The 144,179-nt window shown below is 39.8% G+C and overlaps 9 protein-coding genes, 2 long non-coding RNA genes and 2 pseudogenes across 13 annotated transcripts; 9 read left to right on the forward strand and 4 right to left on the reverse strand.

The window, feature by feature from the left end:
* Positions 1-17,875: 17,875 nt before the first annotated feature.
* Positions 17,876-32,153, forward strand: LOC115745727 (glutathione S-transferase U25-like). The gene is made up of 5 exons (XM_030681293.2): positions 17,876-17,916; positions 20,346-20,347; positions 28,275-28,285; positions 31,211-31,545; positions 31,624-32,153. The coding sequence occupies exons 4-5, from the start codon at positions 31,231-31,233 to the stop codon at positions 31,963-31,965; spliced, it is 657 nt and encodes a 218-aa protein (XP_030537153.1). The 5' UTR covers positions 17,876-17,916; positions 20,346-20,347; positions 28,275-28,285; positions 31,211-31,230; the 3' UTR covers positions 31,966-32,153.
* Positions 17,938-27,158, forward strand: LOC115745730 (glutathione S-transferase U19-like). The gene is made up of 4 exons (XM_030681299.1): positions 17,938-18,252; positions 18,338-18,679; positions 20,122-20,126; positions 27,148-27,158. Exons 1-2 carry the CDS (start codon positions 17,938-17,940, stop codon positions 18,677-18,679), a joined length of 657 nt encoding a protein of 218 aa, XP_030537159.1. The 3' UTR covers positions 20,122-20,126; positions 27,148-27,158.
* LOC115745734 lies at positions 22,701-23,230 on the reverse strand. Its single transcript, XR_004015937.2, has 2 exons — positions 22,962-23,230; positions 22,701-22,885 (listed from the first exon to the last, which is right to left on the reverse strand). It is a non-coding gene; the product is annotated as an uncharacterized LOC115745734 (long non-coding RNA).
* A 2,325-nt stretch (positions 32,154-34,478) lies between the features above and the next one.
* On the forward strand, positions 34,479-35,456 carry LOC115745732 (probable glutathione S-transferase). The gene is made up of 2 exons (XM_030681301.2): positions 34,479-34,839; positions 34,924-35,456. Exons 1-2 carry the CDS (start codon positions 34,525-34,527, stop codon positions 35,263-35,265), a joined length of 657 nt encoding a protein of 218 aa, XP_030537161.1. The 5' UTR covers positions 34,479-34,524; the 3' UTR covers positions 35,266-35,456.
* LOC125312616 lies at positions 35,368-42,826 on the reverse strand. Its single transcript, XR_007196671.1, has 2 exons — positions 42,776-42,826; positions 35,368-35,463 (listed from the first exon to the last, which is right to left on the reverse strand). It is a non-coding gene; the product is annotated as an uncharacterized LOC125312616 (long non-coding RNA).
* Positions 41,757-42,739, forward strand: LOC115745729 (glutathione S-transferase U25-like). Its single transcript, XM_030681295.2, has 2 exons — positions 41,757-42,194; positions 42,273-42,739. Exons 1-2 carry the CDS (start codon positions 41,880-41,882, stop codon positions 42,612-42,614), a joined length of 657 nt encoding a protein of 218 aa, XP_030537155.1. The 5' UTR covers positions 41,757-41,879; the 3' UTR covers positions 42,615-42,739.
* A 19,213-nt stretch (positions 42,827-62,039) lies between the features above and the next one.
* LOC115745733 (probable glutathione S-transferase) lies at positions 62,040-62,921 on the forward strand. The gene is made up of 2 exons (XM_030681302.2): positions 62,040-62,451; positions 62,536-62,921. The coding sequence occupies exons 1-2, from the start codon at positions 62,137-62,139 to the stop codon at positions 62,875-62,877; spliced, it is 657 nt and encodes a 218-aa protein (XP_030537162.1). The 5' UTR covers positions 62,040-62,136; the 3' UTR covers positions 62,878-62,921.
* Positions 62,922-72,986: 10,065 nt separating this feature from the next.
* On the forward strand, positions 72,987-73,917 carry LOC115745728 (glutathione S-transferase U19-like). The gene is made up of 2 exons (XM_030681294.2): positions 72,987-73,410; positions 73,489-73,917. Exons 1-2 carry the CDS (start codon positions 73,096-73,098, stop codon positions 73,828-73,830), a joined length of 657 nt encoding a protein of 218 aa, XP_030537154.1. The 5' UTR covers positions 72,987-73,095; the 3' UTR covers positions 73,831-73,917.
* Positions 73,918-78,187: 4,270 nt separating this feature from the next.
* On the forward strand, positions 78,188-79,130 carry LOC115745731 (annotated as a pseudogene).
* A 35,857-nt stretch (positions 79,131-114,987) lies between these two features.
* Positions 114,988-115,911, forward strand: LOC125312516 (annotated as a pseudogene).
* Positions 115,912-119,055: 3,144 nt separating this feature from the next.
* On the forward strand, positions 119,056-125,581 carry LOC115745715 (protein DEFECTIVE IN EXINE FORMATION 1). The gene is made up of 13 exons (XM_030681274.2): positions 119,056-119,436; positions 119,588-119,698; positions 119,986-120,068; positions 120,288-120,405; positions 120,513-120,673; positions 120,875-121,404; positions 121,563-121,633; positions 122,242-122,498; positions 122,940-123,121; positions 124,190-124,476; positions 124,561-124,678; positions 124,756-124,938; positions 125,032-125,581. The coding sequence occupies exons 1-13, from the start codon at positions 119,297-119,299 to the stop codon at positions 125,347-125,349; spliced, it is 2,559 nt and encodes an 852-aa protein (XP_030537134.1). The 5' UTR covers positions 119,056-119,296; the 3' UTR covers positions 125,350-125,581.
* Positions 125,582-127,560: 1,979 nt separating this feature from the next.
* Positions 127,561-130,795, reverse strand: LOC115745717. Of its 3 annotated transcripts, none has more exons than XM_048271212.1 (2): positions 130,176-130,795; positions 127,561-127,672 (listed from the first exon to the last, which is right to left on the reverse strand). In XM_048271212.1, the coding sequence occupies exon 1, from the start codon at positions 130,632-130,634 to the stop codon at positions 130,188-130,190; it is 447 nt and encodes a 148-aa protein (XP_048127169.1). In that variant the 5' UTR covers positions 130,635-130,795; the 3' UTR covers positions 127,561-127,672; positions 130,176-130,187. The 3 variants fall into 3 exon arrangements, with proteins under 3 accessions (XP_048127169.1, XP_030537136.1, XP_048127170.1); XM_030681276.2 differs by lacking the exon at positions 127,561-127,672 and adding an exon at positions 127,717-128,630; XM_048271213.1 differs by lacking the exon at positions 127,561-127,672 and adding an exon at positions 128,644-128,660.
* A 4,389-nt stretch (positions 130,796-135,184) lies between these two features.
* On the reverse strand, positions 135,185-139,563 carry LOC115745716 (probable anion transporter 3, chloroplastic). The gene is made up of 8 exons (XM_030681275.2): positions 138,910-139,563; positions 137,074-137,300; positions 136,572-136,920; positions 136,451-136,495; positions 136,207-136,353; positions 135,959-136,096; positions 135,793-135,826; positions 135,185-135,640 (listed from the first exon to the last, which is right to left on the reverse strand). The coding sequence occupies exons 1-8, from the start codon at positions 139,345-139,347 to the stop codon at positions 135,471-135,473; spliced, it is 1,548 nt and encodes a 515-aa protein (XP_030537135.1). The 5' UTR covers positions 139,348-139,563; the 3' UTR covers positions 135,185-135,470.
* Between the last annotated feature and the right edge of the window lie 4,616 nt (positions 139,564-144,179).

Raw genomic sequence — 144,179 nt, forward strand, 5'->3', positions numbered from 1 at the left:
CTCTATCACCAAAATTCTCCTCCTCAATTCTCAAGAACTCTCCCTTTTTTATAGCCAAATTTCTCCACCCTTCATTCTTCATCTTCATTTCTTCACCTTCCATTTTCATCTTCCCTTCTTCATCTTCATTTCTTCACCTTCCATTTTCATCTTCCCTTCATCACCTTCCCTTCATCATCTTCCCTTCTTCATCTTCCCTTCTTCATCTTCTTTTGGTATTTGCAATACAGTCCCTGAAGTTCCAAGTATTTGCAATGCAGTCCCCGAAATTTTAAGTATTTGCAATACAGTCCCTGAAGTTTCAAATCTTCTCGGTGTATTTTTCCATCCCGTGCCTGGTCTAGACGCATGCTAAATTAAGTGTTCTGTTTGCCCAATTATATGCCAATGCAATGTACGCTAAAAATAAATATGTGAGATGATTTTTATTTAGAACTAAAATTAGTTCTAATTTTTATGCAAAAAATAGATTTAGTCAAAATTTAGGCGTCAACAATCATAATTAGCAACCCATCTCCAATTAGGTATTAAGCTAGAAGAGATGTTAAAAAAAAGAGATTGTGGAACCTTAGTCTCGAGAATACCCATACGACATAAGTTGTTAACACGAATCAAATTTCTAATTTACGCTTGATTTAGGGGGTCAACAAGACCCTTAATGTTCCATAATCCAAAAAACATTATGTACAAAGGAGGGACGGAGGTTACCGTCTCTTGCGGCCACCCTTCTTCTTCTTGTTATTCTATTTGGCCCCTTTACTAGTCATAGGGCTATTGCTCGAGCTGAATTCTGGAGAAGAATCCATTACCGGGGGTTGCATCGTGGCCATTTGTTTCACTATGGGCATCTTCTTCCCACCCGGATCAGCATCACCTTTACGGGTAGTTGGGGGCACTTGTGTGATGTCATCGTCCTCCTCGCTGCCTATGTCACTGGCCACCAAGTCTTCTTCTTTCTCCGAATCCGAGGAGAGCACCATTCTTCACCGTCTATTCACTGGAGGCGTATTAGATGCCGCCACTTCTTGGGGCTTGGGGTTGGCACTATCAGCAATGATCTCCCGCTTATAGCCCACATTCATGTTCTCGGGGACAAGCGGCTCTGTCTATGGCAGAATAGCCGAAGCATCGATAGCACCCGAGGCCTTATGGGCGGAAGCCGTGCCAAGTTTTACGCCCTTCTTGTGGCGGACTTCCTCCCATCTCTCTCTAGGTTTAGAGGCCTCGGGATGAGAGGGCACCGCAACCGGTGGGGCAGCCGGGATTTCAACTATTAGCAAAGCAGCCGGCGGATCAGCCAAGTCTACAACAGGCTGTGCATTCAGTGGGATATCCAGGTCTGCCTGGTTGGAGGGGCAAGAGTGGCCAAACACTCCACACCTAGTACGGGAGGAAGGTACCCATTCATAGTCCACTTTCACCATGCGGACATCTCCATTCAATCGTAATCGAACCGATTTACAAAGGGGCTAAGCGGCCTTGATTTCAACACGGACTCGAGCAAAGGAAATCCTCTTCATACTCTCTGTTTGGGCATCCACATGTAGTGGTTTGCCAACAACACTAGCAATAGCACTAATACCGGGAGCTGATCACGGCTCATAGGGAATGTTCCGCAATCGAACCCACACCGACAAGGTGTTATGTTCATCCCGCTTAAGATCCATTAAAGGTTGCCATTGTCGAAGCACGAGGGGCACCTTAGCTATGGTGAAGGGACCACTATCAACAATCCTACGACGAAATTCTTTATCCGGCACCCGGAAAAAGTGAAATCCCTCGTCATTTGCCATGACTTCCGTCAAGTAACTCTCCCACAACTGTCTCATAATCGATTCAGTGAGCCTAAAGGGTAGTTTCTTCCCAATATAATACCCCACTAGGCATTCACTCCATCTCGGGTCGATCGCACCAAGCATTTCGTCAGACACATCAACCATAACTTCATTATCAATAATAGACGGCGAGATGTAAGTGAGTTCATACCCCTTAGTTGCCGATCGGGCCATTACTGCCCGGGAATGCCGGGTTTTTTGAGCTTGGTGTTCTGCTGCACCGCACGCTCGAGTGGCCCGAGGCGGTTTGGAGGGAGCTCTGCTGTGACTTCTCCCGCGCCTTCCAAGTCGAGGGGCTTTCGATGGCCCAGCTTCAGCCACCAAGTTCCCGGTTTGAACCGCATCCGCTGCGATTTCCCTTTAGGCTGCAGCAGCTTCCACCTCGGTAGGGATTTCATAGGGAGTGGCTATATCTCCAGCCTCAACATGGGCACCAACCGGCCTTAAGGAGGTCGTAACATCCCCTTGATGTTGAATCCTTGCATCAATACAAGGTTGCTGGACGGGGGGAGTTCCCCTAATTACAGATCCGGTTGGGGGACCAGCCATGGAAGCTTACTGTAGATCTACCATATAAGCCGAGGGATAGCTCCTCTTCAAGATCCGAACGGTGAGTGAATAGACGGGGCTCTTGCGACTTTGGAGACCAAAAATCATCACAAATCAACGGTCGGATCTCCCGAAATCGTCGAAAAATGAAATTGAGAACAGTAGCACACGAACGGGGGTTAGAGAGCATTTGATGAACAGTACCCGTGCGCCTTGAGAACGGTTGTTAGGCATTAATAGTTCGTGAATACATATCTATAGAACTTTGTGTTAAGATACAATAGCTACAGTATTTTAGAATATCGTAGCTAAGCTTAATGGAGGAGAGATTTTGAACAGTGGTGATCATGAAAACTGGAATATGAGAACCCGATATGTGCTGGAAAAACAAGAAGCATTAAAGGCTCTTAACCTAGTTATGGAAGAGTCTGAAAATGGGAATACTGCACGATAAAGAAGGGAAAGAGAGGCATTTGCTGCATATAAAAATATGAACTCTATTGCTCACATTATGTTGCTGAGTAGCATAAAACAATGATTTTATGCGTGAGTTTATGCATTTATGGAAATGCCAAAGTCAAGTGGGAAGCATTAAAGTTAAATTTGGTTAGACATCGATCACCAAATTAAGACAGATTACTATAAAGTTTAACATTTATATGATGCCTCATGGGCGGAATTACGAAAGTAACTTTTGAGGCATATGTCAAACATGATAAGTGAACTATGAGATGCATGCCACGTTTTTGAGCGATTAGCAGCAAGCGCAAGCGATAATCTATTCTTCACCTCATAGATGTGTGCATATAAAAATCTACTTGATCCATAATGAAAAGTAAAGACTTTTTTGAGGATGCTATGTGGCATCTTGAACTAGAGGTGGACCGCCTTCTCGCGGCTAAACCGGAAACCGACATTTGTTATACTGGTTCTAGCTTAGATGGGACTTTGTGCTCCAAGCATAAGCATCAAGGTGAGTTCGAGAAATAGAAGAGCAAGGGAACATATTCTTCGGGATAGAAACCGAACTTTAACCGATATAGGAAAGGAAAGTATCCTTCCAAGAAAAACATCTCAAAGGTGAAATTTTTAATCGTGGCAAGAAGGGTTACTTTACTCATGACTATGGTGAGCCAAATAAGTTAGATTCCCTTTGTACACTTAAGAGTGTAATTTATGTCTCTAGTTCGGTTTTCGTAAATGAACATTATCCTTTGTGGATTGTAACTTAGGGGCCACAAATCATGTAGCGAAGGATAGAAATACCTTAGTGGAATTTCAATGAATTTCACATAGAACAAAGTGGACAAATGTGGGAAACAATTCATGAGTGAAAGTTAAAGGAATTGGCACATGCCAATTGAATATGAGCGGTGTTGCACCCTGTTCCTACATGAGGTGTTACATGCTCCAAAAACTTGACGGTTTCGGTTTTCGCGTAAGGATTGGTTAAATTTGGTTTTAGTTTGAACTTTCATTATGATGGTGATGACTTGTTATTAGGAACAAGAGCTGAGTTTCCTTTGTAGTTGATCTATTTGGATGTATGTGATTCAATGAATGTGAGAACAAGACGTTGGCTATTTATTTCGTCACATTTATAGATTATTACACTTGATTCGGATACGTTATTTCATGATTTATCATAAATCTGAGGCATAAGTTGCTTTGAGATATTTTTTGCGCTTTTAGAAAATCATTTTAAATATATAAAAAAATCTGATCAACTTCGAGAAAATCTATTTTACCAGTTCGGATGTTTATGTGATGAAAAAGGCATAGAAAAATAGTTGTTTATTTCGGTGACTCCTCAATAGAATGGAGTTGCAGAGAGAAACAGGTCCCAATGAAAATGGTTAGGTCTATGATGACACATGCTAATTTGCCCATCACCTTTTGAGGTGAAGTTTTTATTGATTGCTATTTAGATACTTAACCGTGTACCTTCTTAATCAGTTTCTTTAACTCTATATGAGTTGTGGACAAGTCGAAATAAGATTTAAGTTTTCTTAGACTTTGGGGATCCGGGGCCTATACCTATAAATTTTCCCACAAGTATGGAAAATCGGGCTCTAGATACAAAATGAGTATCTTCATAAGATATTGATAGCACTCGAAAGGGTATGTGTTTATAGGTGTGCAAGAAAGTGGGAAATGTAACCGAATTCGAATCGCGATATGTCACATGAATTCGAATCACGAGATGTCACATGAATTCGAACCACGAGATGTCACGTTCTTAGCGAATGAATTTTTGAAAAAGGGCGAGATAATGAAAACTATTCTCTGTTTGAAATCTTGGATGGTGATAATAATTTTAATGGGGCATCTCATCCAAGTGGGAGCACTGTGAGAAGTGGGGAATTTGTTTCAAACCGGTCTTAATTGCAACCACTTGATGTGAAGAAGATGTCATCTTAATCTAATCCGAGTGGGAGCGTAATGGAGAATGAGGTAGTAAGTGTACAATCTCCGATTTGGCAAACAAGTTGCAAAAGCTTTTCTTTGTCGATACGTCAACGTTTAGACATTGAAGGTAAAGCTTTCATGGTTGCTCCACAAGAACAGAATGAGTCAAGGAATTTAAATGAGGCCCCGACTTGCCATGATAAGGAAAAGTGGATATAAGCGGTGGAAAAAGAGATGGAGTTAATGAGATCAAATCAAGTTTGGGAACTAGTTGATCTTCTAAACGGACGCAAAGCTATTGGGAACAAGTGGATTCTCAAAAGAAAGCATAAAGCTGATGGCTTGATTGAGAGATATAAGGCTCGCCTTATGGTGAAATAGTTTAATCAACAAGAAGGAATTGATTATGAAGAAATTTTTTTCTCCTAAGATGAGATTTACCTCAATTCACCTTATTCTGGCAATAGTGATTATTAATGTGGATCTTGAATTACATTAGATAGATGTAAAGACTGCGATTCTCAATGGAGAATTGAAATAAGAAATTTATATCAAACAACCCGCTGAATTTGTTACAAAAGGCCAAGAACAAAAATATATATCGACTTTTGAGATCAATATATGACCTTAAGCGATCTTCGAGACAATGGTATATACTTTTTCTTAACATCATAGCGACATATGATTTTGTAATGATTGATGAAGACCATTGCATATATATAAAAAGATCCAAAGATCAACATGTGATCTTATCATTATATGTTGATGATATACTAAATTGCTAGGAGTAGTATGGAGTTTGTTTATATAGTCAAGAATTGGTTATGTTCCAATTTTGAGATAAAAGATATGGTGAATCTGCATATATTCTTGGAGTTAAGATTTCAAGATATTTTTCAGAGAGATTGTGATCTATTTTACAAGAGACTTATATAGGTAAAGTCTTTGAATGATTTCGTATGCAATATTGTAAACCCAAAATACTCCTATTGTAAGAGGCGAATGCCTAAACCGCAAAATGTGTTTTGAGACTTCATAAACAAATGAAAAATGGAAAGTGTTCCATCTGCTAGTGTTGTGGAAAGCTTAATGTACGCTATGAGTGTGCAAGACCTGATATTTGTTATATAGTTAGAACGATAAGTGTGCCAATCCAATTCAAGTTAAGTAGATTGAATTGCCGTCAAGATAATCCTTAAGTATTGGAAAGATACTGCTGAGTTTTTTTTCTGAGTTATCAAGGTAGAGATCTGCGCCTTGAAAGCTATACCGATGTTGAATGAGAAAGAGGTTTAGATAAGAGGAAATCTACCTCTGGGATTGCGTACTTACTTAGCAATGGCGCCATATCATGGAGTAATAAGAAGCGAATGTGTATAGCCTTATCCACGATAGAGATTTATCCCGTGGTGTTATTAGCAGCAGTACAAGAGGGTGTTTGGCTTAAGAGATGTTTGGGTTAGTGATGTATTGCTAAGGATATTGCAAGTTCATTTATTTGTTAATTGTGATAGCCAAGCAATAATAGCTTATACTAAGGATCCATTACAAGACCAAATATAAAGTCATGAAATATAATTTTGTGAAAGACATGGTTGTACGAAAAGATGTGAACGTACAGTACATATCTACGCATAGAATGATAGCAGATCTTATGAAGAAGTTAATTCCTAGAGATATTTTTCTTAGTTATGTTTTGACAAAGGGATTAGTTCCATACATTGAAATCTCTAGAAGTGCATAGAAGTGGGAGTACTAGATATTTATATTTCCCAAAGTTCATAATTAATGGTATTTGTTATTATTATTGATGCCTATGAGCCTGTACAACATTTATGCATGTTGATGCTTAGTGCATTACTTTAAGAAGGTATGTCGGACGGATGGAGATTAGCCCACATACACGGGTAATTGTCTCTATTTACTATGTCATAAATAAAGATGAGACAATTTTAAACTCATTATCTAGGTGATAATTGAGGGCTTGAGCTTAAAATATAGATGTCGCCTTAAAGCAGTATCAAGATGATATCATAATATTCATTATGTTCGAAAGTAAAATAACCTACATATTTCACTTTATCCGTCTTTAATGCCAAATGTGAGTTCTGATGGATTATTTCAAAGAGAGTAGATTTGTGAATTTAAGCTAGACATTAAGTATGTCTAAGCTATCATCTGTACGGTATTAAGTTGAAAGACATACGCTCCATGGGAAAGGAGAAAATACCATTAATATGTACTTCATATTACGTATGCATGAGACAATCAATAAGAATTGGCGGAAGTTTTGATCTCAACTTTTAAGCTGTGTGAGACTCTTGAGGATAAAAGTTCCTCAATTAAGTCCCCTCACGACTCTTGCTTATTCTCAAGATTTCTATTCGATGTTCACTATCTTAGGGTGTTATCAATGGTCATGAAATTGATTCGATCTAATGTGATATTTCTAGAAAAGCGAGCTGAACCGAGATTGAGAGGTTTAAGGGAAGAGGAAGATCAACTTATTTTGATGTTACATTCTATCTATGTGTTCACAAGTCGACCAATTATGATTATTTGAGTTTAATCATGATTGTGAATGCAATGCACATGCAATGCTTAAAGAGATGAAGAGAAATATGATATAAATGTGACTGATTGATCTAGGGTACTATAAACTGGATCTACTTTGAGTTAATATGTCCATTTTGAGCTGCTATATACTCCCAACGGATGTATGGCAATGAGTTCTCACAATATGCTGGTCACACGGATTATTTATTAATATAAACTTTGCAGAAAAGAGAGAGAGTTATGTTTAACCCTTCGTGGTCGAGCAGGAGTTATTGACCCTTCATGGGCAAGTGGGAGTTGTTTGCCCTTCGTGGGCAAGTGGGAGATGTTGGGATCCATGGGGTTTACGGTGGTCCGCCCATGTAGGCAACCACCCCCCATGCCCATTGTTGATAAGGCGATTATCAACATCTATGAAATGACGTGATATTCGTGTTTTTATCTATCGTTCCTTCCTACGCCAAGTTCCTTTAACAGAACAAATGAGCACAGAACGGTGAGAGGACGACAACGACGGTTCTCCCTTCTCCTCTTCCGAGTGTGATATTGGGACGAACTCTCTCGTTGCATTGTGGACATTTAATCTGTGAAAAACCAAGGTGCGTTCGTTCTATGATGCATTTCTCCGATCAATGATTCAAGATTAATTCTAGGGCTTGTTAATTCCGCATAATCCATTACATTTGTAAATAGGATTTGTTCCCTTCGATTGTACTAAATAAAAATTGCGTGTCAGTAGGATTATGTTGCATAATTAAATGGTTGCACAATATGTTAGCTTAGTTAATGCATTAGAATAGTTTGCAACTTTTCCCGTCATTACATTTAGGGTTCATAATTGTATTACATATGACGCAGTTTAGTCATTTCATTAAGAAGTGAAAACCCCAAAAATAATCGCTTGCTTTCTTTTCCGGAATTTATTTGCCTTGGTTTATTGGATGCTTATTTCATGATTGTGCACTTGCATGAACATCTTTGGCATGTTAGTGGTTTAGTCCTAAAATGAATCTAAACTGCACGCAAAGCATTTCTTCTAAATTGTAACGAAAGGGCGGTAGAGTAATTTAGCATAACCAAATCCACAGACTCAAAATCTATAGTTCATAGGAGTAAAATAATTTTTCCATTATTATAATTATATGTCTAATCAACCTGTCGTAAATTGATTTGTAGCGACTGAATGAATTAATCTTTTTAGCATGTTAAATACTTAAACCTAAGTTGCGATTTGATGTGAATTTGGGAGAGTCCAAGTCAAGTTTAAAAGCTTAGCAATCCATAGCCTAGATTAAATGAAAATTCAGGTCATGACATCCTAATGTCAAGGTTATGTAATATTAGATTATACTACCTCTTCATCAAGACCACAAAACCATTTTGGTATATAGGCAAGATCTCCGCAAACTTAGCTTTTCCTTAATAATTGTCTTGATGCATCTCTCTAAATAATTATCAACCTTTTGTTTGAAGAATTGGACAAGATACACTTTACTAGGCAGAAGTGTCAAAAAAGTCCTAAATCTATTGCATTAGTGCCAATTAAGTTATAAACCTTCTTTTGATGCCAATTTAGTCCTAAATCTTTTGCATTCGTGCCAATTAAGTCCTAAATATTTTATTGGTGCCAATTCAGTCTTAAACCTTTTGCATTTGTGCCAATTTGTCCTAAATCTTTTGTATTTATACCAATTGCTTTAATCCGGCTAGTTTTGGCCCAAAATTGCTAAAGTGGAAGTTGATTGTTTTACATGGCATGGCTGGCGCCGACTTAGGCTTTTTTTTTTCACATTATTCTAATATTTTAAATAATTTTTAAGCATTTTTTAGTTATTGTAGAAAATATTTTTTAAAAATTCTTTAAAAATACTAAAAAATATTTTAAAAAATATCCATATCGCCGTAATCGTGCCACGTAAGACAATCGATGTCCATATCAGCGATTTTCGATCAAAATTGGTCGAATTGACTCTATTGTCATAAATAGAAAAGATTTAGAGCTAAATTGGCACTAATACAGAAGTTTTAGGACCGAATTGTCACTAATAAAGGTTTAGGACTTAATTGGCATTAATGCAAATGGTTTAGGACTAAATTGGAACCAAACAAAGATTTAGGACTTAATTGGCACTAATACAATAGGTTTATGACTTTTTTTAACACTTTTCCCCACTTGACTGTTATTTCATGCATGTACTTAAAGTACAAGTTAGCTAATGATTTATGACATTAGTTAGAATAAATGCAATAAAATAATTTTTGCCTCTATATATGGAAAGATAGAATCCTCTATACTAGGAAAAATAAAATTAGTTTGTCAACTTTGGAAACTCTTTTCGCACTTGCCAAAAATACAAGAATTGCTTGACTATTCTTAATTTGACTGGGAACGATTTATGGAAATGCTTTGTTGTAGTGTGACATTTCCTCCAGTATGCCCCCGTAAGAGAGGCATTCCATTGTGAAGGTCAATGTAGGATCATAAATGAATAAATCGTTGTCATGTAAGAGGCTTTGTTAGTGCATTTGCGAGTCGATGAGTGGATGTGTGCCTCACTCAAAACAAACCTTTGTTAAGCATGCTACGAGCAAAGTGATAATCGATGGTAATGTCTCATTTTGGAGTGAAAAACAGGATTATCGCACACATAAGTAGCACCAATATTATTGTAAAAAATGCTAGGTGATGTTTATGAGGATACTCCAAGTTCATGCAAGAGAAATTGAACCCATGTAAACTAAGAAGCTGTCGCAAAAACAAAGCAATACTTGGCTTTGGTGGATTAACAAGCAAAGTATTGTTGTTTTTCGGAGCGATATAGGATTCTGGCTAATATAGACAATGTATAGTCATCTGGATTGCCCGCCCAATCGGTATTAGAAAACGCATGAGGTGATGGAGAAAGACTACTTTGTAAGTGCAGGCCATGATTGATGGTCCTTTTGTGATAATGTAAATCATATTTAATAGTAGGGGTGTGCAACCGGACTTGGTTTACTCGAAATTCGGATTGGACCATCTGAAAAATAGGTCGTTGAATCGGTTCTCATTCAAATCGGTCGGGGAATCGATCTAAATTTTGGAAAACGGTTCAAATCAGGTCGATTCTCGGTCCCAAGTACCTAGGAACTAGACCAGTTTTGGAATCGATTTTTAACAACCGTTAAAAAAAAACTAGTCTCGCTCACATCATCCCCTCTGTTTTTGGTAGATTGTAATTTCTATTGCTCATATTAAAGACTGTTGCTTTTGGTGGATAGTGAGTTTTATTATTTATCTTTTACTTTGAATTGTGTCATTGCTATTTATATTATTTTGTTGGGAAAAAAGGAAAAAGAAAAATAGGTTCTCAAGTAGACCCTAGAACCGAACCAAACCGAAAAAAATAGGGTAGATTCCAAAATGGGTTTAAGGATAAATAGAGTAGGTTCCAGGTTTCAAAAATTTGGAACCGGTTATAACTGGATCGATTTCGGGGTTTAGGTCTAGAACCTATCCACTCGGCCCATGCTCAGCCATATTTAATAGCACTCTAAGCATGGTTGCATGTATGAGGTGACCTATCAACAAGAGTGAAAGGGCCGCCAACTAATGGGGTGGCAACCTCCTTTGCTCCAAACATGGTTGCTCGATTAAGAATATCTCTTACATTATTATTTTTTTTTTGTGAGAAAGATATCGGACTTTATGGGGATCACCCTAGTTGTCAAGAAGTGATGTCCTAGATCCTTTTTGGCCTTTTATTAGAATCAAAGTTAGATTTAGAGGGCGGTGGAACTTGATAATTTTGAAGACTGCTTTTCGTTGGAGAACAAGAAAATTCCATGTTTGAGTTTGACCGATCGGGAAAGTTGACTCTTCAAAGGGATCCGTACATTGGATCCTTTTGCGGTACCAAGAGAGTACGAAAAGAAGAGGGTCACATGTATCATCTAAACATATAGTTACTGGGGCCCACGTAGTAACAAGAGGAAAGAAAATAAAAGCCTAGGTTTGTTTTCTTCCCGTAACACCGCAAAAGGAAAATAAGACTTCGTGGTTTCCTTTACGTAGATAAGCCGCTGTAAGGAGGGAAAAAGAAAGGACGTGAAGGAGTTCTTGATTCCGCTATACATAAAGCTTTTGTTTGGACTTGATGTGATGCATGGAATTTTCAACAAATTTGTTTAGAGTACGAAATGGATTGTGTAATGAAGTTTATATTGTGATCATAATGTTATATGATTCTAAATAAAGTTCGAGTTCGACACTCGGTGTAATGGATTGAGTAATTGACGACGATGTGATATTATGAGTTGTGGACGACGTTATGAGATTTTGTTTTGATCCGGGTGAGTTCGCCTCGGAATTGAGCGCGAAATGGATCGCTTAAACCCCCTATATAAACCTTTCCCTTCTCTCTCTTCTCTCATTCTCTCTTCCCCTCCCTTCTTTGCGATACCCTCCCCCTCTCTTTCTCGTGGACTTCGTCCCTTCCCTTTGCCCTCGTTACTTTCGCCCGAGAGCCGAGAGACCCACGCTACGCCCTCGTTGCCCATTCGAGCTCACAATCGACGGCAACAGCAATGGCCATCGCTCCTCGACCTCGGCCTTGACCTTGTCTAGCTCTCATCCCCTTTGTTGGAGCTTGTCACCCCTTGTTTGGCCATGGGAAGCCGCGCGACAAAGAGGAAGACTCGAGTTTCGTTCGCCCATTGATCGGCCATGGGATCCCGTCGGCCTATGTCCCGACGAGAATGTTTGATATCCGCTCGTGTCCGAATAATACACCTCGTGGGAGCCCGAGTGAAAATCGGGAAGTCTATGGCCTGTGTCCCATTAGAATGAAATGCTTGAGGCCTGTGTCCCTCAGAAGCCTCGGAGTTTGGGAGAAAATTGAGGTCCGTGTCCCTCATGATTCCCATAGCGGGTGTTCCATGGATGAAAAGCCGAGGTATTAATCCCTCGGAATCAAAGCCCATGTCCATTGGAAAAAAATAAGGCCTGTGTCCCTCATGAACTCGGAAATGAAATGAAAACTAATGAATGAACTTGTGGTTGGTTGCATGCTTGATTGGCGCATGACGATGGTGATAACGGATAGTACTATGGAGTAGACGTTTCCCTTTGTAATCCTCCAGCACATTTTCATATTTGTTTATGTAAAGAAGATAATGTAATTAGCAAGTTATCTATTATAATACCAAATGTTTTCACTTGCATGATTTGTGTGTGCTATCTATCCACTTGTCATACAAATTAGCAAACCTTGTGAGTAAGGTCATACCTTAATAGGTGTGTCTGCCCTTTCTTTACGCATGCACTTATGTGATTTTGTAAAGCCGTTGTTTGTTTTTAGTTATCTGGTTTTCGCATGCGCCCTCTAATACATACATAATATAAGATCAAAGCAGAGCCTATTAGTAATAAGATCGGGCGGACGCCCTGGACATCCCTATTCGTTACACTTGAACACTTGGTAATTTGTAACGCAATGTTTACAATCAAAATGAGTTATTTTATTTATAAATACCGTGGATTTTGAATTAATTTTGGTATGGAGAACACTTGAGCATGTGAGCAATTGTAGCTCTCATTCTCCAATTATTGGTGGAATATTTGATACCGGCTCTACCCGTGGAGTAGATACCAACACTCGGATCAAACCATGCAAATCTCTTATGTTCTTTATTGTTTCTCGTTTATTTTTTGGTGATTTCGGGATAATTAAATTGTAAGATCATGTCACTTTTCTCATTATTTACAATGTCTTTAGTTAAAATTCACCTACAAGCGCTCTCAGAAGCTTTTGCACAATTTTGCATCAATTCCTATCAGGATCAAATAATCTACATAAATCAAGAAATGAGCAATGATTCTATCATGTTTGTATATCAAGAGTGATGAATTTGATTGGGATTGGATAAATCCAAATGAAATGACAAAGAATCTAAGTGTTTGATACTATGTGATTGGGATATGACTTATTGACAACACCCGATGGTTGTTGCATACAAACTTCCTCCGTAAGAGTGCCATGTAAGAAGGAATTTTTGACATCTAATAATAGAAGGGGCCAATCGGTTGGTAAGGTTAGACAAAAAAAAAAAAAAAAATCGATGGCTGTTGCATATAGACTTCCTCCATAAGAGTGCCATGTAATAAGGCATTGTTGACTAACAATTGTAGAAGAGGCCAATCGGTTGATAAGGCTAGACAGAAAAAAAAAATCGTATTGTGGTAGGTTTAGCAATTGGGCTAAGCATATGGCCACGATCAAGTCCCGACCGTTAGTGGAATCCCTTGGCTTGTACCGAGCTATGCTACCATTTGAGTTCCGCTTGGCTTAAAATATCCACTAACAGTCAATGATATTATGATGAGGCTCTAGTGATACAAGCTGTCATGTACCATTTTGGAGGATGATATTAAATTTCTCTGACATAGCAGCGCGCATTTTGGGTCTTTTAAGGCTTGGGAAACACAAGTGATTTAGATGATGGAGGTAACGGATATTTGGTGGGTGAGTGTATATGTTTGGGTTTGTAAATGTTATTGTGGGAGCGAGTGATCATTCGATGAGAACATGTTAATAACTACAACAATTGTGATGGAGGGGCCGGATGCGGTGTTTGAGTCCGTCGGAGGCATAAATGGAGCTTGTGTGGGTGATGATGAACTTGCATTGGGGATGTTAAATTGTATGTCAATCAAAGTTGTGAGGCCTTTAAAGTGATGATCTAGAACTTCTCTGACCATTCAATTTGGAAGACTCATTTGACCATTTATAGCATGTATATGGCTTAGGTGTCTAGTGTTGGAAAATGTGGCTGAATTCCTTATTAAAAATTAAGAGGGTGCACATGTATTTGGAGGTGGTACAAACATGGATTAAGAAGTGCTACCACTCAGCAGTTTATCATGTTTGGTGAAGAAATAGATGGACTAATCAAACAACACATGACAAAAGATAAAGACTTTATTTAGTTGATGGTCATAACACTTGTAAGCACTTTGATTAGGAGAGTAACCAAGAAAAATGCAAAGTTTTGGTCAATAATCAAGTGTGTGCCTTGTCATATGGCTTAATCCAAGGACAACATATTCAACCAAAGACTCCAAATTTTAAGTAATTTGGGTAGGAAACGAAAAGTGTCTCAAAAGGATATTTGAGTCCTAAGACTGGTGTAGGTAGATAATTTTGAAAAGCAATGTAAGACCCCTTTCGAGAACAATGCCCATGACGACAATCCACGATTCAATTATGTTGGTGTGTGTATGGAGGTGTATGCAAATATATAATCCCACGAGACAAGAAAAATTATTTTAAATTCAAATAGTCTCCACCACCATCTGAGTAAAGTGATACTACAAAGATAATACAGTTCCATCTACATACCCATTAAATCATAGCCGAGGAGCAGAAAACTAAATTGAGATATCCAAGAAGGATAATTTCTTGGTGACGACTTGAGGGGTACTTGCACATCCGCATTGATTGACACAAGCATAGTGGTTTTATTTGAATAGGGACTACTGACTAACATAGGAACGCTAATCTTTGAGGATTCTTCTGCCATTGGAAAAAAAAAAAGAAAACGAACTATATGCTGGTGAGCAATAGGTTATGATACCATGAAGATTTTGACAAGGTATACTTTGCTTTTGTTTCTTACATCTATTTAAAGTACAAGGTAGGTAATGATTTCTCGAAAGATATTAGTTAGAATAAATACAACAAAATAACTTTTCTGAGCTACAACCTCTATATATGGAAAGATAAAATCTTCTATACATGGAAAGATAAAATGAGATTGTCAACTTTGAAAACTCTTCCTTGCCAAGAGCACAAAAATGGCTTAACTTTTTTTTTTTTTTTAATATCTGATTTAGAGCAATTTCTGGAATTGCTTAACTGTAGAGAGATGTTTTCTTCAATATTGTATGCCTTCCATGGCGATGCTTGATCCTTGCGATATTTTGTGTTTTAGATTTCATATTCCGGTCCTTCCATGGCAATGCTTGATCCTTGCGATGTTTCCATTTTTATTGCTTTTGCGAACCCATTCCTCCCATGGAAAATAAGTTCCTCCGAGTAATCTAACAAAAAAATCCCTTCTCTACATTAATTTATTCAGCAAATGTTGTAATCTTTTTGGATCCTGAACCTTACACATCCAATGTCCTAGTTAGTGTTGCGACCTATCTCGAGGTGAGCCACTAAGGTGGACATGGATTCTTAGGGTGCGTATGGTAACGCTCCGTAAACGCGTATGGTAAAAAAGGGGAAAAGTACACTAGAAGTGCCATAACTTGTGTACGGCGTTCACTTGAGTGCCATAACTTTCAAAACGTTCACTTAAGTGCCATAACTTTTAAAAATCGTTCACTTGAGTGTTACGTCGGAGCAAAATCGTTCACTTAAGTGCTACAGTAACTTTTCCGACGTGCCACATCAGCTTTCCGGCGTGCCACGTCATCTTTCCGGCGTCTATAATAACTTTTCCGGCGTGCTACAGTAACTTTTCCGGCTGCCACGTCAACATGGCACTCAAGTGAACGATTTTTGAAAGTTATGACACTTAAGTGAACGTTTTGAAAGTTATGGCACTTAAGTGAATGCCGTACAAAAGTTATGGCACTTCTAGTGTACTTTTCCCGTAAAAAAGTGTTCCCAAAGTGTTCCGGGAACACTTTTCAAAAATGGGAACACTTTTGGAGTAGAAACGAGAAACAAAAAATGCTTGTTTCTTTGTTCCCGGAACACTTTTTATCAAAGCTTTTGAACACATTTTATAATGCAAGAGGAACACTTTTTGCAACCCTCTGTTCCTAGACTACTCCTTCACACTCTCAAAGACGACGACTTTTTATCAAAGCTTTTGAACACTTTTTTTTTTGTAGTTACCAAACGCGTTTCTGTTTCCAAAAATCGTAGCCGGGAACAGAAACAGAAAAAAATGTTTCTGTTCCAAAAGTTGTTCCGGGAACAGAAACGTTACCATACGCACCCTTAGTCATTTACTCATTAATGAGATGAGACTGTCGCTTTGTGCGAACTCACCCAAGCTTAGACCATTCGCACCTTGTGATTCGATTGACATGCAATTTATATTATCGTATGGAGCTGCCACTAATCGGTTGTGGGTCAAATAGCGCCAAAGTAAAATGCAAAAGTACATTTCACTTTTGCTAACCGGAGATTCATGAAAACGGTTACTTGATTACACTAGCTTAATATTATGCCCTTTCATTACTTATTTTTCTTTTTTCTGGAAAATATTTTGCATATAGTCTTAATTGATTTTAAGCTTAAACCACTAACATGTAATGGGTGATTATGCGGGTGTGTACACAATAATGAACACTCAATAATCAAATGTATAAATAAATTACTGAAGAGATTGAAATACCTGGAATGTATGAGCAAGCAGAAATAGTTCCTTATTCATCATCCATCGAGACAAGTGTTCTACAAACTTAGACTTATGAAACAAACAGGCAATGATGAATCCATTTTATTCACGAAAATGACAATGAATATGACTAATGCATGACTTACACTATGTGAGATAACTAAGATGCTATGTGAATTGATTCCGATCAAAATTGATCGGAAAGACAAAATTGGTAAATCGTCAAAAGGTTGATGATTAACTTAGCACAATTGAAAGATTCAGACAAAATTGACTATTTGTTAAAATGTTTATAACTGAATTGACATAAATGCAATAAACTAGAAATTTGTTGGTATTTTCCCCTTGTTTATGAGATGTTTATCTAGACACCGATTTGTGGTATGGATTTTGATAAAAGGAAGCTGCTAGCCCGACAATTTAACAGTATTATTATCAGTTATTTTTAACCATACAATCTCCCAATTAATGAGTGTTTTATGCAAAATATACTAGATAATGTGTGGGTCTACGGTTGGGATTATACAATCTCGGACATTAAGCATTTTCTTTTGATAAAATAGATACCTTCAACTTTAAAGATTTTTGTTTGAGATTTTGAATGAAGCTTCACTGCAAGGTATTCTTGAAGTGAAAACAAAAAGGTTGGGCCCTTTTATGCCCGCCTTGGAAGGTGGGATATAATTGAAAATGAGATAAAAGGTGAGATTTTTCTAATACATTACCCTTCCCAATAATCAAAAATCCTAATTTTTTTTTTGGTCATACCAAAAAAGTCAAGAATCACCATGACCAAAAACGTCTGCAATGCCACGAGGATTACCAGTGGTAGGGCAACGACTTATATCATATTATATTCCTGGGTTTATGTACGGATGGAAGCTTGGACTCTAAGTCCACCAGTCGAACTTATAATAAGAAATTGTATTTCTCCTTCTTGTGACACCTAAGCCACGAGGCCGGGACATGGAGACTTGCTTTGGACCTGACATTGACCGTCCGAGAATTTTCTCGTCCACTGACGCGGGCAATGACAGCATGAAGCCGCCCCTCCTCCGGCACCGCCTTCGAAGGAAAAGCCTCATTCAATGTTCTCTTCTGCCCTATATAAGTAGCACCTGCTCTTCATCTCATTTCACCACATAAAAGAAGAAGAAGAAGCATTTCTTGAGTTTAGATTATCAAAGCTTCAATGGCAAAGGAAGTGATATTGTTGAATTTCTGGCCGAGCCCGATCGGGATGAGGGCCACGATCGCCCTGAGAGAGAAGGGCGTGGATTTTGACCTAAGGGAGGAAGATCTCAGCAACAAGAGCCCCTTGCTCTTGGAGACTAACCCGGTCCACAAGAAAATCCCCGTCCTCATCCACAATGGCAAGCCGGTTTGCGAGTCCCTCATCATCGTCCAGTACATCGACGAGACCTGGGGTCCTGATTCCCCTCTCTTGCATTCTGACCCTCACGAGCGCGCTCATGCCAGGTTCTGGGCCGACTACGTGGACAAGAAGGTAAGACAACAACGCTAAAATATCTCTAACAACACATTTCCTCTCTAAGTGTGCTTAACATTGGAAATATGAAACGATGGTGCAGATTTCATTGGCACGAGTGGCAAGGGCGCTAACGGAGGAGGCCCAGGCGGCAGCGAAGGAGGAGAACATCGAGGGCTTGAAGGTGATGGAGGGAGAGCTTGGGGACAAGGCTTACTTTGGAGGCGAGAGGTTTGGGTATGTGGATGTGTCGCTAATACCGATCTATAGCTGGTTCTATGGTTTGGAGAAACTGGCCAACTTTAGCATCGGGGAAGAGTGCCCCAAGTTGGTGGCATGGGCCAAGCGTTGCATGCAGAGGGAGAGCGTGGCCAAGTCGTTGCCCGACCCGCACAAGGTCTATGACTTCTTGTTGGAGCTCAGGAAGCAGCTTCAGGCGCAGTAAGTACTCCTGAATTCCCGTTATGGTCGTTTCACGACTCTTTTGTTCAACAAACCTTCTCCTTTGGACGAGGCTTAGCTCTTTCTACTTGTGTAAGTTCCTTTATGTACTCGAGTGTTTCTGGTTCAGCTAATAAATTGTATACCGCATTTTGTTCATTCCGCTTAGCATATTATGTTTGTGTTAATTGCGAACATGAACCTCAAGTTCCCGTCTTAGCGAACAAAGCAAAAACAATATATAAGGAAATAAAGGTTAGTAGATAGATGGAAAAAGCTAGGCATATCCATCGAATTCGGACTCTTATGTCTGGGACAAGACCTGTAACAATCCGGTCGAAGCAAGAGCTGAAAATGCGCGTGACGTCACATGGCAGTAACCGTGATGCGGCCAAAAGATCTGGCAACAGACAAATGGAGAAAAACTCGCCCGCAAATGTCGCCGAGAGCACGCCAAAGCCAAATCGACTACTTAGGAAACGAACAAAAGAAACGAACGACCCCGTGAATGAATGGCCACGGTTGGGGAGCCCCCGCCTAACCGTATCTAATGAAGAACTCAAATGTCACTGTCCGAAGACGACTGACCAGAAGATGGAGAAGGAGAGTTCTCGCTTTCGGCCTGCTCGCGGTTTTCACCGCAAATTATACATGGATTCTCTTCCATTTCAATGGCGTTTGATACAACCGTAAATTTTTATTCCGGCTCTTTAATTAATTTCTGACACGAATTTGAAAACCGAAAAAATTACCGCTCTCATACACGTATAGACAAAAGGAAGTGCAGTTTTTTTTTATTTTTTTGCCACAAAGTATAGTTTATAATAATGCTAAATCATGCAAAGATATTTTTATGGTAATAAGATCCATATCATTTTACGGGCGCTACGTAAGGTCATATATATAGTTATCCAGTTTCTATTAAATAACATATATGGTAGCATATAAGAATATCCAACATTAAATTCGTGGTTCACCTAATAGTAGAATTAGATTTCCCATTTCATCGAGGAATTTCCAACCTTTCCCAATTTTCGAAGTACCTCTCTATCTCCTTCGGTAATTTTACTATCAAGGTTGATAGACCAGTTAAACTATCACGTACAGAATCTAACAATCTTGTACTTGGATCCCAAATCCAACACGTTCCCAGGTCTGAATGCAAACACTCTAGAGTAGGGGAATCACAACGCTCTTAATTCTTTGACCCGATATCCAAGTCCCGTAATATTAGACTACACTGTCTCTTCATCAAGAAGACAAAACCTTTTTGGTTCATAGGCTTTATCTCTCGAGACTCGGCGTTTCCTTCAAAGATTGTCTTGATGCATCTCTATGAAGAATTATCAACCTCTTATTTGAAATATTGGACAAGATATATTTTACCGTTATTTCTTACATGCATTTAAAGCGCAAGGTAGCTAATGATTTATGAAAAGACATTAGCTAGAGTAAATGAAATAGTATAACTTTCGAGAGGCTACCTCTACACATGAAAAGATAGAATCCTCTATACAAGAATAGAGAAAATGAGTTTGTTAATTTTGGAAACTCTTGCTGCACTTGTCAAGAGTACATGAATTGCTTGACTATTCTTAATCTTATTGAGAGCAATTTCTAAAATTGCTTTGATGTAGAGTGATATTTCCTCCAATACTCCCTTGTAAGAGATGTGTTCCATCATGAATGCCGATCTTGGACTATATATGAATGAATTGTTGTTGTGCAAGAGGCTTTAGTAGTGCATTTGTGAATTGATCTTGAATTGATGTGTAACACATTCGCAACAGACCTTTGTTAATCATATATGCCTCCAACAAATTATATAATCAGTGGCAATATGGTTCATTTTTGGCGTGAAAAATAGGAATAGCGTACACATAAATAGAGCCAACGTTATCACAATAAACGCTAGGTGTGGTTGAAGAAGATACTCCAAGTTCATGCAAGTGCACTACAAAAAGACAAGGTTTTAGCAACGGCTTTTGCCACAAAAACTTTGGCAAAATTTGTTACTAAATGAAATTGCAATGAAAAAAATTTCGTTACCAATTCGGCGTTGTAAAATTTAGTGACGAAAAATTTTAACTTCCGCCGCTAAATTGCGACGAAAGATTCTGCTGCAAAATTCGTCGCTAATTTGCCATGAATGGTATTCGTGGAAAAAGTCATCGTCGATTAGCGACAAATAATTTTGCTGCAAATTTCATCACTAATTAGCGAAATCAAGTTGCAACGAAAATAGCAATGAACAGAATTTCGTCGCCACCTCGGTGTCACAAAATTTAGCGATGAAAATATTTAACTTTCGTCTCTAAATTGCGACGAAAATTCTGCTACAAAATTCGTTGCTAATTTGCCACGAACCCTATCATGGAAAAAGTCATCGTTGATTAGCAGCAACTAATTTCGCTGCCAATTTCATCGCTAATTAGTGACGAACTTAACAAGGTTTAGCAATGGCATTTTCCATGAAAACTTTCCTCGCTAAATCAAGTTGCGACGAAAATAGCAACGAAAAGAATTTTGTCGCCAATTTGACGTCACAAAATTTAGCGATGGAAAATTTTATCTTTCGTCATTAAATTGCAATGAAAGTTCTGCAAAATTGTTTGCTAATTTGCATGAAACTATTCGTGGAAAAAATCGTAGCCAATTAGCGACAAATAATTTCGCTGCCAATTTTATCGCTAATTAGCAACGAATTTGTTTGTCCCAAAAGTTGTTGCTATTTAGTGACGACAACATTGATTTATTTTGGAATAATTTAGCAATGAAATTAGCAATGACATATTTTTTTGGGCTACGTACTTGATAATATGTCTTTAGCAATGAATTTTGCCATGACCATTGTTCAGGGATGAATTTAGCGACAAATTTTTATTAATTCTTTAGCGATGAACTTTACGAGGAATATTGTTCGGGGACAAATTTAGCGACGAAATTTTATTAATTTTTTTTTATCTTTCTTTAATGTGTTTTTAGCGATGAATTTTGCGAGGACAACTGTTCGGGGACAAATTTTGTAACGAACTTTTATAATTTGTGATCATATGATAAAATAATTTCTTTTATTTTTCAATTTTAAATCCAATCAAAAGCAAAATTAATTTCTAGAATTTATATTTAACATTGATTAAGCACTTAATACGGTCTAAATATTATAATAATATAAAAATGAAATATATTCATCTACATTTTCCACAAGAATGACATAAATATTTTTCGTTATAGTACACATAATGAGAGTAAATAAATAATCTTGAGCACTTTAAAGCACTTGCATAGGCAACCTCAGTTCTTTCCTGGGGAGGAACAAATTGGGCCAACTGCACTTCTGAAGGGGATCAATCACAACTAAATTTTCTTCTCAGAAATGGAAAATATTCTTGAAATATCAACTATTGTCTCGTTTTTTTCCCCATAGATTTAGCAAAAGATCATAGAATGTCCTTAACTAGACCCAATTGAAAATCTTTCTAAAAGTCGCATCTTTGAAACAGATGCAGTTTGGAAAATGACACGAACACTATCTGCAAGAGAGGAAAATTGATAGTTTGGAGGGTGAAAGATTCTTAAATACCGCAACAACGCCATCTCTAGCAGACAACACCAAAATGTCTAAACAAGAAACAACTCCGGGGCACTCTCTCTCCATAGCCTCCTTGATGGTGTCGAGGTACCTGAAGTTCCTCATCCCAAAGCTCCTGTCTTTCTCTTTCTCAGAGAGATCCCTCCTCGTCGATTCCAAGAGCAATGAAGCATCGCAAGACTGTGCAACACCCACATGCCCAAACAGCGAAAAGATCAAAACTTTAGCTTTAGAAAGCAGCATTTCTTTAGATAAAAACAAAAAGGACGAGAAAAGATGAGCAAGAGTACAACACCTGTCACTCCAATTGTTGAAAAGAAAAACGAAAAAGAAAGATAGATAAGGGAATGGAAGGAGAGCTGGGTCAATTGAACAGCACAGTTATGGAAGATGTTCAAGCGAGCACGATTTAGACAGAATAATGCAAACATGGGATAAGAGAACTTTTGCATAGATTAGATTTATACAGATTAAAAGGTGTGGCTACCACGAGTGCAAAGTTGTGAATTTTGGCACAAAATAACAGCAAGAGTGCATATCCACTCAAACTATTAATAAATAGATATGAAAAGACACTTCCAATCTTACCAGTTCAGACAGGAGAGATGTCCGTGAAAGCTGAGAAAACAAGAAGAATATTAGAGGAGCCCAAACCAAAGATCAATCACTATGAGGGGCACTGAAGTATAGTTACCATCTCTCTTCAAGCATGCTGTTTAATCAATAAGACGACTGACAAAATCATCATCATCATCAGCAATCTCGTTATCATTGTGCTGTTCATCATTGTGCCCATCACCTAATTGATTAGTGGAAGGTACAGGAGGAACCCGATTGTGATTGAGGTTGAGGCGTCGCAAGATCAATTCTATTCGAAACTCTAGAGATTATATCGCTCATTGACCTCTCTGATTTCTTCATCTTTCTATGACTTAAGCAATTCATATTGTTGTTTGACCGCTCTTTGTTAACACCTAAATTTTGAATAAACTTTTTCAGTCGTTTATTCATAAAAAAATGAGAATTAAGTTCAGTTCTCACAAAAAATAATTAATTTAAATTTTTCATGCATAACATGTTTAATATAGTTTAACATGCATATTAATCGGACCAGCAGCGGAAGGGATTATTTCAAGGTTTTGAACTTGTTGACAAATTGGACCAAAGCCTGCAGTGTGGAAAATCAGTAGAGCCTGTGGTTATAGTTTGGCCAATATTTGCAAGGTAAATGGCTGATTTAATGAAAACTTGGAGGACAATTCAGTTTTTTATATTATCATAATATCTCCTATTTTAACATAGGAAATAAAAGATTACAGAATTACTGGCGGAGACCCTAAGCCTACTTTATAAATAGATACTCATGTTCATGGGTGAGAGGATGAGCAAAAAAGTTTTTTGCACACAAAAAAAGGTTCATGTGAGAATAAGGAGAGAGAGAGAGAGGGAGAGTTCGTGTACTTTGGAGCTCCACCACCATTGGTTACCGGGGCTCCTACTATTCTTTGACTGCTTGATCAGCCCACCACCACCGGTACCTAGCCTAATCCTGACGCTAGTGTAGCTCACATTGATCTCCGACAGTGTTGCCAGCTGTTCGATGCCACAACCATAGTTGTGCCGTCGTCGAACCACAGATCGTCCAAGCCTATTTGTTCACCGATCAAGCTGTTGTTCAAGGTGTCCTTGTGCTCCTGTTTAGTCTTCAGGTCTAGCCACGATCCGGACGTTTCCAAGTTGCTGTCCAATTGAGCTTTGGGGCTGTTTCTAAAGCTGTTCGTGGGTTGATTTGTCCTTGTATTGGTCCTGGAGTTTGCTGTTATTCCAGATTCATTCCACGGCTGATTTTCTGCAAGTTGATGTCAAAAACCTTTTTTTTTTATGATTGCTTGTCACTGATCAGTGCGTGTTTTCTTGTTCTCTATTGGGGCTGATTTACACATTATTTTGAGTCAATTATCCTTGCCGTTTGGTGCTGTTTGGAGATTGAATTTACTGCTGCGAGAAGTGTGCCATAAAGGTCCAAAATTTTCGCAAATCCTCTAAGCCGAACATCAACGGGAGCCTCAAGCTCCATCCGTGGATTGGTCTTTCGAATTTGGCAATTGGGTTCTTCAAATTAGGTAATTTTCTAATATGTTGATATTCTGAGAATATTTGCTCGACATGAATATTTAATGAATATTGAATGATTTCCAAATAAATTAGAGTTACTTAATTTAAAATCTCAAATTTGGAACATCTTGGGATATTGTGCATATATACTTTCGGATCACTTTGAGCGTATCTATGAGAAAGTTTGTTGCCTAAATCTTGCATATTCGAAAAAAATTTGAGTAAATCTGGGATATCATCTTTATCTTTCTGGATACTTAGCATATCATCTGGTAATTTGATTGTGAAGTGATTTGGGTCATATCTTGCAAGATAGCAACATATTTTTGAAATGTTTGAGCATATCTCATAGTCTAATCGAATTTTCAAAAATATCAGGTATATCTATTCGAATATTGGAACATATCTTTTAAAATTTGGAAGCTATCTAATTCACATCGAAATTCTAAGAGATGATCTTTCCTGAATTAAGAAGATATGATCCTTTACGGATAGGACCTTATGTCCTCTAAAATTCGACACCTATCCCTAGTTGGCCGAAAATCATTTTTTTTTTATATACTTCAGTCTAATTAAAATATTTTATAATCTACCTTGAGTATAATACATTCTCCCTTGTGCCTTGTCTTTCGGAATATGTTCATTATGGATGACTATCTGACTTCTCCCCCGAAGTACGATGTTATTCGCACATGAATTTGTCTGACCTATCCCTCAACTTTAGGACCGGACTGACAAATTTCATAATTAACAAATTCACTATCCGATCCCACCTCCAGGGTACGACGTGAATAAATTACCTTATGACTCCACCTCCAGGGTACGAAGCAAATTCATCGAAAAAATTTGGATTATAAGGTGTATTATGCTCAAGGTTTATTATATTTTTATTTGATTTATTTTTCATAAAAAAATCATAAAAATCATCATATCTTGACCTTAAATGAAGTTTTTTGGAAATTACATCTTAAGATGACTCTTAATATAAGTTGGATTTTGATTAATCAATTTGTGTTAATTGTCGGACCAAAAATCATAAAACTGAAAATTCATTAAAGGGTTATGACATTTCATGTGCATTTCACATAGTCTAATTCGCCATGCATTCTTATATATCATTCATGCATTTTCATGTCATTAATATAATCCATATTGCATGCCATGTAATTCGAAATTCATGTTCACTTTGCATCAAATTCAATTTTTCCAAAAGTCATTCATGCAATTTTTTTTACTATACCATATAACGTAAATAAACCATCTTGCAACGCACCTGGGTGGCGCCGCTGGTTCGCGCACTCTTCCTCTCGCAAAAGGTTGAGTGTTCGAATCCCGAGGGCGTTGCAGGGTGACTTAACCGGTGGCACGTGTGTGGTGGCTAGCACGTGTTGCCCCCGGGGTTTACCCCCCGGCTGCCGGCCGTGCGGGGGTTCCCTGGGTCACCAAAAAATAAAATAAAATAAAATAAAAATAAACCATCTTGCATGTCATATAGGTTAGTTCTCATGTTGCACGTCATGTAGTTAGAATTCACTTTCCTCTATATGCGTCAAAATACATTTTGTCAATATCATCACTACTCATGTCATATATTTGCTTAGCATTCATCTAATCAAGAAAACCCAAAAAAATAAATTTCACCTTAATTCATTCATTGAAATCAATTGGATTCATCAATCAAGAAAATTTTCACAAGAATGGTGCCGAAAGGATGTTAATTGAAAAATTAACATAATCAAGTCCCCGAACCTAAATCTTTGGTGAGCAGAAAATAAAGTATTCTCCCATACTTTATTTAGGTATCTAATCTACCTTCCAAAAAAGATCAGTGGCGGCTCCAAAAATCGAAAATCTTTTGATTGAAATCATGTGAACCTAAGTTGCGAATTGGTAGAGCTTGGGAGAGCTCAAGCTAGGTTAATTAATTCATTTAATTAATTTGGTAATCCATTAACCCGAAGTTCAATCCGAATTTTAGGTCGCGACGACTTGGAGACTCCACTGGGATCTGCATACTTGAAATTTTTCGAAAAAATTGATCTTAATGGCTGACTTTTGAATTTTTGAAAAATTTCATTGTATTTCAAGAAGAATTAGGCAAAATTCTTGCGATGATTTTCTTTTGATTGGCTTTATTTCATTGATTATTTAGGTGTTACATGTTTTTGCGGGGTAATTTTAAATGTTACCAATCTCGATTTCGTAGGGTAGTGTAATTTAATTTTATTCCTGATTTGTATAATATGCCATGTGTCCGCATTCCATTTGCATTGCATTGTCACCGCAATCGGACTCGGATTGCTAGTAACTAGGATGGTATCGCGCAGGTATCTCCACGACCTCACCGCCGAGGTAGGGGTGACCCCATCGCCGATCCCGACAATTTCTTTTGTGTTGGAGATTTCTCCCCTGGCTATACCCCCATGGCACGGGTAGAATCTCGACCATAGCCGAAATTTTGGAAATTATACCTAACCAAACCCCATTGGTACGGTCCGTTTTTGGAATCTCATTTTGAAAACACCCTTAATCAATTAACTTGCATCCATGCACATGTGGTTGTGACTGTGGTCCCTCATGGTAAATTCTTAGGTTTCGTCTTGTAATTTACTCACTTTTCATTTATTATTTTGGGTTGGTCCATGGCAATTAGGGTTATCGAGTCTCTATTTTGATCATGGGAAGCAAGGATAATCTTAAGAGCGTACACAAATACAATGGAGAGCTCGAGGCTGCTGGGGTTAGGTTTACTTCTTCAACGAGAGGATCGGAAGAGGCGATTCGTTTCCCAAAACAAGCCAGGCAAGCATTAGAGCGAAGAGGACCCATCGGGAATCATTTTTGGATTGACCATGCATTGAACGCGACAGCTTCTTGGTGCTTTGTCAACCATAAAATCTCGTGATGATCATGCTTATGTTTAGGTAAAAGGATCAAAAGATTGACCGTGGATTTTGAAACGTCTGCGGGTCCTTCACGGTATCCGATTTCTCCTTTGGACATTTAAGGTTGATAAGATTGTTCAGCAGTGGCTTATTTTGACTATTGACACTTTTTTCTTTTTTTTTTTTTTTTTTTGCTTGTTCAGAACTCCTACGCAGAACGGGAAAATTCCTTCGTTTTTGCTCGTTGTCTTGTCAAGCACTTAGAATTGAACGCGAGACCACAAGAACATTATCGAGCTCCCTTGCCATCATTCTTGGTTAGAAGAAATTGGGTTTAATTCGTTGCTAGAGAGCGGACTTGGGGCTACAATGAGCAAGAAAATCAACGCGTGCACGTAATGAAAAAACCAATCTAGAAACTGGGAGAGAAATCTAATCCATCGTCTGAAGAACATAAAATCTAACCAACTCTGATTCGGCAGGACAAAATGGGACCTTGATAGAGATCCAAAAAGAAGGACAATATCGAAGAATCCAATTTTCGTGACACGCCAAAAATCGAAATCTTCTCTCATCACAAGGCTTATTCCATTAGCAACAATTTAGTGGCCATTGCTGAGAAGGTCGTTGCCGCCTTTGTCAAAGAGCGGCAACCACATCGCGGTGGTCGTTGTCCCAGGCCGTGAATTTCAACGTTCCAAGTGGCGTGGGGTTTTCTACTCACCGGTGGTGGTTGTGTAGCCACGTTACCAACATTGTCATGGATGTACAAGTACATGGAAGGAAAGAACCACCATGTCCTTTCTTGTCTTTTTTATTGCTATTTTTTTTTTTTAGTTATCATTAAAATGGATTTGATCGAAACCCATTAAACCCAAGATTTCTTTTATTGCCAATGTTTTTCTACTTTGACTAAAATTGGTTTAACCTGAATACAAAAGATCCATATTTCAAACTATCCGGTGCAAAGTTTAGATGACATGCTTCACTGGTGCAACCGATGTAAGTCAAAAATTAAGTTGGGTTATGGATGTATTTTGTCACGTGAGAGGGAAAAAAATGAAGATATTACATACTTTTAAACTAAAACAACAGCCAATAGGTATGCGACCCTGTCGGTAAAGGAATTGAGGCGTGGGTATGCTAGTATCATATGTGCGGCATTCGATTATTGCGCTCTGCAAAGAGACAGAGTAAAAGTTAAAGAGAGGAATCGAGTTGGCAAGATCCTTTTGGGATTATTAATTTGCTCAAATCATGTTGAACATATGGAAATGAAATTGGTTTGGAAGTTGAACTAACACCTTGCTAATTTCCCTACCAAACATTACTTGCAATCTCCCCAATCTCCACGTCCCCGTTCTTAATCAAGCGATTCCTCGAACACAATTCGACCATTTTCTCGATATTCACAATTTCTTCACCATCTTCATAAGGTTTTTCAATTTGCTCGTCGATTAAACAATGGCAAACTATCAAAGATTTGCGCTTATTTTGGGATTGTTTGTCCTCGCTGTGTCTTTCATAATCGACGAGAATTCTGTCAAAGCTTGCTGACTTTTCCAAGCTTGCGGAAGACGGAATTGCCATCCATGGCAGAAGTCGAATTGCCGCCACCTTCTGAAATTGCCAAAGCCTGAATCACCAACAAAACCGAAGCCAAAATTGCCAGAAATGCTCGAATTCCCTCATGTCCCTGATTTCCCTAAGCCGTCATTGCCTTCCGTTCCCATGATGTCAAGGACATGGTTGTCCCAGCTACTATTCCTTAAATCAATGTGACGTGAATTTCTTGTTGGGATACAACATGATACAATTTAGTGATTTTATACGGTCTATATTTAATGATCTGAGCATGACTCAGATGATACATATGTACTTGATTGTGATAGTTAGTGATATGAAGTGACATTTGTTATATAATTTAATTTATGATACCGCAAAGGAAGGATAAATGTGGCGTTTGACATTTAAAACTTATAGATTATATAGGTTATTTCTTTCGAGGATAGATTAATCTAGAGCTCTTGCATTATCGCAATTGATCGAGGAATCAAGGAGTTTTCGAATCTGGACGTGGAGGTCATGTATTCATATACTGCTAGTTGTGTTAGAGATGTCAAACGGGTGAGTCGGGTAATATTTGAATCGGGTCGAATATGGTCCGATCCATATTGATCCATTTAACCTATTTTGATTCATTTTTATACGGTACGAATTTTATGATCCATACCCGACTTGATCCATATTATTTAAATACTTATATATTTAAACAAATCATGAAATTTTTATTTCATAAAATTAATAAAATGTAAAAACTGTTTCGCCGACCGTCGCTGCCACAGCTTGCCACTAACCACCGTCGCTAGCGTGGTCCGCCCACCGACCACCGGCTGCCCCTGTGGCCCGCCCACCACCGCGGCCCGTTTGCCGCTGCCGCCATGGTTTTCGCTTTCCGCTGTTATACCTTCCCAGCTATAACCCATTCTCGAAGCGAAGGTTTTACTTGCAAGTCCCGTTCTAATGCATCTCTCCCCGCTGTCTACACCTCCTGCAATTTCCACCGATGCCTCGGATTCTCTATTTCTTCAGTCTAGTAAAGGCTTTCTTGGAGCTCTTTCAATCTCCACTCTGTTTGTTAACGGCCCTCTTTTTATCCATGGAATTTGGGTGGTGAGTCTGGATTCGTTGGGGGGTGCGGATCCAGGTGGTGGCTTGCCTCCTCATGCTTCAGATCTTTGGGACGAAGCACAATGCCAGGAGCAGCCATCGTGTCGCCTTCCCCTCCGGCTCTCTGTCTCGCCGTGCGAGGATGTGTTTGTTAGTGATTCAGGACTAGCGGTCACGCCACTTGCCTTTGGTGGGCGGGCAAGCGGCGATTTACAAGTGAACAAAAGTAACTTTGAGAAACTGTAAGTCACGGGTCGAAAATGAATTGGGTTAAGATCCATATTTGAATAGGCTTCATAGGCCTAAATTCATATTTAATTCATTTTTTAAATTTGTTGAACCGATACGTGATCCAAATAAACTGTCGTGTGCACATGCAAAAAAAATTGGATTTGATCGGTTCATGAGACGTGCAAGGCATTTCATGGTAAGCCTTTTGGGCTACCAAGTTTCCGATGCTATAAATCACATCCGCCACTGGTAATTGGATGTTCTTCCGTGCTTCTAGATGCCCCTACTTCACTTGTCTCCAAGTCTCAAGCCAAAACTCCTCACTCACAAACTATTATGCACACAGATTCAGTGCACGCTTTCCTCATCGCGTATTTTACCGCTTGGATATTTCGTCTGCTCATTCAAACACAAACATTAGGCTCCCTTTGTTCGCGAAAAGTAAATAGTTTATTTTTTTTCTAAAAATAATCATATGTAACGCTTGAAATAATAATTCAACGGAAATTAGTTTCATTACCGACAATGATTTTTCGAAAAATCCTTATGTGCAAGGGTGCGTTTGTTTCACGAAAAACTCCACGAAAAAAGAAAACGATTTTCCGTAAGTCATTTTTCGAGAAAACAGATTGTTTTCCTTTGTTTGGTGATATGTGACAAAAAATGCTTTACATTGATTAACTCATTTTCGGAGAATAAAATGGGTGAAAATCGGAAAAAGTAATTCCAGAAAGAACACTTTCCTTGAAATAAACACATCCTAGTTACATAAATATTGATCGACAAAAGTAGAGGGGAAGTGGAAGCACCAAAAAGAAGGAAGCAGCCACCTGCCAAACTTTACAACACGATTTGTATTTATCCTTCATGTTACACCTAAGCCATGACCTCATCGGCCGGGCATTGTTGACTAGATTTGGACCCGACAGTGACGCGAGCAATGACAGCATTAAGCAGCCCCTCCTCGAAGGAAAAGCCACGGTCATTGTTCTCTTCTGCTCCGTTTAACTAGCAGCTGCGCTGAACCTCGTTTCACCACAAGCAAAGCATTTCTAGAGTTCAATGGCAGATGAAGTGATACTGTTGGACTTCTGGGCGAGCGCGTTCGGGATGAGGGCCAAGATTGCCCTGAGAGAGAAGGGCGTGGACTTTGACCTGAGGGAGGAGGATTTCAGCAACAAGAGCCCCCTGCTCTTGGAGAGCAACCCGGTCCACAAGAAAATCCCCGTCCTCGTCCACAACGGCAAGCCCGTTTGCGAGTCCCTTGTCATCGTCCAGTACATCGACGAGACCTGGGGTCCCGAGTCCCCTCTCTTGCCTTCCGATCCTCACGAGCGCGCCCGCGCCAGGTTCTGGGCCGACTATGTGGACAAGAAGGTAAGACAACAACGCCCAATCCTCGACACATTCCCTTTCTAAGTGTGCTTAACTTTGAAACATGAAACGATGGTGCAGATTTCATCGAGACGAGTGGCAAGGGCGTCAACAGGGGCGGCCCTGGACGCAGCGAAGGAGGAGTTCATCGAGGGCTTGAAGGTGCTGGAGGGAGAGCTTGGGGACAAGGCCTACTTTGGAGGCGAGAAGTTTGGGTACGTGGATGTGTCGCTAATACCGTACTATAGCTGGTTCTATGCTTTGGAGACACTGGCCAACTTTAACATTGGGGAAGAGTGCCCCAAGTTGGAGGGATGGGTCAAGCGTTGCATGCAGAGGGAGAGCGTGGCCAAGTCCTTGGCCGATCAGCACAAGGTCTATGACTTGATGTTGGAGCGCAGGAAGAAGCTCCAGGCGCAGTAATTCCTCTCCTTTGGATGAGGCTTAGCTCTTTCTACTTTCGTGAGTTCCTTTTTGAGTGTTTCTGGATGAACATCGTGTTTGCGTTATGAGTCTTGCTAGCATGACACTATAATAGTATGATAGTGGAATGATATGTGTAAGATCAGAAGTGAGTCTCGCCATGATTGTTATATATTGCATGTCATTCACAACCGCGCACATATACCTCAATTTCACACTTTTTGTCTGATGAAAATCCTTTTCATGCATTATTGACTTGTTTTGCTCCCCATATTCATCTGAGTATCGTGCGTTGCTGACATTATCAAACATGAAAACATAGCAAACAAAGCAAAAACAAAAGTCAAGGAAGATTCATTTCGAGCTTTCTTATTGGTCGAAACGATCTCCTATTTCGTTGAATAATTTCCAACTTTGATATTTGTTCGAAAATCTAGAACTTGGAATGAATCTCAAATTAGATTGTCTTTTGAGAACATCATCCTCAAATTCACTCTATCTTAGAGTCAGTTCTTCCCAATTTTCAGAATACCTCTAACTCCGGTAATTTTTATATTTACCGAGGTTGATAGGCTAGTCAAACTATCAAGTACAGAATTTGACAATCTTGTACTAGGATCCCTACACGTTCCATAGTCTAAATGAAAACATTATAGATTAGGGAAATTACAACACGCCTCATTTTTTGGCATATGTTGGCATCTAAATTTTAATCACCAATTTAGAAATTTATCGCAGAAAAATTAGGGATCAACCCAAACCCTAATTAGAAAATATTAGATAAATTGCAAATAGATATTAGGAGCATTTTGCATTAACAAATAGACTTAATTTTTGTATTTAAATCGAAGCGGCGGTGGATGGACTTAAATAAAGGGTTTGGATTTAATCTTGAATTAAGCCTGCAAGAATGTGAAAATCGGTCAAGCCATGAATGTTGCGTGTGCTTTGCATACGAGGTGCCCAAATTAAGGAAAGATTATCCCAAAGAATGGAAAAGGCGCGTGAATGGAAAGCAACAAAAAGGAAAATATGTGAAGCAATATTTGGTTGGAAAATGAATCGTAATAAGAGAATATATGGTCATAGCTGGGAGCTACACGTGGGATTGAGGAAAGGAAAGAAATAAGAGCATAATATATTACGTATAGTTCTTTCCTTTTTGAAAGCTCAGTTGGAAAAAGAATTGTAATAGGATAATGTTGCATGTTTTGAATAGATTGCATGATAGAATAAAATCATTAGTCAATTCGCATGTCATATAACATACATGGTTAGTTATTGTAGGCGTCCATGGGGTTTACAGTGGTCTGTCCAAGTAGGCAACCACCTCCCATGCCCACTGTTGATAAGTCAGTTATGAACATCCGTGAAACCACGTGATATTTGTGTTTTTATCTATCGTTACTCCCTCTGCCAAGTTCCGTTAATAGAACGAAAGAACAGAGAATAGTGAGAGGACGACAACGACGATTTTCCCTTCTCTTCTTCTGAACGTGATATCGGGACAAACTCTCTTGCTACATTGTGGACATTTAATCTGTGAAAAACCGAGGTGCGTTTGTTCTCATGCATGTTGCTCTAATTAGTGATTCAAAATTGATGCTAGGACTTGTTAATTCCGCATAATCCACTGCGTATGTAAATATGATTCGTTCCCTTCATTGGTATTAGAGCATTTGTTCTTGAATTCTGATCTTGTCTATGTTTATAGTTGAATTATCTGAATTTTGGTGAATTTCGTGGGATTTTTGGGTAAATGGTTTTTGCGGCTTTTCTGGTCGGCGGGATTTTTAGCCGATTCTGGCCAAATTTTGACAAGTCACAGCCTGGCTTTCGACCAGTAGGGTCGGCTCGCAATGGGGGAACAAAAGCCTTAAGGTATCTCAACATTTGGTTGTTCGCCGGAGACGAATTTTGTGAAGGAAGTTCGCGGTTAGGGTTTTTGTGTCCGAGTGGTTTTCGCTCGATTTCGGAAAAATTACTCCACCGTTTCCGTTGAATCTTGGACCTACATGGCTGCGCTGACATGATTTTCAAAACCCACTATTAATTTTGGTTTATGGTGGGTTGTTGGAGGAGAATTGGCCGGTAGAAGATCAGCGAAATCGGGCGAATGAATAGTAAAAGGAGGAAATGTTTTCGCAATTTTTGGGAAAGCAGAGCAGGCGCAAAAAAAAAAAAAAAAAAGAAACCGCTCCAGTTCTTGGACGTATGCTCTCCATTAAAAAAAAAAAAAGTAAAAGGGAAGGTAACCGTCCAAAGTGGCAGTCACCAGTCAAACTTATAATAAGATATTGTGTTTCTCCTTCATGCGACACCTAAGCCGTGACCTCATCGGCCGGGGCATGGAGACTTGATTTGGACCTGACACTGACGCAAGCAATGACAGCACGAAGCCGCCCCTCCTCCAGCACCGCCTTGGAAGGAAAAGTCTCAGTCAATGTTCTCTTCTGCTCTATATGAGTAGAACCTGCTCTTCACCTCATTTCACCACATAAAAAAAGAAGAAGAAGAAGAAGAAGAAGCATTTCTTGAGTTTAGATTACCAAAGTTTCAATGGCAGAGGAAGTGATATTGTTGGACTTCTGGCCGAGCCCGTTCGGGATGAGGGCCAAGATCGCCCTGAGAGAGAAGGGCGTGGACTTTGACCTGAGGGAGGAGGATCTCAGCAACAAGAGCCCCTTGCTCTTGCAGACTAACCCGGTCCACAAGAAAATTCCAGTCCTCATCCACAATGGCAAGCCGGTTTGCGAGTCCCTCGTCATCGTCCAATACATTGACGAGACCTGGGGTCCCGAGTCCCCTCTCTTGCCTTCCGATCCCCACGAGCGCGCCCGTGCTAGGTTCTGGGCCGACTTCATGGACAAGAAGGTAAGACCACAATGCTCAAATATCTCTAACAACACATTTCCTCTATAAGTGTGCTTAACGTCGGAAAATGAAACGATGGTGCAGATTTCACTGGGACGAGTGGTAAGGGCGCCAACGGAGGAGGCCCGGGAGGCGGCGAAGGAGGAGAACATCCAGTGCTTGAAGATGCTGGAGGGAGAGCTTGGGGACAAGGCTTACTTTGGAGGCGAGAGGTTTGGGTATGTGGATGTGTCGCTAATACCGATCCACAGCCGGTTCTATGCTTTGGAGACACTGGCCAACTTTAACATCTGGGAAGAGTGCCCCAAGTTGGCGGCATGGGCCAAGCGTTGCATGCAGAGGGAGAGCGTGGCCAAGTCATTGCCCGACCCGCACAAGGTCTATGACTACATGTTGGCGCGCACGAAGAAGCTTCAGGTGCAGTAACTACTCTTGATTTCTCGTCATGGTCGTTTCACGACTCGCTTGTTCAATAACCCTTCTCCTTTGGACGAGGCTTAGCTCTTTCTACTTGTGTGAGTTCCTTTATGTACTTGAGTGTTGCTGGATCAGCTAATAACTTATATACCGCATTTTGTTAATTCCGTTTAGCATATTATGTTTGTGTTAATTGCGAACATGAACCTCAAGTTCCCGTCTTAGCAAACAAGGCGAAAACAATATATAAGGAAATAAAGGTTAGTAGATAGATGGAAAAAGCAAGGAAAATCCAATTCGGACTCTTATGTCTGGGATAAGACCTGAAACAATCCGGTCGAAACAAGAGCTGAAAATGCGCGTGACGTCACACGGCAGTCACCGTGACGCGGCCAAAAGATCTGGCAACGGACAAATGGAGACAAACTCGCCCGCAAATGTCGCCGAGTGCACGCCAAAGCCAAATCGACTACTTAGGAAACGAACAAAAGAAACGAACGACCGCGTGAATGAATGGCCACGGTTGGGGAGCCCTCGCCAAACCGTATCTAATGAAGAACTCAGATGTCACCGTCCGAAGACGACTGACCAGAAGATGGAGAAGGAGAGTTCTCGCTTTCGGCCTGCTCGCGGTTTTCACCGCAAATTGGACATGGATTCTCTTCCACTTCAATGGCGTTTGCCACAACCGTAAATTATTATTCCGGCTCTTTAATTAATTTCCGACACGAATTTGAAAACGGAAAAAATTACCGCTCTCATACACGCATAGAAAAGAAAGTGCAGTTTTTTTTTTTTCAATTTTTTGCCACAAAGTATAGTTTATAATAATGCTAAATCATGCAAAGATATTTTTATGGTAATAAGATCTATATTATTTTACGGGCGCTACGTAAGGTCATATATATAGTTATCCAGTACCTACTAAATAACATATATGATAGCATATAAGAATATCCAACATTAGATTCGTGGTTCACCTAATAGTGGAATTAGATTTCCCACTTCATCGAGGAATTTCCAACCTTTCCCAATTTTCGAAGTACCTCTCTATCTCCTTTGGTAATTTTACTATCAAGGTTGATAGACCGGTTAAACTATCACGTACAGAATCTAACAATCTTGTACTTGGATCCCAAATCCAACATGTTCCCTGGTCTGAATGCAAACACTCTAGAGTAGGGGAATCGCAACGCTCTTAATTCTTTGACCCGATATCCAAGTCCCGTAATATTAGACTACACTATCTCTTCATCAAGCAGACAAAACCTTTTTCGTTCATAGGCTTTATCTCTGCAGACTCGGCTGTTCCTTCAAAGATTGTCTTGATGCATCTCTATGAAGAATTATCAACCTCTTATTTGAAATATTGGACAAAATATACTTTGCCGTTATTTCTTACATGCATTTAAAGTGCAAGGTAGCTAATGATTTATGAAAAGACATTAGCTAGAGTAAATGAAATAGTATAACTTTCGAGAGGCGACCTCTACACATGAAAAGATAGAATCCTCTATACAAGAATCGAGAAAATGAGTTTGTTAATTTTGGAAACTCTTGCTGCACTTGTCAAGAGTACATGAATTGCTTGACTATTCTTAATCTTATTGAGAGCAATTTCTAAAATTGCTTTGATGTAGAGTGATATTTCCTCCAATACTCCCTTGTAAGAGATGTGTTCCATCGCGAATGCTGATCTTGATCTGTATATGAATGAACTGTTGTGGTGCAAGAGGCTTTATTAGTGCATTTGCGAGTTGATCATGAGTTGATGCGTGACACAGTCGCAAATGACCTTTGTTAATCATGCCTCGAACAAAGTATATAATCAGTGGCGATATGGTTCATTTTGGCATGAAAAATAGGAGCAGCGCACACATAAATAGCACCAATGTTATCACAATAACAGCTAGGCGTGGTTGAAGAAGATACTCCAAGTTCATGCAAGAGAGAATGAATCCATGGGAGCTAAGAAGCTTCACAGAAACAATGGGATACTTGGCTGCTGTGGATGAAGGAGCAAAGGGTGTTGGTTTTTTGGATCACTACCATATAAGATTTTGACCAATATAGACAACGTAGGTAGTTGCAGACTTACAATTATCAAGATTGCTCGCCCAATCAGCATCGGAGAATGCATGAAGTGATGGAAAGGGACTACTTTGTAAGTGCAGGCCAAGATTGAAAGTACCTTTGAGATAACGTAAATCACATTTAGCGTACTCCAATATAACTTAATTGGTTGATGCATAAACTAAGTAGTTCTGTTGACCACAAAAGCAATATCATGTCTTGTGAATGCAAGAGAATCAACAATCTTCCTATATTTAGTTCCATCTTTATGAGTTGATGCTTCGACAAGAGTGAGAGAGCTACTCGTAACTACCGGGGTAGCAACCTCCTTGGCTCCACACATGGTTGCTCGACTAGGAATTGTGTTGTGTGAGAAAGAGACATGACTTTATGCGGGTCACCTCAATTCCCAAGACGTAGTGTAAATCTCCCAAATCATTTTGTTAACTTATATCTCAAATTTGAGCCGTATACAAAACTCGACCTATTTAGAGGATTTTGATTTTGTTCAAAATCTGATGTGTTCTTTAATTAGAATCAAAGTTAGATTTAGAGGGCGGTGGAACTTGATAATATCAAAGATTTGTTAACCGTTGGTGAACAAGATAATTCCATGTTTGACTAGTTTCACCGATAAAAAAGTTGACTCTTTAAAGAGATCCGTACATTTTGACCAACGGAAAAAAAGAGAGGCCGGTGGATTGGACTCCTTTTGCTGCCGAAAGGAAGTACAAAAAGAAGAGGCTTACATTTATCGTCTAAAAATATAGTTACCTGTGGGCCCAAGTAGTAATAAGAGGAAGAAAATAGGGCCTAACACCAAAAATAAAAAAAATTCAATTTTAGCATTTGTGACAATTATATTCAATTTTTTTTTATTTCATAAAAAATCTCCAACTTTACTTTTGTCCCAAATCTCTCGGTTTAATAGCCAAAAAACCCTCAACTTTAACATTTGTCCCCATTATATCCACAACTTTTTTTTTATTTCATAAAAAACTTTCAACTTTTATTTTTGTTCCAATTCTACCACCGTCAACCTTCCGTCCATAATCATCATTAGTTAATCCTTTGTGGCTCGAGTTTTCTCACCGAACTTACCAATGAATCTTCAAAATTTATAAATAGTAGGTTTCGAGGACGACGAGATTATAGATCGTTAGGCCAAATATCTCATTGTCTAACCATTTTTTGGGCTGCTGAGTATTGAAGAGAATGCGAAATGTGCCGTCGTGAATGACTTTGTATCTCCCGGTAATATACAGAGGAAGCAAATAACATAAGAGAAGTTTGTGGATTTTTTCATGTCAGCTTTGCTGAGAGTATAAGTACTATTATAAAATGCTGAGATGATATATGATATAATGGTCTTGGAAGCCTCGACCTCCTCTTATGTGACTACATGAACCCAGCCTTGAGTTGGTGGCCTTTGAAAATTTTCATGCTGTGGAATTTTGTTTTGTTGTGACTATTACGACTATAGCAATGGCACCATTTGCTGTGGGTGCCATCATAGGGTATTTTCTTATCATGTGGCCTTACTGTCCACACCCAAAGCAAGCTCCAGTTCGAGCCAGGCATAGTGTATTTTCGTGTTGTTTTCCACAAGTGCGACAGACATTATTTTGATATTGCATCCACACTGTCGGTTGATTATTCCGTGTAAATCCAAGCCCTCCAACATTGTTCCTTTTATTTGGCACAAATGATTGCCATCCAATTTGCAAATGTTTCTTGTCACGACGTTAGTTAGGTAAAAAAACTTTTTGATTAGGCCTCACTTGAAAAGTTGTTATTGCTGCTAGCTCCACCAAATCTCTCTCTATGAGTTGAGCACACTCGTATTGGTCATTACATTCCTTCAAGTTCAAGGGCATTAGTTTGCTCCTAATATCTGGTCTCAAACAATCTCGAAACTTCTTAGTGTTGTCTTCATCGTCTTGCACCAACCTAGGGCGAACCTTGGTAATTCTGCAAACTTCGCCTCGTACTGGTACACCATCGGATCATTTTGCTTGAATTGCATGAATTCCTTTTATTTATAATTATTCTGCATGTATACAATCTAGTCATGAATAGAAATGAATGGTGAAATAGTGGATTCCATCGTTTCTATGGGCTATACTTGGAATTCATATATTCACTTCAAAGGCCACAATTACCGTGAACAACCATATTAATGACGAGGAACGCATTTTTGCTTCCATCACATTCTTGTCTCGAGTACAATCCGAGAAACACTTCCTAAAGAATGCCTTGACAAAATCACCCCAAGTCACAGCAGTACCAGCTGGAAACACAATTTCCTTAGATGTTTGTCACTATTGTATGGCATTTCCTTGGAGTTGGTACTGGGCTAGGGCTATCTTGTGAATATCGTTGGAAGTCGAATATCTTTCCATCCTGTTGACCCACGATTTTGCCCCTTTAGGATTTTTCTACTCCAACAACTTGGTCGTTTAAGCTTTAAGATTTGCTCAATTAAGTCTTGCAAATGACAATTGCTATTTCCCGCACTAGAGGCAGCTTGCTATAGTGCTTGCCTTTCCATCAAACTTTCGACGTTTGCAAGCGCAAGGAGGATTCCTTTCATCCGAGGATTTTGCTCTGAATTACCACAAGAGCTGATCATATCCTATAAGCCCTACCCATATCACTTAACTTTTTTTTTTTTTGGTCGAAACATATCACTTAACTTAGTCGCTAACTATTTAGCAAAAAATATTACTTACACTACACAGCCAAACAAAAACAAACACATGCATTTAGCATTTTATACTCACGTGTTCTATTCTACTATTCTAATTGCTAGGCATAGCTTATCACTCAATGGGTAAACCTGCTATGATACAAAATATGCTATAACGCCCCGAAACATTGCGCTTGACATGTATTCTTTCTTGTTATTACTCATATTTATTATTAGCATGTAGAAGCACAACATCCTATAAAAAAAATTGCACGAGTTTAATTAATATACATAGACTTCTTTATATTGACACCACTAGTCACCAACTTCATGCAGTAATCAAACAAAAACATTACACTACATAAGTCCTAGGAAGAAGATTGGATCAACTAGCGCCACTGCACTCATCCTAACCCAAAAGTGAGCCTAAACGTTTAACAAACCATCATCCACTTAGGGGTTGACGGCCACCGGTATCATCTTGTCCCTCCAGCGCCATATCCGAGGGACTATAAAATCCTCTCAAAGGTCCGACCGTCTCACCATTTATAATGACATAACATGCTATGAAACGCTAGAGGAGAAGCTCAGGGAACTCTATATCCCTCCAGATAGTGGAACTACACTCATCACGCACCATACCGAATCCCGGTACACGTATATCTCAACCCTTTCATTCTATATAGTGGGGTATTCCAAAGCACAGCGTAGGAGGAGATCCAACTTATAAATCTGGAAAAAAAAAAACAAAAATAAGGGAGAGCCGATGCCTAATAAGTGAAATCTCTAAGTTTGAGGCAAGAGATCATCTCACCACTCAAATACTCTTACTATTTACCTTCAAATAAATAGTGAGTTTTCGGCACGTACTTAAGTTTCCTCAACAAGTGCTAAACTAAAGATTGTCCTAAACTTGGGTTGAACAGTTTTGTATAATTAGCATTAAGGCTAACCTCTCTTTTCGCAAGACCAAGGACAAATGTGCCGCCTTTTGTCTGCCACATCTTTTGGGCTTTATGGGCTTGACTCGTAGCTCTTTCAACAGAATCAAGCCGATCGTTGACCAATATGGCCATCCTCTTTTGCAAGAGCATTTCCCCAGGCCGTAGCAAACAATTTCGTTAACAGAATATTGAACTTTGCTTCGCGACCCACTATGTGAGCCGTCTACCGGCCTCCTTTTTTTTTAAATAATTTTTTGTTTTCATTTTCGTATAGAAAGAAAAATGGAAAACTAGGTCTTTTCAACAAAATATAAGCTACTCTTACGTGATAAGAATATTATAAGAATATCTTCTGAATTATCTATGCAATGGAAAAAGAAGAAGGGAAAACTAAGCTTTCCAAAGAACTGTGGCCTTAATGGAAATTCAGTAAATATTTAAAGATTTTTGTTTGAGATACAAATGGAGCTTCACTGCAATGCCAAAAAGTCAAGAATCACCCTGACCAACAACTCCTGCAATGCCACGTCGATTACCACTAGTCGGGCAACGACTTATGATTGTTCTTTTTATTTACAGACGAAATCTTTGGCTTCAAGTCAAGGGTGAGACGATTGTGTGCAAGCACAAAATAAACAAGTAGACAGGAGATGGAAGCACCCACCAGTCGAACTTTATAATAAGATTTATTGTTTCTCCTTCATGTTACACCTAAGCCATGACCCAATCGGCCTGCCGTGGAGATTACATTTGGACCCGACAGTGAGGCAAGCAATGACAGCATCAAGCAGCCCCTCCCCCAAGGAAAAAGCCTCAGTCAATGTCGTCTTCCGCTCTATATAAGTAGCACCTGCTCTTTAACCTCATTTCACCACAAAAAAAGAAGCATTTCTTGAGTTCAGATTACCACAGCTTCAATGGCAGATGAAGTGATATTGTTGGACTTCTGGCCGAGTCTGTTCGGGATGAGGGCCAAGATTGCCCTGAGAGAGAAGGGCGTTGACTTTGACCCGAGGGTGGAGGATCCCTGGAACAAGAGCCCCCTGCTCTTAGAGACCAACCCGGTCCACAAGAAAATCCCCGTCCTCGTCCACAATGGGAAGCCGGTTTGCGAGTCCCTCATCATCGTCCAATATATCGACGAGACCTGGGGTCCTGAGTCTCCTCTCTTGCCTTCCGATCCTCATGAGCGCGCTCGCGCCAGGTTCTGGGCCGACTACGTGGATAAGATGGTAAGACAACAATGATCAATCTTTCAACCATTTTCTTATTAAGTGCACTTGACGTCAAAACATGAAACGATGGTGTAGATACCAGTGGTACGAGCGGTGTGCGCGTCGGCGGGGGAGGCCCAGGAGGTGGTGACGAAGGAGTACATTGAGGGCTTGAACGTGTTGCAGGGAGAGCTTGGGAACAAGGCTTACTTTGGAGGCGATAGGTTTGGGTATGTGGATGTGTCGCTAATACCGTTGTATAGCTGGTTCTTTGCTTTGGAGACATCTTCCGGCTTTAGCCACGAGGAAGAGTGCCCCAAGTTGGTGGGATGGGCCAAGCGTTGCATGCAGAGGGAGAGCGTGGCCAAGTCCTTGCCCGACCCGCAAAAGGTCTATGACTTCATGTTGGAGCTCAAGAAGAAGATTCAAGCGCAGTAACTACTCTTTGAGTGTTTCATTAGGGTCGTTTCACGGTTCTTTTGTTCAACAATCCCTCTCCTTTGGAACGAGGCTTCGCTATTTCTACTTTCGTGAGTTCCTTTTTTGGACATGAGTGTTTCTGGATCAACTTAATGTTTGCGTTGTTTGCGCACATGTACCTCAAATTTACAATTTTCATTTTTGATGAAGATCCTTTTCATGCATTATTGACCAATTTTGCGCCCGATATTTATCTGAATGCATGACCAACATCACCATCAAACATGAAAACATAGCAAACAAAGCAAAATAAATAGTTAAGGAAATGAAGTTAAGTGGGTAGACGAATAAAGCAAGGAAAATCCAATTCGGGCCGTCTTTTGGTTGAGACAAGGCTTGTAAATACCTGGTCCAAAGGGAGCAGAGAGTGATTGGTGAAGAATTAGATTTCCTATTTCATCGAAGAATTTCCGACCTTAGATATTTGTTCGAAAATCTAGAACTCTAAACAAATCTTAGATTAGATTTGCTTTTAAGAAAATCATCATCAAATTCACTGTGTCTTAGAGTCAATTCTTCCCAATTTATCGGTTACCTCTCTATCTAGTTCGGTAATTTTTCTATCAAGGTTGATAGACCAGTCAAACTCACGTACAGAATTCAACAATCTTGTACTTGGATCCCTGCACGTTCCACGGTCTAAATGCAAACATTCTAGATTAGGGCAATCACAGCACTCTTCAAGTAGACAAAATCTTGTTGGTTCATAGGCTATAACTATGTGGACTCGGCTTTTCCTTCAAATATTGTCTTGATGCATCTCTCTCTGAAGAATTTTCAACCTCTTGTTTGAAGAATTGGGCAAAATACACTTTACTGTTTTTTCATAGATGAATTTAAAGTACACGGTAGTTAATGATTTTTCAAAGGGCATTAGCTAAAATAAATGCAATAAAATAATTAACTGAGATGGCCCATCTAATCACTTTGAAAGAAAAAATGAGATCAGTTCATCAATTTTGGAAACTCTTGCTGCACTTGCCAAGAGTGCAAGAATTGCCGGACTATTCTTGATTTGATTGAGAGCGATTTCTAGAATTGCTTTGCTATAGAGCGATATTCCTCCAATGCACCCCCATAAGATTGGCATTCCATTGCGAATGTTGATCTTGGATCATAAGTGAGTAAACTGCTGTCGTGTAAGAGGCTTTGTTATTGCATCCACGAGTTGATCATGAGTGGACGTGTACCACACTCGTAATAGAATTTGTTAACCATGCCATGAACAAAGTGATAATCAATGGCAGCACGTTCTTTTTGGAGTGAAAAACAGGATAAGTGCATACATAAGCAGCACCAATGTTTTCACTAATAAATGCTAGGTGTGGTTTAAGAAGATACTCCATTTCATGCAATAGACATTAAGGTTATGTGAGCCACGAAGTTGTTGCAGAAACAAAGCTACACTTGGCTTCGCTGCATGAATGAGCAAAAGGTCCGTTAGAATGCACGTGTGAGTTGTGTTAGAAAAGTCTTACATCGAAGAATTGATGTGATGTTGAGCAGTTAATATATCCTAGACGACTCATAACTCAATGACTTAAGCTTTTGAGTGAAGATGGATCCAATCGGATCGACAGACAGGCTCGGCTTAGGTTTTCTCGTGTGAAAGTATTGGACTTCCGTTGCGTGCTCTTAACAAATGGTATCAGAGCCGATGGTTAATTGGTGGCCCACTCCCAATCTGTTCCAGTATTTCGTGAATATTTCAATAAAAAATATCTCATGATCGATGCTTGTTTCGGATGAAAATTGCTATCATAGTTGGTCAAGTAACGTGAATCTGGTAAAAAGAAATTGCAATGCATAGTTGCGGGTGCATTGCAATGACTTGGAGATTCAAGTTGAAATAAGTTGATGTAAAAGAATACTTGAACTAAGGGGAAGCAAACCTAACACTAGAGCTTGCACATGAGAAAGAGATTGTTAGGATGCATGTGTAAGCTGTGTTAGAGAAATCCCACATCGGACAAGCGATGTGTTGCTGAGCGATTAATAGATTATAGTCGGTTCATAACTTATGGGCTTAAGCTTTTCAATGAATGTGGGTCTAACTGGATATATGGACGGGTTCGGACTTCGGCTCCATTCTAGGATTTCCCTGTGTAAAGGTATCGGACTTTTATTGTGTGCTTACAACATGGTCATTGTTTTTTTAGAGGAATACGGTATAGGATTCTGGCCCATAAGTAGGAAGCTATAAACTTACAATCATCGAGATTGCCCACCCAATTAGCATCATAGAATGCATGGAGTGATGGAAAGGGACTATTTGTTAAGTGCAAGCCAATATTAATAGTCCCTTTGAGATAACATAAATCACATGCAATAGCACTCCATTGTAACTCTATTGGTTGATGCATAAATTGAGAAGATTTGTTGACCACAAAAGCAATATCATGTCTTATGAATGCAAGATCCGAAGAGAACCAACTAGCTTCTGATATTTAGTTGCATGTATGAGGTGACCCATCAACAAGAGTGAGAGAGCTACTAGTAGCTAATGGGGTAGTGGTAGACGTGGCCGTTTCCTCGAGGCTGCTGATTTCGGTTCGGGAACCGGCGGTTTCGGTTTCTACAAAAGGTGGATCCGGAGGTTCCAAGCGGGTTCCCGAGCCGGTTCCGGTTCCATTTTTTAAATTTAATTTTAACATAATAAATAATGAAATAAACATAAAAAATTATAAATTATAAATTATAATCAAATGGTACATTGTAATAAAATCTGAAAAAAAAAAGAGGAGAAATGGGCTTGAATTTAATGAATTATCATTAAACGCCTATATATCTTCTTGGGAATAGAAGAATCAAAGTTCATGTAGTTTTTTTACCTTTGATAACGCCAACTTACCTCATTGTCAATCGTCACTACCCGTTGTAGTACCCGTGCCGATGGTATCTTCACAATCCTCACCAAAGAATTCGTGTTCTCGATCCAGCTCTTGGTGTCGAAATTTAGCATTCGTCCAATCATCGACACAAGCCCGAGCTTCCACGGACTCCGGACTTGATCTTGAACTGCGAGAGTCCAAAACTAATCCTCCAACACTAAATGCTTGTTCAACGGCAACCATTGAAGAAGGGGTTGTTAATATCTACCTAGCGATGAGGGCGATAACTGGGTAATCGATTGAGTGACTCTTCCACCACTCCAGGATTTGGAAATCTGTATTGTATTCAGTATCACGAAACTCAAATTGAATGGTTAAATATTTTTCTAATTCAAAAATACTACCTGTTCCCTTTTTTTTTTTTGTCTACTCTTGAGCATATTGTACCCTCTATTAAATGAACCACCAGCTTCGCTTCATGAGTCGATAGATTGTAAAGATCCACAATCACTTAAACCATATCTACTACAAAATTCTCCATATAATACTACTATAGATTCTTTAACCTCTACTTGTATATTTGAAATATCTATTGCATCTTTTAAATATAAACAATCATAATAATGCACATTCAAATAATCTAGTAAACCAACTAATTTAATACGTGGATAAAAAACAATACCAACTAAATAGACAAGAGAAATTTTGAAATAATAATGCAACCATTTTTCACGCATTACTAAAATAGTCCGAGCTAATTCAATATATTTTTCATATTCACTAAAAACACTATCAATATTAACACACTGTATTAAAAATAAATACGTGTAGGATAATAAATACCAGATAAAGTATTAGCAGTATCATTAAAAATTTTCAAAAATTCTAAATTATTTTTGCAAACGTCCCAATGTTGCGGTAGTAAAGTAATTTTGGGAATATTTTATGAAATAAACATGCATAATAAATCTTTGTAATCAAAAGTTTGATGAAGCAACTCGTAGGTAGAATTCCAACGAGACGGAATATCTTTTAGAAACCTTTTTGCCCTTCTCTCATCTTGTTTACAAAATTTTTCTCATGCTTTCATAAAATGGACACGACTCTATAAAAATTTAATTGAACCTGGGGCGAGAGAACTCTCAAGAGTTTGTAAACCATCTTGTACACATAAATTTAAAACATGACAAGTACATCTAATGTGAAAAAATTATCCGCCAAAAGAGGATTTGCAAATATTTTTTAAATCGGGAATGTAAGTGTTATTTACGACGGCATTATCAAAATCAATTGAAAATGCTTTATTCATCAAATTATATTCTTCTAAAACTTGTCTAATTATTCTATAAATATTATGAGCTGAATGATTTTCATCAAAAACTCGAAATGTAATAAGTCTTTTTTGAATGGTCTAGTCATCACCTATCCAATGACATGTAATACCCATATAAGAATGAATTTGCTAAGGATCACTCCAAATATCGCTACCTAAATGCACACGTCCATTGAATTTCGCAAAAAATTTTGCCAAAGATTTTTTTTGTTTCTTATAAAGATGCAAAAGTTTTCGTTTAAGAGTAGTTTTCGGAATAGTTGGTGCTTGCGGAACCAACGCAGTATTTATCAAATATTTCAAATTAAAATTTTCACAAATAGTAAACAGAGCATGATCAAGGGCAACATATTCAGCTAATGTTTGTTTATAAAGTGCATCCGTGTAACGGAATAAAGGCTGAGTATTAGGATTGGCGTCTTGTTGACGCCTAAATTTTGATTAATCTATTTTTTGCATAAAAATTATAAAAAATCATCTCACATATTTATTTTTAGCGTACATTGCATTGGCATATAATTGGGCAAGCAGAACACTTAATTTAGCATGCGTCTAGACTAGGCACGGGATGGAAAAATACACCGAGAAGATTTGAAACTTCAAGGACTGTATTGCAAATACTTAAAATTTCGAGGACTGTATTGCAAATACTTGGAACTTCGGGGACTGTATTGCAAATACCAAAAGAAGATGAAGAAGGGAAGATGATGAAGGGAAGATAATGAAAAGAAGATGAAGAAGGGAAGATGATGAAGGGAAGATAATGAAGGGAAGATGAAAATGGAAGGTGAAGAAATGAAGATGAAGAAGGGAAGATGAAAATGGAAGGTGAAGAAATGAAGATGAAGAAGAGAAGATGAAGATGGAAGGTGAAGAAATGAAGGTGAAGAATGAAGGATGAAGAACTTTGCCTATAAAAGAGAGAGCTCTTGAGAAGAGTTTTAGAAGGGGGAAGTGGAAGAGAATTGAGAGAGAGAGTAGAAGAGAATTGAGAGAGTTTTTTAGGAAGAGTGGAAGAGAATTGAGAGAGTTTTTGAGAGGAATTTTTAGAGAGGAAAAAGAGAGTTCTTGAGAAAAATTAGAAGAGAAAATTCGAGAGTGAAGAAAAGAGTTTTAGTCGAGCATCATCTTCGACGAGTCTCGACAAATATTTCGCCTCTCGCCACCCAACAACGCCATTGCTTGCCATTTTCGACGACAGCCGCGTTCTTCCCGCTCCGAGATCTTGAAGGGAACTATAACGTGTATGTGAGTAAGTTTTTGTGTAATAGAAGGTAATCCTTTCCATCTCGATCTACAAAAATGTAATCGTTTGGTTTGAACATTTGTTTGTTTATTTTAGACATGCTACGTGTTCCAAATTTTAGCATTATTACATGTTAATTTATTTCTGTAAATACTCGTGCTTGGCTGCGTTTTCTTTCTTTCTAAATCATCCATGGTGTATATCGCACAAAGTTCAATGTTTTACATTCTCATAAAAAAGAAGATAAAAAACCAAAAAATTGCATCTTTGAATTTCAAGTAAAATCCATCAAAATTGCCAAATCAAATATTTTTCATGAAAATGGTACCGAAAGGGCGTTAGAGTAATCTAGCGTAACCAAATCCCCGAATTCAAAATCTCCGGTTCGCGGAAATAAGATAGTTTTCTCCCGCTATTTTATTTAGGTTTCTAATCAACCTACCGAAAATGATTAGTGGCGACTCCAAATTCAAAACACGTTGCATGTTAATTATTTAAACCTTAAGTTGCGATTTGGTATGGACTTGGGAGAGTCCGAGTTAGGTTAATTAATTAACCCGATAATCCATTAGCCCGAAAATTAACTCGTTTATTTTTTCTAGGTCGCGACAGACTTAGCGACTCATTGGGGACCCAAAGAGGACTTAGGCCGAGATAATTTCATGAAAAGAAATCACTTGATTTGGTAAACTTTGGTTGAATTCTCATTCTTAGGTGTTAAATGTTTTTGCAGATTGGGAGTTATAAGGGGAGGAGTGATTGGCTAACCCTTTGTTTTGCGAGGCTTGGTGAATTGGAATTGTGATTTAACTTTTGAATCATTGAAGCGGTGTTTGCCTTTAATTGTTGTGCATGATTTATCGTATTTGCACTACACCGCACACTACCCGTGATCGGACCTGGGTCACACTAATAGTTTTAAGATGGTATTTAGATGGTTCTTTAACCTTGGCGATAAGGTTTCGCTAAAGGTTATCCCATCTGGATCCCGAAAATTTTTTCAAAAAATGGCTCAAGGGTCGTTCTCATACACGTGAGGCTACGATGCATGAGAATTGCCCTTGTCGACCGAACCAAGCCGATGTGATTGGACCCGACTAGTCATGACTATTGTACGCGAGGTTGCGACTAGTCATGATGACTGTCTTGCGAGGCTGCGACATGTCGTTTCGTTCATCATTTCACTTTGCAAAAGCCTTTTGGATAGATAGAATAAGATTTAAACTCACAATTCATGCGCATGTCTTTGTGATTGGCATTTTCTTCGTATGAGAGGTAATTTCTTGTCTCTTGTACCCTGTTATCTCATTTTTATTTTGAGCCGGTCCATGGTTTAGGTTGATTGTTTAGAAGTTTCATTGTCTTATTTTCAATTTCGCACTTTGCTTCCGTAGCTTTTACAATTTCATCGGTTGTCCTCAATTTTGATTTGGCTTATTCCTGTTGTGCGATTTTTACTAAATTCTACGATCGAGCTTTGAGTAAGTGCCAAACACGAAAGTTGTAGACCTATGTTTCAACTAATATCTTGCAAAATTTCAGAATTAAATTCATAATTTAAGATGGCCCTTCGTTTTTTCAACAACATGCGGTTATAACAGTTTTCTGAACGTGATTTTTTTGGAAAGACACATTAAACTGATTTGATCCGTGCATTTCTAGTCCGATTGGCCAACATAAAAGTTGTTCATCATCTTCTCAACTACAAGCTCGTAAAATTTGGACATGTTTTGATCAACGTACGAATTAATACGAATTTTTTCGTAAAAGCGGACAAACTGAAAATTACATGTTTCAATCCTTTGGTCATAATCACTTTGTTCATTTGAGTCTAGAGGGATGCCATGGGCCGGCTCGCTATTCTTGCTCCCTGTACTAATTTTGGGTTTGTTACTGCGTACAGGTAATTTATCACGGATCCTCCACATATCACCCGATCGGTAGCAAAAAGGATGGCCGACATCAACGCCACCGTTAGTGCTGCCCTGGATGAGAAACTTGGCTCCTTGACCGAGCGCTTTGAAGGGATGATGTCCCGAAAGATGGAGGAAATGATGGCCGCCTTTGCCGCCAAACTTCAATCATCCACCTCCAGCCCGCCGCTAACCATTCCTGCTCTAATTCCTCCTACGGACAACGTCGGTAAAGCCCTAGAAGCTACTCCATATCCGACAATGCCGCTAGAGGATGTGATCATCACGGGCGTGAACTCGAGCACGCCGCCCGTAGTCCCAATCCCTCAAGCCAACCCTGTGGCCCCTGGGTTGAATGGTGATACGGTCAAACTGTTGGCCCAAATGGAACAGAGGATCCGAGAGGTTGAGGGGACTCACAACATACCCCGGATTGACCTGTCTGTCTTTTCAAAGGTCACGGTGCCGGAGAAGTTCAAGATGCCCGACTTTGAGAAGTATGATGGAACTTCCAACCCGGTTCAGCACGTCCGGATGTACCAGGCAAGAATGAATAAGCATGCGACCAACGGTCCCTTAATGGTTCGAGACCTTTCCAGGCTAGTTTAAAAGAAGCTGCCATGAGATGGTATACAGACTACGAGATCTACCGGATGGATGATTGGGAGAAGGCAGCTAATGCTTTCATCAAACATTTCAGCTTTAACTTGGACGTGCTCACCACCAGAGAGGACCTTGAGCAGCTTGAGATGAAAATGGAAGAAACAATCAAGCAATATGCCACCAGGTGGAGGAACGTGGCATCTCAGGTGAAACCAGTCCCTCCCGAAAGGGAACTCATGAAATTGTTTGTTTCCACCCTGCCGCCAGTTATGAGAACTCGAATTTTGGGATCTGTTGCCACGTCATTCAGCCATCTCATCGCAATGGCTGAAGAAATCGAGAACGACATGAAGAAAGGTTGGTACGGTGATGTTGCCATGACGACTAAGAGGTTTGTGGTAAGGAAAGACAAGGAGTCGGCCCCACAGGTCAACATGACCTACGGCCAAAAACCCACGACCCGGACGCCGGTCGTACTGATTCCTAATCGCAGCAGGCTAATTTCGGCATGCAACGACAAAGAGGGAATCAACGGTCTCCTCGGCGGTTTACCCCTCTACCGGGAACCCCGTCGCAGGTACTTGCGGTTCTGCGTAAGAGAGGTTTACTGACTTCCGAGCCTCTACGACCCATGAATACGAGCTTGCCGAGATATGATCCATCGAAGAAATGTGATTACCACTGCGGGGAGCTTGGACATGACACTGATGGCTGTTTTGTCTTGAAGCATCGGATTCAAGATCTCCTGGATTCTAAAGCATTCTCATTCCAAGGCAACAAACAGCCAAATGTCCATAATAATCCTTTGCCGGATCATTCCGGTAAAGTTAATGCTGTATTCGGGCTGGGAATCAGACAGGTTGGTGCTAGTAAGGATGAAGGAGTCTTCGATATCGCCGGTTGTTTTGATGATGTAACCATTGCTGCTATATCCGAAGACGGAGCGCATAAGGAGGAACCTTACCGGCGCCTAAACCTTCCAAATCATTCATTAATGCCATATGTGATGATCCACTGGAGGGTTTAGATTCGGAGTAACATCTTTATGTTTATGCAATCCCCTACATGGGACATTTTCTGTTTCCTTTAGGTTTTGGATCGCATTTGGATTTCTATTCTGTCTTGCACTCTTGGATTTTCTTTCCTAGAAGATGTAATTTCATATCAATAAAATTGCACCATTTTTCGAATCTTGTTGAAGTATCCCAAACCAACCCGATGACGATAACCAACGACCAACAAGTTTGTCATCATGGTAAGAGCGAGGGTTGGGCTTCTTCAAGAATTCATGTCCCACGGTTTTGAAAAAAAAAAAAAAAAAAAAAGTTCTTCAAAAAATCATACCGCAATTAAGCCCTGTTTGTCCTTTTGATTTTGTTACTTTATGTTTCAAGGGGAGGGGAACTTAGTGGATCCAGAAGTATACGACTTAGATGAGTCCAGTCCAGATTATGAGGAAATTCGTCGGGATTTCGAACGACATGAGGAGATCAAGCCCTTGACCGGTGAACAAACTGTCTCGGTCGACCTAGGCGATGCGGAAAACCCTAAAGATGTTAAGATCGGGGCAAACCTTTCCAAAGAGATGACGAGCGCTTGACTAAGCTCCGAAGTATTACCGGGACATTTTCGCACGGTCCTATGCGAGATATGCCCGGTCTTGACCGTTCCATTGTCGAACATTGTTTGCCGACAGATCTTTCGGCTAAGCCGGTGGTGCAAAAGTCAAGGAGGGCCGGACTAGAATTGGTCCGGAAGATCAAAGAGGAAGTCATGAAGGTGCTTGACGTCGGATTCCTTGAGACTACAGAATATTCTGATTGGTTGCCAATATAGTCCCAGTCATAAAGAAGGATGGGCGTATTCGGTGCTGCGGGGTTTGAATTGTTCTCATTCATGGACGGTTTCTCCGGGTACAATCAGATCCCGATGAATGTCAATGACAAGTTGAAAATCACCAACACCACAGCTTAGTGGTCGGGGGAATGATAGTGGTCCGAGGCGTCTCGGGTTCGATCCTAGGATTTGGCGTCAATGTACAAAGATTAATAAAAATCTTTTTACTTCGCAGTTCAATGCCGATTGAAGCTCAGCCCGGATGGTTACAAAACCGGAGAGATAACATCACAAACATACAATCCGATCCAGATGAATCGATCTTTTCAAATTCAAAATTTACAAGGAATACGTACAAGGGTAAAGCGGTATCGTTTCAACTCGTTTAGAACATGAGAACGTACATTGATGCTTTCCCTTTTTGATTTTTACGGGGGTCTTTGCCTTTCCGGATAGGGAAGTATCCATTCTCCTTGAAAAATTAATGAAATAAGAAATTCCTGGAGCCTTTGACAATCTCATGTCTCGAACCGGATAATGAAGTTTTGCAACTCATTTGCATGAGCAGGGGCAACTCCCAATCCACGCCCCTAAGAAGTTTCTTATGTGCTTGCGAATTCTGTCCACCAAGATAAAAAGTTGTTGCATTTTATATGCTCAAAAACACTCATACATTGCATAGTTTGCGCATGACTGTTCCTCATGTTTAATTTACCAACTCTGAATAAGGAACATGAACTACATAAGATACATCGAATGTATGGAATGGGGCGAGGCGGGATGATGAAAGGCAATCCTTTCCCAAACACGTCCCATTTTTTCAGGCGAGATGAACGGTGGCCAAATTCCGCATTCCCCGAGGTAAAGAGTTTTCTCGCAAAAGGTACGATAACCGAAGTAACGGAGGCGTTCATTTCTCTATCCTAAACACTACGGGTTATCCATTGATTACCCCTTTTGAGCGGTGGTTTCATTTCTTTACCCCTGTCAAGAACCACCCTACATCGGGGTCCAGACGAGTTAATTCTAACAGCAACACGAGGTAAATGGTTAGAAATTTTCTTGCTCGGACTAACATTAATCTGCGGGTGTTTCTTTGCATTTATACTCGAATTTTAATTCAAGTGCCTTAGGATGATGAAGATCATTCACTTCTCTATCCTATACACTTCATTCTTTGCATAGCCCACTTGAGCCTGCAAATTCATTTCTTAAACCCCTATTGGTGATCATTTGCTCATTCCAAAGGCGAAGATAGCATTTTCCCAAGGATTAGAATTGGAGATGGTCGAGTCAACGAGAGAATTCCCGAATGATCATTATGCTTGTTGTAATTCCTGGTTCAAAGTCATGGGATTGTAAAAAAAAGGAGAGGCAAACTCGGCTTAAAGGAGAAGGGCCCGCTCTAAAAAAAAAAAAAAAAAAAAAAAAAAAAAAGCAAAATAAAGAGATGTCGAAGGGCTCTCAAAGAAAAAGGAAAAGAAATCTTTTCTCGAAAAAAAGAAGAAAAAAAGAAAAATGAGAGTCGGGAGTAAGAAAAGCAAAGGCGATCTCATATGAAAATTTCAAGCATAGGAAAAGCAAAGTGCCTACCAAAAGTAAGGCCAATGCACATTCATTTGTAAAGTACTTCTGAATTTTGAATGTACATTTTTGCATGTTAAGTTGTAAATTCCATGTACATGTTTGCATTGTGTCTCTTGCAAATCCTTGACAGACACTTGTTGTGAAGAAGACTCCCCAAGAAATCGGTTTGTAAAGTGCAATTTTCAGTAGAAAACTACCATCCCTCATTCAATGATGGTATTCTTTCTGAAGACATTTCCGGAAGACCAAGATCGGTGACTAGTCGGCGATGATCACCAACGTCAAGCCCCTTCTCATTTAATTTCGAGCCAAAACGAGCATTTTCGTTCCTCGGTCCCCAATCCTAGCCTACGTTATAACCCTCCAAAGTCTCTTCGATTAGGGCACTTGAGTTAACGTAGAGTTAAATGATTTTAAGCATCACTCGAAGAAGTTCGAGCAAGATTATTTCTCTCTCATTTTTGCGGGATTCTTGACTTGTAAATCCGGAGCAAATGATGAAGAAATTCATTTCAGCAGACCTTGACTCAACCTGGAGTCCCCTTTGTAAACCTTTGACCTAGCTCTCATTACGGTCCTAATCAAGACCTCCGGATCGACTCGGTCGTATCAATTGCGAGATTACTTGGATCCTTATCGAATGCGATGATGGAAAGATTGAGTGATTTCTCTTGAATCCTCGAGACGGGATAAATAGCTTTTCTCGAGAGTGAGAGAAAGCCCTTTCGGACCGAAGTCCCCCATTCAGCTCACATTCGAGGTATTCGTCATGTGAGAACCTCCCTGGACAAAATTGGTAATGCAAACTTGACAGAATGGTTATGCATGAACCATAGTATGAGTGATTGCATTATACTCATTGTTGAATATGTTTGTGTGTGTTACCTCCGACATTCTATGATACGTAATACATTCCCGATGTTCGAGTTCCCTCCCAAGGTCTCGAAATTCATCCAAGGATTATTGAATGAGCAAGTTTTGCTGGCAAATGCCTACCAGTGCGATACGACAACTGTTTCGTTCCTTGATTAATCGTTTGGAGAACCCGGGTAAGTTTTACGAACCCCTTTTCAAATTAACAACTCTTCTGATGATAGTTGTTATGATTCAATTCAGGCAATATGCCCCTTTTGTACCTATCGATTCCATTCAATGGTGCTCCTATCAAACATTGTTCAATTCGGGCAGTATGCCTCTTACGTCGAGTCGTGAAGACATATGCATTGGCGATCTTGACATCTTATCAAATCATAACGACGTAGCTCTTATGATTTCGGTCTCGAATCACGAAGACGTATGCACTGGTGATCTTGACCTTTAGTCGGCTCATAATGACATAACTCTTATGATTTTCGGCTCCTTTATCAAATCATGAAGACATAAGCATCCATGGTTTTGATCCAAACCAAATCATAATGACGTAGCTCTTATGATTTTGGTTCCCCTTTATCGAATCGTGAAGACATATGCATTGGCGATTTCGACATTTAATCAACTCACAACGACGTAGCTCTTGTGAACTTGATCCCACTTCTTTCGACTCACAACGACGTAGCTCTTGTGATCTCAAACGACACACATATCTTCTATTTGTCTTGCATTAGGGAGAAGTCTACGATAACGAGATAGGCCAAATACCTTAAAATCCTTGCATCCGCAAAAGAAGCTTGGAAATTAAGAGAACCATTAGCTTACGAGAAATTTGGTAAAACGAGTATTCTTGTATGCGATCCATGTGCGGGTTTCTCTAACATGAAAAAGGGAAATTATGACACATGTTATTTACGATCTTGCATATCATGCATCACTTCATTACATAAAAAATGGGATTAAAACTCCCACCAAAAAGTTCATCCATAATTTGCCTTTGTCAAAATTTAGGATTCAATTTTGTCTTTGAGCGGAACCTCTACGAGCCTCCACTCAAAGAGGGGCAGCTGTTGACGCCTAAATTTTGATTAATCTATTTTTTGCATAAAAATTATAAAAAATCATCTCACATATTTATTTTTAGCGTACATTGCATTGGCATATAATTGGGCAAGCAGAACACTTAATTTAGCATGCGTCTAGACTAGGCACGGGATGGAAAAATACACCGAGAAGATTTGAAACTTCAAGGACTGTATTGCAAATACTTAAAATTTCGGGGACCGTATTGCAAATACTTGGAACTTCGAGGGATCTGTATTGCAAATACCAAAAGAAGATGAAGAAGGGAAGATGATGAAGGGAAGATAATGAAAAGAAGATGAAGAAGGGAAGATGATGAAGGGAAGATAATGAAGGGAAGATGAAAATGGAAGGTGAAGAAATGAAGATGAAGAAGGGAAGATGAAAATGGAAGGTGAAGAAATGAAGATGAAGAAGAGAAGATGAAGATGGAAGGTGAAGAAATGAAGGTGAAGAATGAAGGATGAAGAACTTTGCCTATAAAAGAGAGAGCTCTTGAGAAGAGTTTTAGAAGGGGGAAGTGGAAGAGAATTGAGAGAGAGAGTAGAAGAGAATTGAGAGAGTTTTTAGGAAGAGTGGAAGAGAATTGAGAGAGTTTTTGAGAGGAATTTTTAGAGAGGAAAAAGAGAGTTCTTGAGAAAAATTAGAAGAGAAAATTCGAGAGTGAAGAAAAGAGTTTTAGTCGAGCATCATCTTCGACGAGTCTCGACAAATATTTCGCCTCTCGCCACCCAACAACGCCATTGCTTGCCATTTTCGACGACAGCCGCGTTCTTCCCGCTCCGAGATCTTGAAGGGAACTATAACGTGTATGTGAGTAAGTTTTTGTGTAATAGAAGGTAATCCTTTCCATCTCGATCTACAAAAATGTAATCGTTTGGTTTGAACATTTGTTTGTTTATTTTAGACATGCTACGTGTTCCAAATTTTAGCATTATTACATGTTAATTTATTTCTGTAAATACTCGTGCTTGGCTGCGTTTTCTTTCTTTCTAAATCATCCATGGTGTATATCGCACAAAGTTCAATGTTTTACATTCTCATAAAAAAGAAGATAAAAAACCAAAAAATTGCATCTTTGAATTTCAAGTAAAATCCATCAAAATTGCCAAATCAAATATTTTTCATGAAAATGGTACCGAAAGGGCGTTAGAGTAATCTAGCGTAACCAAATCCCCGAATTCAAAATCTCCGGTTCGCGGAAATAAGATAGTTTTCTCCCGCTATTTTATTTAGGTTTCTAATCAACCTACCGAAAATGATTAGTGGCGACTCCAAATTCAAAACACGTTGCATGTTAATTATTTAAACCTTAAGTTGCGATTTGGTATGGACTTGGGAGAGTCCGAGTTAGGTTAATTAATTAACCTGATAATCCATTAGCCCGAAAATTAACTCGTTTATTTTTCTAGGTCGCGACACGTACCCAAAAATTTGTTGTTGCCTAGTGTCGATCCCCGCTTGCGTTGGATGTTTTTTTATCATATGCCGACGGAATGTTACGTAGCCGTCTCCTTTGATAAATTTGTATGTCTGCGAACAATATTTACAATTTATATTATACTTACCTTCGCTTTCATCATATACCTTGTTGAAGTGCAGTCACAAATCGGATGTACTATCTCAACCCTTCCATTCCAGCTCATTTGCTGTCGACATTTTTTCGACACCAATAGGAGGATGAAGACTTTCTTGTGTTGGGACGTACTCGATGTTCGGAATGGGAACAACGTTGATATTATGGTCATCGTCTTCCCAATATGTATACTCACGAAGATCATATCCAGGAAGAGGATACTCGGAATCTCCCATCGCCATCTTGGCATTTCCAGTATTTCTGCTTCCACTTGCCATTTTTGAGAGAATTGATCCGAAATCCGATTGAGAGAATTGATGCGGGACTGAGAGAATTGAGCGGATTGAGAGAATTTGAGAGAATTGTTGAGAGGATTTATGAGAAAAATGAAAGGGGGAAGATAGATATTTATAGAGAAGGGGAAGGTTATTTAACTTTAAACAAAAAAAAATTTGGGGAGGCTAATTTGGCCGTTGCAACAAGAGCCATTACGGTTGTTGGGAGGGGGAAGAGCCCAACGGCTCTTCCACCCCCCCCACCTTTTATTTTTATTTTTTTTACCGGTCGGAACCGTAGGCCCGGTCAACGGGCCGATTCCGGGCCCCCGGTTCCAAATGGCCTCGTCTAGGTGGTGGCAACCTTTTTGGTTCCAAACATGGCTGCTCGAATAAGAATGTCCCTTATATCATTATGTTGTGTGACAAAGAGACCAGACTTTATGCGGATTACATCGATTCTCAAGATGTAATGTAAATTACCTATATCCCTTCATTAAATTATGTCTTGAATTTGAGCCATGTACGAAACATGACATATTGGGAGAATTTTGATTGTTAAAAATCTAGAGTGGCCTTTAATTAGAACCGAAGTTCGATTTAGAGGGCGGTGGAACTTAATAACACTGAAGATTGGTTTTTGTCGAAAAACAAGAAAATTTCATGTTCGACTAGTTTGACAAATCAAGAAAGTGGACTCTTCATAGGGATCCATACATTGGATTCCTTTTGCAGGACAAAAGAAGTACAAAAACAAGAGGCTCCCATATGTTGTCTAAATATATAGTTACTTGTGGCACATGTAGTAATGATAGGAAAGAAGATAAGAGCCTAGTTTTGCTTTGGAATTTGCTAGCATAACATTTTTTTATGGTTATGAGAATAACATCATGTCGTGAGCCACGAATTCTTGAAGGAGCGGACTCCATAATACTTTTTAATTATTTGTTATCTATTTTTTGTGCCTCACAACATGTTGCTAATCTCACAGTTGAAAAGAAAATGTTATGTAATTATATTCCCTTCCCACAACCATACAAAAGGAAAAGAAGACTTCATAGGTTGGCTTTCATGAGCCATTGCATGGAGAAAAAAAAAACATGGAGATGTCCATGGTTCAACCATAACTAAAGCTATTAGTTGGGCTCGAACACTTGGCGATTTGTGCCGTGAGCTTTATATTCAAATTGAATTAATTTATTTATAAACACTGTGAGCATGGAATTAATTTCAGTAGTGGAAACAATTGAGCGTGTGATCTATTGTAACTTTGATTGTCTGATTATTGGTGGATTATTTGCTACTGGCTCTTCCCGTGAGTAGGTACCGATTGTCAAACCGAACCACGTAAATCTTTTGTGTTCTTTACTGTTCATCGTTTATTTCTTTGGTTATCTCTCGTTGAATTAATTGCATGATCTTGCCAATTTTCATGTTTCTTTGCCAATCCTTTAATAAAAATTTACTTGTAAGAGCTCTTATGAACTTTTGCAAAAAGATTACGTTAATTCCTATTAGGATCAAATCATTTACATAAAATCAAGAAATAAGCAATGATTCTATCATGTTTGTAAATAAAGAGCAAGGCATTTGATTGGGAATGGATGAATCCAAATGAAATGATAAAGAATCTAAGTGCTTGACACTATGCGATTAGGATGTGACTTATTGACAAAACCCGATTGTTGTTGCATATATACTTACTCCATAAGAGTGCCATATAAGAAGGCTCTTTTGACATCTAATTGTAAAAAAGGTCAATTGGTTGGTAAGGCTAGACAAAAACAAAATCCATATCGTGGCAAGTTTAACAACTAGAATAACTGTATGGCCATAGTCAAGTCCCACCTATTAGTGGAATCCTTTAGCGACAAGTTGTGGCTTGTATCGAGCTATGCTACCATTTGAGTTCTACTTGAATTGAAATAACCACATACTCACTAGTATTATGATGTTCTAGGGGTACAAGCTGTCATATACCATTTTGGAGGATTATATTAAATTCCTCCGACACAGCAGCTTGTTGGGTCTTTTAAGGCTTGGGAAACACAAGTTCGTTTGGGTGAGGGAGGTAAAGGATATTTGGTGGCTGTGTGTATATGTTTGGCTTTGTAATGTTATTGTGGGAGTGAATGATCATCAAATGAGAACATGTGGGTATCAGTAACAATTGTGATGGGAGAAGTACACTAGAATAGACGTGGCATGTTTCTCGGAATCGCCGGTTCCGGTTCCTACAAAAGGTGGAATCGGAGGTTCCGGTTTCCTTTTATAAATTTAATTTTTAAAATAATAAATAATGAAATAAACATAATAAATTATAATCAAATTATATATTGTAATAAAATTTGGGAAAAAGAGAGAGAGAGAGAGAGAGGAATTGGCTTGAACTTAATGAATTATCATTAAGCGCCTACATATCTTCTTGGGGATAGAAGAATCAAAGCCCATATAATTCTTTTACCTTTGATAACTCCAACTTACCTCATCGTCAATCGTCACTACCTGTTGTGGTACCCGTGTCGGTGGTATCTCCACAATCCTCACTAAAGAATTCGTGTTCTCAATCCAGCTCTTGGTGTGGAAATCTAGCCTTCGTCCAATCGTCGACATAAGCTTGAGCTTCCACGGACTCCGGACTTAATCTTGAACGGTGAGAGTCCAAAACTAATCCTCCAGCACTAAATGTTTGTTTAACAGAATCTGTCAAAGAAGGGGTTGCTAATATCTGGCAAGCGATGAGGGCGAAAACTGGGTAATAGATTGGGCGACTCTTCCACCTCTCCAAGATTTGAAAATATGTATTGTGTTTGGTATCACAAAACTCAAATTGAGTGGTTAAATATTTTTCTAATTCAAAATACTACATGTTGCCTTCTTTTTTTCTTATCTACTCTTGAGCATATTGTACCCTCTACTAAGTGAACCACCATCTTCGCTTTCGAGTCGAGTAGATTGTAAATATCTACAATCACTTAAACCACATCTACTACAAAATTCTCTATATAATACTACTATAGATTTTTTAACCTCTCATTGTATATTTGAAATATCTATTACATCTTCCAAATGTAAACAATCATAATAATACACATTCATATAATCTAGTAAACCATGTAATTTAATATGTGGATAAAAAATAATACCAACTAAATAGACAAGAGGAATTTTGAAATAATAATGTAACCATTTTTCTCGCATTACTAAAATAGTCCCGGCTAATTCAGTATCTTTTTCATATTCACTAAAAACACCACCAATATTAACACACTCTATTAAAAATAAATACGCAGTAGGATAATAAATACCAGATAAAGTATTAGTAGCATCATTAAAAAATTTCAAAAATTCTAAATTTTTTTTGTAAATGTCCTAATATTGGGGAAGTAAATTAATTTCAAGAACATTTTGCGAAATAAACATACATAATAAATCTTTGTAATCAAAAGTTTGACGAAGCAACTCGTAGGTAAAATTCCAACCAGTTGGAATATCTTTTAGAAACCTTTTTGCCCTTCTCACATGTTATTTACAAAATTTTACCCATGCTTTCGTAAAATGGACACGACTCCAAAAAAGTTGTACGATTCTTGTCAGTTATTTATGATCACACAATCTCTCAATCAATGAGTGTTTTATGCAATATACGATGATGATGTAAGAGTTTACGGTTGATATTATACAGTCCCAGACGATATTGTTAAGGAAGCATTTTCTTTTGATAAAATAAATACCTTCAACTTTAAAGATTTTTGTTTGAGATATGAATGGAGCTTCACTGCAAGGCATTCTTGAGGTGAAAACAAAATGGTTGGGTATTTTAATGCCAGCCTTGGAAGATGGGATATAATTGAAAATGCGATAAAAGGTGGGGTTTTTCTTAGACATTACCTATCCCCGTAAACAAAAACCCTAATTTAAAAAGTCAAGAATCACCATGGCCAAAAACTCCTGCAATGTCACGTGGATTACTACTGGTCGGGCAACGATTTATATCATATTATATTCCAGGGTTTATGTACAGATGGAAGCATGGACTCTTAAGTCACCAGTCGAACTTATAATAAGATATTGTGTTTCTCCTTCATGCGACACCTAAGCCGTGACCTCATCGGCCGGGGCATGGAGACTTCATTTGGACCTGACACTGACGCGAGCAATGACAGCACGAAGCCGCCCCTCCGCCAGCACCGCCTTGGAAAGAAAAGCCTCAATCAATGTTCTCTTCTGCTCTATATGAGTAGCACCGGCTCTTCACCTCATTTCACCACATAAAAAAAGAAAAAGAAGAAGAAGCATTTCTTGAGTTTAGATTACCAAAGTTTCAATGGCAGAGGAAGTGATATTGTTGGACTTCTGGCCGAGCCCGTTCGGGATGAGGGCCAAGATCGCCCTGAGAGAGAAGGGCGTGGACTTTGACCTGAGGGAGGAGGATCTCAGCAACAAGAGCCCCTTGCTCTTGCAGACTAACCCGGTCCACAAGAAAATCCCCGTCCTCATCCACAATGGCAAGCCGGTTTGCGAGTCCCTCATCATCGTCCAGTACATCGACGAGACCTGGGGTCCTGAGTCCCCTCTCTTGCCATCCGATCCTCACGAGCGCGCCCATGCTAGGTTCTGGGCGGACTACGTGGACAAGAAGGTAAGACTACAACGCTCAAATATCTCTAACAACACATTTCCTCTATAAGTGTGCTTAACGTCGGAAAATGAAACGATGGTGCAGATTTCACTGGGACGAGTGGTAAGGGCGCCAACGGAGGAGGCCCAGGAGGCGGCGAAGGAGGAGAACATCCAGTGCTTGAAGATGCTGGAGGGAGAGCTTGGGGACAAGGCTTACTTTGGAGGCGAGAGGTTTGGGTATGTGGATGTGTCGCTAATACCGATCCACAGCTGGTTCTATGCTTTGGAGACACTAGCCAACTTTAACATCGGGGAAGAGTGTCCCAAGTTGGTGGCATGGGCCAAGCGTTGCATGCAGAGGGAGAGCGTGGCCAAGTCGTTGCCCGACCCGCACAAGGTCTATAACTTCATGTTGGAGCTCAGGAAGAAGCTTCAGGCGCAGTAACTACTCTTGATTTCTCGTTATGGTCATTTCACGACTCGTTTGCTCAATAACCCTTCTCCTTTGGACGAGGCTTAGCTCTTTCTACTTGTGTGAGTTCCTTTGTGTACTTGAGTGTTGCGGGATCAGCTAATAACTTGTATGCCGCATTTTGTTAATTTCGTTTAGCATATTATGTTTGTGTTATTAGCGAACATGAACCTCAAGTTCCAGCCTTAGCAAACAAAGCAAAAACAATATATAAGGAAATAAAGGTTAGTGGATAGATGGAAAAAGCAAGGAAAATCCAAGTCGGACTGTCTTATGTCTGAGATAAGACCTCTAACAATCTGGTCCAAACGAGAGCGAAGAGCGATCATTGAAGAATTAGATTTCCTATTTCGTCGAAGAATTTCCAACCTTTGACATTTGTTCGAAAATCTAAAACCTGAAACAAATCTCAAATTCGATTTGCTATTGAGAAAATCGTCCTCAAATTCATTTCGTCTTAGAGTTGTTTCTTCCCAATTTTCAAGATACCTCTCTATCTCCTTCGGTAATTTTTCTATCGTGGTTGGTAGACCAGTCAAACTATCACGTACAGAATCTAACAATCTTGTACTTGGATAGCAAGACGTTCAGTGGTCTGAATGCAAATATTCTAGACTAGGGGAATCACAACACTTAATTCTTTGACCTGATATCCAGGTCTTGTAATATTAAACTACACTATCTCTTCATCAAGAAGACAAAACCTTTTTGGTTCATAGGCTATATCTCTGCAGACTCAGCTTTTCCTTCAAAGATTGTCTTGATGCATCTATATGAAGAATTATCAACCTCTTATTTGAAATATTGGATAAAATATACTTTACCGTTATTTCTTACATGCATGTAAAGCGCAAGGTAGCTAATGATTTATGAAAAGACATTAGCTAGAATAAATGAAATAGTATAACTTTCGAGAGACGACCTCTACACATGAAAAGATAGAATCCTCTATCCAAGAACAGAGAAAATGAGTTTGTTAATTTTGGAAACTCTTGCTGCACTTGCCAAGAGTACATGAATTGCTTGACTATTCTTAAGCTTATTCAGAGCAATTTCTAAAATTGCTTTGATGTAGAGTGATATTTCCTCCAATACTCCCTTGTAAGAGAGGTGTTCCATCGCGAATGCCGATCTTGGAATGTATATGAATGAACTGTTGTGGTGCAAGAGGCTTTATTAGTGCATTTGCGAGTTGACCATGAGTTGATGTGTGACATAGTCGCAACAGACCTTTGTTAATCATGCCTCGAACAAAGTATATAATCAATGGCAATATGGTTCACTTTTGGCATGAAAAATAAGAGTAGCACACACATAAATAGCACCAATGTCATCACAATAAAAGCTAGGCGTGGTTGAAGAAGATACTCCAAGTTCATGCAAGAGAGAATGAATCCATGGGAGCTAAGAAGCTTCGCAAAAACAATGGGATACTTGGTTGTGGTGGATGAAGGAGCAAAGGATGTTGGTTTTTTTTATCACTACCATATAAGATTTTGACCAATATAGACAACGTAGGTAGTTGTAGAATTACAATTATCGAGATTGCCCGCCCAATCAGCATCGGAGAATGTATGAAGTGATGGAAAGGGACTACTTTGTAAGTGCAGGCCAAGATTGAAAGTACCTTTGAGATAACGTAAATCACATTTAGCGTACTCCAATATAACTTAATTGGTTGATGCATAAACTAAGTAGTTCTGTTGACCACAAAAGCAATATCATGTCTTGTGAATGCAAGAGAATCAACAATCTTCCTATATTTTGTTCCATCTTTATGAGTTGACGCTTCGACAAGAGTGAGAGAGCTACTCGTAGCTACCAGGCACTACAAAAAAACACGGATTTAGCCACGAAAAATTTGTGATGGAAAAAATTTGTTGCTAATTTCCGACGAAAATAGCGACAAAATGAATATTCGTTGCTATTTATGAAGAAAATAGCGACGAAAAAATTAGTCGCTAATTAGCGACGAATATAGCCACGAAAACAAATGCGTTGCTAATTAGCGACGAATATAGCCATGAAAAAAAATACGTCGCTAATTAGCGACGAATATAGCCACGGAAAAAATTTCGTCGCTAATTAGCGATGAATATAGCCACGAAAAATAATTCGTCACTAATTTGCGACGAAAATAGCCACGAAAAATATTTCGTCGCAATTTCCTTTGCGATGACAATAGGCTTCGTCGCCAATTAGCGACAAATATCTTTTTTTGTTGCAAATTCTTCTCTTAAAAGTTAGCGACGAAAATCAACGTTTGTCACCAATTAGCGACGAACTTTTATTTTCGTCACAAAATTAGCACTTTGAATAAAAATAACAAAGAAAATATTAAAATTACCGACGAATCATTATTTTCGTCACTAATTTTAGCGACAAAATGTATTATTCGTCGCTAATATGATAGAAATAAAAATAAAAAAGAAAATGGTCAATTTAGCGACCAATTAGCTTTTTCGTCGCTAAGGCAGCGATGAAATTTATTTTGCATCGCTAATACTATATAAATAAAAATCACAATAAAAATAAAAAATAATTAGTGACGAGCAATGTTTTTGGTCGCTAATTAGCGTGGAAAACCAAATTTCGTCACAAATTTGCTGCTATCATTTAGCAACGAAAACCTATTTCGTCACTAATTAGCGACAAACCACGTTTTTCGTCACTAATTTGTTGCAAATTCTCTTCTTAAAACTTAGCGACGAAAATTGCCGCTCGTCACTAATTAGCGATGAGCATTGATTCCGTCGCAAAATTAGCACTATGAATAAAAATAAGGAAGAAAATATTAAAATTAGTGACGAATCATATTTTTGGTCGCTAATTTTATATAAATATAAGAAAGGAAATATTCAATTTAGCGATGAATTAACTTTGTCGTCGCTAATTTAGCAACGAAATTCGTTTTTCGTCGCTAATATGCTATAAATAAAAATAAAAGTAAAAAATAAAATATTAAAATTAGCGACAAATTAGCTTTTTATCGATAATTTAGCGATGAACAATTTTGTTTGTCGTAAAATTAGCACTGTGAATAAAAATAAAAAAAATATTTCAATTTAGCGACGAAAATAATTTTTTCGTTGCTAATTTACCGACAAAATGTATTATTCGTCGCTAATATGATATAAATAAAAATAAAAAAGAAAATATTAGCGACAATTTTTTTCCGTCGCTAATTTAGCGATAAATTAGCTTTTTCGTCGCTAAATTAGCTACGAATTGTTTTGTTCGTCGCTAAATAAGCCACAAATTATTTTTTTCGTCGCTACATTTCTCTCTCTTATCTTATTAATCTTTCTTTTGGCGTTACTTTCTAAAAGCCTCCTGTCCTCTCTCTCTCTTGCTTGTACGACGTCTTCATATGCTTGTACGACGTCCTTATCTTCCTTTCTTTTTCTTCTTCTACATCTTCTTCCTTTTTCTTCTTGTTCTTCCTCGTTTCTGCATCTTCTTCCTTTCTTTTTCTTCTTTTTCTTCCTTTCTTTTTCTTCTTCAGCTGAGTGACCCACCTCTACCCGACCACTACAGCCTGCACCACCACCCTCCGTCCACTCCCGTCGCCAGCCACGCCTCGTGGCCAGCCCGCCTCGCGCAAACCGCAACCGGTCGAGATCGTCGCCTGGTCGCCGTAAACCCGAGACCTTCGCCCACAACCCTCCTCCACCTAAGCTCTGCCGCCACCGATCACCATTACCCAGCCACCTCCAACCACGTGAGCTGGCCGAGACCCACGAGATCGACGACGAGCCCGCCGCGAGGACGATTTGAGCTCCCCGCTCGTGAACCCGATGCCCACCCGAACCACCGTAGCCCTTGCTCGGCTTGGCCGCCACCTGAAACTTGCAACCCAAGGCCCTCACCTCGCGGCCCAATCGCACCTCTCCAGCTGCCATCAACTCGAGACCCTCACCTCGGGAGCTCCGAGATCCGCGAGGCCCAAGTACCGACCCGTGAGCTAGCAGCCCCGCCGTGCCGCGCCATCTTCCCCAATAGCCCCGGTGCCATTGTCCAGCCACTATCCGAGCCCTAGCCGTCCGTGGCGTATCGACCCACTGCCGCCGATCGTGGAACCGTGAGCCTTGCGACCCGAACCCGTTAAGTTGACCCAACCCGAGGAACCCACCGACTCCTACGGAACCGTGATATTATTAAGTGCTTAATCAATGTTAAATATAAATTGCAAAATTATTTTTTCTTTTAATTAAATTTAAAATCGAAAAGTAAAAGAAATGATTTTATCTTATGAAAAAAATAAAATTTCGTCGCTAAATTGGGTTTTGCGACGAATTTTGCCACGTAAAAAAATTCATGGTTAATCCGGCGTCGCTAAATTTAGGGACAAAACATTGTGTTTTCGTCGCTAAATTTAGCAACGAAATTTATTTTCGTGGGAAAATTCGTGACTAATTAACGAGGAATAAGTTTCGTCACTAATTTGACACTGAGGGTAATTCGTCGCAAAATTCATGGCCAATTAGCGATGAAACTTATTTCTCGCTAATTAGCCACGGATAGGTATTTGTCCCAAAATTCGTCACTAATTAGTCACGAATTTTTTTTTTCGTCGCTAAATTTTGCGACGCCGAATTGGCAACGAATATTTTTCCGTTGCTAATTTTCGTCGCAAATCAGTTTAGCAACGAATTTTGGTCAATTTTTTGTGGCAAAATCCGTGGCTAAATCCTTGCTTTTTTGTAGTGGGTGTAGCAACCTCCTTGGCTCCACACATGGTTGCTCTACTAGGAATTGTGTTGTGTGAGAAAGAGACATGACATTATGCGGGTCGCCTCAATTCCCAAGACGTAGTGTAAATCTCCTAAATCATTTTGTTAACTTACATCTCAAATTTGAGCCGTATACAAAACTCGACCTATTTAGAGGATTTTGATTTTGTTCAAAATCCGGTGTGGTCTTTAATTAGAATCAAAGTTAGATTTAGAGGGCGGTGGAATTTGATAATATCAAAGATCTGTTAACCGATAAAAAAGTTGACTCTTTAAAGAGATCCGTGCATTTTGACCAAAGAAAAAAAAAAGAGAGGCCGGTGCATTGGACTCCTTTTGCTGCCGAAAGAAAGTACCAAAAGAAGAGGCTTACATTTATCGTCTAAAAATAGGGTTTTTTTCCAATTTAATTTTTTTTAAAATAAATATTTACGAAATTATTTTTTAAAAAAAATATTTACGAGTTTGGGCCTCGCTCGGCGGTTGATCTGCTGAGCTGGGCGGCCGGGCCCCCCCTAACCGCCGACCGTCCCTTTTTTTTTTAATTTCATTTTTTTAAGTGTTTTAATTATTTATACTTATAATATTTAGTTTATTTCGTATTTTTTTAACATGTTTATATTTATTTTATTTATAATTTTTTTCTTGTGAAGCTTATCTTTATAACATAATTAGCAATAATTAATGTAAAAATTTATTAAGATCTATAATTAATAAATAATTTTGTAATTATTTTATCTATAATTAATAAATAATATTGTAATTATGTAATTAATTTAAAATATTCATAAAATAAAATATAATATAGCCACGGGAATATGTTGGAAACCGCAGTAATAGATAGATTAAAAATCGTAGCAAAAGAGTGGAAACGAGTAAAGAAAGGGCAAAACTTTGGAAGAGCTTATCTCATCGCTCGGGCGTCCGTTTGAAACGATTTTTTTTTTATTTCACGTAATTTTTCGAGAGGAATCCATTGGCAAACTGCCATAGGTGGTTTGGCCCGCCTTTTTCCCCCCAAAAATGCCATTTTCCTTGTCAATTTTGCATTTTCTCCCTTCGGTGCTACTTCTCAATATCGAACGTACCCTTGACATATCACCGTTTCGCCTTCCGATTAGATTTTTGTCTGTCCAATAGATAAATATATCATGAAAATCTCATTTTTTTTCATATATCTTACCTATTTTATTTTATGAATATTTTAAATTAATTACATAATTACAACATTATTTATTAATTATAGATCTTAATAAATTTTTACATTAATTATTGCTAATTATGTTATAAAGATAAGCTTCACAAGAAAAAAATTATAAATAAAATAAATATAAACATGTTAAAAAAATGAAATAAACTAAATATTATAAATATAAGTAATTAAAACACTTAAAAAATGAATTTAAAAAAAATGGGCCGCTCGGCTAACCGTTCTTGCAAGAGCAAGTGGCTCGCTCAAGCGGTTGGGGCCGCCGAGTAGCCGGGGGGCCCGGCCCGGCCTACTCGGCGGTTGGGCTGCTGAGCGGGCCTCGCTTGGCAATAGGTCCGCCGAGCGAGGCCCAAACTCGTAAATATTTTTTTAAAATAATTTCTTAAATATTTATTTTAAAATAATTAAATTGGAAAAAAAACCCCTAAAAATGTAGTTACTTGTTGGCCCAAGTAGTAATAAGAGGAAAGAAAATAGGGCCTAACACCAAAAAAAAAAAAAATTTAACTTTAGCATTTGTCACAATTATATTAAAAAAAAATTATTTCATAAAAAATCTCCAACTTTTACTTTTGTCCCAAATCTACCAGTTTAATACCAAAAAAACCGTCAATTTTAACATTTGTCCCCATTATATCCACAACTTTTTTTTTTGTCTCATGAAAACCTTTCAACTTTTATTTTTGTCCCAATTCTACCACCGTCAACCTTTCATCCATAATCGCCGTTAGTTAATCCTTCGTGGCTCGAGTTTTCTCGCCAAACTTACCAATGAATTTTCAAAATTTATAAACAGTAGGTTTCGAGGACAACGAGATTATAGATCGTTAGTCCAAATATCTCCTTGTCTAGCCATTTTTTGGACTACCGAGTATTGAAGAGAATATGAAACGTGCCGTCGTGAATGACTCTGTATCTCCCGGTAATAAATAGAGGAAGCAAATAACATAAAAGAAGTTTGTGAGTTTTTTCATGTCGGCTTTGCTGAGAGTATAAGTACTATTATAAAATGTTGAGATGATATATGATATAATGGTCTTGGAAGCCTCAATCTCCTCTTGTGTGACTGCATGAATCCAGCCTTGAGCTAGTAGCCTTTGAAAATTTTCATGCGGCAGAATTTTGTTTTGTTGTGACTGTTGCGACTATAACAATGGCACCATTTGCTGTAGGTGCCATCATAGGGTATTTTCTTATCATGTGGCCTTGCTGTCCATACCCAAAGCAAACTCCGGTTCGATCCAGGCACAATGAATTTTCATGTTGTTTTCCACAAGTGCGACAAACATTATTTTGATATTGCATCCGCATTGTCGGTTGATTATTCCATGTAAATCCAAGCCCTCCAACATTGTTCCTTTTATTTGGAACAAATGATCGCCATCCAATTTGCAAATGTTTTTTGTCACGACGAAAGTTAGGTAAAAAAATTTTTGATTAGGCCTCGCTTGAAAAGTTGTTATTGCTGCTAGCTCCACCAAATCTCTCTCTATGAGTTGAGCACACTCGTATCGGTCATTACAATCCTTCAAGTTCAAAGGCATTAGTTTGCTCCTAATATCTGGTCTTAAACCATCTCGAAACTTCTTAGTCTTGTCTTCATCGTCTTCCACCAACCTAGGGCGAACCTTGGTAATTCTGCAAACTTCGCTTCCGACTGGTACACCATCGGATCATTTTGCTTGAATTGCATGAATTCCTTTTGTTTATAATTATTCTGCATGTATACAATCTAGTCATGAATAGAAATGAATGGTGAAATAGTGGATTCCATCGTTTCTATGGGCCATACTTGGCATTCAGATATCCACTTCAAAGGCCACAATTATCGTGAGCGAAATAGTGGATTCCATCGTTTCTATGGGCCATACTTGGCATTCAGATATCCACTTCAAAGGCCACAATTATCGTGAGCAACCATATTAATAACGAGGAACGCATTTTTGCTTCCATCATATTCTTGTCTCGAGTATAATCCGAGAAACACTTCCTGAAGAATGCCTTGACAAAATCACCCCAAGTCACAGCAGTACCAGCTGGAAACACAATTTCCTTAGATGTTTGTCACTATTGTATGTCATTTCCTTGGAGTTGGTACTAGGGGTAGGGCTATCTTGTGAATATCGTTGGAAGTCGAATATCTTTCCATCATGTTGATCCACGATTTTGCCCCTTTAGGAATTTTCTACTCCAACAACTTGGTGGTTTAAGCTTTAAAAATTGCTCAATTAAGTCTTGCAAATGACAATTGCTATTTCCCGCACTAGAGGCAGCTTGCTATAGTGCTTGCCTTTCCATCAAATTTTCAACGTTTGCATGCGCTAGGAGGAATCCTTTCATCCGAGGATTTTGCTCTGAATTACCGCAAGAGCTGATCATATCCTATAAGCCCTAGACATATCACTTAACTTATTCGCTAACTATTTAGCAAAAAATATTACTTATACTACACAGCCAAACAAAAACAAACACATGCATTTAGCATTTTATACTCACGTGGTCTATTCCACTATTCTAATCGCTAGGCGTAGCTTATCACTCAATCGGTAAACCTGCTATAATACAAAATATGCCATAACGCCCCAAAACATTGCATTTGACACGTATTCTTTCTTGTTATTACTCATATTTATTATTAGCGTGTAGAACCACAACATCCTATAAAAAAAAAAATTGCACGAGTTTAATTAATATACATAGACTTCTTTATATTGACACCACTAGTCACCAACTTCATGCAGTAATCAAACAAAAACATTACATTAGAAGAAGATTGGATCAACTAGCGCCACTGCACTCATCCTAACCCAAAAGTGAGCCTAAACGTTTAACAAACCATCATCCACTTAGGGGTTGACGGCCACCGGTATCATCTTGTCCCTCCAGCGCCATATCCGAGGGACTATAAAATCCTCTCAAAGGTCCGACCGTCTCACCATTTATATTGACATAACATGCTGTGAAACGCTAGGGGAGAAGCTCAGGGAACTCTATATCCCTCCAGATAGTGGAACTACACTCATCACGCACCATACCGAATCCCGGTACACGTATATCTCGACCCTTTCATTCTATATAGTGGGGTATTCCAAAGCACAGCGTAGGAAGAGATCCAACTTACAAATCTGAAAACAAAACAAAAATAAGGGAGGGCTGATGCCTAATAAGTGAAATCTCTAAGTTTGAGGCAAGAGATCATCTCACCACTCAAATACTCTTACTATTTACCTTCAAATAAATAGTGAGTTTTCGGCACGTACTTAAGCTTCCTCAACAAGTGCTAAACTAAAGATTGTCCTAAACTTGGGTTGAACAGTTTTGTATAATTAGCATTAAGGCCAACCTCTCTTTTCGCAAGACCAAGGACAAATATGCCGCCTTTTTTCTGCCACATCTTTTGGGCTTTATGGGCTTGACTCGTAGCTCTTTCAACAGAATCAAGCCGATCGTTGACCAATATGGCCATCCTCTTTTGCAAGAGCATTTCCCCAGGCGGTAGCAAAGAATTTCGTTAACAGAATATTTAACTTTGCTTCGCGACCCACTATGTGAGCCGTCTACCGGCCTCCTTTTTCGTAAATAATTTTTTTTTTCATTTTCGTATAAAAAGAAAAATGGAAAACTAGGTCTTTTCAACAAAATATAGGCTACTCTTACGTGATAAGAATATTATAAGAATATCTTCTGAATTATCTATGCAATGGAAAAAGAAGGAGGAAAAACTAAGCTTTCCAAAGAACTGTGGCGTTAATGGAAATTCAGTAAATATTTAAAGATTTTTGTTTGAGATACAAATGGAGCTTCACTGCAATGCCAAAAGTCATGAATCACCCTGACCAAGAACTCCTGCAATTCCACGTCGATTGCCACTAGTCGGGCAACGACTTATGATTGTTCTTTTTATTTACAGACGAAATCTTTGGCTCCAAGTCAAGGGCGAGACGATTGTGTGCAAGCACAAAATAAACAAGTAGAGAGGAGAAGGAAGCACCCACCAGTCGAACTTTAGGGTAAGATTTGTTGTTTCTCCTTCATGTTACACCTAAGCCATGACCCAATCGGCCTGCCATTGAGATTACATTTGAACCCGACAGTGACGCAAGCAATGACAGCATCAAGCAGCCCCTCCTCGAAGGAAAAAGCCTCAGTCAATGTCCTCTTCCGCTCTATATAAGTAGCACCTGCTCTTTAACCTCATTTCACCACAAAAAAAGAAGCATTTCTTGAGTTCAGATTATCAGAGCTTCAATGGCAGATGAAGTGATATTGTTGGACTTCTGGCCGAGTCCGTTCGGGATGAGGGCCAGGATTGCCCTGAGAGAGAAGGGCGTTGACTTTGACCCGAGGGTGGAGGATCCCAGGAACAAGAGCCCCCTGCTCTTAGAGACCAACCCGGTCCACAAGAAAATCCCCGTCCTTGTCCACAATGGGAAGCCGGTTTGCGAGTCCCTCATCATCGTCCAGTATATCGACGAGACCTGGGGTCCTGAGTCTCCTCTCTTGCCTTCCGATCCTCACGAGCGCGCCTGCGCTAGGTTCTGGGCCGACTACGTGGATAAGAAGGTAAGACAACTATGATCAATCTTTCAACCATTTTCTTGTTAAGTGCACTTGACGTCAAAACATGAAACGATGGTGCAGATACCAGTGATAGGAGCGGTATGGGCGTCAACGGGGGAGGCCCAGGAGGCGGCGAAGAAGGAGTACATTGAGGGCTTGAAGGTGCTGGAGGGAGAGCTTGGGGACAAGGCTTACTTTGGAGGCGATAGGTTTGGGTATGTGGATGTGTCGCTAATACCGTTCTATAGCTGGTTCTATGCTTTGGAGACATTTTCCGACTTTAGCCATGAGGAAGAGTGCCCCAAGTTGGTGGGATGGGCCAAGCGTTGCATGCAGAGGGAGAGCGTGGCCAAGTCCTTGCCCGACTCGCACAAGGTCTATGACTTCATGTTGGAGCTCAGGAAGAAGATTCAAGCGCAGTAACTACCCTATGAGTGTTTCATTATGGTCGTTTCATGACTCTTTTGTTCAATAATCCCTCTCCTTTGGAACGAGGCTTCGCTATTTCTACATTTGTGAGTTCGTTTTTGTACTTGAGTGTTTCTGGATCAACTTAACGTTTGCGTTGTTTGCGCACATGTACCCCAAATTTACAATTTTCATTTTTGATGAAGATCCTTTTCATGCATTATTGACCAATTTTGCTCCCGATATTTATCTGAATGCACGACCAACATCACCATCAAACATGAAAACATAGGAAACAAAGCAAAAATAAATAGTTAAGGAAATGAAGTTAAGTGGGTAGACGAATAAAACAAGGAAAATCCAATTCAGGCCGTCTTTTGGTTGAGACAAGGCTTGTAACTACCTAGTCCAAACGAGAGCGGAGAGTGATTGGTGAAGAATTAGATTTCCTATTTCATCAAAGAATTTCCAAACTTTGATATTTGTTCGAAAATCTAGAACTCGAAACAAATCTCAGATTAGATTTGCTTTTGAGAAAATCATCGTCAAATTCACTGTGTCTTAGAGTCCATTCTTCCCAATTTATCGGTTACCTCTCTATCTAGTTCTGTAATTTTTCTATCAAGGTTGATAGACCAGTCAAACTCACGTACAGAATTCAACAATCTTGTACTTGGATCCCTGCACGTTCCATGGTCTAAATGCAAACATTCTAGATTAGGGCAATCACAGCACTCTTCAAGAAGACAAGATCTTGTTGGTTCACAGGCTATAACTCTGTGGACTTGGCTTTTCCTTCAAATATTGTCTTGATGCATCTCTCTCTGAAGAATTTTCAACCTCTTGTTTGAAGAATTGGGCAAGATACACATTACTGTTATTGCATAGATGAATTTAAAGTACACGGTAGTTAATGATTTTTCAAAGGGCATTAGCTAAAATAAATGCAATATAATAACTTAACTGAGATGGCCCATCTAACCACTCTGAAAGAAAAAATATCAGTTTATCAATTTTGAAAACTCTTGCCGCACTTGCCAAGAGTGCAAGAATTGCCGGACTATTCTTGATTTGATTGAGAGCGATTTCAAGAATTGCTTTGCTGTAGAGAGATATTCCTCCAATGCACCATCGTAAGATTGGCATTCCATTGGGAATGCCGATCTTGGATCATAAGTGAGTAAACTATTGTCGTGTAAGAGGCTTTGTTATTGCATCCGCAAGTTGATCATAAGTGGACGTGTGCCACACTCGTAATAGAATTTGTTAACCATGCCATGAACAAAGTGATAATCAATGGTAGCACATTTCTTTTTGGAGTGAAAAAATGGATAACTACATACATAAGTAGCACCAATGTTTTCACTAATAAATGCTAGGTGTGGTTTAAGAAGATACTCCATTTCATGCAATAGACATTAAGGCTATGTGAGCCACAAAGTTGTTGCAGAAACAAAGCTACACTTGGCTTCGGTGCATGAATGAGCAAAAGGCCTGTTAGAATGCACGTATAAGTTGTGTTATAGAAGTCTCACATCGGAGAATTGCTGTGGTCTTGAGTAGTTAATATATCCTAGATGATTCATAAAGGCAAACCTTGACAATTCTGCAAACTTCGCTTTGTACTGGTCCACCATCAGATCTTTCTTCAATTGCGTGAATTCCATCACCTTCTTATCTTGAGCACAATCTGAGAAATATTTCACGAATAATGCCTTGACAAAACCATCCCAAGTCACAGTAGCACCAGCTGGAAACACAATTTCCTTAAATCGTCTCCACCAGTGCTTGGAATTTCCTTAGAGTTGGTACTCAACTAGGGCTATCTCGTCAAATCCTGTTACGAAGTCGAATGTCTTTCCATCCTGTCAATCCATGATTCCGCCCCTTCAGGATTTCCAACTTCAGCAAACCTTGGTGGTTTCAGCTTCAACAATTGCTTGATTAAGCCTTGCAAGTGACGTTCGTCATTTCCCGCACTAGAGGCAGCTTACTATAGCGGTGGCCTTTCCATTAATCATTTGATATCTGCAACCGCCAGGAGGATTCTTTCCATCCAAGGATCTTGCTCCAAAGTACCACAAGAGCTCATCTCGTCTTATAAGCCCTATGCATACCACTTAGTAGCTAACTATTTAGCAAAAAAAAGAAAATTTACTTGTACTGTACACCCAAACAAACACAAACACGTCCATTTAATATTTTATACTCGTGAGGTCTATTCTACTATTCTAATCACTAGGCACGCCTTATCACTTCATGGGTGAACCTTCTATGATACTAGAAAGGCTGAGATGCCCCAGAACGTCACGCGCAACACTGTGTTTTCGGGTTATTACTCATATTTATTATTAGCATGCAAAAGCACAACATCCTATAAAAGAAATCGCATGAAGTTAATTAACATACATATGCTTCTTTATATCGACACCACTAATCACCAACTTGATACAATAATCAAACATATATAAGTCCTGAGAAAAAAAGATCGGATCAGCTAGCTCCACTACACTCATACTAACCCAAAAGTGAGCCCAAACGTTTAACAAATCACCGTCCACTCAGGGGTTGACAGCCACCAGCATTATCTCGTCCCTCCATCGCCATGTCCGGGGGACTGTCGAACCCTCTCAATGGTCCGATTGTCTCACCATTTATGTCAACATACCATGCGGAGAAACGTTCGGGGAGAAGCTCAGGGAACTTTATATCCACCTCCGAGGGTGGAACTACACTTAACATACACCATATCGAATTCAGGTACATGTACATCCCGATCTGTTGAATATCTAAATTCGATTCTATCAACGATACAAAAAAGTAATGAAAATTTGCACAACACAAGAATTTACGTGGTTTGGCAGCGGAGATGTTCCGCCTACCTACGTCTACGGGGAGATGAGATCTGTTTCACTAATAACGTAGAAAAGTGTACAGCCACTCTTTCTCACACCCTCTCTATCTTTAGAGACATGTTTCGCCCTAAATATATATAGCGAAACCCTACATGGCACAAATTACAAAATTGCCCATATAGCCTAAAATATTTAATTTTCCTATAGAAATCTTTCTATAACTCGAACATAAAATGCCTCGACAGCTCGAGGGCGCCGCCTCCGCGACCCCCGCAAGGACGGTCCCCCCGGACCCCCGCCCTCTCACCCGGGAGCGAGACCCCCGTGCTGTCCAATCGCAGGAGGCCTTTCGGAACCGCCTCATAATCTCTTGGATAACAGAATACAAGATATCAAGCTCAACACGATCCTCTTGTTCTGTAGGGGTATTCCAAAGCATAACGCAGGGGGAGATCCATCTTACAAATTTGAAAAAGAAAATAAAAATAAACACGCAAACCGAGGCTCAATAAGTGAAATCTCTAAGTTTAAAGTAAGAGATCACCTCGCCACTTAAACATGCATATTATGTTACCTTAAAAATAGGTAGTGTGCTTTCCTCACGTACTTAAGCTTCCTCAGCAAGTGCTAAAGATTGTCCTAAAACTTGGGTTGAACGGTTTTGTATAATTAGCATTAAGGTTGACCACCCTTCTCCCAAGATCAAGGACAAATGTGCAGCCTTTTTCTGCCATATCTTTTGGGCTTTATGGGCTTGACTCGTAGCTCTTGTAGAATTTATTTTATCTTTCAATAGAATCAAGCCCATCGTTGACCAATATGGCGTTCTCTTTTGCAAGAGCACTTCCCCCTGCTGTAGCAAAGAATTTCGATAACAGAATATTGAACTTTGTTTTGCGACCCACCATGTGAGCCTTCTACCGGCCTATTTTTTTATAAATATTTTTTTTTTCCTTTTCGTATGAAAAGAAAAATGGAAAACTAGGTTTTTTTTCAATAAAATATAGCTATTCTTGCTTGATAAGATTATTTTCCGATTTTTTTCAATAAAATATAACTATTCTTGGTTGATAAGAATATTTTTTGGGCACTGTTATGCCAACCTTGAAAGATGGGATAAATTGGAAAATGAGATAAAAGGTGGGGTTATTGTATGACTTTAACCTTCCACGTTGATTACCACTAGTGGGCCAACGACTTATAATTGTTCTTTTTAATCCGCAAGAACTAATATTGTCTTGCATAACTATGTGTAATTGTTTACTTTTGAGCCGTAAACCTAGGGTTTATTTACAGATGAAAGCTTTGGCTCCAAGTCAAGGGCGAGATGATTTGTTACGCCTAAGCCATGACCTAATCAGCCGGGCATGGAGACTAGATTTGGACCCAACACTGACGCAACAGATGACAGCATCAAGCAGCCCCTCCTCGAAGGAAAAGACTTAGTCAATGTTCTCTTCTGCTCCATATAAGTAACCTGCTCTTAACCTCATTTCACCACAAGAAAGGCATTTCTTGAGTTTAGATTACCCGAGCTTCAATGGCAGATGAAGTGATATTGTTGGACTTCTGGTCAAGTCCGTTTGGGATGAGGACCAGGATTGCCCTGAGAGAGAAGGGCGTGGACTTCGACCCGAGGGTGGAGAATCGCAGGAACAAGAGCCCCCTGCTCTTGGAGACGAACCCCGTCCACAAGAAATCCCCGTCCTCGTCCACAACGGGAAGCCGGTTTGCGAGTCCCTCATCATCGTCCAGTATATCGACGAGACCTGGGGTCCCGAGTTCCCTCTCTTGCCTTCCGATCCTCATGAGAGGGCCTGCGCCAGGTTCTGGGCCGACTATGTGGATAATAAAGTAAGACAACAATGCCCAATCTTTCAACCATTTCCTTATTAAGTGCACTTGACGTCAAAACATGAAACGATCGTGCAGATAATTCCTGCGGGGCGAACCGCGTGGGCGTCAACGAGGGAGGCCAAGGATGTGGCGAAGAAGGAGTATATCGAGGGCTTGAAGGTGTCGGAGGGAGAGCTTGGGGACAAGGCTTACTTTGGAGGCGAGAGGTTTGGATATGTGGATGTGTCGCTAATACCGTTGTATAGTTGTTTCTATGCTTTGGAGACATCGGCCAACTTCAGCCACGAGGAAGAGTGCCCCAAGTTGGTGGGATGGGCCAAGCGTTGCATGCAGAGGGAGAGCGTGACCAAGTCCTTACCCGACCCGCACAAGGTCTATGACTTCTTGTTGGAGCTCAAGAAGAGTAACTACTATTGAGTCTCATTATGATACTTTCACGACTCTTTCATTCAATAATCCCTCTCCTTTGGACGAGGCTTCGCACAGTGCCTTTCAACCGGGGTACACCGCCGATAAGTCAGTTACTCTATCTACTTTCAGGAGTTCTTTTTTGTGTTTGAGTGTTTCAAGATCAACTGACAACTTGTATACCGCATTTCATTAGCTTGGTTTAGCAGCTAAAGTAAACTAGAAGTGACAAAACTTATGTACAGCGCTCACTTTCGTGCCAAAACTTTAAAAAAGATCACTTAAGTGCCAATTTTTTTGAAAAAAACGATCACTTAAGTGCCAACTTCTTTTAAAAACAATCATTTCAGTGCCAATTTCAATTTGAGCTAACGTGGCTTGCTGAAAATCCGACACGTGCTATGTTTTATTAATATTTGAGCTGACGTAGCTCGGTAGAGTTGATACTAAAGTGATCATTTTTTAAAAAAATTGGCACTTAAATGATCGTTTTTAAAAAAAATTGGCACTGAAGTAATTGTTTTTCATAAAATTTGGCATTTAAGTGATCATTTTGAAAGTTTTAACACTAAAGTGAGCGTCATACACAAATTTTGGCACTTATAGTATATTTAAGCCTAATTTAGCATTACGTTTACGTTATTTGCGCGCATGTACTTCAAATTCACAATTTTCTTCGAAAATCCTTTTAATGTATTATTGACCTATTTTGGTCCCGAGATTCATCTAAATATCATGGCGAAAACTTAGCAATCAAAGAAAAAATAATAGAGGAGCAAATAAAGTTTAGTAGATAGATGCAAAAAGCAAAGAAAATCCAATTCATGAAGTCTTATGTCCGAGATAAGACTTATAACGACCCGGTCAAAACAAGGGCGGAGAATGATCATTGAAGAATTAGATATCTTATTTATGAGCATGGTAAAAAATCAATTAGACATGAAAATAAAAGTGTTAAGATCCGATCGAGGTCGAAAATATCTATCTAATCAATTTAGAAATTTATATGCTGAAAAGGAAATAAAAAGATAGTGTTGTATAGAGAAGAAACAGAAGCCTAATGGAAATGGTTTGGTCTATGATAGCTCATGCTAATTTGTCAATCACCATTTCGGGTGATGTTTTGTTGATTATTGTTTATGTACTAAACCTATGTCTTCTAAATCAGTTACTTCCACTCTATATGAGTTATGAATCAGCCGAAAATCCGATTTAAGTTTCCATTGGGTCCAAGTGGTAGTGTAACTAAATTTGAATCACAAGATGTCACATTCGTAGAAAATGACTTACATAAAATTGGCGAAATAGATGAAAACTATTCTCTATTTAAAACTTTGAATCGTGATAATGATATTGTTGAATCATCTCATCGAAGTGGGAACAATGTGAGAAGTAGGGAATTAAGTTCAAACCAGCTAGTTTCAATTGCAACCAGTTGATAAGACGATGATGTCATTATCTAATCTGAATAGAAGCGTAACGAAGCATGATGTACCAAAAATACAATCTCCTATATGGCGAGCAAGGCGCAAAAACATTCCCTACCAACGTTTTAACATCGAGGGGGAGGCTTTCATTGTCACTCTACAAGAAGAGGATGATCTAAGGAATGTAAATAAGGCTCTAACTTGCTCTGATAAGAAACAATGTGTACAAGCAATCGAAGAAAAGATGGAGTCAATGGAATCAAATCAAGTCTGGAAATTGGTTGATCTTCCAAAAAGACACAAAACCGTTGGGAATAAGTGGGTTCTCAAAATAAATTGTAAAGTTAACGGCTTGATTGAAAGGTATAAGACTCGTCTTGTGACTAAAGGATATAATCAACAAAAATAAATTGATAATGAAAAAACTTTTTCTCCCGTGATGAGATTTACCTCAATTCACATTATTTTAGCTATTGTGTCTAGTATGGATCTTGAAGTACATCAAATGTATGTAAAGATTGCTTTTTTAATGAAGAATTAGAAGAAGATATTTATATGAAACAGCTCATTGGGTTTGTCATAGAAGGCTAAGAACAAAAAGTATGTCAACTTTTGAGATAGATATATGGCCTTAAGCAGTATTTACGTTTTCATAATGCTATAATGACATATTATCACGCCCCGATCCTCGAGCACGCGGCATCCCTACTAACTATCCCTCGGGTCATAAAGGATAGAGTCCTATGCACGCTATCAACCCTTGAGATTAACTACGCATGCAGAAACGTATAATACTCCCAAGCAATAATATAGCACATGGATAGACAAGTAGAAAATGCATCAATTCAAAAATACAATTTCGTTTACGGACACGTCTTAGGCCAACTAAGACATACGCTAATCGACCCCACACTTCTTGGCGGGGTAGGATCAACTTCGTATCTACTCCAAACAAATCTACGTCACCCTGTTCTTCATCAGCTTCTCAAAGAGCTACTAGCTGCATTACTTAGAACCTAAAAATGGTTTAACAACGACGGGATGAAAAATAAATCTCAATGAGTCAACACCTAAGCCCGGCTAGGGTATTGATTCGTCCAGAACCCCTACTAAGTAATCACGGAATTATAGTATGAATATTTCAGCCACACGCAAGCTTACCCGCCAAAAGCCATACATAATATAATGTAAAACATAATGTGACAGTCATATCAATCGGTTCACGGGCAAGGCATCACATCGACTTGTCCGAAACGTTCTATCAATCAATCACATATCTCAATGCAGATATCTCAACCTATACACGGCCGGTTCCGATTCGGGAACCGGCCGTTGGAAATTCCGGTTCCGGTTCCGAACCAGAACCGGGGGTTCCGAGCCGGTTCCGATTCCGGTTCGGAACCGGCGGTTCATTCCGGTTCCTTTTTTAATATTAATTTTTAAAATAATAAATAATAAAATAAACATAATAAATTATAAATTATAAAATACAATTAAATTGTACATTGTAATAAAATATGGGGAAAAAAAAAGAGGAGGAATGGGCTTGAACTTAATGAATTATCATTAAGCACCTACATATCTTCTTGGGGATAGAAGAATCAAAGCCCATGTAGTTCTTTTACCTTTGAGAACCCCAACTTACTTCATCGTCAATCGTCGCTACTGTTGACGCCTAAATTTTGACTAATCTATTTTTTGCATAAAAATTAGAGCTAATTTTAGTTCTAAATAAAAATCATCTCACATATTTATTTTTAGCGTACATTGCATTGGCATATAATTGGGCAAGCAGAACACTTAATTTAGCATGCGTCTAGACCAGGCACGGGATGGAAAAATATACCGAGAAGATTTGAAACTTCAGGGACTGTATTGCAAATACTTAAAATTTCGGGGACTGCATTGCAAATACTTGGAACTTCGTGGACTGTATTGCAAATACCAAAAGAAGATGAAGAAGGGAAGATAAAGAAGGGAAGATGAAGAAGGGAAGATGATGAAGGGAAGGTGATGAAGGGAAGATGAAAATGGAAAGTGAAGAAATGAAGATGAAGAAGGGAAGATGAAAATGGAAGGTGAAGAAATGAAGATGAAGAAGGGAAGATGAAAATGGAAGGTGAAGAAATGAAGATGAAGAATGAAGGGTGGAGAAATTTGGCTATAAAAGAGGGAGAGTTCTTGAGAATTGAGGAAGAGAATTTTGGTGATAGAGAATGTAGAGAGCTCTTGGGGGGAGTGGAAGAGAATTGAGAGAGTTTTGAGAGAGTTTTTGAGAGGAATTTTTAGAGAGGAAAAAGAGAGTTCTTGAGAAAAATTAGAAGAGAAAATTCGAGAGTGAAGAAAAGAGTTTTAGTCGAGCATCATCTTCGACGAGTCCCGACATATATTTCGCCTCTCGCCACCCAACAACGCCATTGCTTGTCATTTTCGACGACAGCCGCGTTCTTCCAGCTCCGAGATCTTGAAGGGAACGATAACGTGTATGTGAGTAAGATTTTGTGTAATAGAAGGTAATCCTTTCCATCTCGATCTACAAAAATGTAATCGTTTGGTTCGAACATTTGTTTGTTTATTTTAGACATGCCACGTGTTCCAAATTTTAGCATTATTACATGTTAATTTATTTTTGTAAATACTCGTGATTGGCTGCGTTTTCTTTCTTTCTATCTAAATCACCCATGGTGTATATCGTACAAAGTTCAATGTTTTACATTCTCATAAAAAAGAAGATAAAAAACCAAAAAAATTGCATCTTTGAATTTCAAGTAAAATCCATCAAAATTGCCAAATCAAATATTTTTCATGAAAATGGTACCGAAAGGGCGTTAGAGTAATCTAGCGTAACCAAATCCCCGAATTCAAAATCTCTGGTTCGCGGAAATAAGATAGTTTTCTCCCGCTATTTTATTTAGGTTTCTAATCAACCTACCGAAAATGATTAGTGGCGACTCCAAATTCAAAACACGTTGCATGTTAATTATTTGAATCTTAAGTTGCGATTTGGTATGGACTTGGGAGAGTCCGAGTTAGGTTAGTTAATTAATTAACCTGATAATCCATTAGCCCGAAAATTAACTCGTTTATTTTTTTAGGTCGCGACAGCTTGGCGACTCCGCTGGGGATCCAAAGAGGACTTAGGCCAGATAATTTCATGAAAAAGAAATCACTTGATTTGGTAAACTTTGGTTGAATTCTCATTCTTAGGTGTTAAATGTTTTTGCAGATTGGGAGTTATAAGGGGAGGAGTGATTGGCTAACCCTTTGTTTTGCAGGCTTGGTGAATTGGAATTGTGATTTAACTTTTGAATCATTGAAGCGGTGTTTGCTTTTAATTGTTGTGCATGATTTATCGTCTTTGCACTACACCGCACACAACCCGTGACCGGACCTGGGTCACACTAATAGTTTTAAGATGGTATTTAGATGGTCCTTTAACCTTGGCGGTAAGGCTTCGCTAAAGGTTATCCCATCCGGATCCCGAAAATTTTTTCAAAAAAATGGCTCAAGGGTCGTTCTTATGCACGTGGGGCTACGATGCATGAGAATTGCCCTTGTCGACCGAACAAAGCCGAAGTGATTGAACCCGACTAGTCATGACTATTGTACGCGAGGCTGCGACTAGTCATGATGATTGCGCGCGAGGCTGCGACATGTCGCTTCGTTCATCATTTCACTTTGCAAAAGCCTTTTGGATAGATAGAATAAGATTTAAACTCACAATTCATGCGCATGTCTTTGTGATTGACATTTTCTTCATATGAACGGTAATTTCTTGTCTCTTTTATCCTATTATCTCATTTTTATTTTGAGCTGGTCCATGGTTTAGGAGTATCGTTGTCTTATTTCCAATTTCGCACTTTGCTTCCGTAGCTTTTACAATTTCATCGGTTGTCCTCCATTCTGATTTGGCTTGTTCTTGTTGTGCGATTTTTACTAAATTCTACGATCGAGTTTTGAGTAAGTGCCAAACATGAAAGTTGTAGACCTATGTTTCAACTAATATCCTACAAAATTTCAGAATTAAATTCATAATTTAAGATGGTCTTTCGTTTTTTCAACTACCTGCGGTTATAACAGTTTTCTGAATGCGATTTTTCGGAAAGACACATTAAACTGATTCGATCCGCTCATTTTTAGTCCGATTGGCCAACATGAAAGTTGTTCACCATCTTCTCAACTACAAGCTCGTAAAATTTGGACGAATTTCAGTCAACGTGTGAATTAATACGGATTTTTTTTAAAAGCGGATAAACTGAAAATTACATGTTTCAATCCTTTGGCTATAATCACTTTGTTCGTTTGAGTCTAGAGGGATGCCATGGACCGGCTCGATATTCTTGCTCTCCGTACTCATTTTGCGTTTGTTACTACGTACAGGTAATTTATCACGGATCCTCCACATATTACTCGATCGGTCGCAAGGAAGATGGCCGACATCAACGCCACCGTCGGTCTTGCCCTAGACGAGAAACTTGGCTCCTTGACCGAGCACTTCGAAGGGATGATGTCCCGAAAGATGGAAGAAATGATGGCTGCCTTCGCCGCCAAACTTCAATCATCCACCACCAGCCCACCGCTAACCATTCCTGCTCCAATTCCTCCTATGGACAACTCCGGTAAAGCCCCGGAAACCGCTCCCTATCGGACAATGCCGCTAGAAGACGTGATCTTCACGGGCGTGAGCTCGAGCACGCCGCCCGTAGTCCCAATCCCCCAAGCCAGCCCCTGTGGCCCCGGATTGAATGGTGATACGGCTAAGCTGTTGGCCCAAATGGAACAGAGGATCCGAGAAGTCGAGGGGACTCACAACATACCCCAGATTGACCTGTCTGTCTTTTCAAAGGTCATGGTGCCAGAGAAGTTCAAGATGCCCGACTTCGAGAAGTATGATGGGACTTCCAACCCGGTTCAGCATGTCCGGATGTACCAGGCAAGAATGAACAAGCATGCGACTAACGGCCCTCTAATGGTCCGGACTTTCCAGGCTAGTTTAAAAGAAGCTGCCATGAGGTGGTATACGGACTACGAGATCTATCGGATGGATGATTGGGAGAAGGCGGCTAATGCTTTCATCAAACATTTTAGCTTTAACTTGGACGTGCTCACCACCGGAGAAGATCTTGAACAGCTTGAGATGAAGAAAGGAGAAACAATCAAGCGGTATGCCACCAGGTGGAGAAACGTGGCATCTCGACTGAAACCAGTCCCTCCCGAAAGGGAGCTCATGAAGTTGTTTGTTTCCACTGCGCCACGAATTATGAAAACCCGAGTGCTGGGATCCGTTGCTACGTCATTCAACCATCTCATCGCAATGGCTGAAGAAATCGAGAACGGTATGAAGAAAGGTTGGTACGATGATGTCACCACGACGACTAAGAGGTTTGCGGTAAGGAAAGATAAGGAACCGGCTCCACAGGTTAACATGACCTACAGCCAGAAACCCATGACCCGGACGCCGGTTGTGCAGATTCCTAATCAGCACGAGGCTAATTTCGGCGCACAACGACAAAGAGGGAATCAACGGCCCCCTCGGCGGTTTACTCCTCTACCGGGAACCCCGTCACGGGTACTCGCGGTTCTACGTAAGAGAGGTTTCTCGACTCTCGAGCCTCTACGATCCGGTAACACGAGCTCGCCAAAATATGATCCATCAAAGAAATGTGATTACCACTGTGGGGAGCCTGGACATGACACCGACAGCTGTTTCGTGTTGAAGCATCGGATTCAAGATCTTCTTGATTCTAAGGCATTCTCATTCCAAGGCAACAAACAGCCAAATGTCCAGAATAATCCTTTGCCGGATCATTCTGGTAAAGTTAATGCTGTATTCGGGCTGGGAATCGGACAGGTTGGTGCTAGTAAGGATGAAGGAGTCTTCGATATCGCCGGTTGTTTTGATGATGTAACCATTGCTGCTATATCTGAAGACGGAGCGCATAAAGAGGAACCTTACCCGGCGCCTAAACCTTCCAAATCATTCGTCAATGCCATATGTGATGATCCACTGGAGGGTTTAGATTCAGAGTAACATCTTTATGTTTATGCAATCCCTGCGTGGGACCTTTTCTGTTTCCTTTAGGTTTTGGGTCACATTGGGATTTCTATTCTGTGTTGCACTCTTGAATTTTTTCCTAGAAGATGTAATTTCATATCAATAAAATTGCACTATTTTTCGAATCTTGTTGAAGTATCCCAAATCAACCCGATGACGATAACCAACGACCAACAAGTTTGTCATCATGGTGAGAACCGAGGGTTGGGCTTCTTCAAGAATTCATGTCCCACGGTTTTGAAAAAAAATAATAATAATAACAAAAAAAAATAAATAAAGTTCTTCAAAAAAAAAAAAAAAAACACCGCAATTAAACCTTGTTTGTTTTCCTGATTTTGTTACTTTATGTTTCAGGGGGATACATGAGGAGGGAAATCTAGTGGATTCAGAAGTATACGACCTAGATGAGTGCAGTCCAGATTATGAAGAAATTCGTCGGGATTTCGAACGACATGAGGAGATCAAACCCTTGACCGGTGAACAAACTGTCTCGGTCAACCTAGGCGATGCAGAAAACCTTAAAGAAGTTAAGATCGGGGCAAACCTTTCCAAAGAGATGACCGAGCGCTTGACTAAGCTCCTGAAGGATTACCGGGACATTTTCGCCTGGTCCTATGCAGATATGCCCGGTCTTGACCGTTCTATTGTCGAACATTGTTTGCCGATCGATCCTTCGGCTAAAGCGGTGGTGCAAAAGTCAAGGAGGGCCGCACCAGAATTGGTCCGTAAGATCAAAGAGGAAGTCATGAAACCGCTCGACGTCGGATTCCTTGAGACTACAGAATATTCTGATTGGGTTGCCAATATAGTCCCAGTCATGAAGAAGGATGGACGTATTCGGGTGCGTGTCGATTATCGAGATTTGAATAAGGCCAGTCCTAAAGATGATTTTCCCCTCCCGCATATCGACATGCTTGTTGACGATCTTGCAGGATTTGAATTGTTTTCATTCATGGATGGTTTCTCCGGGTACAATCAGATCCCGATGAATGTCAATGACAAGTTGAAAACCACTTTCACCACACCATGGGGAATGTTTCATTACCGGGTGATGCCGTTCGGTCTCAGAAATGCTGGAGCTACTTACCAACGAGCCATGGTTGCCCTTTTCCACGACATGATGCATAATGAGATTGAGGTTTACGTTGATGACATGATAGCAAAAACAAGGCATGGAGAAGATCATGTCGAAACGCTCAAGAAATTGTTCGACGGACTCCGAAAGTACAAGTTACGCCTCAACCCCGCCAAGTGTGTCTTTGGGACCAGCTCGGGCAAGCTGCTCGGATTCGTGGTAAGCAATAAGGGTATTGAAGTCGACCCTTCTAAAGTCAAGGCTATTCGTGAGCTTAAGCCGCCGACGACGGTTAAAGAAGTTCGAAGTCCGATGGGTAGGCTAAACTATATTGCTCGATTCATCTCTCGGTTATCAGAAACCGCTAAGCCATTCCTCAAGCTGTTAAAGAAGAATGCGCCGATCCAATGGGATAGCGAATGTGAAGAAGCTTTTGGGAAACCGAAGCAACATCTCATGAGTCCACCCATGCTTGTTCCTCCAACACCGGGGCAACCTTTAATCCTCTACCTCACAATCCTTAGTGAGTCTTTGGGTGCTATGTTAGCACAAGAGAGGCAGGATGATGGAAAAGAACGAGCCATTTATTATTCGAGCAAGAAATTCACCGCTTCGAAATGAAGTACACCGAAGCGTAGAAAACATGTGCGGCGTTAGTCCGGGTACCGCACGGGCTTCGGCAATATACCTTGCATTACCAGGTACTTCGGTGACAGAGTGCGATCCTATCAAATACTTGCTTAATCAACCCGCCTTGATTGGTAGACTTGCCAAATGGCAAATCCTCATCTCCGAATTTGATGTTCAATATTTGTCCCAAAAGTCAATCAAGGGACGGGCTATAGCAGATGTCCTAGCTGAAAATCCGGGGCGAGATGATGATGCATATTATTCTGAGGATCGGATCATGTCGGTGGAGGATTACATCTCGGACTATGTATTTTGACGGAGCTGTCAATTTATCGGGATCGTGCACGGGCGCGGTTCGATATCTCCGGTGGTCGGCATTATCCCGTGGCCGCAAAATTGGTATTCCCTTGCACAAATAACATAGCGGAATATGAGGCATGCATCCTCGGTCTGCAGGCTGCGATTGAAATGGGGATAACCCGACTCAAGGTGTTCGGAGATTCCGCTCCGATTATCCTTCAGATCGTTGGAAAGTGGAAGACGAGAGATGCTAAATTGCTACCCTACCATGAGTATCTCGGATAAACCGGTGGAGGAATTTGAGGATATCTCATTTGAGTATCCGTCCGGGACTCATAATCGATTCGCTGATGCATTGGCTACCTTGTCTTCAATATTACAAATCGCCAATGGACTTGAGGTTGACCCACTGAAGATCGAGGTATTAAAAAAGCCGGCATATTGCATGGCCGTGATCGATGAACCCGATGGTAAGCCGTGGTACCATGACATCAAAACTTATATTCGGAAGCAGCAGTTCCTCGAAGAAAGTACCGTATCTGACCAAAAGTACATAAGGAAGATGGCCTCGAAGTTCTTCTTAAACGGAGAAAATTTATACAAGCGATCATTCGATTCTGTCCCGCTAAGATGCGTTGATTCAACCGAAGCGGTTCGTCTGATGATGGAAGTGCATGAAGGGATCTGTGGTCCACACATGAATGGCCACATGTTAGCTAAGAAAGTTATGAGGTTGGGTTATTATTGGCTCACGCTCGAAAGAGATTGTATTCAACATGTCCGGAGTTGTCACAAATGTCAGATTCATGGTGACAAGATTAATGTCCCTCCGAATGAGTTGCATCGCTTATCCGAACCATGGCCGTTTTCCATGTGGGGCATTGATGTTATTGGCCCTATCAATCCTAAAGCATCCAATGGGCATCGATTCATCTTGGTAGCAATTGACTATTTCTCTAAATGGATCGAAGCCGCATCCTATTTAGCGGTCACAGCACGAAATATCGTGAAATTTATCCGTCGAGATATCATTGCTCGATACGGTTCACCTGAAGCCATAATCACCGATAATGGCTCAAACTTGAACAACAAGCTAATGGACGAATTGTTTAAGGAATTCAAGATCAAACATCCGAACTCTTCCCCATATCGTCCTCGGATGAATGGAGCAGTAGAAGCCGCCAATAAGAACATTAAGAAAATCTTGGCGAAGACGGCTGAAAATTATCGCGATTGGCATGAGAGGTTGCCATTTGCACTTATGGCATATCGGACCTCAATCCGGACATCTACTGGGGCAACCCCGTATTCTCTTGTATATGGAATGGAGGCTGTTCTACCAGTTGAAGTGGAAATTCCTTCCTTACGTATCTTGTCTCAAGCTATCTTGACGGAAGCCGAATGGATCCAGCAGAGGGCAAGCCAATTGAATCTGATCGATGAAAAGAGAATTAAGGCTATATGTCATGGCCGGTGTTATCAGCAGAGGGTTGCTAATTCATTCAACAAAAAAGTTCGGCCTCGATATTTTCGGATCAATGACCTGGTCTTGCGAAAATTGTTGCCAATAGTCCCACTCCCGGAAGGGAAGTTTGCTCCAAACTATGGTGGTCCATATATAGTAAAGAAGGTGCTCCCTGGTGGTGCTTTGATTCGGCCGAGATGGATGGTCGTGTATTTACCAACCCAAGTAAATTCGACTCGTAAAGAAATATGATACTTGATTTACTCCGATGTTTTCATAATCGAGTTATAATATTAATACTGATTCACAAGTTGTTCACATTTGGGCATTCGTTTGTTTCATCGCTACCAATTTTTTTGAGAGATCGTTTCGAATGGGGGGTCTCTCGGCCCAATTGAATCAGCCATCATCGTAGCGTGAGATTTACATATTCACGAGTAAAAGGGGTTATCTTGCGAAAAAATATGACGACCAAGATGAAATCGGTAAAAACTTGCATTCATTTCATCCATCAGAAAGCCTTACAAATAGATCATCGGGGTGGGAACGTAAAGCCAAACCGAGCCCTAATGAGCATCACAAAGGAGCTTAACCGGTCCTCCATACAATTGATGCTCCGCCTACACCGATCGCTTCGAGAATCAAGATCCGCCAGCCTTAAAGAGGAGGAGCTCACATTTCTCTTTAAGCTCGGCTACCTTGTCCTCGTGATACTCGACAGCAGATTCCAAGTCATGGATCAGCATTCTTCCGCGGGCTATATCCAGGGTCGGATCGTCCATCCTTTCTTCCAGCCATGTGCATTGGAATTTCAAAACAATATTGAGCGGATCACGCTCAAAGATGGTCCGAGACATGGCCAAACGTTCCACCAAGTTTCCCCTCTCACGAACCAGCAAGGAGACTTGATCATTACCGTAGTCAAGGGCCTTCTTATAATTGTCGGCTACAAGACTAGCCAACACCAAGTTATCTGTCCGATCCTGATAGCGTGCCCTCACAAGATAGGCCAAAGTAACATCTTGATGAGCGTGATTATAAGCCTCCAGGAAGTTAGTGAAGAGGGTAGGGAAGATCCTATATTCCTCTTCTAACTTGGTACCTTGAATAGAAGTAGTGTCCATATCCCTAAATATAAGACGAATTTCAGTTTCGACCTCCGGATGATTGGCTATATAAGAGTAGCCCTGGCCTAGGAGATTATAAAGTTTCTCCCATTTGGCTAAAACCTCGGCCGAGAAGACGTGTGCGGGGAGGGAGGCCATTGTTGTTGAAGTAACTGAAAAAGAATGGATGCGAAAGAGTGCTTAGAAGGTTGGAGATGAAGATATGAAAGCGATGATCATCTCGGCGTTAAATCCTAATTTAAAGGGCAGGAAAAGTCATAGCAATAATTATTGTGGGGGCCGAGTTAATTATCCGGGTGAAAATACAGACGTTTCATCCGTGAATCACGGATCTACCATCTCGAGGCTCACGAATTCGAAAAAGTTGCGAAATGACTTAAAGGTTCCGCCATATTAAAAGAGGGACAAGCATACTGCAGAAAAGATTTGAGGGTCCCACCGTGTCAGAAGGAAATGAAGAAGACAGAGCGGGAAACACAAAATCTTGGGAGAAGCACCGGCTTAGTGGTTTTCATCCACGTTAAAAGGGAGGCTCTGGAACATGCATGTTTACTCAAAAGAATTTGGAGAGAGTAAGCATACGGCGGAGAGTAGAGTGAACAAAAAGCAAGAAGAAGTATTTCAATCCAACATGTTTGGAGGCTACCAAAGCACTTACTGGAGGCAACCAACCTAGACATCCCCGAGAATGAACCGCTGAATTTCGAGGCCGGATCCAGCGCAGAAGCCGTAAAACCCAACTCCCTTGGCGGTGAAGTTCAAGATCTCGATAACAGCAACAACAATAGCAGCAGGAGCAGCCGTAGTCAACCCCTGAAAAGAAAACATCAAATCAAAGAGCTCGAAGCTGCCTTCAAGGAGTGCCCTTACGTGAACGGGAAACGAAAAAATGAGTTGAGCCGGAAGCTAGGAATGGAGCCCTTGAAGGTCAGGTTTTGGTTTCAAAATAAGCGGGCCCGAGTGAAGGTTCAAAGTGAAAGTCATGAACTTGCGTCTCTAAAGGAAGAAAATGAAGAGCTTCGCGCAGAGATCAAGAGGTATAGGGATGCTCTTAACATCGCTATTTGCCATGTCTGCAGCAACCCCATCACCTTTGGTGGCATGTTCCTTGATGAGCCACATCCGAGCATTGAAAATGCTCATTTATCGATTCATCCCCCCGAGCAAGTTCTCGCACAATCGGATTTCGTTGGGGATACATCCCAGAAAGTCGGCCTTGCGGAGGCGTAACCGATACCCTTCGAGGGAAGTGACATGCATCACTACAATTGGAGTTTCCACGATGTCACAGTCGGCCAATTCAACACCGATGAAACTCCGAATCCGTAGCCTACATGAAGCTTGAGTTTTTATTATGGGCTTTCAAAATATCACTCTTTTGAGCATTACTAGCTAGCCCTTCCGAATTCTCAAGAGAAGTAGAGACATGCGTGAATGAATGTACTTGTTTGTTACAAAGTCCCCATGTGAGACATTCTTCCTTTTACGCCTAGAGTTAATCAAGGGGCAAAGAACATTACTATCCGCAAATATCATCATGCTTAAATGCGTGAATTCTTTGTCAGATTTGACTGAACGCCGAAAGGAAAAGCATTAAAAGCCTTCACATAGGTAGATGCAAAAAGATTTGAGAAAAAAATAGCTGCCTCGTTATTAGAGAAAGCAAAAAGATTCGAGGAAATAACTGCCTCGGGAGGAAGTGAAAAGATTTGAGGAGGGAAATAATCGCCTCGTTCGTACGGGGAACCGAAAAGATCCGAGGAAGGAAATAACTGCCTCGTTCATAGAGAAAGCGAAAAGATTTGAGGGCTCCTACATATCGGAAAAGGAAAAAGATGACAGATTGAGTGAGAGGCAAGAGTTATTACGAAATGGATCCAAGGCACTAAAACCGGAAAGGAGAGAAAAAGTTGTCATCTTTCGTAGAAAAAGCGAGAACCTATATGCGAGACTAACGGATCAGAAAAAGTTTATAAATGACCACCGGAACTCGTCACAAAAGACCACCATCACTTTTGTGATTTTCGGGCAGATTGTTTTGCAAGTCCGAGAACATCTAAAGCTCGGTCTCGGGTCGAAACAGCCATTTTCGATCTACATATGGAAGGTTTTAAAAGAAAAACACGTTCATTCCAGGCGGAAGTATGGGAACCTTCCTATCCCGAAGATCTCGCGAGTCATGGTCATTGATGGCAACCCCGTTTCCCTCTCAATCCTCGTTGCTATCTTGAGAAGTTGCATGTACGGGATTTTTGCTTATGCAAAAGCAACGGATGCCTTACAAGTACCGAGGCAGTACAAATATGATTTTGACATCGTCGTCACAGCCGTGGTAGGGATCGACATGGACGGTTTCGATCTCTTAAAGATCATTGATTCCGAGTTGGACATACAGGTCATCGTAGTATCAGCAAGTAATGATCAGCGATTCATAACGAGGGCCATATCGCATGGTGCTCGAGACGTCCTACGAAGCCGATGCTGCGTTCGAGTGCTCCAAAACATTTGGCAGCATGCTGTAAGGAAGCAATTACTCGTACAAAAAAACCACAACCAAGGCGACGACGACGATTTTATCCAAAAGAAAAGGCCCCTTTGGTCCGCCAAGCTTCATTCTATATTCATTGAGGCGGTTCGACTGACTAGGAATCAATTCAAAGACGACGACCATCGGCTGTACACAAAATGATGAATATAGACGGACTCACCATGCAAAGTGTCACAAATCACCTTCAAAGGGTTAGAGATAAGTCGAGGAAGCACGATGCAGCTTGGGACCAAGGCGACCGGACCAGAGTTGATTGGAAGATCAATTCCGGGAAAACCTACCGAGCAAAAGGTACCCGGCCACTTCCCAATCAAGAATACAGGTCATACCAACCTTCCGCTGGTGGTTCTAGTAGCGAGACAGTTGATCATCCCTACAAGTTCCCGAGCAACGACGGAGGCTCAAGCTTAAGGAGTCAGACTGCTCACGGCAATCTGTCACCAGTGTTAGCAAGTAACAATGCCCAATTCGAGTATCAATTGCTCGAAAAATCAGAAGATTACTTTGATGATGAGCTTGCTACCTTGATGAGCCTGTTTGGAAATGAAGGACCTCCGGAGCCGTGATCCGAAGCAAGTTATTATGGGTTTTCAAACAACGATCGTTGGTGTATGATCCAAGACAAAATCAGTCGATCATTGGAATGGCCGGCAAGAGAGGTGGAACCAATCTCGCATGAATACTCCTTTAATTCCATGTATAGTTCCCCTACGTGGGATATTTTTTACTTTCTAGCTGTCTAGAATTTGCCTAGAGTTAAAGGGCGAATTTTCTCCTCCCTTATCAAATGCGTGAGTTCCTTGTTAAGCTAGGCCTGTAGCAAATCAATTTGTGGACGACGCCCCTGAACGCCCGTAAAGAGAGATTCCGAATAGCCTTACTTGGGAGAATACGAGTAAAAGGCCAAGCGGGCTCAAAGATGGATAACTCCGTATCGTCCCAATTGGCTCTCGATCATTTCAAACTCTAAATTATGCTTATTTTATTCTCGACGTGGGATTGCCAACCTGTTTTGAGAACAATATAGCAAAAAGCGAACCAACCGTGGACGCCAACATCACCACAACCTGGTGGTTGGGGGAATGACAGTGGTCCGAGGCATCCCAGGTTCGATCCCGGGATTTGGCGTCAATGTACAAAGATTAATAAAAACTTTTTTTTTTTTTTTTTCGCAGTTCAATGCCAATTGAAGCTCAGCCCAGATGGTTACAAAACCGGAGAGATAACATCCCGGACATACAATCCGATCCAGATGAATCGATCTTTTCAAATTCAAAGTTTGCAAGGAATACGTACAAGAGTAAAGCGGTATCGTTTCAACTCGTTTAGAACATGAGAACGTACATTGACACTTTCCCTTTTGATTTTTACAGGGGTCACTGCCTTTCCGGATAGGGAAGTATCCATTCTCCCCGAAAAATTAATGAAATAAGAAATTCCTGGAGCCTTTGACAATCTCATGTCTCGAACCGGATAATGAAGTTTTGCAACTCATTTGCATGAGCAGGGGCAACTCCCAATCCACGCCCCTAAGAAGTTTCTTATGTGCTTGCGAATTCTGTCCACCAAGATAAAAAGTTGCTGCATTTTATATGCTCAAAAACACTCATACATTGCATAGTTTGCTCATGACTGTTCCTCATGTTTAATTTACCAACTCTGAATAAGGAACATGAACTACATAAGATACATCGAATGTATGGAATGGGGCAGGGCAGGATGATGAAAGACAATCCTTTCCCAAACACGTCCCATTTTTTCAGGCGAGATGAACGGTGGCAAAATTCCGCATTCCCGAGGTAAAGAGTTTTCTCGCGAAAGGTACGATAGCTGAAGTGACGGAGGCGTTCATTTCTCTATCCTAAACACTACAGGTTATCCATTGATTACCCCTTTTGAGCGGTGGTTTCATTTCTTCACCCCCGTCAAGAACCACCCCACACCGGAGTCCAGACGAGTTAATTCCAGCAGCAACACGAGGTAAATGGTTAGAAATTTTCTTGCTCGGACTAACATTAATCTTCGGGTGTTTCTTTGCATTTATACTCGAATTTTAATTCAAGTACCTTAGGATGATGAAGAGCATTCACTTCTCTATCCTATACACTTCATTCTTTGCATAGCCCACTTGAGCCTGCAAATTCATTTCTTAAACCCTTGTTGGTGATCATTTGCTCATTCCAAAGACGAAGATAGCATTTTCCCAAGGATTAGAATTTGAGATGGTCGGGTCAACAGAGAGTTCCTGAATAGACTCATTTCTTGTATGCTAGATTTTTTATGTTTACATAATTTTTCTTTGTAAATGTTTATGTTTGTTGTAATTCCTGGTTCAAAATCATGGGATTGTAAAAAAAGGAGAGGCAAACTCAGCTTAAAGGAGAAGGGCCCGCTCTCGAAAAAAAAAAAAAAAGCAAAATAAAGAGATGTCGAAGAACTCTCAAAGAAAAAGGAAAAGAAATCTCTTCTCGAAAAAAAAGAAGAAAAAAAGAAAAATGAGAGTCGGGAGTAAGAAAAGCAAAGGCCGATCTCATATGAAAATTTCAAGCATAGGAAAAGCAAAGTGCCTACCAAAAGTAAGGCCAATGCACATTCATTTGTAAAGTACTTCTGAATTTTGAATGTACATTTTTGCATGTTAAGTTGTAAATTCCATATACATGTTTGCATTGTGTCTCTTGCAAATCCTTGACAGACACTTGTTGTGAAGAAGACTCCCCAAGAAATCGGTTTGCAAAGTGCAATTTTCAGTAGAAAACTACCATCCCTCATTCAATGATGGTATTCTTTTCAGAAGACATTTCCGGAAGACCAAGATCGGTGACTAGTCGGCGATGATCACCAACGTTAAGCCCCTTCTCATTTAATTTCTGAGCCAAAACGAGCCTTTTCGTTCCTCGGTCCCCAATCTTAGCCTACGTTATAACCCTCCAAAGTCTCTTCCGATTAGGGCACTTGAGTTAACGTAGAGTTAAATGATTTTAAGCATCACTCGAAGAAGTTCGAGCAAGATTATTTCTCTCTCATTTTTGCGGGGCTCTTGACTTCTAAATCTGGAGCGAGATGATGAAGAAATTCATTTCAAGCAGCCTTGACTCAACTAGAGTCCCCTTTGTAAACCTTTGACCTAGCTCTCATTACGGTCCTAATCAAGACCTCCCGGATCGGCTCGGTCGTATCAATTGCGAGATTACTTGGATCCTTATCGAATGCGATGATGGAAAGATTGAGTGATTTCTCTTGAATCCCGCAGACGGGATAAATAGTTTTTCTCGAGAGTGAGAGAAAGCCCTTTCGGACTGAAGTCCCCCCATTCAGCTCACATTCAAGGTATTCGTAATGTGAGAACCTCCCTGGACAAAATTGGTAATGCAAACTTGACTGAATGGTTATGCATGAACCATAGTATGAGTGATTGCATTATACTCATTGTTGAATATGTTTGTGTGTGTTACCTCTGACATTCTATGATAGGTAATACATTCCCGATGTTCGAGTTCCCTCCCAAGGTCTCGAAATTCATCCAAGGATTATTGAATGAGCAAGTTTTGCTGGCAAATGCCTACCAGGACGTGAAGACATATGCACCGGCGATCTTGACATCTTATCAAATCATAACGACGTAGCTCTTATGGTTTCAATCTCGGGACGTGAAGACATATGCACTGGCGATCTTGACATCTTATCAAATCATAACGACGTAGCTCTTATGGTTTCAATCTCGGGATGTGAAGACATATGCACTGGCGATCTTGACATCTCATCAAATCATAACGACGTAGCTCTTATGATTTCGGTTTCAGATCACGAAGACGTATGCACCGGTGATTTTGACCTTTAGTCGGCTCATAATGACATAGCTCTTATGATTTTCGGCTCCTTTATCAAATCATGAAGACATAAGCACCCATGATTTTGATCCAAACCAAATCATAACGACGTAGCTCTTATGATTTTGGTTCCCCTTTGTCGAATCGTGAAGACATATGCACTGGCGATTTCAACATTTAATCAACTCACAACGACGTAGCTCTTGTGAACTTGATTTCACTTCTTTCGACTCACAACGACGTAGCTCTTGTGATCTCAAACGACACACATATCTTGCGCTGTCTTGCATTAGGGAGAAGTCTCTGATAACGGATAAGGCACCGATACCTTAAAATCCTTGCATCCGCAAAAAGAAGCTTGGAAATTAAGAGAACCATTAGCTTACGAGAAATTTGGTAAAACAGGTATTCTTGTATGCGATCCATGTGAAGGTTTCTCTAACATGAAAAAGGGAAATTATGACACATGTTATTTACAGTCTTGCATATCATGCATCACTTCATTACATAAAAAATGGGATTAAACCTCCCGCCAAAAAGTTCATCCATAATTTGCCTTTGTCAAAATTTAGGATTCAATTTTGTCTTTGAGCGGAACCTCTACGAGCCTCCACTCAAAGAGGGGCAGCTGTTGACGCCTAAATTTTGACTAATATATTTTTTGCATAAAAATTAGAGCTAATTTTAGTTCTAAATAAAAATCATCTCACATATTTATTTTTAGCGTACATTGCATTAGCATATAATTGGGCAAGCAGAACACTTAATTTAGCATGCGTCTAGACCAGGCACGGGATGGAAAAATATACCGAGAAGATTTGAAACTTCAGGGACTGTATTGCAAATACTTAAAATTTCGGGGGCTGCATTGCAAATACTTGGAACTTCGGGGACTGTATTGCAAATACCAAAAGAAGATGAAGAAGAAAAGATGAAGAAGGGAAGATGATGAAGGGAAGGTGATGAAGGGAAGATGAAAATGGAAGGTGAAGAAATGAAGATGAAGAAGGGAAGATGAAAATGGAAGGTGAAGAAATGAAGATGAAGAATGAAGGGTGGAGAAATTTGGCTATAAAAGAGGGAGAGTTCTTGAGAATTGAGGAAGAGAATTTTGGTGATAGAGAATGTAGAGAGCTCTTGGGGGGAGTGGAAGAGAATTGAGAGAGTTTTGAGAGAGTTTTTGAGAGGAATTTTTAGAGAGGAAAAAGAGAGTTCTTGAGAAAAATTAGAAGAGAAAATTCGAGAGTGAAGAAAAGAGTTTTAGTCGAGCATCATCTTCGACGAGTCCCGACATATATTTCGCCTCTCGCCACCCAACAACGCCATTGCTTGTCATTTTCGACGACAGCCGCGTTCTTCCAGCTCCGAGATCTTGAAGGGAACGATAACGTGTATATGAGTAAGATTTTGTGTAATAGAAGGTAATCCTTTCCATCTCGATCTACAAAAATGTAATCGTTTGGTTCGAACATTTGTTTGTTTATTTTAGACATGCCACGTGTTCCAAATTTTAGCATTATTACATGTTAATTTATTTTTGTAAATACTCGTGATTGGCTGCGTTTTCTTTCTTTCTATCTAAATCACCCATGGTGTATATCGTACAAAGTTCAATGTTTTACATTCTCATAAAAAAGAAGATAAAAAACCAAAAAAATTGCATCTTTGAATTTCAAGTAAAATCCATCAAAATTGCCAAATCAAATATTTTTCATGAAAATGGTACCGAAAGGGCGTTAGAGTAATCTAGCGTAACCAAATCCCCGAATTCAAAATCTCCGGTTCGCGGAAATAAGATAGTTTTCTCCCGCTATTTTATTTAGGTTTCTAATCAACCTACCGAAAATGATTAGTGGCGACTCCAAATTCAAAACACGTTGCATGTTAATTATTTGAATCTTAAGTTGCGATTTGGTATGGACTTGGGAGAGTCCGAGTTAGGTTAGTTAATTAATTAACCTGATAATCCATTAGCCCGAAAATTAACTCGTTTATTTTTTTAGGTCGCGACAGCTACCCGTTGTGGTACCCGTGACGGTGGTATCTCCAATATTAGAGTTAAAAAATTCGTGTTCACGATCTAGCTCTTGGTGTCGATATCTCGCCCTCGTCCAATCGTCGACACAAGCTTGAGCTTCCACAGAGTCCGGGCTTAATCTTGAACGGCAAGAGTCCAAAATTAATCCTCCATCACTAAATGCTTGTTCAACCGCAACCGTTGAAGAAGGGGTTGCTAATATCCGACGAGCGATGAGGGCGAGAACTGGATAATCGATTTGGTGACTCTTCCACCACTTCAGGATTTCGAAATCCGTACTATGTTCTGCATCACGAAACTCAAATTGAGTGGTTAAATATTTTTCTAATTCAGAAATACTATCTATTGCCCCTTTTTGTTTTTTTTTTTTCTACTCTTAAGCATATTATACCCTCTACTAAGTGAACTACCACATTCGCTACGTGAGGCAGTAGATTGTAAAGATCCGGAATCACTTAAACCATATCTACTACAAAATTCTCCATATAATGCTACTATAAATTCTTTAACATCTCCTAGTATATTTGAAATATCTATTGAATCTTCCAAATGTAAACAATCATGATAATACACGTTCAAATAATCTAGTAAACCGTCTAATTTAATACGTGGATCAAAAAAAATACCAACTAAATAGACAAGAGGAATTTGCAAATAATAATGCAACCATTTTTCTCGCATTACTAAAATAGTTCGAGCTAATTCGGTATCATTTTCATATTCACTAAAAACACTACCAATATTAACACACTCTATTAAAAATAAATGCGTAGTAGGATAATAAATACCAGATAAAGTCTTAGTAGCATCATTAAAAAATTTCAAAAAATCTAAAAAATTTTTGCAAACGTCCCAATGTTGAGGAAGTAAAGTAATTTCGGGAATATTTTGTGAAATAAACATACATAATAAATCTTTATAATCAAAAGTTTACCGAAGCAACTCGTATGTAGAATTCCAACGAGTCGGAATATCTTTTGGAAATCTTCTTGCCCTTCTCCCATTTTGTTTACAAAATTTTCCCCATGATTTCATAAAATGGGGACGACTCCATAAAAATTTAATTGCACCCTTTATTGGGCGAGAGAAGTGTCAAGAGTTCGTAAACCATCTTGTACACATAAATTTAAAACATGACAAGCACATCTAATGTAAAAAAATTGTCCACCAAAAGTGGGTTTGTATATATTTTCTAATTCGGGAATAGAAGCGGTATTTGCGACGGTATTATCAAAACCAACTGAAAATACTTTATTTATCAAATTATATTCTTCTAAAACTTGCCTAATTATTCTATACATATTATGAGCCGAATGTCTTTCATCAAAAACTCGGAATGCAATAAGTCTTTTTTGCATCGTTCAATCGTCATCTATCCAATGACACGTGACACCCATATAAGAATGAATTTGCCAATGATCACTCCAAATATCCCTACCTATATGCACACGTCCATTGAATTCCGCAAAAAATTTTGCTAAAGATTTTTTTCCTTTTTTATAAAGATGAAAAAGTTCGCGTTTAAGAGTATTTTTTGGAATAGTTGGCGTTTGCGGAACCAACGCAGTATTTATCAAATATTTCATATTAAAATTTTCACTAGTATTAAACGGAGCATGATCAAGGGCAACATATTCAGCTAATGTTTGTTTATAAAGTACATCGATGTAACGAAATATAGGATGAGGATTAGAAGTGACGTACCCGGAAATTTGTTGTTGCGTATTGTCGATCCCCGCTTGCGTTGGATGTTTTTTCGTCAAATGCCGACGGAATGTTTCGTACCCGTCTCCTTTCGTAAATTTATATGTTTGCGAACAATATTTACATTTTATATTATACTTACATTCGCCTTCATCACGTACCTTGTTGAAGTGTAGCCACAAGTCGGATGTGTTATCTCGACCCTTCCGTTCTGGCTCATTTGCCGTTGACGTTTCTTCGACACCAGTAGGAGGATGAAGACTTTCTTGTGTTGGGATGTGCTCGACGTTCGTAATCGGGACATAGTTGATATTATCGTTGTCGTCTTCCCAACATGCATACTCACGCCGATCATATTCGGGAATGGGATGCTCGGAATCTCCCATAGTCATCTTGCCCTTGTCGGCATTTCTGCTTCCACTTGCCATTTTTGAGAGAATTGATCGGAAATCCGATTGAGAGAATTGAGTCGGGATTGAGAGAATTGGGAGAATTTGAGCGATTTGAGAGATTGTTCGGAGAATTTGTGACAAAAATGAAAGTGGGAGCATATGTATTTATAGGCAAGAATTATTTTTAATTATTTTTTTTCCCAACGACCAATTTGGCCGTTGCACGTTGCCAACAACGGCCCAAAGAGCCGTTGGTTTAGGGTTGGGGGAGGGGAGGGGAAGGGGAAGGGAGGGGGGGTGGGCCCAAGGCCGAGGCAGACCTCGAGAGAGTCGTGGGCTCTCTGCAGGTCCGCCCCACGAGCCCCCTCCCCTTTTTTTTTCCCGGTTCCCACGGTTATGGAACCGTGGGCCCGGTCAACAGGCCGGTCAACGGGCCGGTTCCGGGCCCACGGGCCTAAATGGCATTGTCTATCTTAACCACATGCGACTTATCCGTCAGAATGCCACACAAAATGCAATGATAACTCGAATATGTGCTAATATGTACTTACGTCGTTCTACTCAATTCGTCCAATATCAAATTTTGTAGTCGAGATGTACACACACTCGCCCATGAACGAGTCATAATTGCATACGATCTAATTATTAACGGTTGTTTGGCTTAGCACACAAGGTAGTTGATGCTCTACCGGCATGACTAGGCATCATCTCTTACTCCCGACAACGATATCTAATAATGCGTGTGATTCCGATCGGCGCAGCACGGAACAACCAAGAATCCATGTAAGGCTTTGGTCCGTCACAAGCTACGACCGACATCCGCTCAATCCGGCGGTGCAGAAAGGCGTGCATCTAACAAGTCGAGGAATTTCGATCGGCACAACATGACATTGTCGGGAAATCCATTATGTGACCACTTAAGCACACTTGGCGACCATCGGTTTATAATTTTAGCCATATGCTCACACGACATGCTCGTGACTCGGCCCAAGGATGTTTTCATGCTAACACATGCAATTGATGCCGGATATGGTCATATGGGTGCACAGAATTATCCACTCAACTCTGCATGCATAGCGAGACTATTAAGCCCCCCAAATAGAACATCCACTCAGCCAATAGATAATCAATCTATTCAATCGGACAATCGATATAGACGATTAATTCAAGCAAGGCCAAGCGTATCAATACGAGAATTCAATCCAATCTCGCTTATTTAAGCTCGATTCGTACATCAATTCATTATTACCCAATTCGATCGTCAATCGAACGTACGCTTATCTCTAACCTATTACTCGCTCGCAATCAAGCAATGACAATCATTCAATCTATCAATTTATTTCAATTAGCCACGTAATCATAGCTAACCAGATTAACTTAACCAATTAGAGTCATTGAATCTGAACCAAGTGTCTAACCTAAACCAGCCCTAATCGAACTACCTAAACACTTAATAATCTAAATAAACTAATCCGAATGTAATTAGTGACCTAACCAAGGATTAGAGGTCAACTCATAGTCAATTACTAGAGGCGAGTGCGACGGCGATCCTTGAAAACCTTCGGGCACGTACTTGGATGCTCGGATCACGAGCCCGGAATCTTGGACAACGAGCCCAAACTTACGAGCAACTTGGCCTACGGGCTTGGTACAAGGCCCGGACACTCGACCCAACAACTTGGGACACGGCCCGGCTCGTTGGCCCACGATTTAGGCCCAACAAGGCACTCTAGGCCTAAAAATAGGGGACAGTAGAGGTTGGACATGGGAGTCGGGGGCTATTTTGACCGTCTATGTCGGAGAACAAGTGGGTGATCGAAGGTGGCTCGCGATAGCTGGAGGGAGCTCGGGTAGCAACAAACGTAAACCGCAATAGGCGAAAAACAGGGGAGGCTGGGCAAAGCAGAGCTGTTTGAGGCTATTTCGAGGTTCAACGAGCCACGGATGGTCACTAGCAGGCTTGGCGGGCATCGAGGGCAGTCGCTGCTGGTGTTCGGTGGATGACAGAGCTAGCCGAAAGAGGTCGAAGTAACAAACAACAGCAACAGGGGCAAAATCGGTGTGAAAACAAGGCAATAGAGTATGGGGTTCGGGTTTGGGGTTCTCCAGCGGTTTCGTGGCGGCGGCCGACGGAGGAATGGAGTCGAAGGAGGTCAGAACTAAGGTGATGGAGCAAGGAGGAGGTGGCGGAAGAGCTAGCCAAAAATGAAGCTGAAGCAAAAGCTAGCACGGAAGCATGGGCCAGAACAAGAAAGTCGTCGGCGCCGCTACTCGGCGACGGCGGAGGTGGAGCGATGGACTTGAGCGACGGGCGAAGGCTAAGAAGGCAATGACGTGGTGGTCGGGTGGTTCGGTGGCTTAGGAGTTGTCGGTCCATGGAAGACAAAAGCAAGAAGAAGAAGAAAATGAAAAGAAGAGAGGGGGGCCGAGTCGGTTGTGAGAGGGAAGAGAGAGAGAGAGAAAGGATAAGAAAATTTGACTTTAGAGGGGTAGAGATGAAGTGGGACCCATGGCCATGATTTCCTTTGTCTTATACTCATAAAAACCCTAGGGGTATTTTGGTAATGTCTAATTTTGGTTAGGGGTGTTTTGGTCATTTCGCATTTAAGGGTAATTTAGACATTTGGCCAACCAATGGAGGGTATCTAAGACCTTTCTCAAGTCGGTTCAATCGTAACGAGGCTCGGGCGCGAGAAATTTCAATTCTAAGATGAATCGATTAATTGATCAAAATCTAAACTAATTTGATCGACGATTACGGAAAATATCCAATTTTCGTCCCTTAATTCCTAGGCAAAAAGCTATAATTCACAGTCATTCCATAATTGAATTCTACTATTAAATAGACATGGAATTTCCAAGGCGTTACACATATGATTTTGCAATGATTGATGAAAATTATTACATACATATCAAAATATTCAAAGATCAATTTGTGCTCTTATAGTTTGATGTTGGTTGGAGCTTGTTAATACAATCGAGAGATTTTGAGATGAAAGATATGGGTGAAGGTGCATATATTCTTGGAGTTAAGATTTCAAGAGATAAATTAAAGAGGTCGTCACTTCTTTCACAAGAGACATATAACAATAAAGTCCTTGAACGATTTTGTATGAAAGATTATAAACCCACAGGTACTCCTATTGTAAGAGGTGAAGGATTGAGCCGTGGATTGTATCCCGAGACTCTATAAAAAAAATGAACAAATGAAAAGTCTTTCATATGATAATGTTGTTGGGAGCTTAATGTACGCTATGATATGTACAAGACCTGATATTTATTATGCAGTTGAAATGGTAATTAAATATCAATTCAATTCGGGTCAAGTACATTGGACTACCGTGAAGAGAATCCTTAGGTATCCGAAGGGTACTTCCAATTATTCATTGAGTTATTAAGGTAGAGATCTGCACCTTGAAAGTTATACGATGCTTGACTTGGGAAGAGATTTAGATGAAAGAAAATCTACCTCCGGATTAGTGCTCTTACTTATCAATGGCGTCACATCATGGAGTAGTAAGAAGCAGACGTGTATAGCCTTATCCACAATAAAAGCCAAGTTTGTGGCATTATTAGTGGCAGTATATGAAGGTGTTTAGCTTACGAGATTTTTGGGCCACTTAAGTATTGCTAAGGATGCTGCAAGTTCATTGATGAATTGTGATAGTCAAGCAACAATAGCTTACAGTAAGGATCCCAAATTTCATTACAAGACCAAACATATAAACAAGAAGTATAATTTTATAAAAGACATGGTTGCACGAAGAGATGTGAACATCCAGTATATATATACACATAGAATGATAGCATATCCTATGACGAAGCAAATTCCTATATATGTTTTCCTTGGTCATGTAAAATCTCTAGGAAGCGAAGAAGATGTGCTGGATATTTGTATTTCCCTAAAATTCATAGTCAATGGTTTTTTTATCATATGCATGTTAATGCTTAGTGCATTATATTGAGAAGGTTTATCGGACGGATAAGCCCACTCACATGGGTAATTGCATCTATTTGTTGTGTAATAAATAGATATGAGATAATTTTAAGCTTATTATATTGGGGATAATTGAGAGCTCGAGCTTAAGATATAATTGTCGTCTTAACGGAATGTTTAGATGAGGATATATTATTTATTATGTCCGACAGCGAAATAACCCGCATATTTCATTTTATTTGTCTTTAATGCCAAATGTGAGTTTTGATATAATCTTTCAAAAGATTAGATTTGTGAACTCAAGTTAGAAATTGGGAATGTCTGAGCTATCATTTGTATGGTATTAAGTGAAAGGAAATATGCTTCATAGGAAAGGAGAATACCGTAATACATATACGTATGCATGAAACGACTAATAAGAGTTGGGAAAAGTTTTTATCTCAACTTTTAAGCCGTGTGAGACTCTTGAGGATTAAAGCTCCTCAAATTAAGTGCCCTCGCGACTCTTACTTATTTTTAATTCGGCGTTTGCTATCTTAGAATGTCACTAATGATTATGGATGATTCAATCTAATGAGACAATTCTAGAAAAGCGAATTGAAATGAAATTGAGAGATTCAAGGGAATAGGAAGGTCAATTTGTTTTGAGTCACATTCTTTTTTTGTATTCATAGGTCGGCCAATTATAATTACTTGAGTTTAATCACGATTGTCTATTTCACCGGAGTTGGATACATCTCTATCCTAAGCTCAAGTGCATTTGCAAGATCGATTTGCTCATGTTGGTGCGATAGTTTGCATACGCGTGTGATTGATTATAATGCTGGTTAGCTTCACCTCGTCCATTGTGGTGGGGGTTGACGTGATCGAATGAGATGGCGTTTTTGTGTGTTTTTTGTTTAGTTACCTTTTCTTTATGAAATCTCAAATGAATTTCTTGGTGGCGATACTCGAAGATAAGTTTCTCAATTATGTGAGAAGAAAGATGAATATGATCTTTTTTTTTTTATGATTCAGGATCCATCGGTCATAATCGAGCTTCGCCCTTTCCGACGGTGACTATATCCGGAGGGAGGCCGGCCTCGCAGCCCACCGATAAGGGCCCCCCACTTAAGTCCAAGAAACGCGTTGGGAGAGTTTCGAACTCCCGACTGTGGCTTACGCAGGCGCCAAAGGGTTTGATTCTCACCAAACACGCCATGCCCGTGGTGGGTTGATGAATATGATCTTTTGGGCTTCTTTTTTCTCGGAATTTCCCTCGGTGTTCTTGGTATAAATCTGTTGCTTCTACGGACATCTTTGTCTTTTTCCCCCTCTCTGTTTTTTTGTCGTTGCTCCACTTTCTTAGCTTAATCTGGAAATGCGGGAGGAGATAGTGTGAAATAGTATAAGTTCCTTCTTCCGTTTCTTCATTTCTTGACAGAACCATCAACTTCAAAAACGGCTAAGTTTTGTTTCCCTCGATAGATTAATCCTTGGAAAGAACCATGCTGAGCTTGAAATTGTCCTTTTCTTTCTCATAAGTGCACAAGTATGCTTAGATGGCATTTCCTGATTGTGTCCAGGAGCTGTGGATCCACACGGAGCGAGAGCCAAAAGCCCGAACACACCCAAATCATTTTTTTGGGTTTTGAGAATTTTCGAGGGAGATCTTGGTTCGGGTATCTTGGAGACCCGACCCGTTAACACCCCCGTGTGCATTGGGCTTGATCCATGTTAGTTTCTTATCAAATTAACTCATGTAAGTGCCTTGTATTGCTTACGCAGGGAGTTTGTCCTTCGGTCCATGAACAGCCAGCTTTTAGCCTTTCATTTGAGCCGCACGTTATACCTTGAGTCGGCCTTGATTGAATAGTATAGGCTGGAGACGCATTGGTATTTGTATCGATGTCTTGGAATGCCATTTAGCTTCATTTCATTATGATTAGATTGTTATATTTTTGACTTTCAAATTAGTGATAAGGTTATTTTGGACCATTCACTTTGTTTTTAGGGTTTCTTAGATGGGGTTATAAAAAGGATATCTTGAATAGCATATTGTAACGTTTTGCTTTTACTTCTGCCCTGAAACCCTTTGTTTTTCACTTCTTCTTGTTAGATCTTTGGATCTTTGATTGTACGCTTGTACACATTATTGAAGATAGTGAAACCCCTCTCTCTCCCCGTGGTTTTTCCCGTTTTGGGTTTTCCACGTAAATCGTGTCTCGTGCGTTCTTATTTTACTTTCATCCTTAGCTATTTTGCTCTTGAATTTGTGCATCTCTTGGCGTTTTTCGCAACAAATTGGTATCAGAGCGAAGGAATTTCGATCTTTTGTTCGAGATGGCATCTATCAAGTTCGAAGTGGCACCTTTCGATGGCCAAAACAATTTTGGGCTATGGAGGATCAAGATGAAGGCTTTGTTGCGTCGAGAAGGTTCGGTTAGAGCCTTGGAAGGGAATTATCCTGACGACATGACTGCGGCAGAGATCGAGGAGATGGAAGAGAAGGCGCATAGCACCATCCAATTGCCGTTATCTGACAAGGTGCTTCGTGAAGTTGCTGATGAAGAAACGGCTTCGGGATTATGGCAAAAGTTAGAGAGTCTCTATATGAAGAAATCTCTTACGACGAGATTATTCTTGAAGCGACATCTTTACACGCTAAAGATGCAAGAAGGTACTCCTATCCAAGAACATCTAGATGAATTTAATAAAATTGTTATGGATATGAAAAATCTAGATTTAAAGTTAGATGATGAGGATCAAGCCCTAATTGTGTTATGCTCACTACCGACCTCGTATGAGAATTTTGTGAATTCTATGTTGTATGGAAGAGAATCCATAACTCTTGAAGATGTGAAGGCTTCGCTGAATTCCGCAGAGATGCGTACAAAGTTGAATGCCAGATGCGGTGCAGATAAAGCAAATGGTTTAGTTGTTAGGGGAAGGTCCAATCATCGGGATAGACGCAGTAATAATAAAGGCCGTTCGAAATCTAGGTCGGGCCAGGATAAGAGAAAGGTTGAGTGTTACTATTGTCACAAGTTCGGACACTATAAAAACGAGTGTCCTTTGCTCAAAGCCAAGGGAAAAAGGTCAATGGAAAGTTCTGATTCGGCTAGTCTGGTTAAGGATAATGAGTCCATTAATGCAGATAATGTTTTTTATGTTTTGTCTTCGGATTGTCGTGTAGACGATGAATGGATTTTGGATTCGGCTTGTTCATACCATATGTGCCCAAATAGTGATTGGTTCCACACATATGAGAAAGTAGCTGGTGGTTCGGTTTTGATGGGCAACAATGCGGTTTGCGGGATTGTGGGTATTGGTACGGTGCGGATCAAATGTCATGAGAATGTAGTAAGAACTTTGACGGATGTTAGGCACATCCCGGATTTGAAGAAGAACCTTATTTCTTTGAGCGGTTTGGATTCTACTGGTTGCATGTATATTGGTGGAGGTGGAGTTTTGAAAATTTCAAAAGGCTCCTTGATTGTGATGAGAGGTAACAAGAAGAATGGTCTTTACGTTCTGCGGGGAAGTACCGTTGTTGGTTCTTTAAATATATCATCCTCTTCAGATTCCGATAAATCAAGGTTGTGGCATATGCGGTTGGGTCACATGAGCGAAAGAGGAATGACAATCTTGAGTAAGCGTGGTTTACTACGTGGGGAGCATACGGTCTCACTTGACTTTTGTGAGCATTGTGTTTATGGGAAACGGCGCAAAGTTAGTTTCGATCTTGGGGTGCACTCGACAAAAGGCACGATTGACTACATTCACTCCGATTTGTGGGGACCTGCACGGGTTACATCTAAAGGTGGTGCGGTTTATCTTCTAACATTTATTGATGACTTTTCTAGGAAAGTCCGGGTTTATTTCTTGAAGCGTAAAAGTGACGTTTTTGATATGTTCAAGAAGTGGAAGATGTTGATTGAAAATCAAACTGGCAAGAAGATAAAGCGTCTCGGAATAGACAATGGTCTTGAGTTTTGCGGAGGTGATTTTAACAAGTCTTGTGAAGATTCGGGGATTGTTCGACATCGAACAGTCGGGTATACACCTCAACAAAATGGGGTGGCGGAGCGCATGAACCGAACACTTTTAGAGAGAGCTAGATGTATGCTTTCTAATGCTGGACTTGATAAAGATTTCTGGGCCGAAGCCGTGAACACGGCATGTTATTTGGTGAATCGTTCTCCTTCTACCGCAATTGAATGTAAGACTCCAAACGAGGTATGGTCCGGTAAACCTTCTGATTATTCTGTTTTGAAAATATTTGGATGTCCCGCTTATTATCATGTAAAAGATGGTAAGCTTGAACCTAGAGCCAAGAAAGGTATTTTCGTTGGTTATGCATATGGAGTTAAGGGATATAGATTGTGGTGTTCTGATCCTCGGTCACCAAAGTTTATAATCAGTAGGGATGTTACTTTTGATGAAAACTCTATGCTTGATCGAAGAAAAGTTGTTGAGTCTCGAGATATTCAAGAAGAGGATATAGCGAAAGAGGTGGAGTTTAATGTAGAGCATCCAAGGAGAACTTCTGAAGATGTTCCTATTCAATCAGAAAGTGACGGTGAGCAACAAGATTCAGATTCGATTAAAGAAGAAGTAGAAGAAGTGGAACAACCTCGGACTTTGGGTGCGGGGAGAGCTAAAAGGCAAATTAAGCCTCCCCGGAGGTATGGTTTTGCTGATTTAGTAGCATATGCTCTTACAGATTCTGAAGAGCTTAGTATTAAAGAACTTTCTACATTTCGCGAAGCTACTAGTTGTTCTAAATCCGAAAAGTGGCTTGTTGCGATGAATGAAGAGATGGAGTCTCTTCATAAGAACCAAACTTGGGATCTTGTGAAATTGCCTAAGGGCAAAAGAGCTGTTGGATGCAAGTGGATCTTTGAACAAAAGGAGGGAATTTCGGGGGTTCAAGATGAAAGATTCAAAGCACGTTTGGTAGCGAAGGGCTTTAGTCGGAAGGAAGGGATCGACTTTAATGAAGTGTTCTCTCCGGTTGTGAAACATAGTTCCATTCGTGTGTTGCTCGCATTAGTGGCCCTTTATGATTTAGAACTTGAGCAACTTGATGCCAAGACCGCTTTTCTGCATGGCGAGCTTGAGGAAACAATCTATATGTCTCAACCCGAGGGATTCGTTATTGAGGGTAAAGAAGATCACGTTTGCAAATTGAAACGCTCTTTGTATGGTCTCAAGCAATCTCCACGCCAATGGTACAAGAGGTTTGATAGTTTTATGTTAAGTCATGGCTATTCGCGAAGTGCGCATGACAGTTGTGTGTACTATAAGAGATTGCATGATGGTTCTTTTGTTTATTTGCTATTGTATGTGGATGACATGCTCATTGCAGCGAAGGACATGTCGGAGATACGGTTGTTAAAAAAGCAACTTAGCAGGGAATTTGAGATGAAAGATCTTGGAGCAGCCAAGAAAATTCTAGGTATGGAGATTTGCAGAGACAGACGGGTTGGGAAATTATACCTTTCGCGAGAAGGAGTATATTGAAAAAAGTGCTTGAACGTTTCGGCATGAAGAATGCTAAACCGGTAAGTACTCCTTTGGCGTCTCACTTTAGACTTTCTGCTTCTTTGTCACCTAAAACCAAAGAAGATGAAGATGAGATGTTTCGAGTTCCATATTCTAGTGCTGTGGGTAGTCTTATGTACGCTATTGTTTGCACTCGTCCGGATATTTCCCAAGCGGTTAGTGTTGTGAGCAGGTATATGGCACATCCGGGTAAAGCTCACCGGCAAGCGGTGAAGTGGATTCTTCGGTATATCCGGGGCACCTCGGATGTTGGTTTGGTCTTTGATAGAGATTGTGATACGGGGCATTCGGTTGTTGGCTTCGTTGATTCTGACTATGCAAGTGATCTCGATAAAAGGAGATCTTTGACAGGTTATGTTTTTACGCTTGGTGGCTCCGCGGTTAGTTGGAGAGCAACTTTGCAAGACACGGTTGCTTTATCTACTACCGAAGCAGAGTACATGGCAGCAACGGAAGCAGCAAAGGAAGCTCTTTGGTTGAAGCGTTTAGTTACGGAATTTGGGGTAAAGCGGGAGGAAGCCTCCGTTATCTTTTGCGATAACCAAAGTGCAATCCAGTTGACCAAGAACGCGATGTATCATGAGAGAACGAAACACATTGACATTCGTTATCACTTTGTGCGTGATGAGGTTGCTAAGGGTACAATTACAATGAAGAAAGTACCTACAACAAATAATCCAGCGAATATGTTGACCAAACCAATTCCTTTGACTAAGTTCAAGCATTGTTTGGACTTGGTTGGTGTTCTCACTGTTTGAGTTACTTAGGCGGAGTTGGTGGCGTTTCATCCCTTGTTTCCTACATCGAGTACGCTCACGTAGGCTTAGGGGTGTGCGTTGTCAATTCCATCGTTTAGCGGGTGGCCTTGTGTGGTCACTCTTGATGGTGAGGGAGAGAGGTCTTGTAGCGTTTGGTAAAACGCACTTCTAAAGATTTGAAGTCAAGGTGGAGATTTGTTATATTTTTGACTTTCAAATTAGTGATAAGGTTATTTTGGACCATTCACTTTGTTTTTAGGGTTTCTTAGATGGGGTTATAAAAAGGATATCTTGAATAGCATATTGTAACGTTTTGCTTTTACTTACGCCCCGAAACCCTTTGTTTTTCACTTCTTCTTGTTAGATCTTTGGATCTTTGATTGTACACTTGTACACATTATTGAAGATAGTGAAACCCCTCTCTCTCCCCGTGGTTTTTCCCGTTTTGGGTTTTCCACGTAAATCGTGTCTCGTGCGTTCTTATTTTACTTTCATCCTTAGCTATTTTGCTCTTGAATTTGTGCATCTCTTGGCGTTTTTCGCAACATAGATCATAGTGTTGTGTATTGCGTTTGTGTAACGTGTAATGATGTATCAACCGGTCCGCCAGGGGACCGATCAGCGCGGCCTCATCGTCTACCGAATTCTAATTAGTTCGGGTTTGATCATCAAATCATGGTTCGTTCAGGTTTGCCCACCGAACCACAGCTGATTTTGGGGAGGATCGAGGCGGGCTCGATTGCTTAGCTAGCGTCATGTTTAGGTGCCATTAGAAATGCATTAAAGTTGTGAATGCATGGTCGCTTTTGTTGGTGTACTTGATGCCGTCTATTTGCTTAAGTATGACATCATTCTTAAGGAGCATTTCGGATAGGATGCATGTTTGTCTTTTGAGTATGATTAAGCAGGTTAGGCTCAATTGCTATGCTTTTGTTTAGTTTATCATAGATGTTAATTCATGTTGACGTAATTGAAGAATTGAAAAATGATAAAAATGATAAAATTAAATGTGAAAAACAAGCATTTGATGAAAGTTGTGAGTTTAAGAGTTGTATTGCATTGCATGTTTAGTGATATGTCATGATAGAATTGCATTTCGCTAGGCAAAGATGAAAATTTTCACTTATGCTCTGTTTTTTTGGCAAAAAAAAATGATAAATTTGATAACATTTCTCTACGTATGATCATTGTATTATTTGAAATGACTAATCAAAATGTTTTGACTTAACTTGTTCTCAATGATGAAAAAAATTACTGACTAATTATTTCAAGTAATGTAAGTGATCACTTCTAAAAAAGATATTTTCAGATCATTTATTTTTCGTAAACAAACATGACCTTAGAAATAATATAACATGAATTAGTTTTATTCAGGATTAGAATATTGGATAGAATTTTAGATAAACACATGCATGTTTAGATTGGGGCTTAACTCATGGGGGCCCTATCCCTTGGCTTAATAACGTGGCGGTGTATATTTTTTGTGCGATGCCATATCAGGTTTTACATTTTTGCGCTTTATTATGTCTTTTTTTTAATCATGTTTGGTTTATCATGTTGATGGTATGAATGTTAGAATGTTCTTGTGCAAATTTGTGACACATGGTCATTTAGATGGATGTGCCTAGGAATTAAAATGAATAAGATCGCATGATCAAAATATTTTCAAATAATGAGAATAGGTACAAAGTTTGGCATCCAGAGACTTTAGTATATTCAAGTGCCAGTTCTAGAATCTCTAGTTCACGAAAAGTAAGACAACCTCTTGTGTCTAAATAGGCTTCTCTCCGGCCTCGAAGAGGTTAATAGCAACTCCAAAATGAAAGAGCTAATAATCATCATTATTAATAGAATTAAGGGTTAGTACCACGAAAAACCCCAAACTGGTACACTTGTGATAAATTTATCACAAATTATTTTTTTATCACAAAAAAACTTAAACCGATACATTTATGATAAATTTACCACAAACTAATACATCTATGATAAATTTACCATCTATTAGTTTTCGTTAAATCTAACCGTTAAAGTGCTAAATTGAATGACACGTGGCAATTGACAGGTATATAAGCTTAGGGTTTTACCCTATGTTTGTCTCAAGTATATCAGTTTGAAAATTTTCATGGTATTAATCCAATTTAATGAAAGGTAAATTTGTCACAGGTGTATCGATTTGGAATTTTTTGTAATCAAAAAATTAGTTTAGGGTAAATTGATCACGGGTATACGGTTTAGGATTTTTGGTGGTTAAAAAATAATTTTGGTAAATTTATCATAACTATACCAGTTTGGGATTTTTCGTGTTTAAAACAATAGTTTGGGGTCAATTTGTCACTGGTATATCATTTTGGGGTTTTCATGGTATTAAACCCTAGAATTAACTAATGTTACGATTGATAGGGTTGGTAGAACCCGAGCAAGTGCGACCATCACCTCACTAAAGGAACTGTTCACGCTCACTTACTAATCCTTATGCCATTCGAGGCGACACATGCACATAATTGTGCATGAACCAACCGCCTTCAGTAGGGTCATGACATGCATAACATACTAAGATTGACTACACCACGAGAAGATGTGAAAACTAGACTCGAGAAAGTTCAGAGCAGGGTTGATTGCCTAACATTCATATTGAAGAGCAATCGGGGCATTGGGCATTCAGCTCGCTCATGATCTACAAGCAAACATGTAATTCATCCCCTACGTGTACATCGAGTAAAATTCAATCCATAAGACGACTGATATGATCTTCAAAATCATTTTATTCAAGAGTCGTTGTTATTCACATAGAAGAGCTATTTGAATTTTCAAATGTTTCGCTCGAATGCACTCGTTATTTACCTAAATTTGTGATAACTAATTCTGTAGTATCAGATATTTTGTTAATTATTATATCGATATTTTTCCATTAATTTTGAAAATGATGTACAATTCTTCTTATTTAATCAGAAGAACTTATACAATATCCGATAAGCATGTAAAAAATGTTTACTTTTGCGCCATAAAACTACGATTTAATACAGCTTTCCAGAAAGAAAAATCAACCACCACTATCAAGTCTATAACTAATAAAACTATAATTTAGGCCATGTGACACCTAAGCCATGATCTAATAGGGCGGACTTGGAGCGTAGAATTGAACCCGACAGTGACGCGAGCAATGACTAGTATTAAGCAGCCTCTCAAGCATCGCAGCGACTAAGAGAAGTCTCATCGATCTTCTCTTTCCCTCAGTATAAGTGGCGGCCGCTCTTAGCCTCATTTTCCACCACAGAAGAGCATTTCTTGAGTTCAGACTACCGAGCTTCAATGGCGGAGGAAGTGATATTGTTGGACTTCTGGCCGAGCCCGTTCGGGATGGGGGCCAGGATTGCCTTGAGAGAGAAGGGCGTGGACTTTGATCTGAGGGAGGAAGAACTCCTGAGCAACAAGAAGAGCCCCTTGCTCTTGCGGATGAACCCGGTCCACAAGAGAATTCCCGTCCTCGTCCACAACGGCAAGCCAGTTTGCGAGTCCCTCATCATCATCCAGTACATCGATGAGACCTGGGGTCTCGAATCCCCTCTCTTGCCTTCCGATCCTCACGAGCGCGCCCGCGCCAGGTTCTGGGCTGACTACGTGGACAAGAAGGTAAGACGGCCAATCTTTTCAAACATTTCCTAGTCAAGTGCGCTTGACATCAAAACACACACGACATGACGAGTGCAGATATATCCACCTGGGCGAACCGCGTGGCGGTCGACAGGGGAGGCCTAGGAGGCGGCGAAGAAGGAGTACATTGAGGGCTTGAAGGTGGTGGAGGGAGAGCTTGGGGACAAGGCTTACTTTGGAGGCGTGAGGTTTGGGTACTTGGATCTATCGCTAATACCGTTCTATTGGTTCTATTCTATGAAGACATTGGCCGACTGTAGCATCGGGGAGGAGTGCCCCAAGCTGGCGGGATGGGCCGAGCGTTGCCTGCAGAGGGAGAGCGTGGCCAAGTCATTGCCGGACCAGCACAAGGTCCATGACTTCATGTCGGAGGTCAGGAAGAAGAATCAGGCGCAGTAACAACTCTCTTTGAGTCTCCTCTCCTGTTGGACGAGGCTTTAGCTCTTTCTACTTTCAGCTAATAAATTATATACACCATTTCATCTAGTCTGTTTGGCATTATGCTTTGAGTTATCCGTGCTCTTGTTCCTCGAGTAACCAGTGGAAATTGATTAATTCCACCGTCAATTGTAGGGAAAAGTGTCAAAAAGTCCTAAACCTATTACATTAGTGCCAATTAAGTCCTAAACCTTTTTTTGGTGCCAATTCAGTCCTAAACCTTTTATATTGGTGCCAATTAAGTCCTAAACCTTTTATTAGTGTCAATTCAGTCATAAAGCTTTTATAATAGTACCAATTTAGTCCTAAAAATTTTGTATTTATGCCAATTGAATCAATTCGGCCAATTTTGATTGGAAATCACTGGCATACACATCAATTATCCTACGTGGCACGGTTGGCGCTAACGTGGATTTTTTTAAATATTTTTTTGATATTTTAAATAATTTTTAAAAATAATTTTGAAAAAAACCAAAAAAAATGCTTAAAAAATTATTTAAAATATTAAAAAATATCCAAGTTAGTACTAGCCGTGTCATGTAGGACAATCGATGTCCACGTCAACGATTTTCGATCAAAATTGGCCGGATTAACTCAATTGGCATAAATACAAAATTTTTAGGACTAAATTGGTACTATTATAAAAGTTTTAGGACTGAATTAGCACTAATAAAAGGTTTAGGACTTAATTGGCACCAATACAAAAGATTTAGGACTGAATTGGCACTAAAAAAAGGTTTAGAACTGAATTGGCACTAATGTAATAGGTTTAGGACTTTTTTGACACTTCTCCCTCAATTGTATGTAGCCTTGTTTAGGTGTGAACGATCTTTGAATCCGGGAACCAAATCGAACCAGCCTTGACTAGCCGGCTCGAAGTTGTGCTCACAAGGGGACCGGTAAAATTAAGTCATAAGAGTACTTCAATTTAATCAAGATCGGCCGAGGTCGTGCGATCTTAGGCAACGGTCGGCATTTGGCAAACAAGGTTTGATGTTCATAAAAAACAAAAAAGCAAAAATTCTTTACATGTTTGATTTTTTCTAAACAGCATTTAATCAAAGTTGCTTTCCAATAAACATTTACATCGCATGTTACCAAACACTATTTCCCTTTTTTTAAAAAAAACTCTTTAACTAATACTCCGTTTGTTTGGCGGGAAATGAGCAATTTGAAAAATATTTTTTCTGAAAATGATCTAATACATCACTTGAAATAACCGGCTAATAAAAAATATCTACATTACGGACAATAATTTGTGTCAGAGCATTTGCGCAAACGATGAAAATACTTTTCGTTCATTCATTTTTGTGAATGATATAAGCGATAATTTTTTAACAAATATTTTTTATATCACTTATTTTTCGCAAAACAAAGCGAGCCTCTAAATTTATTCGCATTTCCTCGAATGCTTTTTTCTGAAATCCGAACCTAAGTGGAGCTTATAAGTCTCTCAAAGCACAGATATCCAACAAATTGACAAAAGATGGTCAGTAGGCTCATGTCAACGTCCACGGATCCTCCGCCGAAGGCTCGACGCCTGTGTTTGTCGCGACTTCTTGGGCAGGATTGTGGACGAAGTTTGCCAAAATTGGTAAGAGCAATCCCGGCTACGAATGTTCACAGAATAAATAGGTTTTAGGTTCCAAACATCAAACCTATCATGTCGAAGCCGGTCTATTGAGGAATCGGCCAGTTTTTTTTTTTTTTCCTTCAATTTTTTGTATTTCATTTTATTATATATTCAATATGCATGTGTCAAACATGAATACAATTTATTTCTGTCTAGACATTTTCCGTTAAAAAAAAAAAGGGTGAAAAAAGTTACCCAATGTTGGAGATAAACCATTTCAAAATCAATTCGGTTCCAAATCCTACCCAAGAATGGGCCTTGCACGTTTCATGCCCCCGGGCTAAACCAACTAGCTTAGGGTATATGGTCGGGAACCGATCAATACCGGTTTGAAGCATTTGGAGCTAACAACCGTAGGGGTGAGTGGCTCCAAAGTTGATCCAAATTTCGCCTGGAATCTATTCGTTGAGATCGATTCTTCAATTTTCGAAACCTAGAGCCTATCATACATACTTCGGAACCTAGAACCTACTCTATCACGGGTTTCGTAGTCGGTTCCGAAGTCTACCCAAATTTCACCTTTGATCTTGATTAAACAATTGCAGCGAATCATTATATGTAATAGCCAATCATTTGCTGCTAAAATTCACCAACCACAATTTATATTTCAAAACACGAAAAATATGTAATATTAACAAAGTAAAAATCTCGGTCATGGATATCGCTAAAAACGAAAACTCGGACTAATAGTTTCGGATTTCATATTGATCATCGAACACCATGGAATCTTGCATGATCGAGCTAAAACATAGAACAAGAAGAATACAAAGACTGTTTCATTTTCGGGTTTCGGGTTTTAGGTCCATCGCGAGTCAGAATCGATTTCTCAATTTTTGAAATTTGAAATCTACTCTACATACCCTAAAATCTGAAATAAATAAATAAATAAATAAATAAAAATTCTGTGTCGGACAAAATCTGAAAAAATAAATAAATAAATAAATAAATTCCATGTCAGACATGCATCCAACACGACTGGACACGGCCACTCTTAAAATAGTTAAAAGGCCCAACTTTTTTACACTTAAAATAGTCAAAAGACTCAACAGGTAGCCACTTCACCACGGCCCACTCAACTTGCTGCTTTGTACCTCCTTTTTATTAGAAGCTTTCTATCACTTTCATTATTTTTAGCCCATGTGGGACACTTGACAGCCAACTCATGGGGGCTTAGAGCTTTTCATCACTTTCTTTATTTTTCGGCCAATGTGGGAGACAAAACTTGAGTTCCCTCATTATGGGTGTCATTGTGACCTCAAAAAATTGATAATTTATCATGTATATATAAAAATATATATTTAATATATAACGTGTTCCAAGATATTAGAATTCTCTATTTTTTAAGAAATCACATGCCGGCATAATGTGTCGTGTCCCGTGTCCGTGTAACATAGATTAAAACCCTGCTCCACTCCTAGATAACTGGTCCGGTCCAATTGTGAACCGGCTGGTGAGGTCCTTCGGACCGACTCTCGTTAACCCCGCCACGCATAAGCGGTGGAGGTCGATATGCAATTACATGAAAGGCTGGGGGCTCTTTCAGAAGCCTAAACTCAACTGCACACTCTCGTAGACTCCATCGCCTGCTCTTTCGGATCCTTCTCTCTGCTCCTTTCATGCCGATCCTGCGCATCGCATCGTAGCGACCTAGGGCTTTACGCTCACAATTACTGCTCATTTGCTCCGACACACGCCGAGCAACTTCCTCGCGCTTCCTGCGAGACACCAGAGATTTTCCCTTCTTTTTTCTACGCCTTGTTTTCGCGGCGCTTTGATTCTGTTTCAGTGATTCGAAGAGGGTCGCATATGAAATTCTTCGAGATCAGGACCCTATTCGTCTTCTGGCTCGTTTTCACCGGATTGAGTCCCGCCAGTGGCGAGGATGCTAAAAAGAACAAGTTTCGGGAGCGGGAGGCTACAGACGATGCGCTCGGCTACCCCAATCTGTAAGTTCTGCATATTGATCGGCTCCTGTTAATCGCTACGATATTGAGATTCTTTTGGTGGGTTTGACTAAAAATTTGAAATTTTGGTGTGCGGGTCGGAGAGGTTTGTACTCGTGTGGTTTTGGAGTGATTTGTTCTTCTGTGGGTGTAGAGATGAAAATGCACTGCTGAATACGCAGTGCCCACGGAATTTGGAGCTGAGATGGCAAACGGAGGTTAGCTCTAGCATATACGCCACCCCGTTGATCGCTGATATCAACAGGTAAAACATGTAGCCCAAGTTTGATGTATTATTCAATGTCATAGCATCCCTGCTTTTCTTGCTGTTTCTTTACTTGTCCGGAAGCAAGCTTTTGGATAGATGGTTTTAGCAATGTTTCTGGAAAAATTACTTATCCACGTTATTGAAACATGGGGTTTAATTTGGGAGCACTTCCTGATGGCAGACATCAGTTGGAGGAGGCCCTATTGAGATTTTCTTCTGACCTTGTCATTTTATATTTCCTTGCTTGTGTAATGTCTAACTTGCCAACTCTCCGTGTCGCTCAGCGATGGGAAGTTGGATATTGTGGTACCTTCTTTTGTTCACTACCTTGAGGTTTTAGAAGGTGCTGATGGAGACAAGATGCCAGGTGAGTTTTCTTTCACTAAAGCAATTTAGTTGTATGTATTGTTCCAGAAGATGTACTATGGTTTTCAACACTTATTAATAAACTAGATAGGAAAGCACCTGTCTTCAGTGCGGGACTGTGGTATCGTTGTGATGAGCTGGTTAAATTATTAAGCTATGGGAGAAAGCTACTTTTATTTGGTCAAGGGCCTTTTACCTAGTTGCTGAATGCTGTCATCAGGATGGCCTGCTTTCCACCAGTCAACCGTGCATGCAAGTCCTCTCCTCTACGACATTGACAAGGATGGTGTGAGAGAGATAGCATTGGCCACCTATAATGGTGAAGTGCTGTTTTTCAGGTGATTGTCCGTGTTTCATTTGCTCAAGTGCATTTCACTTTTGCGATGTGTTAAAATGTGAATTTTGCCCTCTGCCAAACTTCCGATTACACATGTATTGTTTCCAGGGTATCAGGCTACATGATGGCAGATAAGTTAGAGATACCTCGGAGGAAAGTACGTAAAGATTGGTATGTTGGTTTACATTCAGATCCAGTGGACCGTTCTCATCCAGACGTGCATGATGATCAGCTTATCCAGGAAGCTATGGAGTCTAAATTATTTTCTCGTAAGTTCGTAATGTATTCTAGTTTATTCACTGTTGTTTGTTTTTAGATATGCCGAACTGGGTGCGTATTCTCTTCTTTTTAGTACGACAAAATCTTCTGACGAAAACTTGACCAACCCTAGAGTGTCTGAGTATTGATCCCTTAATATTTTCCCCCATCCATTATACGTTGATGCTAATTTGAAATTCTCTTTTGTCTAGAAAACAATGGAAGCACAATTAGATCTAGTCCATCAGTTCCCTCAACATCAGAGAGCAAACCTGGCACAATGAACTTGACCAAGCCAGAAAATGAATTGAAATTGAATGAAACTCAACCAGACACAAACATTAAGCTGCCTACAAGCATGGATAACTCCACGAGCACAGATAACTCAACTAGCAGAACGGGATCAACTCAGGCTTCTGATTTAGCTCATGGAACAAATTCTGGCAGACGGCTTTTGGAAGACATTAACTCCAAGGGATCTCAGGAAGCTGGTTCTGAATCCACTGTCAATAACGACAAGGATACTCGAGCTGCGACTGTTGAGAATGATGAAGGTCTAGAAGCTGATGCTGACTCGTCATTTGACCTGTTCCGTGATAATGATGAGCTTCCTGATGAGTATGGTTACGACTATGATGATGATGTTGATGAAAGTATGTGGGGAGATGAGGAATGGAGTGAAGTGCAACATGAGAAATTGGAAGACTATGTGAACATTGATGCGCACATTTTGTGCACTCCCGTAAGTAAAGACATTGAGGGTCTGTGGACCTATTAATTCTCTGCTGAAATATGGAAAAGATATGGAATAACATGGGGGCATGATCAATCCAAAGAAGAAATTGTTATCATTTTGATCGGACTAAAATTTATGTGGTTTTATTTTTTCATATTGATCAGGTCATAGCAGACATTGATAACGATGGGGTGTTAGAGATGGTCGTTGCCGTCTCATACTTTTTTGATCATGAGTGAGTCCCTAAGATTTATGATTATTAGTAAGTATACTGGCTTCTTGTTTTAGATAAGTAAGTATATGGTTTTGTTTAACAGCATACTTTAGACTGGAACGAAAGAATTAGTGACTCATGCTGGTGATTTGTTTTAAGCCTTAGAAATGCCTATAAAACTCAATCTTTGTTTATGCATACTTGATTGTTAAAAAAATTACATGTAGTGCTGACATTTCGGTTCCATTTGTCTTTCTCGTACTTTTTGGTCTTGTTAACATGATTCCCTTGCCCAGAATGATTGCATCTTTTTGGACCGTGTTTTTTATTTATTTATTTATTTATTTTGTATGAGATGAAAGTCCATCTCACTTTTGTCCCTCATAGTTTTGCTTTGTTTCTTTTTTTTTTCTTTAGTTTTTGCCTTGGCCTAGAGCAAACTTGAAGTGGCTTCCCATGTTGTATGGGACATAAGAAGCTAATGGTCTAATAGGTTTCTTTTTTCAGTTATTTAATAACATGAATTGTGAAAAGTGCATTGAAGACATGCTTGATAGATTATTGAAATCATCTAGTTTTATGTTATGTAGATGCAGTTTTCATCTATAAACAGCAATATGCATTCGCAGGTACTATGACAACCAGGAGCATTTAAAGGAACTGGGTAATATCGATATTGGGAAATATGTGGCTGGTGGGATTGTTGTTTTCAATCTTGATACGAAGCAAGTTAAGTGGACAACACCACTAGATCTTAGCACGGACAGTGGGAACTTTCGTGCCTACATTTACTCTTCTCCTACAGTTGTTGATTTGGATGGTGATGGAGACTTGGAGATTCTGGTTGGAACTTCCTTTGGCCTCTTCTATCTATTGGACCATGAAGGTGATTTTGCTTGACTGGATATCTATTTTGTGCTAAATTTTTAGAGGATGCATTTTGGATTTGATGAAATCTTTGCATTTAGGATTTGATGAAATCTTTGAATTATATGTTTTTATACTCTACAATGCAAAGGTTCTTATTTTTGTTTTGCGCATTTTCTATTTCTTATTCGCAAGGAACTATTTTTCTTTTTTTAATGTTCCGTAGTTTTCCGTCACCGACTGACTCTACCACATTTCTAGAAGGCAGTGTTTCATCTCATTTTGAAGCAATCAAATATAGAACGAGCATGTGAAACAGTAAAGTTATCATGGTTAGATTAATTTGTCCATCTAATCTCTAATTGCTGCTTTTCACCCTTAAAACTGGTCTTGAAATTAGCCAGTTTGTCTATTTTTTCACCATTCAGCTAATATAACCATGAATACAATGACTTTTCAGGTAAAATCAGAGAAAAATTTCCACTTGAGATGGCTGAAATTCAAGGAGCAGTAGTTGCAGCGGATATCAATGACGATGGTAAAATTGAACTCGTCACTACTGATACTCATGGAAATGTGGCTGCCTGGACTGCACAAGGAGTAGAAATATGGGAAAACCATCTTAAGAGCCATATTCCTCAGGTAAATGTCAAATACTTTATTTGGTAGCTAATTAATTTTTGTCTACTGTTTATTTATATGCCTAGTTGGTTCATATTAGAAAGCAATTTCAACTGGTGTTGAGTATGGCATAATCTTGTGTAAATAATGAGCTGGAGGGAGTTACTCTGATCAGATGCATATGCAACAATAACATTTCAAGCTTGTCGGAGGCACACATTGGAAAGTAACTTTCTGTTCAGGCTAGATATCAGATACTCGTACATGTGGGGCATGATAAGGCTGGAGCTGAGTGACTGTTAGATGCTTTTACATATGAAAAAGTTAACAATTAGCAAACAACTTATTCCTTTATGATTATAGAACTTCGGGCTAAGAATCTCACGTTTGGTGCATTGCTAATGCTGATCTCTATCAAGGAGGTGATCCATAGGGTAGTATGTCAGGTGGCGCGTGTCTTTTCTTTCTGAGTCAAATATGGCATGGGTCTTGTGTATATGTATACTTAGCACTAAACCGCTATCTACCATCTGTGCAATTACTTTTGACATGTTTGTATTGTTGTAATTTACTAGAATCTTCTGATTTATTTTTGTCTGTGTTATCAACTTTTTGGAATGAAGATGGTCCTTCATCAGGCAAAGTTTATGACCAATTGATACAAGATTGAACGACCTTTTTTTTTTTTTTTTGGGCATACGACATTGTGATAGACTATTGCTTATTTTGCCTAGAAATTGAAAAGATATAGGCAAAGGATTTGAAAAAACTTTTTGGCGTTTCTCACTCGTCTATAGTCTGGTGTCATGCTAGCAAGTGGCAACCTATGAGGGGTAGAAAAGAACGGAGGTGGGCTGTTCTTCGTAGCAAGGCACTAGACTGTAATGAGAATTCCTCATTACAGCCAGTTTTCAATTATCATGGTTGTCATCCTTTGAGAACCCATATTCCTCATATCTTAGTTTATTTTAGAGTCTGAATTTATGGCCTTGTAGTAAGGTATAAATGCCAGGGCACTCTATGTTTCTATTTTTATCTGATCTTGAATTAATTGAGAACAAAGTAACTAAGTATGCTGTTTATGACTAGGGTCCTACCATTGGTGATGTTAATGGCGATGGACACACTGATGTAGTGGTTCCAACAATATCAGGAAACATCTATGTTCTTAGCGGCAAGGATGGTTCATTTGTTCGTCCATATCCTTATAGGACTCATGGAAGAATTATGAATCAAGTTCTTCTTGTTGATCTAAATAAACGTAAAGAGAAGGAGAAGAATGGACTTACTCTCGTTACAACATCATTTGATGGTTATCTGTATCTCATTGATGGGCCCACCTCATGCGCTGATGTAGTTGACATTGGTGAAATTTCGTAAGACATTTTAATATCTTTTGGTGCCTTAAGCTACATTCTTTCCAGTCTCCAAAGCTCATCTCAGTGCAACATTTTGGACAGATATAGCATGGTATTAGCAGATAATGTTGATGGTGGCGATGATTTGGATCTCATTGTGACAACTATGAATGGCAATGTCTTCTGCTTTTCGACTCCTGTTCCTCATCATCCACTGAAGGCAGGATTAAATTGGAAGTGATTTATAATTTTTCGCTTCATTTCGCCTTTTTGTTTCACGATATACATTTTGTCCAGGCATGGAGATCGGTCAATCAAGGAAGAAACAATTTTGCCAATCGGTATGACCGTGAAGGAGTCTATGTTTCACATTCGTCAAGAACTTTCCGTGATGAGGAAGGCAAGAGCTTCTGGGTGGAGATTGAAATTGTCGATAAACATAGGTATCCATCTGGGTATCAAGCACCCTACAATGTCACGGTACGTTCTTCTTACTAAGATCAAATGGCATTTCCAAAAGACAGGAGTGCTTTGATATCATTTTGCTTTTGTTGTTTTGCAAAAACAATGCAGACGACTTTGTTGGTTCCTGGCAATTACCAAGGAGAAAGAAGGATAAGGCAAAACCAGATCTATGATCACCCAGGAAAATACCGAATAAAGCTACCAACCGTTGGCGTGAGGACAACCGGAACTGTCTTGGTGGAGATGGTTGACAAAAATGGACTTTACTTCTCAGATGAGTTCTCTATTACATTTCATATGTACTACTACAAGCTGCTAAAGTGGCTTCTTGTCCTGCCTATGCTCGCCATGTTTGGTATACTTGTCATCCTTCGTCCTCAGGAAGCCATGCCACTTCCGTCATTTTCAAGAAACACTGACTTGTGATACCCTTTCATCAAAATTTCAACCCATTGCGAAGGCAGATTGTATACTTGGGAAGGAAATCCGGTTGAATCGATGATACAGTAGTATCAATTTTCCCCAGCGAGCTCTGACAATACGGTGAAACAGATATTGATTAGATTTGTAGTGTTTTGGAAGTAGGTGACACAGAATCAAAAGCTTCAATATGGGAGATCTGAGGTTTTGGATGGTTGCTCAAAATTATTTTTCCTTTGAATGTAGCTAATATATCTTTTGCTTGTCGTCGCTCGTTTGGTATCTGAGTGATTATTTGCTTGCGGGCAGAAAGTATTTGAGAGAGACTTACTCTGGCTAAGATGGCCATAAAGTAATGGCAATAGCAAAATCGTGCAAGCTTCCCTGATTTAACCAATGCCAGTTGGATGCTTTGTGGGACTCTTTGTATCGCAAGACAGCCCGAGGCGGAGGGAAAAATACGAGGTTTGATGACTGTATTTTGATGTCTTAATGAATTATTGCTGAGGAAAGCAAAAGGCGCGAGATAAATAATCGTACAAACGTCGTGGACTACGGTTACATGAGAAAAAGAACATGAACTCGAAATTAACAAGAAAAATATCAACTTAGCTACATAATTGGTTTGGTTGCGAAATATAAACAGAAATGTTACGATTGCTTTAAAAAAAAAATTGTAAGCATGTGTTTGATCAGATTGACTTTGTTGGATGGGTAGGTTAAGCACGAAATTTTCATTCCAAAAATAGGTATTACCACCTCAACGGAGAATTTAAGATTTGAAAATTTAATTTTTTTCAAATCAACTGATTATATTGCTTAGAAAAATTAATTAACGAAAAATATGTTTGTTATCGGCAACCATTTATGACTAACTATTTTCGTTGCTGATGAGAATATTTTCGATTTATCAATTTCTTCAATCAATATAACTGATCATTTTTTGAAAAATGGTTTTCAAATCTTGAGTTTTTCGTAAAACAAATACACCCTAAGCTATAAAGCTAATTCTGGACTTTCAAGCAATAACAGCAATTGACTGCATAGAAACTAGACATCAATTACCCAAAAACCATATCCAAAATTCACCCATAAGCGGAATCTTTTGATGTCCTGGACAATATCAATGCTTTTATATTAATGCCAAACCCAGAGCTCTGAACTTTGAACCTTATCCAGTTCAAACCAAGTCATAACAATACGATCAATTTTGTCAGAATTTGAGAAACTCATGTTGCTGCCATGAGCGACCTTCAGAATCCTCACCATCCATTGGAGGTAGGACTAAGCTGAACCAGATTTACGATTTCATGTTTTACGCCGGCTGTCTGATCTTATAATTTACATTTCTCCCAGGCACAGAGATGGCGCGAACAAGGACCAAATTACAGTTTCATAGTCTTGCTCTGAACGAACATCTCGATCTATCTGCTTTGCACATCGGATCGGACATTTCTAACGCACATCAGATATTTCTAACAGGCTTGCTCGTCGAATTTCGGTATGTCTTAGGTACACATTGCAGATGAAAGAAAAAGGCAACAAGACAAATTTCCACACCAAAAGGTTGCCGCAAAGACCAAACGAATTCAAATCAGTTGGCATCTCCCATTTGGAATTTGAGGCTTTCAGCCATTTTCAAACCCCTAAATTGGTAATTTGGCATTGCCTGAAGCCCAACTGAGGAAACTGGTGCGCTTGTTTGGATATGTTTATAGATAACATTCTGTTCTCAAAACATCAAGACATTGTTACCAAGCATTGCGCTTGATTGTGTGAAATTTTGCAAAACCAATGCCAACTATTCTAAAAGCTTAAATAGTTAGATGAAAGCGTGATTTAATATTTAATTATTTTATCGATTTGCAAGTTCTTTCGCTGTCCCTTTCGCTGTCCCTTTAACGAAAAGACATCCTTCCAGCTATCCCAACCTCTTCAAAAAGCAAAGTCCTAGGTTCCTGATTTTGAATTTAGCGCAATGACTGTTGGTTCAGATTTGCTTCCTAGCATCTACTTCAGAAAAACAATAACTTTTTGAAGGATCTGGAGAAAACTAAGAATGGGGAGGCGTCAAACTGTAAAATGCACAATGCTCAACCACAACACTATCCAACCACAACAAGAATCCATGGCATACCAAGTGAAGAATCACAAGACTGGTGGGCACTATAATGCTGACATGAGCTGTTACTTACTCTTCGGAAGTTCCGGTTTTCACTTCACTTATCCTCGAAAAGGTTTATCTCCAGCCACAACTTTTCAACTTTCCATGGGACATAGTCTGGTAAATTAGCTTTTGCAAGTTTGTAAACAGAAATCCCAGCCAGTCCTGATGCAAAATATATGAGGTTCGGAAAAATGCGCATGCATCACACAAACGTATACTCCACACATGAAAGCCCCACTATGGTTTAGACAGACAATTTTAATGAAAAAATGCAAACCGTTATAGGATTCACATCGAATGGCGATCTAAGTGCTACTCCAGATTGGTCATCTCTAGTCATGGATCCTTGAAATGGACAAAGACAGGCTGGTATCATGCTTCTGAAGGTCCACCTCTCCACAAAGTCTCATTTAATCAATGTAGGAAGGGACGGTGAACATATTTGTTTCTTTTTTGGTTAAATAGAGAGCTTGTCTGGCGTCCGCCTTGGCATGCCAATAGCAAACCCTGACTCAAATTTCCTAGGGAGGAAAATGACCAAATAACCAAGCTAAATGCCTCATTCTTATGTTTTTTCTCTCTCCAGTAGGCCAAAAATAAAAGGAAAACGATTAACATAAGTATCATTGATAATGGTGACAATTCCTGTAAACAACACAGCATATACTTTATTTCAAAGACTCCTCACCTTTAAATTGCTCCATTTCTGAAAGAAAAAGTCACAGACGAGGAGATTTATCCACCAGGGAAAGGTTGAAAAATGGAAAACCACACGTCTATTAACTAACATTGAATAATACATGAACTCTTCAAAGTCCTTCAACCTTCAATTTTGTAGTGGAACACAAGGGAAATTCAGTACTTTCTTGATCAAGCGACAAGGTCAGGCGGCATGCTGCCATTACCAAGGATGAGACAAAATGTCCTGAAAGAGGTCATTTTTTATTCTTGAACAAGCCAACTCAAGGAGTTTTAAGTACAGCACTAGGTGTAATTCATGTAGAAAATCAGGGGTATCGAAGTTCAAAGGTGGGTAGGGTCTTGTCATTAGTGATACTCACTCTAAACAAAGCTTTGGAACTTGAAACCTATCCCATTGCCTCTTCATAGCAGCCCCGACCTGGTGGAGCGAGGAAAACCCAACTAGAATCTGTCAGTTTGACCATTTTTCTCGATTGTTTCATTAATTGAACAAAGTCTCTGTATATTTACTGAAAAAAGCACAAACACTATTCAGCAAAATATATGTCTATTAAGAAGAATTTATGACATTGCCATGGCAAAGAATCACCATACGAACGTGTTTTTCACCTCATACTACATAAGTTCACGTGAAAGCTTCTGATAATGAACGAAACATAGTCTTTATGAAAGGAACGATGCGGTCACAAGTAGTGAATAAATCAGTTCTTTTCCTTTTCTCAGGGCAGCTAGTGCATGTACGCCACAAAAGGTAGCAGGTATCAGTTAAGGGAAAATACGAACTGTGCCCGAAACATACACTATTCTCACAGATTCCATCATTTGATCTAACTTACCTAGTGTCCTCTAATATTGACCCTCGAGATTGAGTTATCCCTGTTCCAGCTTCAATAAGATTGCTCTGTTTCCTCAATTCTCTGCCAGTAGCTCTATTCCACTGCATCAATAATACTCATAAAATGCATATGCATTTGTTATATATATTTCCAGGGTACCCAGTGCAGGATGTAGTAGGCACAGGTTGCCAGATGGATATGACCCCATAACCCCAAAACCAAACCTATGCTCAAAAGTTTCATCTTTTGGATCCTGAATTTTTGTTGCGCACTTATATTCAACCTAGAACCCCAATCACACTGGTTTAACCAATTCGATGGGTTCCTTAGGTTCTCCTACACATGCCTAGTAAAGAGAAAAAACCATGGGTATCTATCAACTCTGGTTGATCACAACCTATATAATGATTCCAGCACTTGCATCCCCCACTCTTATGCCGGCAAAGCTTTCCCGGACGATTACATTGCGCCCACAAATACTTTGCATCCAGAGAATTCAACATTTTAGATTAATTGCACTTCCTTGCAATCATTAATAACCACCACAGCTATGTGCTCATGCTCTAGTGTGTTCAAAGAGGGAGAATTTTGTCAGAGTATAACAGTGACTTCACAGTTGAAAAGATTACCAACAAAACTAGGATGACCAAATTAATGGGTAAGTCATCCAATCAATCTGAAATCTCACTTTAAAAGCCTGACTACAAGCAGAAAAAAATGTCATAATCCAGCAACAGCCACTGATTTAAACAAGGTAATCACCATGCTACAAATCCCGACTGCAAAATATTGTGTCTGACCACATGACCCACACCAGATTCTCCACATCAATAGTAAGAGAAATTGAAAATTTCTCATTAGAGTATCAAATCGAACAATCACACTCTCAGCCACTTCACCCAGATCTAATACTCACATAAGAAGTCAGAACTCCTCCATTATATAGGTCAAATGACAGTAATCTGTAATCCCCTTTAAGAAACTATGGTACGGTGTATACACATATATGCACAAATCAGGACAAAGGGTCTCAAGGAACATAACCAGACCCTGAATCTACATCAACACCCACACATACATACATTATATCACTGAAAGTAAAGCAACGGAAAAGATAAAATTCTTACATCCCCCAGAATTCAGAAGCCATTCAAGACGGGTCTCTTCCCGAGCCGCTTTATCTCCCTGTCCATCTTCCCAGTCAGCATCAGACCGAACATCTTGTAATCGCACAGAAGCGACCAGAGCGGGTGCCCGAAGGTCGCGGGGACGTTGCCCTCCACGAACAGGTGGCTGTACCAGGCGAGGCCGTAGCCGGAGACGGGCACGAGGAAGAGGCACCACCAGTTGAACACGGCCGAGTAGATCAAGAAGACGATGCTCAGGAGCGTGCCCGCGAAGTGCCAACGCCTCGTGGCCGGCTTCGAGTGCTGGCTCACGTAGAAGGGCCAGAACTCGTCGAAGCTCCTGAAATTCATCCTCTTGAGGGGAAAGAACGCCGACCCAACTCGGCAATTCGCGAGAAAATCTTCTGGGTTTGACTCGGGGGGCTCAGCGGGTCTCTGTCCGGTCGATGATCTTGGCATTACCCGCACGCCGTGAGAGAGAGATTTTATATGGCGTGGGTTCAATCTGGAACGCTGGGTCGTCTGTTTGCTCGCGGCTGAAGAGGGTGGTGGAAGCTATCGATTGGGGACGAGACGACTGAAGCATCGACCTCGGAAGCATCGTCACATGTCTGAAGATTCCTCGTTCGGCCATTTTTATTACGGTGGCTCGACTTGGCACGATCGACAGTTTCCGAATATTGCACATCGGTGCCTGAGTTTTGCACGTAATTCGTGGTGTGGTACCCCAATTTTTAATTTGTCTCAATTGGGCAACATCATCATTCGATACCTACGATTATAATTGTCGGCATCTTTTTTTTTTTTTTTGGTCCAATAATTGTCGGTATCTTGCGGGCTTTTCTTGTGCGCGAAATATTATTTGGGCCATGTTAAGGAGATCGGTCCGAATTACGAGAATTTTCCTTCTTTTTAATCCCTTAATTTACGCGTAGCAGAGAATAAGAAAAAAAAAAGTACATTTGAAGATGTAAGGCTAAAGTGGTCGCTTGAAAAGTTTTGATATTAAAATGAATGTCTTACAAAGATTACGACACTTCTAATGTTATTCTCCCTTCAACTGTCTTGGTTATGGTGTCGAATTAAAATTAATACTTTTAAAAATGACTCGGAATAACGAAATTTGCTTAATTATACTTAGGCTTGACTAACCATCATAGGGAATTAAATTGAAATTAATAAATTTGAAGAATGGCCAAGAGAAAAAGGAAAATATTGTATATATGTCATTGGCTTCAATATCTGGTGTTGAGAAAAAATTGATACATTTAAAGAATGGACAAGGAAGAACAAAAAAAAAAAAAAAAAGATACACAATGCATAATCAATTTAAAAAGTCAAGACCGGAAAAAAAAAAAGAACAAGTACATGAAAACAATAGTTCCGTAAATTATTAGTTCTCTGTGAGAGGACAAAAGCAAAATCAACATTATTGTTTCAAATAAATACTTTGAAGAAAGTTTTCATTAAGACAAAAAGTTAAAATCCATGTCTCGAACGAGATTTCTACTAGTTAAACAAATAAAGACAATTATTGTGTTATCAGTGGAGAAAAGTACACACATATGCTATGAATATATTTTAGGATATGAGCATCGAAAGTCCTGAAACCTAAAACTTATAAAAAGTGCAATGAAATCATAAAAATTATCAAGATGCTATATATTCGTTCCATTAACTCTATCTATTTAGATTAATGAAAAATACCGACGTGACTTTTTTCAATATTTTCTCTCTCATATGTGTTGGTGACGTAGCTAAAACATGAAACATAAGGTCGTTTTAGCATAAATTTTTGTTTTTAATCAAAATCTTAATTAAGTACAATTAAAAAGTACAAAAGGTTTTTTTAAAACACAAAAAGGAAGGGGAAAAAAAAAAGGCAAGGGCAAGGGCAACCACCCCCGAGCTCGTCGGCCCTCGCCTAGCCGTGGTGACCCTCGCCCATATCCAAAGTGACCCTCGCCAAGGTCCGCCACAATTGGGCAAGGATTGTCAGGCCCTTGCCTATGGTCAATGAGGGTCTCCGGCTCTCGCTAAGGTCCCGGCGACACCCATTGGCCCTTTCTAGAGACAAGGGTGATGGTGGCAAGGGCTTGCCACCTTTGACCTTGCCTCTCTACTTTTTTCCCCCCTTTTTGTTATTTTAAAACCTTTTTGGCTCCATTTGTTTCAATGAAAATAACTTTCCAAAAAATATTTTTCTAATTTTTCGGCATTTGGTTCACTGAAAATAAACTAGTCTAGAAAAATATTTTCCACCTATAGAAAAACTCCTCAAAAAATGGGGAAAATATTTTCCTCATTTTTAAAAGAGGAAAATATTTTCCTTATATTTTCTTCCTCCTTTCTTTCACACTTCTTTTCTGTAAAATTAATATATTTTTTTCATTATTTAATTATTTTTAAAAAAATATTTTAAATATTTTTATTTTTTATTTTTTTATTTGCCTTTTCCTTTTTTCTTTTCTCCTTCTTCCTCTGCCTACTGTTGATGTTCCTTCCTTCGCTTGCTTCCTCCATCAATGGTGGACCTAGGCGATGGTGACCACCCAATGACGCGAGCCTCGATGTTGCCCTAGGCCAACAAGGCGACCCTCAGCGTTGCCGGCCTCAAGGGAGGCCTCACCTCGCTAGATCCGGCTCGGCCGAGCTCGGGCTCTAGCGAGCGAGGCTCGCCTCACCGGATCCGGCGACGCTCAATCTCGCTAGAGGCGAGCGAGGTTGGGTAGACGAGAGCCTAATCTGTGGTTGGTTGTTGGCCGCCACAGGTGGCGATCGCCTAAGAAGAAATTATAGAAGGAAGAAAAAAAAAAAGGGGGGAAAAAAAAGTAATTAAAAATGAAAAATAATTTTTATTCTAAAAAATAATTAATAATTAAAAAATCGTGTTAGTTAATAATTTTTTTAGGAAAATCAATTCCGTAACAAACGACGGAAATTGTTTTCCAATTCATTTTTAAGTATTAGCCAAGCACCGAAAAATATGGTCATTTCTTGGAAAATGACTTTTAGAAAAACATTTTCCGAAAACATGACATTTTCCGTGAAACAAATGGAGCCTTATTTTATTTAATTAAGATTTTGATTGAAAATTATGAAAAGCGAAAACGACAACATTTTAGCTTTATTTTCATGTTTTAGTCACATCATCGCCATGTAGGAGAGAAAAAATATTTAAAAATTCACGTCAACATTTTCAATTAGTCTAAATGGACAGAGTTATCGGAAGGACTGAATTGCACTAATTTAATAACTTTTAGGATTTGATTGTACTTTTTGTAAGTTTTAGGACTCAATTGCACTTTCGTGACAAGTTTTGTGTTTTGCTAAAATAATAAAAAGCCACAAGATGGTCATACATGAAACGAATAAGAAGAAAATAAGAGTTTAAAAAAAATTCAGCTTCCGAGTGAGAGGATCAAAATCGAATCTAGTTATTCAAATTAATACACCCAAACTACATTCAAATTACAACTTACAAGAAATACTTCATTAAACCCAATATATATATTGAGTATACGAGATAAAGTGCATTGCAAATCCTAAAACTTGTTGCAAAAGTGCAATTGAGTCATAAAACTTGTCAAATTAGTATAATCGAGTTCTTTCGTTAACTCCGTCCAACTTGGCTAATAGAAAACAAAGACGTAGCTTTTATTAATATTTTCTCTCTCCTATGTAACGGTGACGTGACTAAAACATGAAATATAAAAGCTAAAACGATATCGTTTTGGTCCGAATGTGATTTTTTAACACAAATTTTATTTAAACTAAAAAAATGCTGATCGTGTCGATTATTGCGAGAAGTGTGCCTCCAAACTGAGGAGCTATGTCATGACTCAATGTGGCGCTGAGCTGAGGACTATGAACCGCACACTAGTGTACCAAAATGCACAATTATATGTGAAGTTGTTGGCCGGTCCTGTGCCTCTCTCACCCTAAAAACTATTTTAAAGGGTAATAATTTTTCTCACACTTATAAATCGACCATAAGCTCTTTTCATAATTGGTATGGGATAACCCCAACAATCACTTCTCACACATTGGACTTAGATCGAAATTGCAACAATCCTTTTCTAATTACCATTGGATCCATACTTGTTGGTAACTTGATTCTAAGATCTTTGACCCCCCCAAAAAAAAAAGAAAACCACTCTTGGTACTCGAACTGCTCTTTCAAAACAAGGGAGTCCATCTGAGAGAAGTAAATAAGACTCGTAAAGTTACCATACTAATTACTCATCCCATGAATCATATAAGTGGTAAGCCAAAATCTAGCGGGGAAATTACCAAAAAAGCCTTAAACCTAGTACAATTATGCCAATTCGGCCTTAAATTTTTTTTCCAATTGAATAAAAAATCTTTTACATCTGTGTCAATTCGGTTCATCCGGCTAACTTTGGTTGGCCGCGCTGGCGTGGACGCCGATCGACGCCGAAATAACAATTTTTAATAACGTTTTTTTCTCCTTTTATCTTTTCTTTCTTTTTTTTCTTTTTTTTTATTTTTTTTTTGCCCTTCTCTTTCTTCCTCCAGTCGATAGTCGGATCAACGACTAGCTAGACGCGAGAGTGAGGCAGACCTCGCCATCGCCGGGCGAGCTTAGCCTTGCCCAACCATGGCAAAGCTCGGACTCACCTAGCACCGGTGAAGTTCGAGCCTCACCGGCCCTCGCCTTTTTTGGTAATTTTCTCAAAATATAGGTAACCAGTCTAACCAGCCTAACTAGGACCGAGGTACTTCCGCTTGCGAACGATGTTTCGTACAATCTCCCCGACCACGGAGCCAAGACAGAGAGGGGGGGCTGGGCTGCTACCAAAACATAGTTTCTACGGGTTGATTTTCAAAGCATTGATTACATAATTTACAAGAAGAACTAATGCTATGAGAATTATAATTAGTTAAAAATATATTTCTCTTTATTTAATTACTTAACAAGTGTCCCGGAGCTCGTCAATAAATATCCGTACATTATAATTTTTCGTACCGGATGGACTCGATTAGGACCGGTGAAGGTAAATCTCACCAATGAATGTGATGCAGGAATGTCCTTTCTAGTTTTCACTTGTTGCTGAGTTACAATTAAGAGAACATGAGAGAGAGAGAGAGAGAGATGAGAGTTCAAATGAACAGGAAAAACAAAGAATAAGCTATATATATATACAGCATTAAACCGCTCTTTCAGACTCTACTGAGAACCTAAATACACAAAATTTGAATCATAACAATGGCTTTTGAATGAGACCCGCTTGCTTCGTCCGACACGACGATGAGAATTGATGAGGTCTCCGGCTAGAAAACTCGGTCGCCGGTAGCGTAGAGGTTGTAGAACACGGTGGCGGCGAAATAGAGAGCAGCAGTGAGCGTGAGAAAAGCTTGGAAAGATCCTAGCCACTGCACGAAATAGCCGGTGCCGATCGTGCTTACTATTGCAGCTAACGTTCCGGCCGAATTCGCGATACCTGTACCGAGAAAGCCCGGTTCGTGAGTCGATACGCAAACATTTCGTCGCACCCATTAGAAATTGAAGTTCGAAAAAAGCTATTTGAGCCACAAAAAAAAAAAAAAGGAACTTCCAGATTCTTTTCCAATCAAAATGCAGGGGAGAACTTACCATGAAGAAATCCTGCACACTGAGGAGCTATGTCCTGATTTAACAGAAAAATAGGAAAGATTGATCAGAATGTGATTAACAATCTCATGACTGATGAGGCATTGAGTCAAGAAGCATGCACTAAACACCTCTGTAACAGAGATGGTACTATCCTATGGGAACTCACTTGAATATTTAGGAGAAAGCCAGCCTGACTGAATGAACTGAAGCTTAGTGCCACCGTGATGAACAAGGCCGCGACGGCGGGCGAATCGGCGTAATTTAAACAGAGCAGTGCAATTCCGGGTCCGATGAAACCGATCGACTGCGAAAGAAAACCGACTCGAGTAAGCATCAGCAAATGGTCATTGATAACGTAGCTCATCGGGGCGATAAATGGCAATTTCGTCGGAGGAAAGACCGAGGAAATTTTACCTGCATGGCCTTTCGCACCAGCGTTAGAGAGTACCCGGCCTTGATCAAATAATCCGATGCCGCGCCGGCGATGTACCCGCATACCGCCATTGTTCCCCACGGAACAGCGCTGAACCAAGCCGCGTGCTTCAAATTTATGTTGAACACCTGCAATAACCGCGAAAAATTCGGGATGATCAATTGAACTCCATCTCGGTCCGATGATCAACTGGACAAATAACGGTGTCGGGAACGCGATACTCACAGTTTTGAAGTAAACGGGCATCCACGAGAGCAGTACGAAATATCCCTGCGACCCATGTTCGCCGCGTATAAGATAAACGGCATAAAAGAGATGGATTACGTTACTGTCAAGCGAAACTAACCCAGTTGTTGGTGATGTTGGCCAGTATGATCGCCAATGCCGGTGGCTTCGACAATAGAGCGCGAAGCGACGGGAATTCTCTGTTCCCGACCGCCGCATTCGATTTCCCATCTTCGATTAGCCGCAGCTCGGATGCACCGACAAATCGGCTCTCTCGCGGGTGGTTGGTCACTCCATTGGCCCACCTCATTACCCAAAGCAGTCCTAGGGAGGAGAAGAGGAGGAATGGACCCGAAATGCCGACCGACGACATCATCAGCGGAGTGAGAACCAAGCCGACGACGTTGCCGAGGTGAAATCCCCCCATCGATAGCCCGACAGCGCTCGCTCGCTCGTGGATCGGGAACCACCTGATTCAATTCGCCCACGTTAGAGCTACAATTTCTCTTAGGGACGAAAATGTTCAAGATCAGGATCAGCAAAGCCGACTGTTCAGCAGGCCGGCTACTCGCCTCTGGCCACAGCCAAATCCCAGGGAGAGCGATAAGTTGAGACAGTTTTACCTCGATGAGAGGGTGCTCATGGAGGGAAGAGCCACGCCCTCGGCAAGCCCGAAGAAGGCGCGAATGGCCAGAAGGGCGGCGGTCGAGTGGTTGGCGGCCCAAGGGGTGAGGAGAGTGGCCAGCGACCACAAGGCCACGCCCCATGCCATCACTCTCTTCCCGCCGTACTTGTCGACCAGCATGCCTCCGACAACCGACGAGAATATGTATCCCCATAGGAAAGATGACTGTGCCACAAAGCACAAGCACATACCTTGTTAGCCAAGAAAAGTGACAAAATCCAGAATTTTATGTTGTATCAATGTGTAAGATGGTATTTAGAGGGTCATTTCAATTGGGTTTACGGGAAATTCATGTATTATTTCAACCTCAATCAACCAAAAACTAGAAGCTAACCCAGAATAAATTGATGTCTTAACCATGCTACCGGGCCGATTTTAACCTAAATTAAGGTGGTTTAAGTTACTCAATGATCAATAATAATAATAATAATAATAATAATAATAATTCGAATTTTAAATGAATAAATTTAAACTTAAAAGGTATTTTGTTTTTAATTTTCGATCTGTATTTTGGGCAACAGATGCACGCACGTGCCAACCCCCCCTTAAAGCTCAGGGCCACGAGGACTGAGAAGCACAAGTAGGTAGAAGAGAGTGACTTGAAAATGATAGGAGGAACTTTGGAAAGGGACTTATTCCTGTCACAGAAATAAACAATTTTTTTTTTTTTAGGTTCCAATAACTTTAGTTTTTTTTTCCCTGTTAAATACAAAATTCATGTAAAATTGTCATAAAAAAATTAACTTTTATTTGGTTTCCTTGAGATTAGCTATTTTTTTTTTTTGGTTAAATACAAAATTCATTTAAACCTATATGCCCCGATATTTAAGGAGATGATAATTGCCGGAATATCGAAAAGTCAAAAGTTCACTATTTCATTAGAGTAACATAACAAACACTTTATCCCCAAACCTCACGTTCATAACAAGGAATACATCATCTCCTTTAGTTTTAGCTGGTCCACACGGCATGGCACGGCACGACAAGAGCCGTTCTCCTCCTGAATTCCGATCTAATCAAAAGACACTTTGAGCGCACCATTTGGATGCTAGCCCCATTGGATCCGAGCGCGTAAATCACGCCAAGATCGGCATTAAGGCTCCGATGGTTTGAGCTCGCTCGCACCGATAAAATTTTTCCGATTTTGCTCTTGGGTTTGGGGGTTCGATATGAGGGGGACCAGCTCAACTCGCTAGGGTTTGTTGGAGCTGCAAAGTTTTTCTCAAGAGGCGGCGAACCAACCGACGTAGTTTTCTCACCCACCACACATGTTTTCTTCATTTTTCTATTTAGCGGAGGGAAGAGAAAATTAACAATACGACAGCAAAAGATGCCAAGGAAATTTCGGATTTTTTTCTACTGAAATGCGTAAATTATTCCGAATTAATGGATCATAATCACGTCACAATAATAAAAATATAACTCAAAAAGGAATTTATTAATGAAAGTTATCCGCAAATTCTTCTGTTAACTATCGCAACCAATACCGTATATTCACTTAATCAAGGAAAGCACGTGGTTCCCGTTTAACATAGTATTTTTCTCGTATAAAATGTGATTAATATTTCAGAAATGAGGACAAAAAATCATTAGTTAAGCATCCTTAATAAGTACCTGAACATTCGGCTTTTATTGTCATAATCCTAAAACATAATTTACCAATGTATTTGTCATTTGTAGAAAAAATTAATAAAGAATATACAAGATATAAATATTTTCAATTAAATATGTTTTTCAGGAACAAAAAATAAAGAGAAGAGAAAAAAGGGGTAACCTGAACGATGCCCAGGAAAGAGCTGGACCAGCCGTGCTGCGCGGCGAGGGGAACAACGGCGACCGACATCACCACCCGGTCGGCATTACACAGGCACATCGCGCACGCCATCAACGCCACCACCTTGAACCTCTCCGGCACCACCGCCACGCCGATGGCGTCCTCGGCCGCCGCCTCGACGCGGCCGCCCCTGTCCCCGAAGAGCAGCCCCCTCTCTATCCCCTCCGCCGTGCACCTCACCTGCTGCTGCTGCTTCCACGCCTTCCCGCCCGTGCTCCGAGCTCCGCCGCCGGAGCAGTCCCGTCCGACTGGCCTGGCGCGAATGCCCGACGCGAAGCCCAGCTGGGTCCTCCCGAAACACGCCATCCTCGACCTCGAGATCGAGAGCCGCGGGTTCGGAGAAGAAACAGGGCAGGCGGCGGGACGCAGAGCCTCCATGGTTGGTAGAGACTAGAGAGAGAGAGAGAGAGAGAGTGGAGGGAGGGGGGAGAGGGAGAGAAAAGCAAGAGTCAGAGAGGCATGGAATGAAAGGGCATTGATGTCGGAAAATGTCAAAGCGGAGCTCCGAGGCTCTGCAATTTTATATTGCGACAAAGAGGGGGGCCCCCGGATCGTGCTCGAGGAAGAAGAAGACATAAGGGAGACGGGGTTTGGTGAGGAGGAGAGGACTCAGCATTCGTCTGTTTTTATGAATTTTTTTTTTTTTTCAGGTTCGGACTTGCCCTATATTCGTCGGGTCCTTATTTATTTCCTTAACAAACTTTAGAACTGCTTTTTCGGGAAATTCTTCGTCATAAAGCCGTCTGAAATGGATAAGGCTCGCTTTTTTTTTTGGCTTCATGTAAAATGATTAATTTCCAATCGCGGGTACGAATCTATCGTAAGATTGAGGTACTAATTCTATCCTTTGAAGGTAATCCCATGCGCTGAATGGACTTAAAAGATAAGATGTCGCATTTCAATCAATCAACAATAATGCGAAAAATTAAAATCGAGGAAACTTATGTATGTTTATATGTAAAGAGTACCCGAACTCATTTATATATCTTTATCAAATGGCTATGTAAGGAAATCAAATCAGATATGCATAAATTTAAAGGAAACTTCCCGAATATCTCCAGAGATTATCCAAATTTCTCTAATCTAGGAGATATCATAAACGCCTCTAATTGAATCGTTTGCCAAAACAAAAATAATGCATTCGTTAATACAAATTTTTGCTAGTTTGTATTCCGTAATATTTCAAGAGTTTCGAAGCGTTTAACATTGTAAGAAAGTCTGAATTTAAACCTTGAAAGGGGAAGACACAGAACAAAAAATTGCAAATAAAAAAATGGGTGTCCAATAAAATAGGTAATTTATTATTATTTTTTATTTATTTATATTTTATTTTTTGGTCTCGTTCCGCCGCGTTGTAGGTGGGGGTTGGAGAAGGAGTCACTCCCTCGTTAGAACTCCCGGGACTCGATGGTCTACGTGGCAACACGTGGGCTCTCTCCTCACGATTACCGAACGGCTCCCCCCAAAAGAGCTTCCCACCAACCACCGAGCTCGACCAGGTTACCGGAATTCCCGGTGACGCTTCTGCATCTATTTTTTTCGTCGAGAAGGCCCTACTGCTGTTAGCCTGTCGCTGCGGTGCTGCTGCTGCTCCCGCAACTTGGAATGGACCGTTCGATCTCAATCGCGTGTTACACTTCGATTTCTCCTCTTCCCGGTGCCCATGCCGGTCTCCATCAATCTCCCTCTCGGGAGGTCCGAAGATTAAAGATGATTCCGGCTTCGTTCCTGAAATCCGATTAAAACGCGGGGACGGGGGGTGTTTCAAAACGTGTTACAGGTTTGCGTGTTCGCGGCCCGTTACATTTTTTTTGTGGATGACTCGACACATCCGTTTGATGAAGAGAAAAATTGAGGTGGCGATTGTCGAGGTGGCAAGAGACAACGGAGAGAGTGGCTAAGAGGAGATGATAAGTCGAGTCGGATACAAACCCAACTCTTTCTTGACCAAACCCACTCACGTGAGAATCAGTCGCTAATGGCTGATTAAGTTTAACAGATTCATCTTCGGAAACAAGAAATTCTAGCACCGGAGGAATAATATCGGCCACTTGACATTCATCCGACTCGGTCGGTATGGTTACTTCGTACCCTTTTTTTTCCTTTTCGTATGGTTTTACTTACTACACCAACCGTTGTAGTAGGAAACCGTTGTAATACGGAATGACTAGAAAAATAAAGGAATTTTTTTTAATCCTTACCAACTTGATCTTGTTTCCCTTATCAACAAACACGCATGAGCCATTTCTCCAAATACGTGTCCGAAAAAGCTCAACATCTCGATAATTAGCTCCCGATCTTTCGGTCGAAAAGCAACCGCCGCCTTCATTTTACTTACGACAATCGATCACGAATCAGATTACTCGATTGCAGTCAAAGGCAAAAGTCAAATTTTTTTTTGCTCGATTTTCTTTTTATTAAACAAGATCGTTTTGAATTTGCGCGTCACTTCGCATTCACGTAATGAATGCATCCGATTTGTTGGGATAAGTACGATCTTTTTTGCCACTATGTCATGCCAATCCTTGGACAAGGACAAAATCTATACCCCTTTGGCCCCCAACTTGATTGTTGTCGGGGCGGACCATCTGGCCCGGTCCTCACTCCTCTCCGTCCCGCCCTTTGTTCCTCGTACATAGAAGAGAAGATCATCAACAACAACATCACCTCACGCAATTCTTTATATTTCCCACGGTTCACATGTCTACACGTTGGCCGAGGCGTTGGAGGTTGTGCATCCTCGCTTTCACGAGCCGCGGCGGGTCAGAAGTGACCCAAATTGACGGTTGATGTGATGCTGTCGATCGATTCAAGGGTTAATATAAAAAAATTCAAATTAATATATTTATAATAAATTTATCTCAAATTAATCCTAAATTAATGCCCATGTGATAAGAATTTTACCATCAAATTGTTAAATTGGATGACGCGTGAGAGTCGACGGATATACTGATTTGGGATTTTTACCATCTATTTATGACTAGTGTACCGGTTTGAGATATTAACCCAAATTAATGGAAACAAACCGAACATGAATTTCTCACAAACGTATCAGTTTAAGATTTTTAGTGGTCAAAAAATAATTTGAGACAAATTTATCACATGTGTATCAATTTATGATTTTTCGCGGTAGTAACCCTTCGTTTTTTGTGTGGCGTCCCTCCCTTATGTTTAGTGAGATCTCTCGGAAGGAATTTGGCTATTTATTTGTATGTGGTTGATGATTTGATGTAATCCTACCAAACATATCTTATGCAGTAATATAGTCTATTGGAGCAAGTTTATGCAATAGTTTGCCCAAAAACCTCATCGCTCAAAGAGAGCTGTCCCATTTATCCACGAGCTCGTGAGTCTCACGTGATTTAACGGTTGCGATGATGTGATTTTTCCGGTGTGAAGTCTCTCGAGATTCGAAGATTATGCGGAATTTTGACTTTTAAACGTCAAATCTAAACAGCAAAAAGTTCGCGCTTAATCAAATCACTTTTATGTCTCCCTTTTTCTAATCTCTTTGTTAGGTGGAAATGGATGTGGTTTGGTCTTCATTTCTTTGCTTATTTATTTATTCATTAATTACCAAAGTGCTGATGAGAGTCGTTCCTGTTGTAGGTGGGGGATGTCATGCAAAAGGCAACCCTAGTTTCCAATGTGGGACTAATTTAGTTGTTGACTTCGTACTTTGTTAAGTGGTCAGATTAACGAAATAATCTATGATGACGTGGCATGCCTTATCCTTTCTAAGGAGGGTCCCACTACCAAGTTTTGGTTTTTTTTTTTTTTCAAAAATTACTCTTGCTTAGAAATTTCTGCTGAAGTCGTTCCAACTCTCGACAAACTCCACGATCTTCGGTGAAAGAATTTCATTGCCATGAAAATATGCTCTTGCTTCGCAGAAAAAGGAGGTCATGACAACGTACTTTGCCCATAATTCTTTTCCACAAAAAGAGAGAGAGAGAGATTATAAATGAGGAATTCTACTCGGCTAGTTTTCTCTTATGTGAGTTTGAGTTCTTTATGAGAAATTGTTAGATAACACTTTTTGAAATATTCTAAGTGTAATTAAGGGTTGGGAAACGCTCGAGCGATTAAGCAATTGTATACTATGTACTCTCCGAATTCATGAAGTCTTGGTGGCTAGCTCTCCTCATGGAGTGCATACCGATATCTAACCGATCCACAAAAATCTTCGGGGTCCTTATTGTTCCTAATTGATTTCCATGGTAATTTATTCTTTTCGTAGTTTACTTGAATTGCAAGCTCTGTTGGCTTCCACATTATTTTCACGAACACCGGTATTCGAGCTAGGATTTAGGTTTTTAGGGCTTAAAGTACATTACAAGTGCTAAAATTTGTGTAAGGCACTTACTTTAATATCAAAACTTTTAAAATAATCACTTAAGTGTTAATTTTTTTGAAAAACAATAACTTCATTGTTAAAACTTTTAAAACGATCACTCAAGTGAGAAGTTTTTTTGGAAAAACCCTCACTTTAGTGTCAAATATTAATATAAAAAAAATACCATGTCGAATTTCTGACAAGTCACGTCGGCTCAAATTAGAGCTGGCACTAAAGTAAGCGTTTCTTAAAAAATTTGGTACTTATGTGATCGTTTTAAAAGTTTTGGTACTAAGTGAGCATTCGTACACAAATTTTGGCACTTGTAATGTACTTTACCTAGGTTTTTGCTATTGATTTGGAGTTTTATTTGTTTGATCATTGTTTAGAAACGTTATCTTTGTGCTTATGTCCGAAGCACGAATGGAGAATGAAAAATTTAACGGGAGGAATAACTTTAGACTATGGAGCATTAAAATGCGTAACCTTGTTAACAACTCAAGGTTTGGTGAAGGTGTTGGATGGAAAAGATAAATTGCCAAAAACAATGAAAGAGGCGGTTAATATAGAGTCGATGGAGAGGGTGAAAAGCATAATCGTGCTTAGTATGTCGGATGGGGTATTGGTTGAAGTGACCAAAGAGAAGGATGCTACAACATTATGGGCAAAACTTGAGGCAATTTATACAATGAAAGAATTGAATAAACGCTTGTATGTGCTTAAAAGGATGTTTCAATTTTGGATGGTTGAAGGCACATTCATCGGAGCCCGTTTAAAAGAGTTTGGAATTGAAGAACGTCAATGAGATCTTGCTTGATGAGAAACCATGGATGATGTTGTTGACATCTTTACTGGTTTCTTTTGAGCACTTTTC

Source organism: Rhodamnia argentea, chromosome 10 (genome assembly GCF_020921035.1).
Source record: "Rhodamnia argentea isolate NSW1041297 chromosome 10, ASM2092103v1, whole genome shotgun sequence".
NCBI lineage: Eukaryota > Viridiplantae > Streptophyta > Magnoliopsida > Myrtales > Myrtaceae > Rhodamnia > Rhodamnia argentea.

Excerpts from the sequence above, each read along its gene's own strand:
- LOC115745730 (XM_030681299.1), top strand. The coding sequence starts at position 17,938 with ATGGCAAAGGAAGTGATATTGTTGAATTTCTGGCCGAGCCCGATCGGG. Across the intron at positions 18,253-18,337 it reads CCGACTACGTGGACAAGAAG|ATTTCATTGGCACGAGTGGC; the intron begins GTAAGACAACAA and ends ACGATGGTGCAG.
- LOC115745727 (XM_030681293.2), top strand. The coding sequence starts at position 31,231 with ATGGCAGATGAAGTGATACTGTTGGACTTCTGGGCGAGCGCGTTCGGG. Across the intron at positions 31,546-31,623 it reads CCGACTATGTGGACAAGAAG|ATTTCATCGAGACGAGTGGC; the intron begins GTAAGACAACAA and ends ACGATGGTGCAG.
- LOC115745732 (XM_030681301.2), top strand. The coding sequence starts at position 34,525 with ATGGCAGAGGAAGTGATATTGTTGGACTTCTGGCCGAGCCCGTTCGGG. Across the intron at positions 34,840-34,923 it reads CCGACTTCATGGACAAGAAG|ATTTCACTGGGACGAGTGGT; the intron begins GTAAGACCACAA and ends ACGATGGTGCAG.
- LOC115745729 (XM_030681295.2), top strand. The coding sequence starts at position 41,880 with ATGGCAGATGAAGTGATATTGTTGGACTTCTGGCCGAGTCTGTTCGGG. Across the intron at positions 42,195-42,272 it reads CCGACTACGTGGATAAGATG|ATACCAGTGGTACGAGCGGT; the intron begins GTAAGACAACAA and ends ACGATGGTGTAG.
- LOC115745733 (XM_030681302.2), top strand. The coding sequence starts at position 62,137 with ATGGCAGAGGAAGTGATATTGTTGGACTTCTGGCCGAGCCCGTTCGGG. Across the intron at positions 62,452-62,535 it reads CGGACTACGTGGACAAGAAG|ATTTCACTGGGACGAGTGGT; the intron begins GTAAGACTACAA and ends ACGATGGTGCAG.
- LOC115745728 (XM_030681294.2), top strand. The coding sequence starts at position 73,096 with ATGGCAGATGAAGTGATATTGTTGGACTTCTGGCCGAGTCCGTTCGGG. Across the intron at positions 73,411-73,488 it reads CCGACTACGTGGATAAGAAG|ATACCAGTGATAGGAGCGGT; the intron begins GTAAGACAACTA and ends ACGATGGTGCAG.
- LOC115745715 (XM_030681274.2), top strand. The coding sequence starts at position 119,297 with ATGAAATTCTTCGAGATCAGGACCCTATTCGTCTTCTGGCTCGTTTTC. Across the intron at positions 119,437-119,587 it reads GCGCTCGGCTACCCCAATCT|AGATGAAAATGCACTGCTGA; the intron begins GTAAGTTCTGCA and ends CTGTGGGTGTAG. Across the intron at positions 119,699-119,985 it reads TTGATCGCTGATATCAACAG|CGATGGGAAGTTGGATATTG; the intron begins GTAAAACATGTA and ends CGTGTCGCTCAG.
- LOC115745717 (XM_048271212.1), bottom strand. The coding sequence starts at position 130,634 with ATGCCAAGATCATCGACCGGACAGAGACCCGCTGAGCCCCCCGAGTCA.
- LOC115745716 (XM_030681275.2), bottom strand. The coding sequence starts at position 139,347 with ATGGAGGCTCTGCGTCCCGCCGCCTGCCCTGTTTCTTCTCCGAACCCG. Across the intron at positions 137,301-138,909 it reads CTTTCCTGGGCATCGTTCAG|TCATCTTTCCTATGGGGATA; the intron begins GTTACCCCTTTT and ends TTTGTGGCACAG. Across the intron at positions 135,827-135,958 it reads GCTTTCTCCTAAATATTCAA|GACATAGCTCCTCAGTGTGC; the intron begins GTGAGTTCCCAT and ends CTGTTAAATCAG.